General features: G+C 39.7%; 2 protein-coding genes across 3 annotated transcripts; both read right to left on the reverse strand.

Moving 5' to 3' along the window:
* Window positions 1-7,696: 7,696 nt before the first annotated feature.
* COG7 (component of oligomeric golgi complex 7) lies at window positions 7,697-70,049 on the reverse strand. The gene is given in 19 exon segments (XM_020978625.2): window positions 7,697-9,263; window positions 11,725-11,868; window positions 14,048-14,162; window positions 19,349-19,432; window positions 21,472-21,612; window positions 22,681-22,867; window positions 26,307-26,372; window positions 28,731-28,847; window positions 33,807-33,961; window positions 35,026-35,153; window positions 37,370-37,568; window positions 45,398-45,420; window positions 45,423-45,519; window positions 46,449-46,531; window positions 50,304-50,472; window positions 51,304-51,420; window positions 55,253-55,401; window positions 69,537-69,594; window positions 69,596-70,049. Coding segments are annotated over 19 exon segments (2,307 nt in total). The 5' UTR covers window positions 69,704-70,049; the 3' UTR covers window positions 7,697-9,096.
* Window positions 70,050-75,503: 5,454 nt separating this feature from the next.
* GGA2 (golgi associated, gamma adaptin ear containing, ARF binding protein 2) lies at window positions 75,504-110,517 on the reverse strand. 2 transcript variants are annotated; one of them, XM_020978614.1, is made up of 17 exons: window positions 110,391-110,517; window positions 98,770-98,854; window positions 97,613-97,688; window positions 96,375-96,473; window positions 95,098-95,221; window positions 94,477-94,580; window positions 93,202-93,282; window positions 92,456-92,593; window positions 89,838-89,919; window positions 88,622-88,762; window positions 87,880-88,017; window positions 87,554-87,609; window positions 86,826-87,007; window positions 82,026-82,189; window positions 80,480-80,649; window positions 77,402-77,512; window positions 75,504-76,516 (listed from the first exon to the last, which is right to left on the reverse strand). In XM_020978614.1, exons 1-17 carry the CDS (start codon window positions 110,449-110,451, stop codon window positions 76,406-76,408), a joined length of 1,923 nt encoding a protein of 640 aa, XP_020834273.1. In that variant the 5' UTR covers window positions 110,452-110,517; the 3' UTR covers window positions 75,504-76,405. The 2 variants fall into 2 exon arrangements, 1 of the variants encoding a protein (XP_020834273.1); XR_013485970.1 differs by having other exon boundaries at window positions 76,427-76,516; window positions 80,480-80,584.
* Window positions 110,518-117,530: the final 7,013 nt, after the last annotated feature.

A 117,530-nucleotide genomic window follows, 5' to 3' on the forward strand; every position in this document is an offset into this window, starting at 1 on the left:
GCCAGCTAATCTCAATGGGGCCTCAGTACAGCAAACGAGGCAATGTTACTACTACTCTAATTGATTTGTCATCATTCTCACAAAACAGTGTCTCCAAAACTTTTATTAATTCTGATCAACAAAATGACCAATTACGTAAGGTCCTCATTTCTAAAATATATAGAGACCTGAGTCAAATTTATAAGAATACAAGTCATTCCCCAATTGATAAATGGTCAAAGGATAGGAACAGGCAGTTTTCAGATGAAGAAATTAAAGCTATCTATAGTCATATGAAAAAATGCTCTAAATCACTATTGATTAGAGAAATGCAAATCAAAACAACTCTGAGGTACCACCTCACACTTATCAGACTGGCTAATATGACAAAAAAGGAAAATGTTGGATGTTGGAGGGGACATGAGAAAACTAGGACACTAATGTACTGTTGGTGGAGCTATGAACTGATCCAACCATTCTGGAGAGCAATTTGGAACTATCCCCAAAGAGCTATAAAACTGTGCATACCAGCAATACCACTGCTAGGTCTATATCCCAAAGACATCCCCCAAATATGGGAAAAGGACCTATTTATACAAAAATATTTATAGCTACTCTTTCTGTGGTGGCAAAGAATTGGAAAGTGAGGGGATGCCCATCAATTGGGGAATGGATGAACAAGCTGTGGCATATGAATGTAACGGAATACAATTACTCCATAAGAAATGATGAGCAAGCAGACTTCAGAAAAACCTGGAAAGACTTGTATGGACTGATGCTGAGTGAAGTGAGCAGAACCAGAAGAACGTTGTACACAGTAACAGCCACGTGGCGTGATGACTAACTTTGATAGACTCATCTCTTCTTAGTAATGCAAGGATCCAAGATATCTCCAAAAGTCTCATGACGGAAAATGCTATCCACATCCAGATAAAGAACTATGGAGTTGGAATGCAGATCAAAGCATACTATTGGCTTTTTTTTCTCTTCTGTTTTGTTTTGTTTCTTCTTTCTTGTGGTTCCTCCTATTGGTTCTAATTCTTCTTTACACCATGACTAATCTGAAAATATGTTTAATAGGAATGTATATGTAGAGCCTATATCAGACTGCTCTCCTTCTTGGGGAGGGAGGTGAAGAGGGAAGGGGAGAAAATTTAAAACTCAATAAAATAAAATAAAATTTTTAAAAATGACCAGTCATGATTCCAGAGAACCAATGATGAATCACACTACCCACCTCCTCACGGCAAAGTGAAATACAACTCAAGATACAAAATGAGACATACTTTTTTTTAGACATGACCACTGTGAGAATGTGTTTCATTTGACTATGCATATTAGCTACAAAGGTTTTGTTTTCTTTTTTTCTCCCCCATGAGAAAGGGGAAGGCAGGAGGGAGAGAAAATAGATTTTTAACTGAAAAAAAATTAATTAAAAATAAACTAGCAAACCTTTTATCTCTTTGAGCATCCTACACAATTTCCTCTCCATATCTTCTCTGCTGAGTACCTTGACTCACACTTGACAGAAAAAATGGAGGCCGGATCTCCCTCTTCTCTGTTTCTTACCTTCTACCCCATGACTTTACTCCCTACTCTCTTCCTTCATGCCAGTTTCTGACAGCAAAATGGCCCTTCTATTTTCCAAAGCCAACCCTATTACATGTACCTTGATACTCTCCTCTCATTTTCTCCTGCAGATAGCCCCCATCATCATTCCCACTCTTAAATCTTCAATCCCTCCCTATTTACTGCCTCTTTCCCTGCTGCCTACAAACAAGCCTAAGCCTTCCCATCCTCCAAAAACCATCACCTGATCTGACCATCCCTCCAAAGCTATTTTGTATCTCTCTTACTCTTACCAGGTAAACTTCTTGAAAAAAGCCATCTACAATGAGCACCTCAACTTCCTCTCCTCTCTATTCTCTTCTAAACCTTCTACAATCTGGCTTCTGACCTCATCATTCAACTGAAACTTTTCTGTACAAAGATAACAATGATCTTTTATTTGTCAAATTTAACGGTCTCTTCTCATTCTTCACTCTTCTTAACCTCTCTACAGCATTTGACGATGTTGACACCTTGTCTTCCTTGATACTTTCTCCTCTCTGAGTTTTCATGAATGTTCTTTTCTGTTTCTCCTCCTCGTCTGACAGCTCCTTTTCTATTGCTAGATCTTTATCCATAACATACCCACTAATTGTAAGTGTTCCCCAAAGCTTTGTCCTGGGCCCTCTTTTCTTTTCACTAATGTCTCAGTTGATGGCCTCAACAGTTCCTAAGGATGCAGTTATCACCTCTAGGAAGGTGACTAGCCAGCCTTACCATCTTTCCCTAGTTCCACATCACTAGCTGCCTACTGGACACTTTAAACTTCATGTCCTAAAAGCATATCTAGTGTGTCCAAAACAGAACTCATTATTTTTTCCCCAAAACCCTCCCCTCTGCTGAAACTCTCTATTACTGTTGAAGGTTCCTTCATCTTTCCAGTTCCTGAGGATCAAAACCTTGATATCATCCTCAACTCATCTAGTATATCCAAAACAGAACTCATTATTTATTCCCCCAAACCCTCCCTTCTGCTGAAACTATTACTGTTGAAGGTTCCATCATCCTTCCAGCTTCTGAGGATCAAAACCTGGATGTCATCCTCAACTCATCTCTCTTGCTCACCTCTCATATCCAATCAGTAGCCAAACTATGTCACTTTTTTCTTTATTACATCTCTCATACATCTCCCCTTTTTTTCTATTCATAGCCACCACCCATGCTCTCATCACCTCTTACTTGAACTATGACATTAACCTTGTAATTGGTGTTCCTGCCTCACTCTATCCCCATTCCAATCCATCCTCCATAAACCTGCCAAAGTGATTTTCCTGATGTGCACATCTGACCATGTCACTCTATCCTGCTCACTAAATTCCAGAGATTCCTTATTACCACCAGGATCAAATATAAAGTCCTTTGGCATCTAAAGTTCTTGATAACCTTCCTAGACTTTTTACTTCCTACTTCCCTCAATGCACTCGACAATCCCACCATACTGGCCAACTTGCTGATCCTCAGACAGGATACTCCATCACTCGTCCTGCTACTGGCTGTTCCCCGTGCTTGATATGCTCTTCCTTCCAACTCTTGGAACCCCTGATTTCCTTTAAGACTTAAGTTAAAGCCACACTTTGTCCAGGATACCTTTCTTGTTTGGCTAGTGCCATTCCTCAGATTACCTTCTATCTACTATGTATCTATATTGTATATTCCAATTTATATGTTATCTCTCCCCCCAATTAGAATGTAAGTTCTTTGCAGTCGGGGACTATTTCATTTGTGTCTCTGTATCTCCAGTCTACTACACTGCCTTACACATAATAGATTTTATGAACCCTTATCTAATTGAATTTGTTTTACATGTTAAATTGAATTTGTTTACAACCCTGAGGCTCCTTTATTCTGTTAAGATGGCAAGTATGATGTAGTGGAAAGGGCACTAAATCTGGTATCAAAGGACCTGTATTGAAATCTTGACTGCTAATTATTACTTGTATGACACTTCTCAAGTCACAACGTCTTTATGTTGCAGTTTTCCCACTTGTAAAATGAGGGGTTTGGGCTAAATGAACCCTAAAATCCCTTCTAGCTCCAAATTCTAAGTGAGCTCTCTGTAAATAAACCATGAAGTGTTATCAACTGCTTTGTGAGTGATCATTTTAATTATGCCGGTAATATTCACAGAATACATTGGCTCTATAGAGATAGACCTTCTTTCCTGGAGTTGTCTTAGAAAAAATCCTACTGTAGATGATTTGCATATAGATCCCCAAGTGCCCTAGGCCCAGCTTGGGGGCTTTGGGGAAGTAAAATAACTTGGGCACTATTCATTTTACCCTATCATAGTTTACTCCAAGTCTCCATCTTAAATTGCCTATTGGAGAAAATGTTCCTTTACAATACAAAGTGAAGAAATGGCGGCTAGGCTTCTCTATTCCCTGGTTCTAAGTTACCTTCAGCAAAAAATGTCTGGCAAAGAAAGGTTGGGGAGTTAAGAAGAGGCTCCCCAGCGCTAGCTAGAAAGAGGAGGTGGTCATACCCTCTACTGAGTGAAGTAAGGAGTAATAATCCCCAAATTCATCTCTTCTAATGTGAAGGCCTTACATAGGGAGGTGTGCATAGTCAAAACTCAATTCAGTCCCACTCCTCATGGTACATGAGAAGCACACTGCAGTGAGAGGGGAAATACATAAGTAAATACACATATGAATCATTCAATTCACAAATGTTTGTGGGCATACAATCATACCAAAAGCCACCCTTTAGTCAATAATCCCAGCATTCCATGTAGATCTTACCTTTGGCCATATCTTTATATGTCAAATAACACAGGTATTAACTCTGTTTCGTCCTTTTTTCTTCACTTTGAACAATTCCAGTCTGCCTGTCATGTTCCCCCATTTGATTGTAAACTTGTTAAGAGCAAGGTGTGTGTGTTTATTGTTTTTTTATCTATGAATCCACAGTGCCAGGTAACTGGTCTGTAGTAATCATTCAATAAACATCTATTGAATTAGACTGCTGCCAAAAGGGGACAAAATACCTTAACTTCCTTGCCTTTTCCACCCTCAGTTAAAAGCACTAATGAAAGAAGGGAAATACAAAGGATTTAGATAATCCTTCAACCAAAATCACCACTAATCCCAACCTGTCCTGCATAGGCAGAACACTACTGGAACCATTTCAAAGCCTTTGGGGATAAGATGATTTCTGAGTTGCCTAGAGCATTCAGGCTAGAGCAGGTTGGTGAGTTCTTTCTGTGGCCATTTAGAGAACGCTGTTGGGGGAGGGTGTAAAAGGTAAAGCTGTAAATAGTCAAGCAAGGGCAAAGTTTTTGTGTACTTACAAATGAGAGCCTCATTTTCTTCCCAGGCCTTGAACTGCAAGGGTCTCTATCAAAGGCTGAGTCATAAGCAGTGACCAGGACCATTCGGATCAGGGGATCTTAGAACTGGACTCACTAAGACCCTTGAAGGCCTGCTTAATCACAACCTAAAACCTCTTAAATCCTATCTCATGGCTCTGGGATAAAAGCTTAGTGTCAACTTCCACATCAGGGCACCAAAGTCCCAAGGCAAAACCAGGAGACAAAAGCTATTTTTAAGCTGTAGCTACCTGCCACTCCATCTAGTAACCACAGTGGGGCCTGGGAATGTCTGCTCACATCTTCTGTAGCCAAGGAAGACTTCATGGGCCTAAGAGTTTGATACCACAGGCTAGACCTAAAGGAAAAAAAAACTTTGGGCCCTCTCCGAAGATAGAAATATCTCCAGGCACCCTTACTCTCAAAGTGGTATTAGCATGCTATTGTGTCTAAGTAGGTGAGAGGAACAATATTTGACAAAAAAAAAAATTTATATCCCCATAGCCTCTTTCTTCAAAGGAAACCTAAAAATTTCCCCTAACTCATCTGCACAATCTTAACAAAGATGAAAAAAGGGTTAGGGGATTTCATTTATCATTGTCCTCCAAAAAAACAACAAAACTGGTCTAGGAACAAAACTGCCCTTTGCAAGAGATCCCCAAAATAGACATAATGTTTGTGTCATTGTGACTGGCAGAATTTCATTCCAGCACACTTTTTCTCCAACATTTATCCAAGCTCCACGACCAAACTCAACCCTGTGCCTATGAGTTAAAGAGGTCTCTCTCAGTTCATTTTCGGCAGAGGACAAAATTAAGCCTGAAGCAGGCCCTGGAAAGGCAGCCCTTCCTTCTCCTTACTTCCCAAGATAATGCAGTAAAACAGAGGCATGCCACAAGGGACAACTCCAACCCTGTATGAAGGCAGCAACAACCAGGAGCTGCCACCACCAGGAAAGATTAAAACAGAAACCCATGAGCTTAGAGAAGCAGATGACAGCCTAAAAATAAGGAAGTACATGCAGGTAGTGCTGGGATTTTTATATGGCTCCCCACTGAACATGGTGTACCCAAGGAAAAGGTAGGTGTGGTAGCACAAGAGTCACAGGCTCTTAGGGTGGGGTAATGGTACAGGGAGAGCTGGTTCCAGCTCAGACTCTCCAAAACCTAGTGAGGAGATGGCAGAAGACATAATCTCTCAAAACCCAATGAAAACCCTCCAGTTCTCAGCTTCTCACCCTTTCCTGTATTGCTATCATCCTACTGATTCCCCTTTTATTAATTCTACTTCACATTTTCCTCCTGAACCCCTTCATCTTATTTTGGTTTCCTTGTAAAAGCACTAGACTGGGAAGTGGGATGGCTTAGGTTTAGTCTCATCGTTGTTAATGACTCATTAGATGAGCTCAGGAGAAGTATTTCATCCCATGAAAAACCTAATTCCACCCTCACACTCCACAATGACTGAGCAACAACTAAAGAATGGGGCTATAGCAACATGAAGTAGGCCTCTCTTCTCCCTCCACCCCTGAAAGAGTTCTTATACAATCACTTCTCCCTTCAAGCCACTTTTTCATTTTTTTCTTTTGGGTGAGGCAATTGGGGTTAAATGACTTGCCCAGGGTTACACAGCTAGTAAGTGTCAAGTGTCTGGTCTGAGATAGGATTTGAACTCAGGTCCTCCTGCGCTAGTCTATGCACTGCACCACCTAGCTGGCCCCACTTCTTCATTCTTTAATTCCCTCCTCAGGGAGGCTCAGGGAGCCTTTCCTACATCTCCTCCCATCTTCAATTGGCTGCTTCCAATAATTTTTCCCATCCACAAGGTTTGAGTTGCACATGTGGCTGCTCTGGGGGTAGGCTCTTTTTCTTGTGTTCCATGTTATTAAAGACCCAGCCCTAGAGTCACACCCCTAGGACTTGGAGCAGCAAGTGAGAAAAGCAACTGTATCAGTCCATTTCTTAAAAGAATGGTTATCAAGGGATTATGTTCATTAAATTAGGGTTAGAGGAAACTGTTATTATTCCCGTTTGCGCAAGGCATGTTCAAGATTGTAAAAACTCTAAGGCAGATTTTAAATGAGCATTTCTTTGGGAATAAACAACAAATCAATATTAGAACAAGGAGGTGGGCAAAGCTAACATCTAAGCTGAAATAGGTGTAAAGCCATCCACCTTTCAAGTCTTGCAAATAGGGCCAAAAATAAGACCTACCAGAACTTAGTGGACAGTATAACATGGGGTACCAACTTGGAAGCCAGAAAAGAGAAAGAGTCAGGTTAAGTATTGATGAGGGATATTCATAAGCAGGCCCTCTCCAGGGAATCATGGCAGCTGTCCACATGGAGATGAACCTATGAAAATCCATTTGGGACTATAGGGGCTATTAGGGTTAGAATTTGAACCATCTGTGACTGTATTTATTGCTAGTGAAGTTAAAAAAAAAAGCAACAATAACCTTTATCTCCAGGTAAGGAAAAAAAAAGCAAATTTTCATACATACAGGTCAGAAGACATGGGAGAATCTGGGTCCCCAGAGATCAAGGCTGGGATGATTGTTAGAGAGAGAGGAGTCACCAGCCGAATACCTCTGGGATTCAGGACAATTAGAGAAAACTTCAGGTAGGGTTGGGTTGTGGTTCCATTGCAAGGTATTCCCCCTACCCCACCACCAATCCTTCCCTGGAGCCATTTCTTTACAAAGGATCCCAGCTGGGACACCAGAGAAATAATAGATTTTGTTATACAGAGAGAGGACCCAACTTCCCATATTCATGTAGAAAGAAAAAGCAAAAGAACAAAATGACATGTCTGGGCATTTTTTTTGAAAATGTGAATTGCTCAGAAAAATGATGAATTACGTGACATAAACAGGACAAGGTTACTAAACCCACAGAGCTTTCCGGGTTAAATAAACACCCGGTTGCCCCTCTAGATTTCTTGAATACTTACATGAATCTGTCCTTGCTTATTCAAGGCGGTTTTCCCCAGTGGCCAGTACCCAAACACAGGCTCAGCTCCTGCCAGGGACAGTGTGTGCTCAGCTACATAAGAAACTGAAATATTTTTCTTGGTTCGGGTTCCCAACTGGGGCTTTGCCAGTGCCAGACAAAATGGTTACCCCATAGATGACATTCCATTTAGTACTGCCACCTTCATATTTGCGGGGTTGATGATGAGAACCAAGTGAAAGGAGTGATATTGATTAGAATGCTTCTAAAATGATGGGAAGGGCAGCCCAAGAAGAATAAATGTCCCAATGATGTTCTCTTAATCATCATAATAATAATATTTACATTAACAAAATTAATTTTATCTTTTCAATTATTTTTTTTTGGTGAGGCAATTGGGGTTAAGTGATTTGCCCAGAGTCACACAGCTTAGTGAGTGCTATGTATCTGAGGCTGGATTTGAACTCAGGTCCTCCTGACTCCAGGGCTTGGTGCTCTATCCACTGCACCACCTAGCTGTGCCAATTAAAAAATTTTTGGAAATATCCTGAAGAGTCTGCACTCCTGCCTTTGCCTCCAATATCGCAACATAGGCCCCCCTCTCAAATACCACAATATATACTTCAGATATTCCCAAATGAACTTTTTTTTTACAGGAAGGGAAAAGGCATATGATTTGTATAAGAATCACCCACTCTCTCCCCTGCCAAAAAGCCTGACACTTATTGCTACTTTTATTGCTAAGTGTTCAAGGAAGCTATGAGGTGCAGAGAGCCTGGTTTGAGTCTCCCAGCTAAGCGGCACCAGGAGCCACAATCAGGTAACCATGTAACACACATCACACTACCCAGCAAGCACTAGTTACATCACCATTACTCACCCCAAGAAAAGCAAAGACCCAAATTAGCCACAACTAGTCCTCATACTCCCCAAAGTTTTGCTACTATAGCAATTCGACATTTTGGTACTCATGTTAACACAAAGATTAGTTTTTTTTAAAGTTTCTTCATTTTCATCGTAAATTCCATTTGAAAAATCAGATCATTCCAAAAAAAGATTAAAATATTTACCCTAATAAATAATATGCCCTCTACCCACAACGCTTTGAGGACTATACAAATGAATCTTCCTGTTCAAGAAGATGCCTTGATTCCTGGCCGGGTTGGTAAAATATTCCCAATAAATATGGGAATACTGTTGCTGGCCCAGAATATTAGCTCTCACTCCACCTTCCAAAGTCTGCATAGTAGGATCAGTAATTCACATTCCTCATGGAGGCCACTTTGCTGGCTAGTCGACGGGGGAGACCTTTGGCTGCCTGTCTATAATCCTCTGGTTTGGTCTTCAAGAGAGTCACCATGTTCTGGAGGGCCCGGGATGGCTGGAGGCCCAAGGCATCCATCACATTTATCAGATAGTCTGTGGGGTTTAAAAGAAAAAAGAGAATATATCTCTACAACATCTTTCTCTGTAAGCAGGCCAGGGTTATTACTTTAAAAACAAACAGGCATTACTCAGCACAAAAAGTAAAGATGACCAACGCATTCTCTTCCAAGGAACAACCACAGCAATACAACCTGAATGAGGCCACTAAACTACATGAAGAAAAATTCAGGGTGCACCTCCGCCAAACCCTCATTTAAGGAGCAAAGAACGTACAGTTCTGTCTAGGGGTTTTCTAAACCAAATAAAACTCCTTAGAACAGTACATTAGCACATGGATTCAAATACGCCAACGGTCAAACCATATACCTTCAAAAATAACTCCATTTAGTAAAATTTCCAAACATTTATAACTGAAGTGTAAATTACATCCCTTAACCCCAGGGTTGTAAAGGTGTATCACTGCAACTAATAACTGCATCCAGTCCCATAACTTAGTTACAATAATTTAGAGAATCAAGGAAATATGTTTGCTTTTCTAATACGTTAAAATTAGAAGAAAAAAACATACACAGAAGGTAAACATGACCTCTTAAACAAGTATGATATAAACTGGGAGGCGATTCCATGTTTTCTTTCCTCCCTTCTTTCATCCATTCCCCTCTATAAATTCACATGACATTAAAAATTTGTACCACATAATGTGACATTTGATTATCTATTGCATTTTATTGTTCTCTATTTGTATCTTTGTGGTTCCTAGCACAACTGATTTTCTATTTTTATCTTACTGGGCCCCTTCCCAAAGAGGCTGTGTAGGTAATAAATACATCAAATCAAGCATCAGTTTTACTGCTAAGATAGCTTGGTTCAGCTCACTGGAATTCAATGATTCCTTGGACGTCTCTTTAAAATATGTGGGAGAAGGAATAACACAGGTGATTATAATTTACAAAGAATCCCAAATCTCAAGGTTTCAACCTCTGACTTCCTCACCAAAACTTTTCCTAACAAGGGTGGAGAACCTGTGGCCTCAAGGCCACGTGGCCTTCTAGGTCATTGGATGCAGCCTTTTAACTGAGTCCAAGTTTTACAGAACAAATCCTTTTATTAAGGGGATTTGTTTGTGAAGTTTGGATTCAGTCAAAGGGCCACACTTGAGGACCTAGAAGACCACATGCAACCACAAGGCCACAGGTTCCCCACCCCTGGCCCTAGAACAATTAATAAGTAGTAACACAGATGAATGAGTTTCATTTCTTTTTACTTTCCTAAATAAAATATGCCCAGTGAAGTGGGGAAAAGTAGATGGTTACGCTGTAATACTGATGGCTTAATAGGTAAGAACACAGGAGGAGGAATGAGAACACTTGGGTTGTAGTTCCAGGTCTGCAATTAACTAGCTATGTGACTCTGGGCAAATCACTTACACTCACTAGGCCTTTGTTTCCTTGCCTATACCATGAGGGTGGACTAGATCACCTCTGTGGTCCCTTTCTGTACTAATATTCTATGAGTCTATGAATTTAGACTAAGTCCATGGACAAAACCAAGTCTTCTATTTGGGAGGTAATATGGCATAACAGAAAAAACACTGGAAGCTAAGTTCTGGTTCCAATTCTACCGTTAACTAGCTATTCGACCTTGGGGAGTGAACTTTCCCTTGGGAACCTCAGTTTCCTTATCAGTAAAATTTGGGGGTTGGACTTTATAGTGTAAAGTTCTTTCTAGCTCAAAAGTTCTATGATTCTATGAAAGTAAATGGTGCTGAAGGTTTTATCTTCACAAACAACACCATCTTAGCAACCCTCTTTCACACCATGGAAAAGATTTTTTTTTAACATAGAACAATTAGACAGGCACTCAGATGAGAATCTAGTTAATATCTAGTGCCCCATGCTGGCATGGTCATTTTCCTGCAAAGAATAAACAGGCACTTGGGCTGTTCCTCAGAAAACTCTTTATTGCAAAAGGCTCTTTCTGTAAAGACCAGGCAGCATCACACATAGGAGGTTTTTTATGTATCTCTAAGTATTCTCATGTACCCTAAGTAGAGTCTGCATCACATAACATAGTTTGGATAAAAAAAAAATCCAACAGACTTTTAAAGAGAGAGTTGAAAGGTTCTTTTTCTAGTGTCCTATGTTGGTGAAGGCTGGTTTCTCACCTTTCAGGAAAGAGGCAGAGGGGCACACCTCAGACTCTGTCACATGCTTGGGCATGCTGAAAGGAGGCAAGTCCCATATCTGATCTGGCAGCTGGTCTATCCTGTCAGAGGCACAAGGACAGTTCTGGGGTGACCCAAATGAAGAGGGCAAGGAAGCAGACTTGTTAGTGTTGTTCATTCCAATCTAACCCCTAAGTATTTGACCCTGAGGGCCAGAAAGATTGCACCACAGTTACTGAGGGGAAGCATTTATTGTAGGCAGACTTCTCCACTGGGGGCCTGCCAGAGAGCCAGCAGCAGCCACCTGACTCCCATAAGCCCCATACACACCGATGTCTGTAGCCAGCTGTTTTGTGGAGTGTGGAGTCAGCTCAGGAATCTGAAGAATCACATCACAATATGTCTGCATTGTGGCCCTGGCAATGGAACCCAACCAGTAGTCAGCCATGTTGTCCAGCTCAGGCAACTCATCCCCTGAAATGAAGAAAGAATATTCCTCCAGAAACACACGACATCTCCCCATGAAAAATCCCACTGGCCAATCAGACATTACTGAATACCTTCCATATGTGTGCAGGATTGTGCTACATGCTATAGAGGACACAAAAGAAGCCTAAGAAGCGGTCTGTCTTCAGGGAGCTCCAGGTCTAAATAAGACCAACACACAAAATAATAATAATAAAAAAAGTGTTGAATTGCATAGTACTTGATAAATACCGCAAGAGTTGGGGGGAAAGGAAAACAAGATGGGTTGGAATAATTGGTGATGATGTCATGAAAGAGACGGGTCTTGACCTAGGCCTTTAAAGATGCATTAGTTTTTGATAGAGAATGGGTAGTATATTCTGAGTGGTAGTGGAAGTGTGAAAGCAGATAAAGAGTATGGAAATAACATAGGTCAATATAACAAATGGAAGAAATGAGCATGGCATGTTTGGGAAACAGAAATAACCCTGGAGTAAAGGATGAATACTAGAGAGTGGTAGAAAATAAGGTTACATAGCAGTATGGGGGGGTCAGATTATAATTTTTTCCCCATCCAAGTACATGGACCCAGTAAAATGTAGTCCATGCCCCCCCCCTTTTAAGAACTCTTGCTCTAAGGCATTACAAAGGAGAGACTAGATGAAGTGTGGGACCAATAACAGAAACAGAGAAGAACTGTTTTGAAGGGGGAGTGGTGAGAAGATGAGTTCTATTTTGGACATGCTGAATTTGCTGTGACAGTAGATCATACAAATGGATACTTTCTATTGTTGGTTGGAAGCAGAAAAATGAAGCATAGATAGAAGATCAGAGTTGGAGATGTAAATTTAGGAGTTATCAGCACAGGGATGATGGCTGAAGTTGTGAGTGAGTGACTATAGGAAAGGAAAGTGAGGAAAGATGAATCTTGGAGGACATGCTTAAGTCAAGAGGCAGGGAAGAAGAGCCAATAAAGGGTGGTCAGAGAAGCAGGAGAATAACCTAGGAGAAGAACTGTCACAAAAGCCAAGGGAGTAGAGAGTTTCAAGAAGAGATGTTGAAAAGCCCCGGGTTTTTGCACAACAGCTCTATGGTATCTTTTAACTTTGGATGTGGTTTCAGTAAAATGTCTTGTGATTACTTCAATCTTGCTCAATTTTAAGAGCAGCCATTTGATAGAAATGCTTTTGTTAAGTTACACCCAAGGACTTTTGACTTTACCCAAAGAGAACAGGAATATTCTAATGTTTCACCCTTGAGGTCAGTAATGCTAAACTGTGCCTATCAGCTGACCCTCCATTTGAGATAAAGTTTCCAGGAACCTTAAACCTATCACTCTCTGCTTATCAATAAATTTATCAGCCCTGACCTGTTCTATTATAAACACCCATTAGAGAATGGCAAACATCAACAGTGTTCAACATTTTAGTGGATACTTTCTCTTTACTATGGACTCATGATTCCACTGCTGTAGCTTTTTGACAACTGCTGATCCAAAACTGTTAATTCTATTAAAGTGAATTAATTCACTGACAAGAGGGATATAAAAGAAGACTGAAATGAGAATTAAAAGAACTGAGTTAAACCAACAGACCTGAGGTAAGAGTTTTCCTTTCTCTGGCCTCAGTTTCTTCATCCATAAAACACTCCAAATAATATCTGTACCATCTAGTGCAACATTTTATAGGTTTCTGTTTTGGAAGAGAGTACATAAGCAAGCATCCAGGTGCTTCACGGATAAGAGGACAGCATGGTGCTCTACAAACAGTGCTGGATTTAGAAGTCAGAGGACCCAAGTTCAAATTTCCACTCTTCCACTCACTACCCTTGAAACTCTAGCTAGATGGCACAGTGGATAGAGCTCTGGCCTTAGAGTCAGGAGGACCTGAGTTCAAATCTGGCCTCAGACACTTGACACTTACTAGCTGTGTGACCCTGGGCAAGTCACTTAACCCCAACTGCTTCACCCAAAAAAAAAAATTCTGAAACTCTAGGCAAATCATTTAACCTCTATGAGCTTCAGTTTCCTCATCTACAAAGTGAGGGCTTTGGACTAGATGACCTCTAAGGTTCTTTCCTACTACAAATCTATGATCCTGTGACATTCAGTATTCTCTTCTCACAAGGCTAGAAATATCTGGATCAGTGTTTTTCCCAAGGTGCAACAGCAGCTAAGTGATTCTCTTACCTTGCTCAGGAGGAAATGGCAGCTTTCCAGCATGCAATGCTAATTCCAAAGCAGAATCTTCCTGGGTAACAAATGGCTCAAGATTTAGTGGGAGGGACATGATATACTGCCCAATCTAAACAGAAAATAAAGTGCTATTAAGGTCCAGGCATAATAAGTACAAACATTTTACCAGCCCACAAAAAAAAAAGTCATACTAGTTTGTTCTTTTTCTAATTGGTAGCAAAATAAAGGAAATCAGCATTCTTTCTTATTCAAAGTCCTTATTCACTTGAGCAAACGCTGACTTTAAAAGTCAGATTGTACATTCTGAGTTGAAGTTGACAACATTATTTTAACCACTAAGACCCCCTTCACTGGCCTGCTCTTTTCTCTCAATATTCACTCCTTTGGTGATCTCATCTACCCTCAGGACAAAACAGACTCTTCAGCTATTATCCTTTTTGGGCAGAATATCAAATCTACATTATCTCTAGCCCAGAGATCCCACCTGTGTTCCAGTCCTGTATTTCCAACAGACAACTTATCTCTACTTGGATTTTGACCGTCATATCAGATTTGTGTTACCAGGATGCAGGCAATTATTTAACACAATATATTAATTATGCTAGCGTGACTATTAAAGGGCAAATAAAAGAGATAAAATATCTTGATTTAAGAGCTCTTTGACCTAAATTTCTTCCCAGAATTTAGTTATATTGACCATTGTTACAGACTTGCCTAAACCAATGATATTTTGTATATGTGATACAGATTTATGTGTTTAAGTTGTATGTTTGTGTAATGATTACCACTTGTATTCAAAGACAAAACTCTTGACTTTCCTGCTATTCTCATGTGAAGGTATATTTAAAGAGATGAAGAGATGACCCATGGGCTTTCCCCTGCTGCCTACAGGGAAAATTTGTGTGCTGCCTACACATAAATACCATTCTCTGACTAGAAGATTCAAATAATAATTTTCAGAAACCAGTGCTATATGCAGCTCTGTCTCTGAGATTCATCTTTGTCCTATGTCTAGCCTCAGACCATGAGTGCTAGTTTACACTATTCTTGTTATTCTTCTGGCAGCTCACAACGCCGAAGTCTCATGGAGTTAATGCAATCTTTAAGACAACTGCTGATGTAACCACCAGGGTTGTGGCTGCCATACTTTGGCTGACCATATAGGTACAGCCTAGCCTAGCTCAGCAAAGTGCTGACATAGTTAATATAGCTAACAGATTGGCTAGATTCCAGGATCCTGTTGGTGATCATCCTGGCTTACTGTTTAGTATGAATCAAAACTCAGAGAATACCAATGCCCAAAATACCAAATGTAAAAGGTCAAGCCCAGATTTCAGCTATAAAGAACACTGTAAACAACACTTTAGTTTTCAGGTTTATATATTCCTCCAGCCTCTCAAACAATGGACAAGCCTTACTGGTTCAATATTCTTGCTCCAGTCTATTAGTGTATCCTGGGACAGCATGCTGCCTAGGAAGCACGTGAATATAAAATAAAGATGATGAAAAAGTACAGTGATTTTGACTACATTGTACTTAGTTTCCTCCCACCAGAAGGTATTTTACACAAGGCTAGACAGATAGGATTGGAAGTAAGGAATCCCAATTTCTAATCCTAAACCTGTTGTTTAAACACTGAAGGTCAGATATTAAAGGAAACTTTAAAATTATCTAGTCCTCATACTCCTTGACCTCTCGACAGTCTCTGACACTATCACCCTCTTCTTCTTGATAACCTCTTCACTCCTAGTTTTCCTAGTTTGCTCTCTTCCAGGTCTCCTCCTACCTGTCTGATAGCTCCTTCTCAGGCTCCTTTTGGGGATCTTAATTCATCATATCCACTAACCACTGGATTCCCCTAATGCTCAGTCCTAGGCCTTATTCCCTTCTCCCTCTATTCCTATTTCATTTGATGATCTCATTAGCTTCCACAGATTCAATTATCATCTCTATGCTAAAGGTTCTCAAATCTAACTTATCCAGCTCTAACCTCTCTCCTGATTTCCAACCCTGCATCTCTAACTTCCCACCGGACATCTCAAACTGGATGTTCACAGATATCTTAAACTCAACATGTCCAACACTGAACTATCTTTCTCTCTCAGACCTTCCCTCTTCCTAACTTCGCTACTGCTGTCAAGGATTCCACCACCCTCCCAATCACCCAGGCTCACAACCCAACTGCGACCCTCAACTTCTCACTTTCTCTCACTCTCCATAATCCATCAGTTGTCAGATCCTCTTGTTTTAATCTCACATTAAGCCCTCTTCTCTCCTCTGATACTGCAACCGCCCAAGTGCACATTAACTCACACCTGGACTGTTACAATAAACAGCCTGTTGGTTGATCTCTCTGCCACAAATCTCTTTCCAATCCAGTCCATCCTTCACTCAGCTGTCAAAACTGATCTTCCTAAAGCCCAGGTGACCACATCACCCCCTTTCTCAATAAACTCCAATGGTTCCTTATCCAGGATCAAAAATAAAATCCTCTGGCTTTAAAGTTCTTCATAACCCAGCCCCTTCCTACCTTTCCAGTCTTCTGACACCTTACTCCCCGTCCTATGATCCAGTGATACTGGCCTCCTTGTTGTTCCTCACACACCATACTCCTATGTCCTGACTCCACACATTTTCACTAGTTGTATCCCTGCTTGGAATTCTCTCCTCTCCTTCCTGCTTCCCTGGCTTCCTTAAAGCGTCAGCTAAAGTCAGTTAGTTAATAAACTTTCATCAAGCAACTACTACGTGCCAGGCACTGTGGTAAGTGCTGTCCTACCTTCTGTACGAAGCCCTTCTCAGCCTCCATAGTCTTCGTGCCTTTCCTCTTGAGGTTATTCTTAACTTATCTTGTACATATCTTGTTGGTATGTAGTTGTCTGCATGTTGTCTCTCTGATCAGACTGTGACCTCCCTGAACACAAAAACTGGGTTTTGCCTTTCTTTGTATCCCCAGCACTGAGCACAGTTCCTAGCACAGAATAAATGCTTCTTGACTGACTAGCTAGTCCAACTCCTTTCACTTTACAAATGAAGAAACTGAGGCCTAGAGAATTAAATGACTCACCCAGGATCACTTGGCTGGTTTGTGGTAAAGTCATAACTAGAACTCAGATCTTCAGATTCTCCCTGCTATGTGGTAAATTATTATACTTCTATGGGCCTTGAGAGGAAACTAAATGTCTCAGTGTATAGAGCATTGAGTCTGGAGTCAGGATGACCTGAGTTCAAATCAGGGCTCAGACACTAACTAATTGTGTGATCTTGGCAGCTAAGTGGCTAGAGTGCTGGGCTAGAGGAGCTAGTGGACAGAGTGCTGGGCCCGAAGTCAGGAAGACCTGAGTTCAAATCAGGCATGAGACCCTTACTAGCTGTGTGACCCTGAGCAAGTCACTTAATCTCTGTTTGCCTTAATCCACTGGAGATGAAAATGGCAAAACACTTCAATGTCTTTGCCAAGAAAACTCCATAGTCACTATGGTCCAAAGGGTCATGAAGAATCAGAACAACTAAACAACAACAAATGGGCCTCGACAGCCATGTGCATAAGAACCAAAACCATGGTTCTGGGAGCTCACTAGAACAGAGAGCACCTTAGACATAGAGTTATGAGATTTGCCTCCAAGCACATGTTCTGCCATTTACTTGCCACTAAGCCTGGGCAATCATTCTACTCCTCTGAGCCTCAGTTTCCTCATTTATTAAAACAGAAACAATAACATTTGCCTCCCTTTTACCTCACGTGAGACAATCAAAGTGGATAATGGGTATAATGTGCTTTGTAAATATTAAAGTACTTTGTAACCATTGAAGGACTATAGAAATATGAGCTACTGATTTTTACTGAGACATAGCTGATTTTTAGTGCTTGTTAATTCAATGACTATGCACTTCCAGTATCTTTCTTCCAAAGAGCACATATTATATAAATGGAATCTCATCAAACCTCCCATTATCTCTAAAAAGTTATCAATATCATCCTAATTTTACAGAAAAAAGAAACCAAATTAGGTGTGACTAAGAGAAAGTCATGGCCCAGCTAGAATCCAAGTTTTCTTGGTTATTTGTTTTCTTGGTTATTCATCTGGTTATCTACACACCAGCCAATACTATTTCTCTGTAAGGACTGGTCCTTAACATGAATAGGTTCCCAAACCGTGCCCCTTGGGGATGCTCGAATGATCCAAGGTGGTGGTAGCCGCTGGAGGGCATTGAATAAAAATAAGGGGGTGATGGAAGCATAAGGAAAGAAAAGAAGATAAGAAAATTTTGAAAAACTGTTCATACATGCTTATGTTGCATAACACAGTTAAAGTCATAGTGATTATATTATTTTCCAAATAAACACACAAAATGCAAGTTATAATCGATCAGTAGTCAAGTCCACTGACAGATCTTAACAAGCAAATGTTGGCAGGCAAGCGGTATCACACACTGTCAGGAAGTCCAGTATGCATCAGCCGAATATGTGCATGTAATGACTTGCTTACAATATGATACTATATGGCTACATGACACAATATTACATCATCAAAATTTCAATACAGGAAAAAACCACAAATTTACAATAAATTATTAAATTTAAGATGTGTCATTTTTTAAAAAAAATTTTTTTTTTTTTGGAAATTATTCAAATTTCAAAAAAAAAAACATTAAAAGGTTAAAGAAAGTAGATTTCCAGGGGAGTGTTGAGTAATTTTCTTTTTGAAAAGAGGGTGGTAGGCCAAATAAGTTTGGGAACCTCTATGCTAGATAAATTCTGACAACACTGTGGCTACAGTACAAACAGTTTACTAGCCTACAAAAAACATTACTAATTTACACTCTCTCCAATGAAGGTGGCAGAACATTTGAAATCAGCATTTATTTTCAATTGATTAGAATAAGTTTTTATATTATCTGACTGAAGCAAGACTAAAAAATAATAAAGATTGCTCATTTGTTTGAAGCTGCCAACATGTTTCCCATTTCTATAAAGTACTGAGAAAATCAAAAGAGCATCACCAACTTCTAATACTGGAACTTTCTACATATCTATTTAATGTATCTCATTCTCTTTCCTTTTCATGAGACTCTACCTTCATCCTTTAGCTACCATATGTGTTTCAAAAGTTCTTTAAAATAAATTTTCCCTTAAAGAATGTGACTTAAGTAGAGACACTGTAAAAGTCAAAGCACAAAATGCAGAACTGGGATAAACAGCTACTTAACCTTGAGTGTCAAGCAGCCAAAACACAAAAAGATATTTTGTTTGCCATGGCTGTCCCAGAAAAATCAATATGCTATTTCTCTTACGTTGCTAATATATTCAAGAGGGGTAAGGCTAAATGTGGGAAGATCATCTGTCAAAGTCTCTCCAATTCCAGCTGTGTTCCAACTCTGAAAAAGAAGGGAAAAAAATCAATTTTATTAAATAATTCTGCGTTTGTCAATTACCCGAGTCCATCAATGACCTGATCTTAATTGAACCTAAACTTTAGAATGTGGCCCTGAACCTCTGGTGAAGCAAGCTATACGGCAAAGTACACTATCCTTGGAGCCAGGACAGACTTGAGTTCACACCCCACTTCTGACACACAACTAGCCATGTGACCCTGGACAAGTCATTTAAGCTCAAAGTGTCTTAGTTTCTTCATCTCTAAAATGGCAATGATAATGCTTGCCTTGCCTACTTCACAGAGTTGTTACGAGGTTCAAATAAGATTATGTGTGAAAAGTGCTTTGTAAATCTTAAGACAGTATGGTGCAATGGCAGGAACACTGGATTTAGAGTCAGAGAACCTTAGTCTGAATTCCAAATCTGGCACTTATTACTTATATGATCCTGGGCAAGTCATTTAACCTCTTTAGATGTCAGTTCCTCTGCTATAAAATGAGGGGATTGGGCTTTATTAATGGCTTCTAAAGTCTCTTCCAGCTCTAAGTCCACAATCCTATGATCCTAGGTGCTATATATGTGTCAGTTACTAGTACTATCATTTTCAAGCATTAACTTATTTTTTTCCCCTTCCAGGAAAGACTCTTTATATAGAAAGCATCTTTATTTCTCTACTCCTGCCCCAGAGTTTTCTAGTCACCTGGTCCTGGTTCACACTTTCTGCTCTGAATTCCCTTCTTTGATTTCAAATATGTCTTTGTCCTCAATGTCTTCCTTTCTACCAGTCAAATTCTAACTTACTACAAATTAACACTTAAAATATCTATATTTATTCTTTCAATTCAACAAATATGCATGGTCCTTCCTTCCTTCAGGTGTTTAATAGGGGAGATATGACAACTACTTATACTACAAAGCAGTAAAAAAGAAGTGCCAAGGATCACAAACCTAGAGCTAGAAAAGAGGCCATTTGGTCCCACTCTTTCATTTTACAGATGGGAAACTGAGGCCCAAGGAGTCTAAATTCCTTGGCCAAGGTCATACAAGTAAATTTCAGAGGAGGGATTCAAACTCACATCCTCTGACTTCAGCGTCAATGTTCTTTCCACTGTGCCAGACAATACGTACAATAAAAGGAAAAAGATTATTTCTGGCTGGGGCGATCAAAGGAGACTTCATGGAAGATGTGATATTTAAGCCGGATGTAGAATTATGATAGGTGGAAAGTGAGGGAAGAATTCCACGTCAGGAGAATAGCATGAAAAAAGTAATTAACATAAACGACAGCCTTGTTTGGAGACAAATGAACAGATCAGTCCGGCCAGAACAAGGGGTTTATACAGTAGTGGAATAGTGGGAAATAAATCTGAAAAAGTATCTCATGTTCAGACAGTAAAGGGTCTTACTTACCTGGCTAAGGAGTTTGGACATTATCCTAAAGCAGACTGTGAACAAGGGAATGACATGATGGAAGAAGGATTTCAGGAAGCTGAATCAGGTGATAGTGCTCAAGACATAGTATAAAGAAGAAAAACTGCAGGCATAACTGAAGTAACAAGGACTAAAACTAGAAAGCGCAAGGATGATAAAACTATGAATTTGTATTTTTCATTATGGTCTCATCTATGTTTATACTGTCTCCCTCAGATGTATAATTTTTTCCTGGATATACATGTATTACAAATGTGTCCCTTCTTTGATGGCATCACCAAGTCTTGTCAATTTTTCTATCACAATGTCTCTTCCATCCACTGTTTCATTTCTGGTCTGAATGACACAAACCTAATTCAAGTTAGCGGTACTGACTCAAGAATCCATGTTAAATAATAAATTATGGAAGAAAAGTGAACTCTTAAGGTGAGGTTCTGGGATACTGAAAATGGATTTTCCTTAAAAGTCCTAGAAAGAAAAGGTGAATGTTAGCCCTACACTGAAACAAGAAGCAGTGCCAAAGGAGTTCCAAAGACATTTGGCTTCCTGATGGAAAGAGGGATCTGTAATAAATCAGAATGGGTCCTGGGAGAAACTTTGAAAAACTCACCTCCATCTTGGAAATTAGTAGAAGCTGTTGTTTGATGCGCAGGAAAACAGAATCAAAGGCCAATTGGTGGGCCTGCTGATTAAGGCGAGTTAGGGCTGTACGAGAGGCAGACAGCAGGCTGTGATTACTTGAGCCTTTTTCCTAAGTAAGAATAAAAGGCCATATTAATAAGCACAGAGTACTACAAGATTTTTTACTAAGTATAGGACACAATATCTTTAAATACAAAGTTCTATACAAAGACTGCCATAAAAGACATTAAGTGACAAAAGTTTTTTTTTTAAAGACAGAAAAAAACAGGATTTAAGGAATAACTTTATACAACTTCTAACTATCCAGGGAATGGGGGAAGGGGTAGGAAAAAAATCACTAGCTTAACCTCTATGGACACTAAATACATAAACATGATCATGATTTCCAAGGAGGTTAAGTCAATAAATAAAAGCCAGCATATGTACCGCCTGTGTAAGTTTCAAGGAATTGTAAATAGCCTGAGAAAATACCACAACAGAAAATGCAACCTTAGTTTTGCTATTATAAATGAGTCAATTAAGACAGACATAAATCAGATTATCAATAAAGATAAACAAAGTTACTTTAACCTAATCACAAAAACACGGATGAATGGATTCACGAAATTACTTTAAGAAATGTTATGTGTCAGGCTCAAATGCAGCCAGTTAAAGGGGACAGGCTGAAGAGAGCAAGTAAGCCACATAAAGATGATATATCACCATATCTGATCCTGTCCTAGGGTATGTAGTAGCCTGGGAAATCATTGACTAAATAACATAAAGATACGCATGGTCAAAAACATGTAATGAGGTTTACTGGATAAGATTCAATAGAAGATGGATACATAGCTTTCATAACAAATTTCCTGAAAACATTTCTAGATATAAAACTGGTAGGCCACCTATAGTCAATGCTACCATTCACATTAGAAACCACAATTTACTATTTGCATCACCCCTTCTGTTAAAAGGGTTCTTATCCCCAAATACCAAGAACATTTCTTCAGAGTTAACATAGGTAGATTCAATGAATAAATGGGAAAGAACAATGGCCACAGGGCAGAGCAGCATAAACCTCACACAATGAGTAAGAACAACTATGTTAGGGGAGGAGCATCGAACACTAAAAACTTTCAGAGTTAAAGGCTAAGGAAAAAGCTTCCATTCCCAACAACACTGTCGATTGGCCTCATACCTTGAGAGTGTAAAGTACTTCCATTAAACTGGCATATTCTACTGGATTCTCCTTCTGAAGATAATTATATTCCTGCCATGGGTTCTTAACAGAGCTCTTCTTATCAGTCAGGCTGCTGTCCTGAAAGCCAGTCAAACTACGAGGGCTGTAAGAGTCTGCAAGATACTTCCCAGCTGTGGACAAAATCCTATAATAAGAATGAGTATTATTATCATGACATGACATATATATATGCAGACAGAAAGCTGGAAGGGATCTTGCACTTTTCTCCAGCTGCAATTTACTAAACTCCAGAGTATCAAAATTAAGCAAGTAGGGAATGGTTGTTACAATTTCCACATTAGAATTAAGGAAATGGAGGCACTGAGGGGTGAAGTGATTTCCTACAGTCATAAGCCACACGAGAGCTAAATTCAACAGGACAAGATGACTGATTAAGAAGAAAGGGTTATAGAAATAAAACATAAGCTCCTTCAGGACAGGGATTATCTTGTTTATGTTTTTGTATATCCAGTGCCTAGCACCTTGCCATAATCAATATTTAATAAATGTTTACTATATTTACTGAAACTGAAAACCTAGGATGTTCTAACTCCTAATTTAGTGCTCTTCCCACCACATTACTGTTTCCCTAAAAGTGCACATGAACTAATAAATGGGAATAGGTTCAAGGGTGACCAGGCAGTTGTCAGGACTGTCCTCAAGAACCATTATAATCACAAACAACTTCCTGGGGGGAAGTTGTACCTTTAGATTTATGCTTCAAAGACTTCCTTTAGTTAAATGAAAATGAAATTTTAGGCCTCAAGTATGAAAAAGACAATAAATCTACATGCAAAGTATGGGCTGGTCTGATATTGGTGATCAGACATATGGGAAATCAATTTCCTCCCTTGTTCTCCAGGTAGCCATTCCTCTTTTGCATGGCTGTTTTAATATCAGCCTTAATCACATCAACATATCATCTTACCATCCAAATTGAAGAGAAGTATAGTCAGAAATCTTTAAAACATAAAAGATGGCAATTTTCAAAAAAATCACATTTAACTGCACATAGTGTCCAAAGAAAGCTTAAGGGCATTTTCCTCTTATTTTACTCTTTACCTAGAGAAGTATCAGAAAATCTAATTTACCATCTGATTTCCTATTACGTTAATAGTATTGTAATTAGCTAAAATCTACAGTCCTGTTTCACATATTTCTCAATTAATTAATTTTAATGAAAGCTGTCAGCAACTCACCAATGTCATCAAAACTTGTGAATATAAATAGCTCACATTTATAAAGCACTACGTAATTTACAAAGAGCTGTCCTATAAATAATCCTGTAAGGTAAATAATGTTAAGTATTTCCATACCCATTTTACAGATAAGGAAACAGAGCTTTAAAGAAGTTAAGTGATTTGCTCATAGTACATGGGATCTTAAAGTCTGATTTTCCTACTAAACTACTCCAAAAGGATTCCTGCATTAAGTTCCCAACATGTTATTCTATGGATATCTTTCCAAGAACTAGCAACATTTAAGTGTGTGTGTGTGTGTGTGTGTGTGTGTGTGTGTGTGTGGAACCACACACCTCACTTACATCTCTGAGTCACATATTATGTGGGAAATCCTTCAGCTAACAGCTGTGTGTAATCCCACTTTTACTCACTACAAAATCATTAAATACCAGCTTCTGCAATGTGGCAATCTTACAAGAGAATGATGACAAATTCCAACCCTCTTGCAGAAATGAATTCCACGGTATTTCAACCTGCTGCCTCTGCTGTTTAAGGGAGTGGTCTTCCTTAGAAGTCTGTGTTCCATATTTTAGATTGACTGGGAGATAAGATAAGCTTTATAGGCTGGTGTCACTCATTTTGTCTTCTTAACAGAGGGAACACAAGGTAGATTATTGTCTTTCCTTTAATTCTCAATGTTTATAGGATTATAGAATTACAGTCTAAGCAAACAATATTTTGCATCTACCTGTTCCTTTCCATTTCTATCACCACAGGAAACCCCTGCTTCAAGCCTCTTCTTTCTTCAAACTCTGAGAAGTCAAATCTTTTACTCAGACTCTCCCATATTTAAAATGCCATACACAGTTACTCCCAGTCCCAATTTAGAACTTTTAAGTTAAATATCTACCTCTTCCAGAAAACCTTACCAAATCTAATTTCTATCTCATTCACTGTCAACAACTGACTATGTGTTCATAGTAAATATTTGTTTCTCTCACTTGTATATTCTATTCTACATACAGATAACATTTTGTAAATCTATTTATTCACATAACTTCTTTGTTTGCCTGTGAAGATAATCTTGACTTACAAACAAATCATATTTAGAGTCACCCCTGACCTGTCCTGGCTCCCTCAATAACAAAGCAGCTACCACAAAATCAGTTATAAAAAATGAACTTTCAGAAAAAAATATGGTTTCATAAGTAGAAAGAGAAAAGATATAAATAGATTAAAGGAGCTGACCACAGGGACAAATTCTGAAATAAGATTAAATAGCATGGTAGTTCCCCCATCCAAAAATATCTTCCCTTCTCACACTCTATACTGGTCCAATTTTTTTTTCCATTTCATTTTTATACTGCCTCAAGTTCCACCAATTAGCAATTTCTTCTTACCTCAGAAAAAAAATCTTCTTTTAAAATGCTAATAAATGGGGCGGCTAGGTGGCGCAGTGGATAGAGCACCGGCCCTGAAATGAGGAGGACCTGAGTTCAAATCTGGCCTCAGACCAAACACTTGACACTTACTAGCTATGTGACCCTGGGCAAGTCACTTAACCCCAATTGCCTAAAAAAAAAATGCTAATAACTTCAAAGAAGTTAGCAGTCATTAATACATCAATGTAAGTTCAATCATATTGCTTTCCTTCTAAAATCTGGCTGATACCACCTACACTGAGGGAATGCTTCTTTTTGGGGAGGGGAGGGGAATAATTTTAGAATATTGAACACTTTAAGAAAGGCAGACCTGGCTGAAGTACAAAAGTAGGAGGCTCAGAGAACATGAAGTCACTGAGTTCCTAAGAAGAGGGACTTTAGTGCAGAAAAAAGTGAATGTAAAAAAACACCTATTTCAAACTTTTGCCTAGGAAACCATCTTTCTCCTCTCTCCTGCTCCCGGTACCTAAAACTGAGACACGTAGCATAGTTTGGCTACACTGTGAATTCAATATATTTTTGAGGCCTGACCTGACAACCTAATCACCATTTATAACATTATTTCTATGGGAAAATATGTTTAGTGGTCCAAGTAACTTATTTAAAAATAAAATTTTTGAAACATAACTAGGGAATGTTTACATTATTTCCTCACTTAAGCCTAAAGACTTCCTGACAGTAAAGACCATGACTAAACAAAACTATGCTATTAACCCTTACTTTAGCACTAGACAGAACCATAGCCTCTCACAGTGCTTGATGTTTGATAAAGACAGTAAAGACGATGATAATGAAAACAACAATAATATAATTTTTATGTAGGTACAGATCAAGAGGTCTTAAGCTATATATATTTTGAATCTGATGGACCTGTAATGACTATAACACACATTTTTAAAAATTAAATTTTCTTCTAAACAAGTTTCTAAGGAGAGAAAATCACAACAAAAATCTTCCCTACCTGTTTGCTAGCTGTTGCTCAAAGTCCCCACAGTGCCGCAAAAGTTCACCACAGGTGGCTATTATCCTATGCAAAAGAAAAAGCACTTAAAAAATTGAAGTACACAGAATTATGATACTTATATGACGAACACTGTCTCGTTAACAAAAAACTCCAACTATTCACAACATTTTGTAATTCTATGTCCAGGGGAAAAGTTAACCATTTAATGACCTGATGGAAAGTATTTCCTCCTTTGGCGATTAATATAAAAGATAAATGCTATATATTTATAAAATCCTCCCTGTCCCAGGTCTTTCTGCCATGAATCAGCTTTCTCTGCTATAGGAGTTCCAGTAATAATAAATCAGAGAGTTAAGTAAAAAATCTCATCTTGATAAAGGAGGAAGAATTAAGTACTCATCAATTAGAGAAAGGCTAAACAAATTATGGTGTATGAATATAAAGGAATATCACTGTGCTGTAAGAAATGCCAGATAAGAATTCAGGGAAATCTAGAAAGACTTGTTTGAACAAATGAAGAACCCAAATAAATAGAATCAGGAAAATAATTTACACAAGGAATACAATAATATAAAGGAAAATAACATTGAAAGACTTCAAAACTCTAGTCAATGTAGTGTCTAATCATGATTCCACAGCTCTGATGCTAAAAGCATGCCTCCAACTTTTCAGCAGAGAGGTTCCATTTGGTACAACAGATGGTCAGGAAAAAGATGTTGGTTGGAAAATGACAGTGAGTGTTTAAAAAAAAGAAAAAAGGATCAACAAAACATTTTTAAAAATAAAAGTGGTAGAAAAATACTTGGAAAAAAATGTTCTGTAAGATCAGAATATTTTATTTAATATTTGTTGAGGCACTATATAAAACAGAGTTTGATACTAGGGTTGTATCTTAGAGTTTTCTGTCTCTGATTTCATGGAAATTCAATGAGAAACAATCTATTCATTCTTCAGAGATAAGTTGCTAAGGACATCACATTTGAATTTAGTAGTCCTTTGATTTTCAAGGCATCTTATGTCAGACTTCAAATTCAGGACAGATTCTAGGGATTAAAATATCCCAAGTCTGGTTAACTTTTAACTTTCTTTCAAAGTGCCTATCAGCAGGGTATCTAGGCATTCCATCATAAGGAAGGTTTATGAGAACTAAAACATTCCATCACCCTCCAAGTACAACCACCTTGTATGCACCATTTCAATGTACACTAAGAAACTGTGGACCAAGGGGATGCAGAACATGTCAGCCTGCCAAGTCACAGTGCTCTTTATAGCAGGGGTCTGGGTCTGCTCTAGGGTAACAGGGGAGTCTTAGACCAAAGTGGTTTCCCTGCTAACCTCTATACTTCTCCCAAGCTGACCCAAATCTCCTTAGCAAATCTAGGCTCAAATCACTCTGAGGTTTCTAAACAGGTGTTCCTGCACCAACCAGACTCCTCAGGACAAGACTTCAGTGTGCCTAGCCTGATGACTAACATGTTAAAGGTTTTCCCAAAAAGATTTCATTCAACACAGGTTCTAGTCCTGACTCTTCCCACAATCATCTTATAGGTAGATGAAGGTTGAAATATATGGGTTTTTTTATCTTTTTTTGCTGCAATCATCCTCTTTATGATGACACTGCCAAAGTAAAAACATGAAGTGAAAGATGCCACACTGGGCTGCCATCATACTTTTGTCAGGAAAAAAAATTACACCAAAAATATCAACATTTTAGTCACTTTTTTTGTTCTAAGAAACACTGCATTGTTGCAGTTCTAACTTGAGACTGCAAGTACAAAATGAACCATTTCTATAATTTTTAATTGCATTTTCCAAGATAAAGTCCTGATCAAGTGTTTTGTTCTACTATTTACTAAAAAATGGTCCCTATTTTAAGTAATTTCACTTAAGTAGACTTATTCCAGATTAATTGTCCCAATTCTTAACAAAGGAAATCATTTTAGGTTTCCAAACAAGAAAATGTCTTTTCATTTCTTCCATTCTATTTAAATTTGTTTGCCCACCGCACTTGACTTAACTCAATTATACTAGAAGACATTATTGAGCTAAATCAACTGTGTTTTGGAGTGTTTTGTTTTTTAATTTGAGGAATACATTTGGCTCTGTACAAACTTGGCTGTGGGGGTAAAGAAGTATTAAACCATTCAAATTTTTAAAAAACTATTAAGAGTCACGAAAGTGTGAGAAGAATTCAAAAGAACTTTTTTCTTTTTCCCTCCAAGATTCCAGGAGTCTGGGAATGGACAATGGGGGATAATGGAGAAAATAGCTTTTGTTTTGTCTATGGCATTCACTTTGCTTTTTTAAAAAAAGGCAATGAAAGAGAAAAATTACAACTCCTATACACATTTTTCATAGAAGATACTACAGAGCTTCATGCCTCCCGTATTTTTTTTCCTTACATCCCATTTCCCACTTTACCTAACAGAGTTCTGGAAAGCTGTCCAATCTTCTTGGAAAAGGGAGCTGGAAGGAATATCATCAAGTTTACACTTCTTTCGGATTGACTGGAGGGTGTTAGTGAAATCAGATACATACCTTTGAGGGAAAAAAAGAAAGAAGACAAGTTTTCAGTAAACCCCTCAAATCTAGAAGACACATGAAATAAATACACGATCTTGACCAAAGAGCTGATTACCTAGAAAAATGCATTTCTTTATTAAAAAAGTTGACCAAAATAAATGTTGATAATTTTCACTGGACTGGACTAGAAGTCAGCAGACCTGGGATTTGGCCGTCTGTGCCATGAGTTAAGTCACTTCTCCCCTCTTGGCCTCAGCTTCCTCTAATGTTCCTTCTAACTCGAATAGTGTCTGAGGATGACATTTTTGTTTCCTACCCAACTGTATAGAGTATTCTCAGTCTGATCTTTCCTATCTCTGATGCAGGCTAAAAACAAGAACTGAGGCCAACAGCTGGTATGTATCAAATTTCCAGGTGACCTTAGTATGGCAAAGTGTGAACTGGACTCTAGGCCAGGAAACCATGCTTCCAATTCCCGTTTCACTACTGGTTTATTGTTATGTCCTAGGTGTTGAGGGCCAGAGCTGAAGAGTCTAATATGGGATAAGGAATTTAGGTTAGAGCTTGACTCTTTCCTTTTCCTACCCATAAGGGCTTATTTATTCAGAATATTTGGCTCACCAACTTCTTGCCTGGAAGGTATTAGAATACTCTGCCCCTTGAACCTTGATGGCAAGCAGGTGTGGACGATTAAGAATGTGCATAAGGGCTGGGATTAGTCACATAAGAATCATGGGAATGCCTCGGGATGATTGTTATCTTTCACTATATAATCGGACCCTCAGAATAGTAAATGGCTCAGTCTTTCACTGACCTGCCTGGCCCATGTCTCTTTATTGCACACTCCTCCGTTTGATGCAACACTTAGTCACGGGCAGCACTGGGACAACTCCCTTAGCATCTCTGGGCCTATTCATTTTCTAGACTCATTTCAAGAAGTGCGGTGGAGTGGACAGAGAGCCGGCCTCAGAGCCAAGAAGACCTGGGTCACATCCTGCCTCTGACCCACATGAGAGGTGTGACCTCTTGGTATTCTAGGCCACTCTCTAAGACTACAAATTATAGAGAAGGACCCATCCTGCAGAGAGGTCCCTACATCAAGAAATCCCAGATCTAATCCCTATGCCTTTACTACTAATTCATAAATCACATCATGTTAGATACATCAGGGACCTTAACATATCATTTAGTCCAAAGAAAATAATAATACCTACCCTACCTACCAGACAGAATTTTTATGAGGAAAAAAATGAGATAATGTACATTAAAGTAGCTTTCAAAAGCATAAAGTATCATAGTGTAAGACAGTATGGTTACAAGAATATCCTTACGACAGAAAGAAGGGCTACATGTCCTCTGTGGGCTATTAGGATCCTCCAGAAGTCAAGAGCACCCTAATATATTTGTCTACACAATAAAACCCTTTACAACTTCCTCAAAGAAGGAACATAAAAATGACTGAAGTGTACAACAGTTCCCCTTGGGCCAAATCCTACAGGCAAAGGGGAGAGAAGCCATCTAAAAGCCCAGTTGGGAATCATTGCTTAAAAGCCTATCACTATGGCAAAGGGCTTATCTGATTCCCTTTCAAAATCCTCTCACAGCCCATAAGAAGATTCCTCTCACCTTTATAAACTAGTTTTTAAAAAGAGGAAAGCTATGAAGCTAAGACTCTACTCATAGTCCCTTTTCTTAAAGCAAAGAAAGGTTAACAATTTTCTTGGCTTCTAGGGAAGTGAAGGGAATCTTAAACCAGCAGTAGAATGTGGGGGAATGTAGTGTTCGTTGTACGTTTCAGCTGTAAGAGGCTGAACAATTTTGTCACTTCTGCAACTACAACAAATAAGTATTTTTCAGGATATACCATACAACAATTCATGTGCATTATCCAAACCTCATATGTCAAAGTTCTCCAAGAAAATAAGTGTGATAATTTCTGGACAGTTTCTATGTCATTCTCTGGAAAAGAATCAGCTGAGCCTTGAGAAGAGGGGAGAAACATAGCTTCCTTGCAGCAGTAGAGGAGTATGGGTATAAAACGCTACATATCCTGTCAGACTAAGTTGATGTACTAGCTAGTTTTGCTGAACTGCTTTTTTTTCCCCTCTCTTTTTTAATTTTCATTAAGAGGGATGAGTCCCTGGGAAGGGGATAGGGAAAGGATCTATCGGGAAATTAAAGTGAAATAAAAACAAAAGATATCAATAAAAATTTTAAAATAAAATCTGTTACACGAAAAAAGGAAAAAAAATATCAACATATTACTAGTATTCATTTTAGGAAAGAGAATCCAAGTTAGACTCAGTTCTTAGGAATTATCTGCAATTTTCATTTTTCACTGATTTCATTTTAAAATTTAGTAATACTGAGCACGCTCATTACAGAAGTATAGTATAACATTGCATAACAAAGCTTTTCAACTATAGTGTGGCTTTAATCATATAATTTATCTTCCTAGAACCCTCCAATAGCTCTCAATTTCATACCTAATTAAAACTCTTCATCACTGTGTTAATGCCCTCTCCTCATCTAACTGCCTCTGTCCTCTGCTACATGCCACACCACTATCTTTGCTCCAGCTAAGAAAGGGCATTCACATCTCCCTCATGTGCTTTACCCTCTCTCACCACAGACTCATTACCCCTGCCTTTTTCCTAACCTAGAATTCCTTCCCCTTTACTCTTCTTTCCATTAAACCATGTACCTTTCTCCTTTTATCACTTCTCTTAAATTGCCAGACTAGCCTGACCCAATGCTAACCACTTCAGTAACTTTCAATATTTCTTCAATATTTCAATATTCAATATTCCTTTATTTCTTTTTTGAGGGGTTGTGGTAGGGGAAGTGGATAATTTGTCAGCAAATTTACACTTTATTATATATTTATAGTTCTCTAGCATTCATAAAAAAATTATTTGTGTTTATCTGGTCTCAATTTAGATTTGTCGAATCACTTCAATTTAAACTGTTTCTGCCTAGACTGTCCCATTAAATGTAAGTGCTGTCAGGAATCTTAATGATGTTCCCTCTTCACTGATTCAAATTTTAAAACAGCTGAACCCACTACATACCACATTCTGTTTTGTTGGGGTTTTTTTTAAAACCAGCACCAAATCATTTTAATGACTATTGCTTTGTATAGTTTGTGGTTTGGTATTGCTAGGCCTCCTACTTTCCCACTTTTTTTCATTATTTCCCTTGAGAATCCTAACTTTATGTTCCTCCAGAATAATTTTATTATTACTTTTTCTAGCTCTATAAAGTAATCCTTTGGTAGTTGGATTGGTATGGTCCCAAATAAATTTAAGTGGTATTTTTATTTTTATTACATTAATTTGGCCTACTTGTAAACAATTAAAATTTCTCCAATTATTTATGTCTATAATTCTGCAAAGAATGCTTTTATAATTATTTTCATATAGTTCCTGTTTGTGCCTTGGAAGGCAGACTCCCAAGAATCTTATACATTCTGGAGTTATTTTAAATAGAATTCCTCCTTCTACTGGGTTTTGTCAGTAATATAAAGAAATGCTGATGATTTATGTGGACTTATTTTATATCCTGGAAGTGTGCTGAAATTATTATTTAAGTTAACTTTTAGTTGACTTGTTAGGGTTCTTGAAGTAAACCATATCATTTGCAAAAAGCAACTGTTTTGTTTTCTCCAACACACACTCTTTCTTGTCTTATTGCTATAGCTAACATTTCTAGCACCATAGCAAAAAATAGTGGTAATAAAAGACATTCTTGCTTTACCTCTGACCTTAATGGAAAGGCTTCAGGTTTATTCCCTTTACACATAATGTTGATTCTTGGTTTTAGACTGGTATAGTTCACCATGTTAAGGAAAAGTCCATGTATTCATAGGCTTTTTAATGTTTTTAATAGAAATAAATATGAATTGTTTTCTGTCAAAAGCTTTTTCTGCACCTAGTGATAAAATCTTGTGATTTTTGGTTCTCTATCTGGTGTATTATGTTTATCACTTTCCTAACATTGAACCTGTTGAGGGCTGATCTTAAGAGTCTGATAAGGGTTTAAGATCCAAGGCAGAGTTTGACCTCTGCCCAGGCTTTTACCAGAAAGGGTTCAATGATTAAGTGGTACGGCTCTCCAATCCCTTCCTGATTACAAGGTCCCTGAGACGTTCCTTCTCACTCTTTGAACCTTAGATTTACACATTCACTCCTCTATGCAGGTGGCGCCAAGGCGCCTGGGAAAACCTTGGAATATACAACCCAATCTAGGAACCCTGATATCGAGGAAATTTATGTTGTCACGTCCTCAGCAGATGTTCTGGTGAGTATCTCACGGGGAGGACTCTTTGAAGTTAGGCTAGATTTTCTCTATATATCCTGTACCCTCAGATGAATAAACTGAGTCAGTAATGATGCTCCTCCTGGCCCATATCTCAAGCTATTTCACACCTCTCTGTTCGGTGTACAATCTGGTTGTGGGCAACAGAACCAACCTTACAAATCCAGCCTGGTTATAAGGTATGATTTTTCTCTTATGTTGCTATAGCCTCTGCTAATATTTTATTTAAAGTTTTTGCATCGATATGCATTAGGGATATTGGTCTATAGTTTTCTGTTTCAACTCTCCCTAGTTTAGGTATAAAAACCATATTTATAGCATAAAAGGAATTTGGTAGTATCTCTTCTACCCTGTTAACAATCCTCTAACTACACCTGGCAGTGACTAACCCACTCCTGGTCACAAAACCCTCTTGTTGAACTTCAGAACTCTCAATAACTTGTTCAGAAATTCTGGGATGATCAGGCTAATCTTATTACAATAAGAGATTGTTCAGTTCAACACAAGAATAAAGGTACTGACCATCAGGGCAATTTTACTCTGAAATAAGTTATCAAGATTCTAGAATTTCATGACTTAGGCATTCATTTACCTGAAGGCAGACCTAATGGGCTCCTTTCTACTTCTATTTCTCTACATGGGATAGCACTGACTTACTTTGTGAAAAGAGATTTCAGGGCTGACAGAAGCCCACAAGTCCCCAGTCCATCTGTGAATTTGATGCATCTATCCACAGCTCCTGAGGCCAAACCAAAGAGTTTATTCACTGAGTGGCTCAGCTCCTGAACACAGTCAATAACTTCCCAATGTTCCTGGTCATCAAACAAGAACAAAACAAAAGCTGCATTAGACACAAGGACATCCAGACCAGTGGTGACAAACTCAAATATAAATCTAGGCCACTAAATCATGCATGTGGATCCCCCTGGACTGCATATTGAGACTGACCTTGGAAAACCACACACTAACATTATCTGTGTTCCACTGTATTTTTATTTCTTTTGTTAAATATTTCCCAATTACATTTTAACCTGGTTCAAGCTACACTCAGGAGTGTTGCCTGCCACAATGCAGCTCACTGGCTACACGTGCAAACATGTGACACCTTTAAGCTAGACTAATCAATACTATAAACATATGGGGAGAATAAAAGGGAATTTAATTCTAGGACCTTTAAACTTCACCAGCAAGAAAGTCGTTTAACAGGAACATACACAAAACCTGTGGCAGCACCTAGAAATCGCAACCATAGAAGACATGCTTAAGATATCAGTATGATTGCAGAAACAAATTTCTGACATAAGCATGTTTTATTAAAACTAATATTTTCCATTTCTTTCCTTTATTTAAAATAGTTATTAAGTTGACTGCTCCCACAGATTTCTAGTTGGTGATCAAATTCTCTAGAAGAAAATAAATATACCTCAATGACAACATTCTCTTCTTGCCCAATGGCAAAAAATAACTCACAACAAGAGACTGAGGAAGATAAAAATGGCAAATTAAGACTGCCACTGCTAATATCATTTTCAAAATTGTCAAGAATCTTAGACACTTGAGCTTATAGGGCTGTCCATGAATTCTATTTGTCTATGATTCATTTTCATATCTTATCTCAAATAATAAATAATTTGTTTAAAAGAGGTTTGCTAAATATTAGGAAGTCATCAGTTTATCCAGAACATTTAAACCTCTAATTTACCAAAGAATCCTTAAATGGGAATTTGTTATTTTATCACTGACATTTAGATTGTAAATCCCCTTAAGAGTGGGGTCTGGATTTAATACTTCTTTGTAGCCCTCACAACACTTACAAGAATATCTAGTACAGAAATACTAAATATGTGTTGATTAATGCACAGGATTATTACATTACCAAAGGGACAGCACTGATCTGAATGAGGAGATGACTCTCTTCCAGTTCTCCGTACTGTAGCTGGTAGGGTTTGTATGGGCCATACACAGCTTCCACCAGTTCCATGACCTTCACCAAGTTGTGTTCTCCTATAAGGAATCAGCAATTTGAAAGACAAGTCAACTAGAAATTTAAACCAAACTTCTGGAAAAGGGTAAATAAGCAACTTTCCTTTTACTCCATCTGCTATGTTAGTGTTCAAGTACTTGAAAAATGCCCTAATAACTCTTAAAATGATGTCATTAGGCTTTTGTCACCTGCTTCTTCTGTTATGGAGGCTTCTTCAATCAACAATCATTTCTAAAAACATTTCAGTCAACTCTCTGGCTTGCAAATACAGACTATTAAATAAACATAGGCCTTGCCTGTTCTGCTATTAGAATATTATTAAAAGACACCAGCTCCTTAACCTCATAACCTACTATTTTTAGGCATCTCTAGAGTTTAAATTTTAACAACTTAACTTACATCACATGAACTACTAAAAGGTAAGCTACTAAGAAATAATTCTGCATATAAGGGAACACTTCTAGCCTCTGGTACTTTTCTGTTGCTTTGTGGGGGGAAAAACCAGTAGACTCTAATATGAAGTATTAAAATATAAATATGGATATGTGTGTGTCTATGTCTATCTGTCAAGTCAACAAGCTGTTTCTTGAACAAAAACACTCAATTCCTGGACTCACAGGCTGTCTCTCATGCCTGGAATTCTCTTTCTGCTCATTTCTGCCTCCTGTCTTCTCTGACTTCTTTTAAATTATGGCTAAAATCCCAAATTCTGCAAGAAGTCTTTTGTGATCCCCCTTAATGCTAGTGTTTTCCCTCTGTTGATTACTTCCAGTTTATCCTGTATGTCTCTTGTTTGTACACAGTTGTTTGCATGTTATCTCTCCCATTAGACTGTAAGCACCTTTGAAGGTAGGGACTGTTTTTTGCCTGTCTTTGTATCCCCAAAACTTCACATATAGTAGGCATTTTATATGTATGTCTGACATATTCTGATCATGGGCCAAAAAAGGACCTTCAAAGCTGATATTTTAAAAGATTTCCTCTTCTCCAATACCTAGTACCACGTTTGATGAATGCAACTGATTCATCTGCCTCTAACCTCACTCCACCCTGTCTCCAGTAGCATGCCTAATCTCACAACTTTTAATTCTGGTGCCAAGTATATCCCATTCCTTTGGAGATTACTTCTCTGCAATATCCACAGTGGATCTCCTGCCTCCCATAATTAAAGCCTGACCAGTGAGTGCGCCAAGAATACCTTATGAATCACCAGAAACTGAACAATAAACACTCCCTGGAATGTACAAACAATTATAAGCAAATGTAATTAAAGAGAATAACTATTAAATAAACCAAGTCAGTGACACACACCAACCAAATGGCAGAACAAGACCTTACCTAGGCAATTTCCGGATTACACACCAACATGTGTCCCAAGGTTCATGTAACTAAAAATTTATGATGCTTTAAAATAGATGGAAAAATGACTAGGAAAACAACACACCATGTACTGTTTGCCCAAAAGAGAATGAAGAGTTCTCTCTGCTCATAAAGTACACGGGGGAATGGCCACCATAGCCCATGCTTATTTGGGGACTGGTACTAAATGACCTTTAAGGTCTCTTCTAGTTCTCAATCTATGATCCTACAGCCATGCTAACCCCTAGTCCTGAAACAGCCTCCATCTCCACCTAATCAGCCACTGTTTCTCCTCCCTGCTCCTTCACAAGAAGAGAGTACCCTCTAACTAGGTATTTCACAAATACATATCTCGATATTTACATAGCTGATACTTTAAAAATGATTTCTTCCTCTCCAAGGAAGAGCCACTGTAGAGATCAGAAGAGATTCCTGACTCCTAAGCCTATTTTTTTCTTCTAAGTCTAATTTTAGTTCAGATTAGCTGAAGTTCTAAGAAGACCTGAAGAAACAATACACCTCCAACATCATGCACAGTCCTTCCAACTGTTCTCTTTACCTGGTCTCATCTAATCACAAAGCTCACTGAGAAACAAACAAGATTTCCTAGGTTAAATAAAGTGCAACTAACCTTTGGTTGCTACTGAGTGATGGACTAAAATTGCAACACATTTTTATATAAAGTATTAATTACCTATTGAGACTAGGAATGTTGTTTCTTTCTATTTCTGTTAAAGTGGTTATCTTAGAAAGCAAACAAAGCCAGGCTCTGCAATCTCCAAAAAGAACAAGTGAAACAAGAGAGATGGGGGAGCAGGGCGGAAGAGTGATAGAGAAAGAGGAGAGAGACAGAGACAGAGAGAGAGAAACTCCTTACGGGAGTGCGAGAGAAGCACCATCTCCAGACCCTTGGCAAAGTGGGCAGTGGTGTCATAGAGTTCTAGGAGCTTGGTGAGCCTTGTGTCAGGCCCCACTCTCTCCACTCCAGACTCCAGGCAGACTGGCAGAGAGGGTACCAAAGCATTCAACGTCTGAATCAGAAGCACGGTCACCACCTCATGAGGATTCTTGAAGACCTGCGGTGTGGAAGAAATGTACTAGTTTCATAAAAAGCCCTCTAACCCAGTAAGTACCAGTGGCTTATAATAGTAGCCACTTTCCACTTCAATCAATTTGTTCCCAATATAGCCCATAAACATCACTAATGACATCACAGATGGACTATAATATGGTCTGGTAAAAAGCTAGCAGCCAAAGGGCTTCCCATTATGACTTTAAGCAAGGACCTTTGCTATATAATTGGCTATTTGCAAATCTCCCACTTGACTTTTCATTCAGTACACAGAAATGGCTATCAACAATCAAACTGAAAAGATAGCCCTTCTAAAAAATAAATAAATAAAAAGACAGTCCTGCTATTACAGGACTATCAAAGACGTCGAAAAGAAATAGTATCAAAGAATAATCATAAACTGAATCAAAGTTGGAAGGAATTTCAAAAGGCTCAATATAGCCAGCTACTTTCTGATACATTCAAAACAGGTGGTTTTCTACATTATTTTTAATGTTTTCATTGATGTCTTTTTTTATATCCTCATAGTTTTTTCCAGTATCCCTTCTCTCTCTCTCTCCCTGAGAGCTATCCCATATAACAAACAGTATTTTTTTAATAAAAAAGAAAGAGTAAAAAAATCAGCAAACAAATCAATACATTGAACTTCTACATTTTCTTAAAGAATCTCTAGAAATAGATATTTAACCCTGAATTATAAACTACAAATCTAATTGCTAGACTTGGGTCTTATTTACAGTCTGAAAGAAAACAAGAGTTGAAAGGAAATAAAACAAATCAGAATAATAATAAAATGGCTTACCAAATGGATAAATTGTTGATGATTCTCAAACTTGCATTTCCAGACCCAGTATTTCACCTAAGCTATAGTTCCATATCTTCCCCTGTCTATAGGATATCAACTATAATCTTGAACTCAACACATTCAAAAGCAAAATAATCATTTTCCCCCCTCTCAATCTTGACTCAATTCTCAATTTCCACATATTCATCTATTGTACCACTATTCTGAAACTTAACAGTTATCTTTTATTCTTTCCTTTATTTCATGCCCTATACCTAATCTGTTTTCAAGGCTTGCTGATTCAGAATATCTCTTGGGCCACCAGGCCTTTTTCCATTCCCACTCTACCCTATCCAGGGGGATTATCACTTTATACACTGAATACAACAGCTTCCTAATATACCTATCTCTAATCTCTCCTTTATAAATCCATCCTATGTACTACCACCAAACTAAAATTCTCTTAACACATCAATTTTAATATTGCTCAAAATAATCTATTATTTCCTCAATGTCTATGAGATACTATACATAAAATTTTGGCCTGGCTTTCAAAGCTTTGCTTCATCTGGTCCCATTCTACCTATCTAATCTGATTTACCACTTCTTCCCAATATAAACCCTGTACTTCAGCCAGACCAATATCCTTACTGTCCTCTAAACATGTTCATACTGCTCCCTTGCCACTTTGCTTATCTTCACCTATCTAAATCCTACCTTCTTTTTAAGAGCCAGGTTGAGGAAACATTAGCTTTAGCAATAAGAAAAAGAAATAGAAGGTATTAAAATAGGCAAAGAAGAAACAAAGCTATCACTCTTTGCAGATGACATGATGATATACTTAAGAGAATTCTAGAGAGTCAAGTAAAAAACTACTTGAAATAATAAACAACTTTAACAAAGTTACAGGTTATAAAATAAACCCACATAAATCATCGGCATTTCTATATATTACCAACAAAGCCCAACAGCAAGAGATAGAAAGAGAAATTCCATTTAAACTTACTGTAGACATAAAATATTTAGGAGTCTACCTCCCGAAACAAACCCAGGAACTCTATGAACACAATTACAAAACACTTTTCACACAAACAAAATCAGATCTAAGTAACTGGAAAAACATCAGTTGCTCATGGGTAGGCCGAGCTAATATAATAAAAATGACAATCCTACCTAAGCTAATTTACTTATTCAGTGCCATACCAATCAAACTACCAAAAAATTATTTTATAGAGTTAGAAAAAATAATAACAAGATTCATTTGGAAGAACAAAAGGTCCAGAATATCCAAAGAACTAAGAAAAAGAAATGCACAGGAAGGTGGCCTAGCAATTCCAGATCTTAAATTGTTTTGGAAAGCAGCAATCATCAAAACTGCTTGGTACTGGCTAAGAAATAGAGTGGTGGATCAGTGGAATAGGTTAAATATGCAAGACACAGTAGTCAATGACTATAGTAATCTATTATTTGATAAACCCAAAGACCCCAGCTTCTGGGATAAGAACCCACTCTTTGAAAAAAACTGCTGGGAAACTGGAAAAGAGTATGGCAGAAACTAGGCATAGACCCAAATCTCACACCCTATATCAAAATAAAGTCAAAATGGGTTCATGACTTAGATATAAAGGCTGATACTATAAGTAAACTGGGAGAACAAGGAATAGTTTACCTATAAGATCTATGGGAAACAGAAGAATTCATGACCAAACAGGAGACAGAGAACATTACAAAAAGCAAAATGGATAATTTTGATTACATTAAATTGAAAAGTTTTTGCAAAACAAAGCCAATGCAACTAAGATTAGAAGGAAGGTAGAAAATTGGGAAAGAATTTTTACAAACAGTCTCTCTGATAAAGGCCTCATTTCTAAAATATATAGAGAATTAAGCAAATTTATAAGAACACAAGCCATTCCCCAATTGATAAATGGTCAAAGGATATGAACAGACAGTTCTCAGATGAAGAAATTAAAGCCATCTATAGTCATATGAAAAAATGCTCTAAATCATTATTGATTAGAGAAATGCAAATCAAAACAACTCTGAGGTACCACATCACACCTATCAGATTGGCCAACATGACAAAACAGGAAAATGATAAATGTTGGAGAAGATGGGGAAAATTGGAACACTAATACATTGTTGGTGGAGTTGTGAAATGATCCAACCATTTTGGAGAACAATTTGGAACTACCCAAAGGGCTATAAAAATGTGCATACCCTTTGACTCAGCAATAGCACTTCTAGGGCTATATCCCAAAGAGATCATACAAATGGGAAAAGGACCCACATGTACAAAAATATTCATAGCAGCTCTTTTTGTGGTGGCAAAGAATTGGAAATTGAGAGGATGCCCATCAATTGGGGAATGGCTGAGCAAGTTGTGGTATATGAATGTAATGGAATACTATTGAGCTATAAGAAATGATGAACAGGATGACTTCAGAAAAACCTGGAAAGACTTACATGGTCTGATGCTGAGTGAAGTGAGCAGAACCAAGAGGACTTTGTACACAATAACAGCCACGTTGTGCGATGACTAATATTGATGAACTTAATCCTTCTCAGCATTACAAGGATCTAAGACATCTCCAGAGGCCTCATGATGGAAAATGCTATCCATATCCAAAGAAAGAACTATGGAAGTTGAATCGCTATCATTTTTTTTCTCTTCTGTTGAGTTTTGTTTCATCTTTCTGATGGTTCTTCCTATTGGTTTTAATTTTTACTTACAACTTCACTAATGTGAAAATATGTTTAATAGGAACATAAATGTAAAGCCTATATCAGATCATGCACCATCTTGGGGAGGGTGGGGGGGAGCAAGGGGGAGAAAAATTTTAAACTCAAAAGCATATGGAAGTGATTGTTGATAAATCAAAATAAATTAATAAAATTTTAAAAATATTTTTTAAAAAAAAAGAACCAGGTTGATTCCCTACTACTTCTATAAGAATTTCTCCCACTATTTTATTCTACAATTATCTCTTCTTTTTCTCACATGCTAGGGTACTTATGTGCTATATGATTCAATTTTTCAGTTTAGCATTCAACAATTTATTAGGCACCTCCTGTGTACAAAACACTAAATTCAGTGGAATAGTTAGGTAAGACATTTCCCCCGCCCTCATGGAACTTACTGTCTATTCAGCTATTACGAGGAGGAAAAAAAAGGTTGCTTTGTATTTATTCTGGATATATTTAATATATATTTACATGCACATATAAGAGAGACCAGTGGCATAGTGGATGGAGAATTAGTCTGAGAACCAGAAAGACCTATGTTCAAGTTTTGACTCTGAAACATACTAGCTATGTAACCCCAGGCAGGTCATTAAACCCTTTAGTGTTCTATAACTCATATAGAAGGTACCGAGCTATATTATTAGCATACATCTCTCATATTTTTCTCACCAAGAGGTTTCCTATAACAGTGAAATCACAGTCTAGTTTATGTTATCTCTCCCTCTAGAATGTAAGCTCTTCGAGGGTAAAGACTATTTCATTTTTATCTTTGCATCCCCAAATCCTCACAAAATGGCTGACATACAGCAGGCACTTAATAAACACACATTGATTGATTAAGTCTAGCAGGAAGATAAATGACAGATTTCCTTGCTTTGCTACTAGTTTCATGTTTTCTCTCTCCAACTAGGGGAGAAAAACTCCTAGAGTGTCAGGACTATAATATTTCTCCTATAATTCCAACAGCAGGCATCAATTAATCCTTAATGAATGAATAAGATATTTAGTAATAACGCCCTTTCCTATTCTTCAGAATATTTTCATTTTTCATCTTTCATCCTATACTAACTATCTATTCTTGCCATCTCTTAATTTTGGATTTCCTTGAGTGTTTTTGTACTCTGGAATGACTAGTTGTACTTTATTTTTCTTTATTCTTTCTATTTACATATCCACATAAAATGATAGCTACTTTTCTTCTAGTACTTATAGCACTGAAGGTCTACATTTATAAAATTAAAAACATGAAATAGAATGACAACTTTGTTATGGTTGAGGCAATCAAATAAGAAACTATACAATGTTCTCTCTTTGAAAGTAACCGTTACTGACAAGCATTATTAGTAGTTAAGGAAAATACTAAGGCAGATAACTTTCAAGCATATCTAAGAAGACAGGAGAACTGAAAGTGTACTCATATCAACCAGGATCACATCATCAGATGTAACTGCTGAGAATGAATAGTCAGTGAAGTTTAACAATAAAGGCTTTTAATGGATGAAGAGCACCAGTCATTTTTCCTTGTAAGAAATGAAAATTCTTGGGGCAGGTAGGTGGCACAGCCCTGGATAGAGCACCAGCCCTGGAGTCAGGAGGACTTGAGTTCAAATCCAGCCACAGACACTTGACACTTACTAGCTGTGTGACCCTGGGCAAGTCACTTAACCCCACTGCCTAGCCCCCACAAAAAAAAAATTCTGAGAAGATAGGTTCTATCCCACAACCTGACTCAAGAAAAAGGAGGCATCATACTGAAAGAAAAAATAGAGGAAAAAACACGAGAGTACAGTATCAGAAAGCTACTCCAACAGAAAAACAGAAAGTCTTTTCTTGTATTACACTAATCCATCTGTCTACCTTGTTTTGGTCCTTTACTTAAATAGTTGGGGGAGGTGGGTGACAAGCTATTTCAAAGGGATTAGATACAAAGCTATATAAAGAGTACTAATTAACTTTCTTCTGTTCTTGAACTCTTGTTAAGTAATATGGGTGGTAATGAACCTTCATTATTATTTCTACTTATGCTTCAATAACCACATAGTTTTTCATTCTCAGAGTTTTCTAGTACATGTGAAGCTGTTGAATTAATAGATAGCTGCTCTAAATCAGAAGTATCAAACATATGGCCACAACCTTCCCAAGTGCCACGGAATCAAATTAAGATGTAATTGGGAAATATTTAATAAAAATGAATAAAAATACAATAGAACATAGATAAGGACTGAACAACAATACTGATATGTGGTTTTCTAAGTTCGTATACCTACTCATCTCTCACCTGGCTATAAAATTCTGGGCCTTCCCTGACTTTTTCACCATGCCCCAGGAAGCTCATTCTTGGGATAACTTCATCATCTCGTAAGATCTTATCAGTCTTGGTACTCCATCTCATCCCTAACCCTCAGCCTCTTGGGCCATGAACCCCAAATCTCCATTTAAGGAGAGAGCTCAGTTCAGAGACATCTCATCTCTTACCAGGATAAACTACTTTGGGACTTCTCTGATTGATTTCAATATCATGCCCCAGTGTTAGGTACCACATCTTCCACCTTTTCAGCTTCCTTTTGTGTGTTTTCCCTCACTACATAAGCTCCCTGAGGACAAGGACTGTTTGGGGTTTTTTTGCATTTGTATATCTAGTGTTTAGCAAAGTGCTTGGCACACAGTAGGTGCTTAAGAAATGCCTACTGACTTTACTTACTTGGACTAATAGGCAGCCCACAGGATCTTTATGTACAGCTTGGTGGCCCCCATTTCTACTTGAGTTTGACACAGCTGCTCTAGACCACAGCAAAATCAAAATTTTTTCAAATTACATTAAGATTAAAATTCATCAACATGGTTATAGAGATATCTAAATAGGACATTTTAAAACCTAGAGATGTAAATGCATTTCTCCTTGTCCCCTTCAGTGCTTCTTCTAAATTCTACTGATCTTCAACTGGCACAAGGAATGAAAACATACCTTTTTACTATGTGCTTTCCTTCCCTTTTCTTAGATTTTTACAGGCATTTATATGAATGTGAACTGTCTGAGCTTCTTTAGACAAAAGCAGAGGGTTTTTTTTATTCTAGTAATACAGGAAGTAGTAGAAGGAGTGGAGTGGCATAAGTAAGTGTGGACAGGATCAATGCAGTATGATATCCAAGCGAAAACTGATATGTACCCACAATTATTTTTAAAAAAACATATACAAGAATGGCTTGGTCTAACACAAAGAGAAGGAGTTAGGGATATAGGGAAAGTCCTTCAATTTAAGTGAATGACATTATTGTGTACAGCGAGCTCTTTTTTAAAAAAAAAGTTAGCCTTTTGTATGACACATAACAATGAATGACTGAACACTTGAAGAATGATTCATAACTAATTAGAAAAAATAGCCACATTTCAAACAGGCCCTGCAAGACATTGCACTAAAGCAGGGTCAGTTTTTCCTCTCATAGGACTATTGTTGCTCAGTTGTTTTTTTCAGTCATGTCTGACTCTCTGTGACTCCATTTGGGTTTTCTTGGCAAAGATACTCCAGAGGTTTGCCATTTCCTTCTACAGTTTATTTTACATAAAGAAACTAAAGCAAAGAGCGTTAAGTAATTTGCCCAGGGTCACATAGCTAATAAGTGTCTGAGGCCATATTTGAACTCAGAAAAATGAGTCTTCCTGACTCCAGGTCCAGCACTCTATCCACCATACCACTGAGCTGCCCATAAAAAGAAAATACTGCATCTTAAAAGTTTCAAGTAAAGAAAATTGTCATGGCTTTAAAAGACTTAAAGGTTTAGGGAAAAGCAACTTTAGATTGTCTTAAGTTGAAATACATGACCCACAATTCTCCCTTCCCCCTAAACAGAGGTCAATTTCATAGTAGATTTAGACAAATTTTTCTAATATTTCGGATGTACTGATAACGTGGGAAACTTCCAGACAGTAGAATGTTACTCCATGTGTAAAGATACAAAAGAGTAATAAAATACTACCAGATTGAGTTCCTCTGGCTTTTAGATAAGAAGATAAAGACATTCAGGAATTTTACATGCTCTCTAACTGAACAAAGGCATCACTTGGTCACATTAGATTCTATTTAAGATACAAATAAAAGTGATAAGAAGAATTTTAATAGCAACCAAGCAGCATTACAGATGAGAGTTTCTAAGTTGATCTTTTGACCCTTTTGGTGACACTAAATGGCTTAACTCTTCAAGCAGATTGTCTGGCTAATTTCTGAGACTCTTTTGGAGATTAAATATGAGGACACCTTTTTTAAATAATCTTGACTTTCTTCTGTTTTCTCTTCATACATACTTACCTGCATAGACCACTGGAGTTGGTGTGCCAGGCACCAAGCAAAGTGTCATAGAATTCAGTCAGCTGTCGGTCTAAAGGTAGGTCACTCTGGCAAAGATCCTGCCAGGATGCCAAAAGCTGTGCCTATAAAGGAGAAGCCAAGGATATTTTAATGGGATAGTTTTTCCCTCCTGGCAGGAAAAATGACTTACCACCATGTGGCATTCTCTGAAACAATACCACAGAGAAAAAACATGCATGTACATCTATCAGCTTATATGTAAACACACACACACACAAAATAATTCCCAATTACTGAAAGCCTTGAAAGCTCCACGTCCTAATACCCTAAATACTAGTCCTTAAAAGCCACTGGAGGATAGGATTTGAAGGGATTAGGGCTATAGTTAGCAACTTTCAAACTTTTTTGATATCCAATTTCAATACCAAAATATTTGCCAAATTCCAATTATGTTAGGTAATGGAGTTCAGGGCAGCAACTACAATCAGAGAGCACAAAAACAGGAAAAAAACAAACACCTTTTCAAGTGGATAAAGTGGATAGATCAAACTATTTTCTCTTTGATACATTAATTCCTTTAGGAATGTTTTTGCCAATATGCCATTATATAAAGATTCGAAAGATTTTAAACTGAAGATGGTTTAAAACTACCAGTTGAAAGCCTAAGCCAAGAACACCTCCTACTGGAAAGGAAAATCTAAAGAAAAAAATCCCAAAAGGGGGACAGAGATTTATAATCTCACAGAATAAACAACTCGTGTTTATATAGAATTTTACATTTACAAAGTACCTTACACACCTTGTCTCTTTTAATCCTCACAATAATCCTGGGAGGTGATAATAATATTAATAACAATAATATCTCCATTTTACACTTGAGAAAATTGAGGCTCACTTAGGTCAAATGACTTGTTCACAGACACACATCCAGTAAGAAGCTAAACTAAGGAAAGAATAGAACTCGGGTCTTCTGAATGTCATCCAGAATTCTTTCCACTACACCAAAATGTTACTGACATTGCATAATCATAGCTATTCAACAATTTCTTACCTTATGACATTTGAAATAGTAAGCAAGAAGTTGAGGCATTCGGTCAATTTCCATAAAAACGTTCACAAATACTTTGGCCTGATCTGAAATAGCAAAATATAAGAAATTGGCAATTAAGGAATCATTATTAATTGTGGAGGGAGCATCTTTAAATAAGTGAGATCAGAAACCAGAATTCAAAGGGCAAAGAAGTGAAGAAAAGGAGAGAACATGAAAACAATGAATGCAAACAGCTTTTTCTAGGAGAAATGGAGGAGAGATATAAGACAACTTGAAAGTATGATAAAATCTAACAAAGCCTAATCTTTTTTAAGGATGAGGGAAATGGGCATACTTGTAGGTATCAGGGAAGAACCAATAGATAGGAAGAGATTTAAGTTTAGGGAGGGGTGGGTAAAGATAAAATTCTTGAGAGAAGATGGAAGGGGATGGGATCAAATGCCTAAGTAGAGAGAGGTTTGCCTTAGAAAGGAAAAGGGTCACTTCATTATTCAGAGATTGAATAAAAGAGGATAGATTGTAGAATGATGTCACAAATTTTTTAAGACAGGGAGAAGGGGAGAAGAGAGAGTGCACAGAGCATTGCTGTATTTGATCCAAATATAATCTCAAAGACTCCACAGACTTTATAGGAACACAGAAACCTGGATTCTAGTTTAAGTCTTGATAAAGTCATATAATTCTCTCTGGTTCTCAGCTTCCTCATCTATAAAATAAGAGAATTATACCAAATGGTCCCTAACTTTCCTTCCAACTCTAAAATGTTAAGATTGTAATCTAGCAGGAACCATTCCACTGTAGGTTCTTTTTGTCAACTAGTACATCATGACACTTAAATAATATTGATGATCGGTGTTAGCTTTCGAAGTTCTCCCTTGGGAAATTCAGCTCCTGGTTAGAGCTACCTCGTTCTGTGAAACTGCCAATATCAAAGATTTTTTTTTTAAATTGTATTCTAAATATTTTCCTATTCTCCAGAATAATAATCAAGTTGTAAATATCATTGTTCCAGATGGAGCATGCACTCTAAGTACCAATCTTCTTATCCTATTTTAAGATGGTTCTTACTTATTTCATGCATGGCGAACAAAATGAGGGAATATGACAGCTGCTTTCCAACACAGTATTCAATTTTTAAAGGACACTGAAAGTATAGTCCTGTGTATAGCGCCACCTGCTGGCAATAATCAGTTCCAAGTTAATCCTACTAAATGTTAATCTATCAGTCCTAACAATAACCATGAGAAAAAATGCTCTAAAATCAATGGTGTCAAACTCAAATCTGGGGGCCACTAAACAGGAAATAGGAATCACCGTGAGCCACACATTGACTCAGAAAACCATATGTGTGTGTGTTTTTATTTTTTCTTATTAATACACCAACACATTAAAATCAGATAGGAGCTACATTTTAATCTGATTCGGTGTTATGGACCATTTGCATGCAAGGGTTGCATGTTTTGACACCCCTCCTCTAAATCACAAATAATAAAAAATATGCAAATTAAAATAACACTGAGACTTCAACTCACACCCCTCAAACCGGCAAAGATGATCAAAAAAGAAAATGACAATGGCCACGTCCTGGACACTCAGAACAGAAAGTAAATCAGAGACGACATAATCTTTTCATACCCGGTCCTCTCCCTCTAACTCCTTCATCCTCTCCCGATGGTTTGCCCACTGCATCTAGATCCAGCTCCAGCCACAATTCACTTCACTTCCCTGCCATCTCTACAACAATCACTATGCTATGTCACATGCACTGTCTGTGCCCTCTGTGGAAGGATGAAAAGAAGGAAGGGAAAAGGGTAGAAAGACAAGGGAGGAAGAAAGGAGAAAAGAAGGGAAGGAGGGAGAACGAAAAAATATTATCAATGAATCATTCAAAAATATGCAAAGAAGGGAGAAAAATGGTTCAGAGGGAAACAGACAAAAGGAACAGTTCCTGGAACTAATGTGCTGAATTTAGTATATGCTTTTTAACAAACAAAAAACAACTGCACACAATAAAATTCAGTTTCATCTATACAATAGTCTTTTTCTATTATTCTTTTCATATGGAAATATTCCGGTTTTTTAGTGTTTCCTAAATTCATCATGAAAAAGAATAAGATTTTTTTTAAATTAAATAAGTGAAACTGAGCAAACATTTATTAAGTACCCACTATATGCAAAGTATTCTGTTTGGCACATAAAAAAACAGGACAGCCCCTGCCCTGAAGAAACTCTAAGTCTAATAGATGGGAAAAGATGATACAAGGCAGTATGTAGCAGATAAAAAAGAGAAATCTAGACAAGTTGCTCTAGGAAAGTTTGAGGAGAGAGAAATGACTTTCAGCTTGAAGGCCCAAGGAAGAGCTGGATCTTGAAGGAAGAAAAGGATTTTAACTGATAGAGATGAAGTAGGAATGTACTCTAGGTGTATCGAAAAGCAGTCTGGAATGATTCCACTGAGGTGAGAAGGCACCCAATGATTCTAGAAATAGTTCACAGTCTAGTTTGGCTAGAATGTCAAGTGAAGAAGACAGTGATGTGAAATAAGACTGGGTACGACTTTAAATGCTAAGAACTTTATATATCCCCTATAAACACCCAGGAGCCACTAAAGGTTTTTGAGCAAGGAAAGAACGGTTGGTCAGAAAGAACAACTGAGTAGAAAAGTATGCTGAAAAAGAGAACATGGTAGCAAAAGTCCAATGTCCAAATTAACCAAAATCTGTTGTTATTTGTCCTTTGTTCTGAAAGAGGACTATGACATCAGGAAGGTGGTGCCATGACTTACAAGTGAATTGGATTTAAGAAGGAGGGCTGTGCAAAGTCATCAGCCTCACTTTCTACTGCAGAGCCATCTGGATCCAGAGGCCAGATGTGGATCAGGATGACTGGAGATGGCCCCAAAACCAAAATCTACATTTCAGTCAACAAACATATGTTAAGCATTGGCTACATACAAGGCATTGTGCTCAGTATACGAAGAAAAAAAGGACAGCCCTCGCTCTCAAGGAACTTGCATATGAATAGATAAATAAGCATAATAATAGCTAACATTTATATAGGGCTTTGCAAAGTTCTTTACATATATTATGTCCTTTAAACCTTACAACAACTCTGGAAGTAGGGGCTATTCCTATCCTTATTTTACAGATAAGAAACCTGGCTACAAGAAGTGACTCATTGTGGGTCTCACAGCTAGTAAATGTCTGAGGCAGGATTCACATCGAGGTCTTCCTGACTCCAAGTCCAGGACTCCATACAAAAGACCACCTAGCTGCCTAGAGAGCGTAGGGGCAAAGGAGGGATCAGAAGAAGAGCTCTAGAGATATCAGAAGGAGACAACTCAAATGTCTGGAGAGATTAAAGAGGATTACAAGGAGAAGGCAGTACCTGAACTGAGCCTGGGAGGAAAATAAGTAAACTGAAAGGCAAGGAAAAGGAGGACACATGTACCTGGTTTAGGAAGCAGTCATGCATCAGACCCCAGCAACCAGAGCAACTTCTACATAGTTAGACAGCATCTCTCAGACAGTCAGAAGCCCACAGTGATTTCATAAGTAGCTTCACTCTCCATCCAACATGGAAAGGATTGGGAAAGGGATCACAATGCAGGGGGAAGCAGGCTGGCTTTCCAGCCAGGTTTGAGGCTCAGCTCTACTACGTATTCAGCCATGGGCCAGTCACTTCAGTGTCTCCTCTTCTAAAAAATTAGAGGGCTGGTCCCTTCTAGTTTTAAATTTATGGATCCCATGATCCTAGTCCAGGTTGACAATATTCTCAGTAATGATCAGCCAGTCAAATACGATGCCTTCTCTTTGGGAAGAAGTGGACATAGAGACAGAAAAGACTTGTACTCACCTATGGACTGAGAATTGAATGCAGCCACTATCTGTGGACTGGCCATGGCCTCGAGCCTGTTCTTCAATGCCTCAAGGTGCACACATTTATCTGAGTAATCTGGTGTGTCTACAAGCATGGTCAAACTGTTCTGCATACTGGTTAATTTGGCGGAAATCACAGCCACATCCTTCAACAAAATCAGAAGACAGTACATGGGATATTCATTAACAAAAACTTACGTTCTCAAAAGTGACAAACCTTAAGCTATATAATTACATTTAAATCAAAAAAGTATATATTGTCAATAAAGTGTGTAAACATTCTATAGAAATGATCTGGGAGCTGTATGACCCTGGGCAAATCACTTAACTTCGACTGCCTCCAAAAAAAAAAGGAAAGAAAAGAAATCATGGAGGGGGGCAGGTGTGGAGGATGTGAATATGTTTTAAAATCATAGTAGATAGTACCTAATTTTATCATATTTAACATCATCATTTACATCATATGTTAAATATTGGCTACATACAAGACAGTGTGCTCAGTATACAAAGACAAAAATGAATATCACAAATCATAAAGCAAAATCATAAAGCAATTCCAAACATCTCCTCTCTTATACATATAGTCAAGAATTAAATCAGATATGCTACTTACAGATATTAAAATTAAGCCTCATCTACACTGACCATGGGACAGGCAGTGATATGGGAAGAGAATGAAAGCAAGATGACTCCAGCTTGCTCTCCCTACAAGCTTTTATTTGGGCCTCCCCAGGGAAACACTTTTATGCTTGTAGGTCCCAAAGTCAGGACAGTAGGGAAAGTGGGGGAAGTAGAATTACTACAGAGAGTTACAAATTTTCTCTTTGCTATGCTTCCACATCCCTGTATAAACCACTAATTATGGTTATTAAGCTTTTATAGTCACACCCTGTTCCATTTGATTTCCCCAGGTTTCTATCTCTCTAGTTAGTCTTTTCTCTACAATATTTCAAATAAACCCCGTACAAACAACCTACTTGTGTCTTGAATGTTTCTTCAATATCTGCACTCAAGGTGCTCCACTTATCTGCTTCTTGAAGGGATTCTGCAGCCAGTTGCATTCTGGATTTCACCTGGTCAATCTCTACCAGCACCTAAAACAGAAGAATAGAAAGTAAACTAAAGAAAATGACTTGGTAGGTAAACTCCTTTAGGTCAGGGACTATATCATATCTGTCCACTGTAGCATAGTAATAATTTACTAGATTGACAACAGTAGGTACTCAATAAATGCTTATTGCTTTGTAATCTGCTAAACCAGGCCTATTTTTTTCCCTACATCTTCTCAGTGTAGGTGAAAACTGTATTCCACGAAGCTTGAGACAATGTGATATCATGAACAACAGCAAAAACAACACTGGATGCAGCCTGAAGAGGATTTGATCCAAGTCCTGACTCTGAAACCCACTGGCTTTCTAATCCTAAGCCAGTCAATTTACTTTTCAAAGATTCGGTTTCCTCGTCTCTAAAACATGTATAATAAGTCTCTCTGATGAGGGCCTCATTTCTAAAATATATAGAGAATTAAGTCAAATTTATAAGAACACAAGCCATTCCCCAATTGATAAATGGCCAAAGGATATGAACAGACAGTTCTCAGATGAAGAAATTAAAGCCATCTATAGTCATATGAAAAAATGCTCTAAATCATTATTGATTAGAGAAATGCAAATCAAAACAACTCTGAGGTACCACATCACACCTATCAGATTGGCCAACATGACAAAACAGGAACATGATAAATGTTGGAGAAGATGGGGGAAAATTGGAACACTAATACATTGTTGGTGGAGTTGTGAAATGATCCAACCATTTTGGAGAGCAATTTGGAACTGTACCCAAAGAGCTATAAAAATATGCATACCCTTTGACTCAGCAATAGCACTTCTAGGGCTATATCCCAAAGAGATCATACAAATGGGAAAAGGACCCACATGTACAAAAATATTCATAGCAGCTCTCTTTTTGTGGTGGCAAAGAATTGGAAATTGAGAGGATGCCCATCAACTGGGGAATGGCTGAGCAAGTTGTGGTATATGAATGTAATGGAATACTATTGAGCTATAAGAAATGATGAACAGGATGACTTCAGAAAAACCTGGAAAGACTTACATGGTCTGATGCTGAGTGAAGTGAGCAGAACCAAGAGGACTTTGTACACAATAACAGCCACGTTGTGCGATGACTAATATTGATGAACTTAATCCTTCTCAGCATTACAAGGATCTAAGACATCTCCAGAGGCCTCATGATGGAAAATGCTATCCACATCCAAAGAAAGAACTATGGAAGTTGAATTGCTATCACTTATTTTTCTCTTCTGTTGAGTTTTGTTTCATCTTTCTGATGGTTCCTCCTATTGGTTTTAATTTTTACTTACAACTTCACTAATGTGAAAATATGTTTAATAGGAACATAAATGTAAAGCCTATATCAGATCATGCACCATCTTGGGGAGGGTGGGGGGGAGCAAGGGGGAGAAAAATTTTAAACTCAAAAGCATATGGAAGTGATTGTTGATAAATCAAAATAAATTAATAAAATTTAAAAAAAATAAAACGTATATAATAATTGTTGTACTCCCTACCTCACTCACAGAATTGTGAGGAAAGTGATTTATAAACCTGAAAGCATTATAGAAGATAGTGTGAGTTACTATTCAGTGTCATCAATAACCTGGTAAAAGCACTAGATTTGGAATCATAGGACCTGAGTTTAAATCTTGCCTCGTCTATCCATAAGACCTTGGGATGCTTATTTACCTTTTCTGGGCTTCAATTTTTTTTCATCTGAAGATTCGACCTTCTTTCCTTACACCCAGAAGGGGCAAAACTAGGAACAATGAGTAAAAGTAGAAAAAAAGCCAATCTGGGCTCTGTGTCAGAAAAAACTTCCTACCAATCAGAGCTGGCAAGAGGGAGTGGACTGCCTCAGAATAGAGTGGGCTCCTCTTCTCCAGTGGTCTTCACGAAAAGGCCACAAGACTACTTGTCAGGAAGATTACCAAGGACCTCCATTTTCAATTATAGGCCTTTGAGATAACAGACATAAAGCATTTGGCAAATCCAAGGGGGCTATATAAATGGATGCCATTCTATGACTTCAACAAAATGTTCCCATAGCCTTTTTAGGATAAGATGGTAACAACCCCTCCTATTTATAGAGCTCTTTACAGTCAACAATATGTTTCTTCACAAGCCAATGAGGATGTTGCCAGGTAGAGCAAATAATATTATGCCTATTTTTCACAGAGAAGAAAACTGAAGACACAGCAATGCTAAAAGATTTGTCCATCATCACATAGCAAGTGAGTGTCAGAACCAGGATTTAAATCTGGGTTTCTCTGATTCAGACTTCAGTGCTTTCTATTATACTACACCAGAATCATAAGAAGGAATCATGTCTCCTGAGACTGAGTTAATCAACAGAAGGTTTTCTCTCACTGATCTCCCTTTCTAGCTTCTGACAATCCTAATGGCCAAGAGTCACTACTAAGACCAACCTTTTTTCATATATGCCAAAGTTCAGCCAAAGTCACAGTATTCCAAGAAACAAAAGCTTAAGGAGAAAAGGTACAATTTATCAGAATTTCAACAAAGAAAATTCAGTTTAAAATAACAAAACTAACAAAAGAATTTTTTCAATCCAATAAACATGGTAAATCAATAAGGAGAATCTTCCATTCTTCAAAGTAAAAAACTTGGAATAGTTTCCTATTTCAAAAAAAAAATCACAGAATATTATAATTAGGAGAAAATTTAGCAATTTTTCAATCCAACTTCCCAGGAAATGCAGGAATTCCTTTCACAGTATCAATGACTAAGAAAAAAAAGAAAAGAAAGGCATCTAGCATCTGCCAGATCATGTAAAACTTTAAATGAAAGAGGAGTCTGCCTTCATCCAAGAAACAATAAGGAGTCATTGAAGACTTGAGAAACAAGGGGGTGATATCACCAGATTTGTATTTTAGGAATATCTATTTGACAGCTCAATTTCCAATTCTTGGCCACCCCAAAAAGAAAGTGGAAGGTGACAAAATGGAGACAATGACCGTAGAAAACCCTTTTCTAAGAGTTTAGCTACAAAAGGGAAAAGAGCTACAGGACAACAGTGTTTCAGGGTTAAACAAGTTTTTTAATGGTGGAGGAGACCTGGACATATATTTAAGCAGGAGAGAAGAACCAACTAGATAAGCAAAGATTAAAGATGAGAGAAAGAGAAGGGATGTTCAAGTGGGGAACACTTAGATGAGACAGGCAGGGAATGGAACAAAATCACAAGTACAGGGGTTAACTTTGGTAAGAAGAGGTGCCCACTTCTCTATCAAAGAATAGAACAAAAAAGCAAAGACTGGGGAAGGATGAAGAGGGATTTTAATTTGAGGAATAGGTAAGGTATAAACCAGAATTCTAACCCAAATCTCAGGACTGTGAGTTCATCATCCTTCCCACTATCCTACTGTGTTATGGCTACAGTGCCTTATTGTTATATCTAATATAAGAAAATGGGTGACCTTAAACTGACACCTATCCAATGCATCAAAATGAAAGAATTCATTAGCATCATTGACAAAGCATAGCAATATATTCTTTTCCAAAGTTGGAAGATCTAATTTATTTATAGCAATACATTCTTTTCCAAAGTTGGGAAAACTAATTCATTTATTGCACTGAAGAGAAATGTCACCTCTCTCTGTCTTCTTATAGTACTTCAGGTTTTTCAAGGGGAAAGAGAATAGGAAGAAAACCAGTCTGGGATTCAAGAGAGATCGGTTCTGATTCTGGTTCTGTCAAATGTGTAACCTTGGGTAAGTTAGCACATCTATTTGGGCTTTGATTTCCTCATCTGTAAAATAAAAGAATTGGACTATTCTCTGAGGTTCCTTCTAGCTCCTACATCTAATTATTTCTATGAATCTATGAATACCTGCATTGACTGAGCTGTGTCCTGTTCAAACTTTTTAATATCTTCCTTGACAAGAATCATTTGCTCCTTCAGGAAAGATGCTTCCTGTTTAAGCGCTTCCACATCTCGGAGAACTTTGGGCATATTCTGGAGGGCCTGTTGACTGGTTTCTGTAGAAAGAAACAAAGAAGCAACAAAGTAGATGAAAACCAGCCACCATAAGTAAATAAAATTCAAGAACTCTAAAGACAATCTCTACTAAAACATTTCAAAATAGGCCAGCTGGGTGGAACAGTGAATAGAGCACCTGCCCTGGAGTCAGGAGGACCTGAGTTCAAATTTGGTCTCAGGCACTTGATGCTTCCTAGTTGTGTGACCTTGGGCCAGTCACTAAACCCTGATTAACTCACACACACACAAAAATTCCAAAATGACATAAATACTTGCTAATCAAGTTAAAATGTTTTACTATTTACCACAGCCATTCAGTTAAAACAAGTATGCTCACATCAAGAGTTCATGTGGGCAACGAGGTGGTGCAATAGATAGAGCACTGGCTCTGGAATGAGAAGTACCTGAGTTCAAATGCAGCCTCAGACACTTGACACTTACTGATGTGTGACACTGGGCAAATCAGTTAACTCCAACTGCCTTGCAAACCACCACCCTCAAAAAAAAAAAAGCTTATGGTCATAAAACACTTAGCTGCACTGATTAATACAACGATATAAGACAATTCCAAAGGATTTGTGATGGAAAAATGCTATCCATGTCTAAAGAGAGAACTGATGAACTCTGAGTGCAAATTGAAGTATAATTTTCTCACTTTATTTTTCTTGCTTTTTTTTTTTTAGCATAAGGCTAATATGAAAACATTTTGTATGATTTCACATAGGTAACTGATAACATGTTGTTTGCCTTCTCAATGGGTCAGGGGATGGGCAGAAGGGAGAGAATTTGGAACTCAAAAATATTTTTAATGTTTAAAATAAATAAATAATGATTTTTTTTTAAAAAGCTCATGATCAGAATTTAGATGGAAGACAGGGACAAATGAAACTGAGGAAAAATAACTTTCTTCTATCTATACTTCATAGAGCTTCAGCTTTTAATTTTTTTTTTCATTATGAAACATTGAGAATGTATTCAGAAGCAAGTCAATGAATGGTTCTACTAGAAAAATGGTTCCTGTTTAAAATATCCACTTAGAACTGCAATGGTGGAGACCAGGAATTTTAGGCTTTTTTGTGACATGGACCCCTCTGCTAGTCTGGTGACACCTATGGACTCCTCACAATAATGTTTTTAAATGCATAAAATAAAATATACAAGATTGCAAAGGAAAATAATTTTATTGAAATATTGCTATCAAAGTATATTTAAAAACAAATTCATCAATCCCTGTTTAAGAATCCCTGGCCTATACATCACACCTATCAGATTGGCTAACATGACAAAACAGGAAAATGATAAATGTTGGAGAAGACGTGGGAAAATTGGAACATGAATGTATTGTTGGTGGTGGTGTAAACTGATCCAACCATTTTGGAGAGCAATTTGGAATTATGCCCAAAGGGCTATAAAAAGGTGCATACCGGGGTAACTAAGTGGTGCAGTAAATAGAGCTCTGGCCTTGGAGCCAGGAGGACCTGAGTTCAAATCCAGCCTCAGACACTTAACACTTACTAGCTGTGTGACCCTGGACAAGTCACTTAACCCCAATTGCCTCACCAAAAAAAAAAAGTGCATATCCTTTGACCCAGCAATACCACTTCTAAGGGATGTATCCCAAAGAGATCATAAAAATGAGGAAAGGATTCACATGTACAAAAATATTTATAGCAGCTCTTTCTGTGGTGGCAAAAAATTGGAAATTGAAAGGATGTCCATCAACTGGGGAATGGCTGAACAAGTTGTGGTATATGAATGTAATGGAATACTATTGTGCTATAAGAAATGATAAGCAGGCAGACTTTAGAAAAACCTAGAAAGACTTGTATGGACGGATGCTGAATGAAGTGGGCAGAACCTGGAGAATATTGTACACAGTAACAGCCACATTGTGCGATCGATGGCTGACTTTGACAGACTTAGCCCTTCTCAGCAATGCAAGAATCTAAGACATCTCCAAAGGTCTCATGATGGAAAATGCTATCCACATCCAGAGAAAGAACTACAGAGTTTGAATGCGGATTGAAGCATAATATTTGCTCCTTTTTTCCCCCTTCTGTTTTGTTTTGTTTCTTCTTTCCTGTGGTTCCTATTGGTTCTAATTCTTCTTTACAACATGACCGATGTGAAAATATGTTTAATAGGAATGTATATGTAGAGCCTATGTTAGATTGCATACTGTCTTGGGAAGGGAAGTGGAGAAAATTTAAAACTCAAAAGCTTATGGAAGTGAATGTTGAAAACAAAAAATAAATTAATAAAATAAAAAGAACCCCTGGTCTAGACTAAATGGTTTTCAAAGTTTTTTGATCGTATACCCCTCTTAGTGAAACACAACATGCGTATATTCACTTGTTTATGAATTATTTATGTCCACTACTGCACTAATAATTATATACATTATAAAATACAAAAAAGAAACATTATAACAGGAAAAAGATGAAAAAAATGATCTTAGATCAACAGGAAGTCACTAAAGGTTACTGAATAAAGGAATGACATTGTTAGCTATGTGCATTATTTATATTACCAAGTGCTGCCCTCCTGCTCTAGCCATGAGGTATTGCGGCAGGGTGGGGTGGGGTGCAGAAGTTGTGAGGAAGGAATTTTCCCAAAGGCATTTGTACAGTTGTTGCTAGTGGTGCCCACTTACACGGAACTCCTACGCAGAAATGCGGAGACAGGGGAGAGACACTTATACTGTGGAGGGAAGAAACAAAGTTGAACAGCATTGGAAGATAAGGAAAGGTGCAAGTATGTAGGAGATAAGGTCCATGATTGGCTATATTCCCCACCCTCTGATTCACTGATTACACATCACTTATTGTCAGACCCTGGCCCTTTAGAAACCATTACTAGTACTACTAATAACCAGGTGAGAATATTCCCAGCATCCAACCAGTTGTTAAGTGTCATCATTTCTACTTCCAAAACATCTCTTGCACCTGCTTCCTCTATTCTCACCCAGCCACCATCCATCTTAGTTCAAGCTCTCATTACTTCTCATTTAGACTAATGAAACAGCCTCCTAATTGGTCTCCCTGTCTCAGTCTGTCCTCTCTCCAATACATTACACAGCTGTCAAACTGATTTGACAGTAGTAGTACTGACATTTAGTTAAGTCTAGTCCAGAGGTGTGGACACTACCAGCATGTGGGTCACAACACTCCCATGCCACACAAATCAGATTAAAATGTAGTTCTTATCTAATTTTAATGCGTTGTATTAATTTAAAAAAAGAAATATGTAATAAACATGGGGTTTTCTAAGTCAACATACAGCCACAGGGATCCTTATGTACAATTTAGTGGTTCCCTTTCTGGAGACTGCAGCTCTAAACCATCCTCAGAGTGCAGTCCAGACAAGATTTAAGATAACTGAGAAATGTTTAACAAAATAAATAAAGATACAATGAAATGTTGTTCAGTCTCAGTCAGACTCTTCAGTGAACCCACTTGGAGCTTCTTGGCAAATATAATGGAGTGGTTACAGTGAAACATAGATAATGTTAATTTGTAGTTTTGTCAATATGCAACCGCAGGGATCCATTTCACACCACTGATCTAGACAACCTATTAAAATGGGCTAAAATGACTAACAAAACTGATAAAAGAAATATCTGATGTCTTTTCGTTTGTATAGATATACCTCATTTAATAGCCTTACTCAGTCCTATGCTAACTCATTTTCTCCACATTTTCCAATACTAAAGAGGACAATCGATTAATTTGCAAACATTTATCATGAACTTTAATACGTTTCAGGGGCTGTGTCAAGTGCTGAGGATACAAAGAAAAAGTGAAAATAATCCCTGCTTTCAAGAAGTTTACATTCTAACATGTATGTACATTATGTACATATATGTACTTTTATAGGTATATAAGTTACATACAAAGGAGATACAAGACAACCTTAGAAGGATGTGCTAGCATCTATCAAACCAACATATATGTTTGTATGCACTGAAAAAATAACACTGACTGTAAGCCAAAATCAGGTTTTATAAAAATCCAAATTTGAGAGGAAATTGAAACTTATATTTGGGCTAATCCAGAACTATTACCCTCATCTGGGGGCAACAGAAGAACTAGAAGGTTAATGAAGAACTGTGTGTATTTATAAAGCACATAATGATTACAAAGTCCATTAAAAATGTTATTTCATTTGATCCTTAGGAACACAATGAACTTTGAGTTCAGCAAAACATTTGACAAGTTTCTAGTGATATTCTTGGAGATAAAATCAACAACCTATATTAATAAAGATCTTTATGGTTTACAAAGCACCTTCCTCACAAAGACTCCATGAGATACATATTACAGATGAGGAAACTGAAGCTCAGAAAGGCTGACTTGTCCACTTACAAAGCTGGCGAATAGCAGAGTTCTGACTCAAATCTAGTTCTTCTGATGGTAATCAATGATACTCAAATAAAAGGGGACTGGGACCTCAGATATTAGATTCTATCAAAATGCCTATGACTTGAGAGCAGTCAATATTGGTTGCAGCAAATAACATATCTAAATGACCAGGTAGAGAATCCTAATATACAGATAAATTCTTCCCATCACTATTAGTCTCCAAAGAATTAGTATAACACTAAAAAAGCTACTTAGCATCAAATCCATTTCTTACATCTCCGCTTACTTAATGGAATAGATGGAAAAACAAATTAACATTCTCTCACATCTGACATTCCTTCCAACAAAGCACAAATCCACAAGCCTATCTAGATGACTAATTCACTTCATCATCATTCACTAGTTAGAAATGGTACATTATTCACTAAGTATAAACTAATAGAGAAAAACAGTTGACTATCGTTTGAATACTTACAAATCAGTCACTTTATGGAAACAACACAACTCTGTATTATGCTACCATAAGCTCCTTTGGAATTTAAGAAATAGCTGATAGGACTGAACTGATGGGTGTTATGTCTAAGTTATATTAATGCCTATGATAAATAAGATAATAAAACTCCAAATAGATATATCACATGGATGAAAACACACCAGATGGAAACATCTGCTCACATGCTTCATTTGTGGCCCCATTGGTTAATTAATTTCTGAACGTTAAAGCCCAATTACATTGCTAGCTGGTGGAAGAGAATACTAAGAGTGCTTTCTAATATGGACTCCTATGTCTCATCACACTGCTAGAGATGCTAAAACAGGATGTCTTAACCATTTTTGTGTCATGGACCTCTTTGGCAGTCTAGTGTATGGACTACACAGAAAAATGCTTTTAAAATAAAATACAAAGGATAACAAAGAAAATCAATTATATTAAAATACAGTTATCCATTTTTTAAACTAGTTCACAAATGCCAAGTTAAGAATTCTATACTAAAGAAAAAAAAATTCATCTTATCATCATGTGTCAAGATAATTACATTTTAGGAGAAAGTGCTTCATTGGAATGAACTGCCTTAAGAGGAAGAGGGTTGTCCCCTTATCAGAAGTCATCAAACCGAAACTGGATGACCACTGTCAGTTATATTGTAAAAATGGTTCTTGCTCAGGTGCAAGTTGGACTAGATGTCCTCTGTGGTCCCTTCCAACACTGAGATTCTTCAACTCTGTAGGTATGTGAAATATGTCACTGAAATTATAATATTTGAAAACAAATCAAGTGTGCCAAGCAGAGATATACATTCAACTTTAAAGAAAAAACTCAATTCTTTGTTATTCCTTTTTTTGATACCACAAAGGTTCTGCAGTTTCATTAGTGTGGCTACCCCCTCTACCACTGCAAATAACAACTACTCCACGCTTTTTATATAATATAAAGATTCCTCAAATTTTGGACATGTTGAGTTTGAGATGCTGTGCAATACCCAGAAAGGAACTTAAGGAAAAGATTATAAACAGATAAATACACTGCTGAATCATTAGAATAAAGGTGATAATTGAGGTCATTGGAGTACATGAAATCGCTGAGGGAGAGAATGTGGGAATTAAAGAGAAGAGCAAAAGCAGCCCTTTGGAGGGCTTACACACCTATTGGGGCAGCAGGTGGAAAATTAATCAGTGAAGAAGCAGTAGGGAGGAGGAGGTGAACAGCGTCACAGAAGAAGCCAAGAAAGGAGAGAGCATCTCAAATGAGAAAGAAATCAACAGTGTCAAGTGCTGTAAAAAGTGGATTAGGAGTGAGAAAAGGTGAAGTAAAATGAGAAGTCTGGACCAGATGATCTCTGAGGTCCTTTACAGATCTAAATTATACTAGCCTATGATTAAAAGGTCCTTGGTGAACTTGGTGAAAACTCTTTCCACACCATGGGTCAACAACCAGAACGCAGAGGGTCAAGGAGTAAATGAATAATGAGGAAATGTAGGTCACAAGTATAGACTACTCCCTACAGATAAATTTGGAAGTGGAAGAGAAACAGTATAAGACAAGAACTTGAGGGGGTAACAGTGTTGAGGGAAGGTGTTTGTTTTTAATGGGGAAGACTCGGTATCATCGTAGGCAGGAGAGGAACAGGCAGAAAGGAAGAAAATGAAGATAAAACAAGAGCAAAGGAAAAGGGAAAAAGGGAATCCAGATCATGTGAGCAATGAGATAGAGGACCAGACATTTTCTTTGATCCCCATGACCTCTCCAAAACAGAAATTACACACCAAGGATAAAGCAACTTCAGCTATCTCCCCGGTATAGGTCACCGAAAATTTAAAAGGTTTAAAAAATAACCACCAAAAATTAATGAACTGATGCTCACTGGCCGTAAGCTTACTCACCCCTGTTCCACATCCCACAATTAACAGCATTGAAGGTGCACTAGCAGACCCAAGGACTGGACAAAGACTTAGAACAAAACCCACCCTAAAACCCCATTCCCTTCCCTCTTTTCAGTGCCATGGAGACCCTGGCTCCAGCCTCCAGAAGTTTGCCTGGGCAGTAGTGACAAAAAGCCATCAGGGCCATAACCCCACAGCACCAGCACTTCAAAATTCTGAATTGCCAGTGCTGGGGCAGAGAACTCCAAAGAACCAGTGATGCAGCCCTCTGAACCACAGGTGCCAGGCCAGATAACTAAGGCACAGAGGGAGCTGGATAAGACATTGTGTGTCTGTGGGGAGTGGGAAGGGGGAGTTCTGGCACTCCACTAGGCCTGAGGGAAAGAGCATAGCAACAGCATTCAGCTGGACCCAGTTCTGACCATCCAAAAGTCATTTGGAGAAGAAACTTAGGCCGCTGAACCATGAATTGCCCAGTGTGGGAGGAGGTTGAGAGGATTTGAGACCTAGGCCCCAGGAAACCACCATTAGAAGGGACAGTCAGAAAACAAACGGGGGAAAATCAAGGGGGAAGAAATTACCAAAAATCTCAGGAAGAAGAAAATCTGGACCTTGAACTCAAACAGATACATCAACAGGGAAAATATTAACAACAGAAGGATATATGGTCTCCAGATCTAGTAAACAACTTCAGGCATCTATGGAAAAGAAAAAAAGGAAGGAAAAAAGATGGTTGAGAGAAGGGGAAAGTATAATCATTATTTCAAAGCTAAAGCCTCTATCTCTGACAAAACGGAGAGAGGGTGGTGAATTTTATAATTACTTATAGATTTAATAGCATAAAACATAAGTAGTATGCCTAGTGTTGTTAAATTCAGCTTAATTATGGAAACAGTAAAACAAAGTCTGAATTCCTGTCTGACAAAAAAAAATTATAAATTAAAAAAATGGTAAATGAAAAGTCAAAGCTGACAATTTTACCATTAAGTTACTTTTTCCACATAAACTGAATTCCCTCATAAAAAGAAAAGAGGTTAAAAAATGGAGCAGAATCAAAAGAACAGTTTTTTTACAGTGTCGACAATATTGTAAAGACAAACAACACTAGAAGATTTAAGAACTCTGATCAATGCAATTGCCAACTACAATTCCCGAGGACTCATGATAAAACATGCTACCAACCTCCTGACAGAGGTAATGGACATCAGAGTAAAGACTGAAAGATGTGAAAGGCAGTAAGCTGCAAGAGATATGGCTGGCACATTATGTTTTGACTGACTTTGATAGACTTAGGTCTTCTTAGCAATGCAAAGATCTAAGACAACTACAAAAGACTCCTAATGGAAAATGCTATCTACATCCAGAAAAAGAACTACGGAGTGTGAACGCAGATCAAAGCATATTATTTGCTCTCTCTCTTTTTTTTTTTTTGGTTCTCCTTTCTCATGGTTTCTCCCATTGGTTCCAATTCTTCTTTACAACATGACAAATGTGAAAACAGGTTTAATATAAAAGTGTTTGTAGAGTCTATATCAACTTACACACTGTCTTGGAGTCAGGGGACGGAAGGGACGGGGAAAAAATTCGGAACTCAAAATCTTATGGAAGTGAATGTTGAAAACTAAAAATAAATAAATTTAAAAAAAAAAAGATATGGCCAGAAGTATCAATGGGGCCAGATTGTGGATAACTCTGATAACAGACTGAGGCATATTTTTTGGACATGATCAGTTCATTCATTTGTTTTATTTGACTACACGTGTTTATAAAAGAGAATTTGTTTTCCTTCCTCAGTTGGGAGGACAAGTGACAGGGGAAGCAGAAGGGGAAAGTAGATTAAAAAAGATACAATTTTTTTAAAAGATCAGGATAGAAATGAACAATATGGACATCAAAAGAAAAACTGAAATTTTAAATGAACCCTAAAATTGTTTTTGAGAAGGAAAAAAAATTTAGCAAATAATTTTTTCAAAGAGGAGAAAAGTTGGCCTATCAAAATTCCAAATTAAAAGGGGAAATGAAAACAAATCTTATCAATGCACTTCTCAAAAACCTTCATTGGAAGCTAAACTCCTGATCCTGACATCAGAGCTATCCACAATCTGGTTCCAACTGATACTTCCAGCCATATCTCTTACTACTGCCTTTTACATAGTCTATATAATAGTCCAATTGGACTACCTTGCTCTCTTCTACCTCAAGCTTTCCCTTATGTTGCCCCCTTGGTCTGGACTCCGGAAGAAACTCATAGAATCTTAGAATTTCAAATGTGAAAGGACTTCATAGTAGTGGCTTTGGGAGCAGGGCACTTGGGTTCATATCCTGGCTTTGCCACCTCTAGATTTAGCATAGCAATTTAATCACTCTCAGCCTCAGTTTCCCAATCTATCAGGATGAAAGGGTTGGGCAAGATGATCTTTATGGACCCTTTCAGCTCCAAATCTATGATCCTGTGATCCTTCCCTACTCTAACTCATTGCACCCCTCCCCCCCAAAAAGAATCTTCATTATAATAAACAAGAGATTATTTTCTGGGGCAGCTAGGTGGCGAAGTAGGTAGAGCATTAGCCCTGGAGTGAGGAGGACCTGAGTTCAAATCTGGCCCCAGACTAGACACTTGACACTTACTAGCTGTGTGACCCTGGGCAAGTCACTTAACCCCATCGCGTAGCAAAAAGAAAAAAAAAAGGAAAAAAAATAAAGAAGAGATGATTTTCTTTTTTTTTTTTGGATTTAATATAAATTTATTTATTTTTAGTTTTCAACATTTACTTCCACAAGATATTGAGCTCCAAATTTTCACCCCATCTTGTCCCTGCCCCCACCCCAAGATGGCATGCATTATGAATACCCCTTCCCCTAGTCTGTCTTCTCTTCTATCTTTCCCCCCCTTCTCTTATCCCCTTCCCCTTCTATTTTCCTGTAGGGCAGGATAGACTTCTGTACCCCACTTCCTGTATTTCTTATTTCCCAGTTGCATGTGAAAACATTTTTTTTTAAACATGCGTTTTTAAAACTTTGGGTTCCAAATTTTCTCCCTTCCTCCCTCCCCACCCACCCTCACTGAAAAGGCAAGCAACTCAATATAGGTTATACACAAGCAGCTATGCAAAACACTTCCATAGCAGACATGTTGTGAAAAACTAACTCTATTTCCCTTAATCCTATCCTGCCCTCCCATTTATTCTATTCTTTCTTTTGACCCCGTCCCTCCTCAGAAGTATTTGCTTCTGATTATCCCCCTTCCCAATCTGCCCTCCTCTCTATCATCCCCCTGCTCTCTTGTACCCTTCCCCCCCTATTTTCCTCTAGGGTAAGACAGATTTCCATACCCAATTAAATGTGTATGTTATTCCCTCCTTAAGCCAAATCCTATGAGAATAAGATTCACTCATTCCCTCTCACCCTCCCCCATTTCCCCTCCACTGTAATAGCCTTTTCTTTTCTGTTTTTTTTTTGTGAGATAATTTACCCCATTCTACCTCTCCCTTTCTTCTTTTCCAAGTATAATCCTCTCTCATCCCTTAATTTTATGCTCCAGATATGACCCCTTAATCTTCAGCTCACCCTGTGCCCTCTATCTATCTACATATACATACATATAATTTTTTCCCTCCAACTACCCTAATACTGACAAAGGTCTCATGAGTTATAAATATCATCTTTCCATGCAGGAATGTAAACAGTTCAACCTTAATAAGTCTCTTATGATTTCTCTTTCCTGTTTACCTCTTCATGTTCCACTTGAGTCTTATATTTGAAAGTCACATTTTCTATTCAGCTCTGGTCTTTTCATCAAGAATGCTTGAAAGTCCTCTATTTCACTGAATGACTATTTTTTCCCCTGAAGGGTTACACTCAGTTTTGCTGGGTAGGTGATTCTTGGTTGTAGTCCTATCTCCTTTGCCCTCCAGAATATTATATTCCATGCTCTGCAGTCCTTTAATGTAGAAGCTGCTAAATCTTGTGTTATCCTGGTTATGTTTCCACAATACTTGCATTGTTTCTTTCTGGTAGCTTGTAATATTTTCTCCTTGACCTGGGGAACTCTCGAATTTGGAGATCAGTGGATTCTTTCAATTTCTATTTTGCCCTCTGGTTCTAAAATATCAGGGCAGCTTTCCTTGATAATTTCTTGAAAGATGACGTCTAGGCTCTTTTTTTGATCATGGCTTTCAGATAGTCCAATAATTTTTAAATTCTCTCTCCTGGATCTATTTTCCAGGTCAGTTGTTTTTCCAATGAGATATTTCACATTGTTTTCTAATTTTTCATTCTTTTGGATTTGTTTTACAGTGTCTTGATTTCTCATAAAGTCACTAACTTCCAATTGCTCTATTCTAATTTTTAAGGAAGTATTTTCTTCAGTAACCTTTTGGACTTCCTTTTCCATTTGGCTAATTTTGCTTTTTAGGGCATTCTTCTCCTCATTGGCTTTTTAGACCTCTTTTGCCATTTGGGTTAATCTATTTTTTAAGGTGTTATTTTCTTCAGTATTTTTTTGGGTCTCCTTTAGCAAACTGTTGACTTGTTTTTCATGATTTTCTTGCATCACTATCCTTTCTCTTCCCAGTTTTTCCTCTGCTTCTCTTACTTGCTTCTCAAAATCCCTCTTGAGCTCTTCCAAAGCCTTGGACTGATTCATATTTTTCTTGGAGGCTTTGGATGTAGGAGCTTTGACTTTGTTGTCTTCTTCTGGTTGTATGTTTTGATCTTCTTTGTCACCAAAGTAAGATAATATATTCTGACTCTTTTTGCACTGCTTGCTCACGATCCTGGCCAATTACTTGAGTTTTAAACTCTTCGTTAAGGTCAGAGTCTGCTTCCAATGTGGAGAATGTACGTCCCAAGCTTTGGGGGTTTATACAGCTGTTTTCAGAGATACTTGTAGGGACCTATAAATTTTCAGTTCTTGCAAGGTGGTATGATAAGGGGCGAGGTGTTTACTCCTTTCCTGGCCTGTACTCTGGTCTATTAATGACCACAAGCACTCCTTTCTGTCCTGGAACTGTGAGGAAGGTATCCTCTTCACAGCCACTAAAAGTTCCACCAAGCCAGTACTTCTCCTCATCACAGGACTGCCTTTCAGAACTGTGACCCAGATCCAAGCATGGGCAAAGCAAGAGATTCCTGCCTCAGCACTGGCAAAGAGATCCCTGCAATTCCCCTCTGATCAGCCACTGATTACACCTCAGTTGTGGGCTAGAAGCTCAGGATGCAGCCACTGCCCCAGTGCCTGTTCTCTGTGCTCTGGAACTGGCTCTGAGACCCAGCTCCTCTCTCACTGCAGAAACAGACTTTTCCCACTGACCTTCTAAGTTGTCTTTGGCATTCATGGGTTGAGAAGTCTGGAAACCACCACAGCTGCCCGCGATTCAGTCCTCTGAGGTCTGCTCCAGGTTCGCCACAGCCTGCGCCCCCACACCAAACTGCGCTCCTCTACCCACCTGGTACGATACACTTTCCTGATCAATCATCCAGATTGTCTTAGGCTGGAAATTCACTTCACTCTGTCTTTTTGTGGGTTCTGCTGCTTTAGAATTTGTTTAGAGCCATTTTTCATAAATATCTGGAGGGGTCTGGGGGAGAGCTCAAGCAAGTCACTGCTTTCACTCCGCCATCTTGGCCTCTCCAAGAGATGATTTTCTTGAAAACCTAAGGTGAGGAGAAACTAGCCATATCCAGAGTCAACCATTTTACTTTCAGATAGCTCTATGTATAAGAAAATCTTCCTTGATTTCAAATCTAAATTTGTCTCTTCACAGCAGTACCTCTTACTCTTAATTCTGCCTTGTGGTGTTAAAGAGTACTAGTCTTATCTCTCTTCCATGATAGCCTTTCAAGGACTTAAAGAAAGCTATAAAACTCCTTACCCCAAGTCTTTTCTTCTCCAGGATAAACATCACCAATTCCTTCAACAGTCTTTCTATAGGATAAATTTGAGGTCCTTCATCAACCTGGCTGCCCTCCTTTTGAGATTCTCCATCTTATCAATGTCCTTTCTAAAATGTGGTATTCAGAACTGAACATAATATTCCAGATGTGTTGACAGTATAGTCAGATAGATTCAGAACTAAATGAATGACCAGACCCAGACAGCAGGCACTAATGGATCTGTCAGTTTGGAGGAAGGTTTCCAGTGGGCTATTTCAAGGATGCCACTAGTCGTGATATTAAATTTAAATATTGTCAGTTTTTTCTTCTCAAAAACAATTTGTCATGACTTTGATACATGAATAAGAGGTATATTTTTCATTTATGCAGATGTCACAAAATTGGCAGGGACAGCTAACACAATAGATGACAGAGTCAATATACAAAAAAGGCTAAAATAACAGGCCAAATATAATATGGAATCTATCAGATGTAAATGTAAAATCTTAATCCTGGATAAAAAACATCAACCTTGCAAGCTGGGGGTGATTCATGAGAAAAAGACCTATGGGTTTTCAAGAATGGCAAACTTAGCCAAAAAAAGCTAACACAAACTTTTACCTACATTAAGAAAGGATGGGAGAAGTGATAGCTCTGCTTACCTCCTTGGTTAGACCATACCTGGAATATTAGGATCACTTCTAGGTGCTACATTTCAGGGAAATACATTGATAAGCCATAGTGTACTGAGGTATGGTGACCAGAATGAAGAATGGACTTAAAACCTTGCCAAATGAGGACTGATTGGGATAATTAGCCTGGAGAAGGGAAGATTTAAGAATGATATGATAATTGTATTTAGAGGGATGTCATGGGGAAGACAAACGGGACTTATTATGGTTGAGCCTAGAAGGAAAAACTAGGAACAGTGAACAGAAGTTTCAAAGAATTAGATTAAGGAAACCGTTTCTAACAATCAAAGCTATTTATGGAATGAAATATACTTCCTTACGATGAATTGGTTCCCTCTCTAGTAAGATCTGACCCCCTCTGAAAAATTTCAAGAAGACCTTGAAGGGAGGTATTTCAGCAGACAGAAAGTCAAAATAATTAATAGTTAACATTTACATTATGCTTACTATGTACCAGGCTAAGCACTTTGCAATTATTATCTCATTTGATCCTCACAACAACCCTGGGGAATAAATATTATAACTATCTCCATTTAGCAGAAGTCTGTTAGACTGCATTAGACTGTGAGCTCCTTGGGAGCAGGAGCTGTCTTTTGCCTTTCTTTGCATCCCCAGGCTGGTACACATAGTAGGTGTTTAATAAATACTGTTGACTCGACACACACACGCAGACCGAAAAATTAACAATGATTATTTTTTTTTTACATCATCCACACCTCCCGGCCTGCTCAACGTCATTAGAGTCACCCCAGGTTTCCATCCTCGTCCCCGGCAGCTGTCACTTAACCCTTCCTCCCCGAGGCAAAGTAGAGGCCGCGGGCTCACCCTCCACGGCGTTGTTGACTTCCTGGATGAAGAGCTGCAGCTTCATCACCAGTGTGGCGGGCGTGCCCGTCCACCTTCCCCGGCGCCTCCTTGGGGACTGCCTTGAAGGCCCCGTTGATCCACTCCTTCACCTCGAAGTCATCCGCCAGGAACTTGGAGAAATCCATGGCCTTCCTCGGGGCCAAAGGGCCCGGACGGCCGGGCCCACCGACCCCCGGCCCCTAGCTCGGACTGCTCAAGGCTCGGGAGCTCGTCACTGTCGCCGGGGGCGACGGTGACACCCGGCGGGGATTCCGTCCCAGACAGAGAGGGAGATTGGACAGACTGGGCGTCCGCGCGCTCCCGGAAACCGGGCTTCCTCGGAGATGGGACTTGCCCTCAGCTGCGCTGCCACAGGGTCCCCTACGCTTCTCTGGGCTACAGCGACGCAGCCTCTTCCCCAAACTCTGGGAAGAACAGCTTCCTGGGGCATCCACAAGCAGCGCCGTGGCGAGTTGTAATCTTACCGGAAGTGGTTGGCAGTTTCCGTAGCAACGAGAGATCGCTTCCCTTCCTCCACGCCCTCTTTCCCCGCCCCTCCCCTCCTGCCCGCCTAACTTTGTCAGCCGGAAACTGGGCTTCGCTCTTCGGCCTAAAGATGATTCTGCGCCCTACCAGGGGTCCCCGGACTGCGGCCCGAGCCACGCCAAAAGCTGCGGAGCTGGCTCCAAATCGGCCTCCCGAGTTGGGACTCTTTTAGCGCAACTCCTGCGGCCTCAGAGCAGGTGCGAGGTGTCGGGCCTGTGTAGCCAGGTGTGTGTCTGTGTCTCTTGTGCGTGCGCGTGCGCAAAGCTGCTGTCTGGTTATGGCCCTAAGTGGGCACTCAATATTCCCCATCCAAACCGGTTCATTTCAGATTTGCTGTTTTGTTCAATTCGTTTTATTAAACAGCTGCTATGTGCCAAGCACAGCGTCATTGAACATTACCAGCTTAACCTTCCTTTCACACTCGGGAATCCGGCCAAGCTGTCCTTCTCTTTGTTCCTTACTTCTATTACTTGATTTCCCATCTTTGTGCCTTTGCAGTGGACAGTCAGCCTCCTGTACCAGGATTGTACACCCTCCTTACCCCTGCTTCAGTCTCCCAGTTCCATTGAGATGTAACTCAAACACTACCTGCATAGTGCTTTTCTGATCCTACCAACCTGCTAGCGTTCCCTCCCAAACCACTTTGTATTTAATTTTGTGTATGTATGTATATATACATACATACACATGTACATATACGTACATAAATACACACATATATACATATAGGTATGTGTATTAACTTTATATTTTTGCTGAATCTATTAGATATATATACATGTATACATACATGTATTAACTTTATATTTTGGGTTATTTTATTAATTTATTTTGATTTATCAACAATCACTTCCATATGCTTTTGAGTTTAAAATTTTTCTCCCCCTTCCTCCCCTCCACCCTCCCCAAAACAGCGCACAATCTGATATAGGTTATACATTTACATTCCTATTAAAAATATTTTCACATTAGTGAAGTTGTAAGTAAAAATTAAAACCAATAGGAGGAACCATCAGAAAGATGAAACAAAACTCAACAGAAGAGAAAGAAAAATGATAGCAATTCAACTTCCATAGTTCTTTCTTTGGATGTGGATAGCATTTTCCATCATGAGGCCTCTGGAGATGTCTTAGATCCTTGTAATGCTGAGAAGGATTAAGTTCATCAATATTAGTCATCGCACAACATGGCTGTTATTGTGTACAAAGATCTCTTGGGTCTGCTCGCTTCACTCAGCATCAGACCATACAAGTCTTTCCAGGTTTTTCTGAAGTCAGCCTGTTCATCATTTCTTATAGCTCAATAGTATTCCATTACATTCATATACCACAACTTGCTCAGCCATTCCCCAGTTGATGGGCATCCTCTCAATTTCCAATTCTCTGCCACCACAAAAAGAGCTGCTATGAATATTTTTGTACATGTGGGTCCTTTTCCCGTTTATATGATCTCTTTGGGATATAGCCCTAGAAGTGCTATTGCTGGGTCAAAGGGTATGCACAATTTTGTAGCCCATTGGACATAGTTCCAAATTGTTCTCCAAAATGGTTGGATCATTTCACAACTCCACCAACAATTTATTAGTGTTCCAGTTTTCCCACATCTTCTCCAACATTTATCATGTTCCTGTTTTGTCATGTTGGCCAATCTGATAGTATGATGTGGTACCTCAGAGTTGTTTTGAAAATTGAAGGTATTAGAATAGGCAAAGAAGAAACAAAGCTATCACTCTTCACAGACGACATGATGATATACTTAGAGAATCAAGTAAAAAACTACTTGAAATAATAAACACCTTTAGCAAAGTTGCAGGCTATAAAACTTTATATTTTTGCTGAATCTATTTTTATATATACTTGTTAACTTGTTTTCTGCGATTAGAATTTAAGCTTATTTTAAGCAGGAATTGTTTTTCTTTGTACTTTTAGCCAGCACGTAGCATGACTGATCAATTGATTGCTAGGGATACAAAGACAAAAATGAAATAGTCCCTTCCACAAGGAACTTAAATTCTGCTGAGAGAGTATACATATGTAAGGATAATACATACATTATGTTTATGTGTACACACATAAGGAAATACAAATAAACATGAGAAAAATTTCAGGGAGCGCTCACAACTGGGGGAATCAGAAAGATATCTTATAGTTTGGTAAATGGTGGCTCTTCAGTTGAGCCTTGAAGGAAACTTAGCATTCAATGTGTAGGGGCTGACCCACTGTATGAAACCACAAAGACAGGAATTAGAATGTCATAAGCCAGAAACAGGTAGGCGGTAGGTTTGGGTGGAATAATAGAGGAATAAAATAATCTGCCTGGAAAAATAAGCTGAGGCCAGATCATGAAGTACTTTAAATGCCACAGAGAAGAGTTTATATATTCATATTTTACGCAAGAGGCAATAGGGAGCTACCGAAACTTCAGCAAGGCAGAATGACGTGGTCACACCTATGCATATGGAATATTAATTTAGCAGCTGCATAGAAATTGGAGAAGGGGAGGAATGATAGGAGAGATATTGTACAGGCATAATTAACAAGACCAGGCAATATGGGAAAGTAAGTGAGAGTTAAAAATAAAGGATGGCTAGGGGCAGTTAGGTAACTCAGTGGGTAGAGCACCAGCCCTAGTCAGTAGAACCCAGTTCAAACCTGGCCTCAGATACTTACTAGCTGTGTGACTCTGGGCAAGTCATTTAACATGACTGCCTTACAAAACAAACCAACCAACAAACTGGAGAGAATAAAGGATGATGGAAGTTGAGAATCTAGGTGAGGAAAAGAATGATGGTGGGTAGTAGAGAGATGGGATAGGCTTAGGGAGTTTGGATATATTGACTTTGATATACCTATAGGCATGTGCAGTTGGCTCCTGGAAGTATTTAACTGGAGGTGAGGGGAGAGATGAGGGCAGAGAAGTCACAGGAATTTATAAAATTGCCAAGAAAGAAGAGTGCTCAGGTCAGGGTCCTAGGATACACCCAAACACAGGAGATGGGGCAAAAGAGATTGAGAAGGATTAGTCACAAAGTAGGAGAGCCACAAGAGCCGTGTCACAGAAACCACAGGAAAAGAAAGTGTCCACGAAGGATTGTTCAACAGTGTTAAATGGCCAAAATAGGGTAGAGAAAGGCTGTTGGTTTTAACAGCAAAAAGATCGCTAGTAACCTTGGAGACAGGTTTTGGTCAATTAGTGAGGACCAGAAAAGCTAAATCGAAAGGGATTGAGAAATAGAAATCAGTTATAGGATGATAGCTTAAATGAATGTTATAGTAAATGAAAGGGTTTGGGTTTTTTAGGGATGTGAGGGATCTGGGCATGTCGTAGGCAGTAGGGAAGGGCATAGTAGATAAAGAGAAATTGAAAATAAAGGCAGGGGCAGCTAGGTGGCGCAGTGGATAGAGCTCCAGCCTTGGAGTCAGGAGGACCTGAGTTCAAATTTGAACTCAGACACTTGACACTTACTAGCTGTGTGACCCTGGGCAAGTCACTTAACCACAATTGCCTCACCAAAAAAAAAAGAAAAAGAAAATAAGGAAAGGCTGCCGAAAGAAGCAGGCTCCCAGAGATGGGATCAAGGACATAGAGGAGCTGCCATTGGACCACCTCTTCCTCCTACAGTGGAGGGAATGGAGAATGATAATGAAGTGATTTGAAAGATAAAATCAAGAGGCAACTCACAGTTCTTTGTTACAAAGGAGACCAGGAAGGACAGAGTTGTACATATATCCAAGAAGGTTTACCATCAATGAATTTTTTAAAAATCTGGAAAAAAATATAGCATTGCTTTGCTCCCCACCTACATTTTTAACCTATCTCATTCCTTTTTAATATTTATCCTTCCAGAAACATACTCTAATTATGCATCCCATCCTGCCCCAAGTCTCAGTGATAACTATGACATTAGATTTGCCACTCCAGAGTTCATCTTGCTTGTTATCCATACTTTGTATGTTTGTATATGGACATCTGAGGCCATGTATTTTATTGCTGGGTCCTTCTTGGATTTGTCTCCTGTAAAGTTGGGGGCATCTCTTGGGCAAATCAATTAACTGCTCTAAGAATAATTTTCCTCAAATCTATAAAATGAGGTAGTGACTGCTCAGGTCCCTCCCTGCTCTAAATCTGTTATCCTGTCATCTACTGCTATTATTGGGTATCTGTGCCCAGATTTCTCTATGGTGTTAAGCTTCATGGTATCTAAGTAGGCAGCTTAACTTTTCAGTTTAAAGCCTTTCTAGATTGGATTTTCAAGACTAGAAAGGATGTTTTTTTTACTAGGCCTTTTAAGTGTACTCCATTCCATTACTCATACATTTAAGCCATGATTCAGAACTCAAAGCCCATCTTCAAATATGGTCTAATCAGCTGTTCACTTCCCATGGCTGACCATTTTTTTCTTAAGCCTTTGCTTCTGAACAGTAGTAGTGATGACAATACCTGTACCCCTAAGGTCTCCAGTTTCTTGCCTGTAACTTCATAATCTCTAATAATGCTTTCAAGATTATTTCTGGCGGTATCATCTGTGCCCACATCAATCACCTTATTCAACTGTAAATTACAGTTCTTCAAAATACAGAAATTGTCTTTAACGTGAGCACTTTATTTTATGAAGTAGATATGTTCCAGAAAACCTGTGTAACATTTTTTGTTAATCAGATCACCTCCTAAATGCACTCGTTTAAATTTTATGGTGAATTTTGGTTAACAAATTGGTCACTATTATTCCCCATTTTTCAGGTAATGACCTCTCTATCTTACAGGGTTACTCGAAGGATCAAATGTTATCATGCAAAATCGTTTTGTGAAGTATAAAAGTGCTTTACAGATGTAAGGTAATTAAGCCCCTTCACGAGATTATCCCGAGTCCAAAATCAAGTGCTTTATTCCCTCTGTTTCATCCAAACCAATTTACTTAATATCCTCTTCCAGGCCAAATATATCCCTAGAATATGCTCTAGTCTTGCCTAGCCTGTAACCCCATTTTCTTTTGACTAATTCCCTCCTCTAATCTGCCCTCCCTCTATTTTCCCTTTCTCTCATATTTTCTGGTTGAGTGAAATGCATTTCTCGACCCAATTGTGTGTGTGTATGTGTTCTTTTCTCCTTTGACCAGTGCAGATGAGACTGAGATTCAAGTGTAGCCTATTCCCCATCCCTTCCTCCTTGCTGCAGACTTCTACTTGTGCATTCCAATTACTCAGTCTGGTGCATTTTCTAAATCTTTGTGGAGGGACTACATTGGGAGAGCTAAGCTATACTTTTTCATACTGTTCTCTTGACTTGCTTCCCTCTCATCTACCCAATTGACCAAACCCTCTTCCTTCATTCAAAGAATTATTAAAACCCTTTCTCCATGATCTCCAAAAATGCATTTCCCCAATATCACCACTACAGAAATACATTTGTTCCTGTTTTATTCATTCAATGTAAATGTTTTACATATTCAGTCAAAACTTTTTGTTATGTACTTTTTATGTCTTTCTTCATCAATAAACCACCTGAAAAACAAGAACCAGATCTATCTCAATTGTGTTGTACAATGCCTAGAATGGTATGCTCAAATAAGCAAGCAGAAAAAAGCTTGCAATGAGGATGAAAAGGGAGGTGGAGGTTTTAGGCAAAAGCTCTGAAGACCTAAATGAGACATGGGACTATTTTCTTCTCCTTTACCCGAAGACTGCCCATCTAGGGCAGGTATAAGGCATAATGGTGAAAGATACTATAGGTAGAAGCTAGCTACTATGTGTCCCTCTAATCTAGAGGCATGTGCAATGAGCATTCCATTTGGAACATTTCTTCAATCAGTTGTAAGCAGTCTGTATAAAAATGAAGACAGGGATCCTCTAAAGATGTCAGTCAGGCACAGGGTCTCCTAAACAAAGAGGTACCCATGACCAACCAAATGTCTCCACGGCTTCTGAGAATGCTGCAGCCTGGGAGCCCCAACACATTTGAGGGATAACAAGGCACAAAAGTGAGAACAATAAGGCAACATTCATAAAAGATCATTCCACTTTGGAATGATTCCCTGAAACGTGGGCCTCTGCTGTAAGCTTTGGCTTATCAAATCCCAGTGACTCCAGGAAGTCCCATCACCATACAGGCATCTGAGATGATGGCAGAGTAGGTAATGTCAAAGACTGGTGTCAGATGCATTTCACACATGGATCACATGCCATCCAAACAGCAGTACCCACCCCTACACTTCATATCAAAACCCCTAGCCAGTCCTGGGCAAAAATGAGCAACAGAGATGGAGTAAGGCTTGATGGCAAGGTCCAGGAGAGTCCATCTTCAGGTTAGACTGTACTCCACAGAGCTGGGTCTGGAAAATCACTCACTTCTCCCACTTCACTGAAGGGCTTCCCACCTTGAGTGAATGTCAACTTGTACCTTAGTCTGACAGGCTCCTGGGAAAAGAAAGAAAATAAAAAATGTGAAGTTTTCCAAAGAATATAGAGTACTGAGTGGGGCCTGAATCCTCACAAGGAGTCTGAGAGGGAAAAGATCAGCTCCTTGAAAGGGGAGATTTGACCCATAAGAAAGCAAAGAAAAAGGCTTCCAATCAACCCAAAGTCTAGGGAATGTTCTCAGCAGTCTGAAAAATAAGGAATACTCAATCTAGACATCTGTCCCATAGCACCCATTCCTTGATGAAAAAAGCAACTGGGAACCAAAAGATATAATATTTTTGGCCTTGATAACAGAACTCACAATCAAAGCAAGTGTTTGAATAGCAACAGGGTAAACAATGGAAGCTGTAGCAACAGTTTAAGTGGCTCCAAGCTATTCTATACTTAGGTGGCAAAATAGAGAGAGAGCTTTGTGTCTGGAGTCAGGAAGAACTGGATTCAAATCCTGCCTTAGACACTTAATAGCTTCATGACCCTGAGCAGGTCACTTAAACCCCATCTCCATTTCCTCAACTAAAATAAGAGCCTCAACACAGTGTTGTGATGTAGAGATAACAAGGCACAAGAGTGAGAACAATGAGGCAACATTCATAAGGCTGTTTTGAGGATCAACTGAGATAATATCTGTAGAGCTAATACTTAGCACAGTGCCTGGCACATAGCAGGTGCTTATAATTTATTTCTTTCCCTTCCTCTACTTTCCATGTCCCAGTTATACAAACTATAACAAGGAATGGAGATACGAAGAAAGCTAACTTTATCTAGGATATTCAACAGGTAAAAAAACCAACAGGGCCTTCACACCCAGAGAAGGTAACAAACCACTCTTCTCCAGCCTGAAGATACAGCCAAATGGCACCCTCATTAAGCACCAGTACTCACTTTGTGTGGATTTGCAAGCAGCAGAACCTGAGAGATCACAGCTGGTGGCAGCAGTGGACTAAATGCAGGGAGCTTAGAACTGGAGGCTGGTTGCAACTTCACTCTCATTGCCTGCCAGGTTAAAAAAAAAAAGTGACAGTGACAACCCAACTTAGAAAAAGATCCAGTCTCCCAGGTCTGTATTAAAGAGCTCATGTAACAACAAGGAATTAGTGTGCCCATCCTTCCACAGTAGCTCCAAAGTTGACTATTACCTGCTTTGTTTTTGTAATATTACTCTCTCCTGGCTTTCCTCCTACCTATCTCATTGCTCCTTTATTTTTATTTTTTTGCTAAATCTTTATTCAGGTCATACCTGCTAACTATTAGTATCTCTTCTCATCTCCCTCTTTACTGTATTTCTTTATGATCTCACTGGCTCCCATAGATTAAATCTTTATGCTGATGATTCTCAAATCTACTTATCTAGTCCCGACCTCTTGGGCTGACACCCAGTCTCAATTCTCCAGCTACCTACTGGACAGCTCGATCTGGATGTCCTGTAGACATTTTTGAACTCAACATATCCAAAACTGAACTCATTAGCTTTCCCTACAATCCTTCCCCTCTTTCCAACTTTCCTTTACTGTGAAGGATACCACCATCCTTCCCAGTTACCCAGACTCACAATCAGGCAGTTGACTAGTTTTCAGCAAATACTATTAAATCAACAACTGATTTATTATTTTGTTGACTGTCTACTCTAGGCGTAAGAAAATAATGGAGAAAATGTTAATAAAGATTAAACCACCATTTACACTGTGTGTCATCCTCAACTCCTTCGTCTCTCATCCCCCATATCCAATTTTTTACCAAAACGTAACAATTCTACCTTTGTAATATCTCTTCTATATGCCCCCTTCTCTCCTCTAACACTGTCACCACCATGGTCCAGGCCCTAATCCACCTCACACCCGGATTATTACAGTGGTCTGTGGGTTGGTTTCTCAACCCAAGTCTCTCCCTAACCCAAGTCTCTCCCTACTACAGTCTATCTGCCAAAAGGATCTTACTAAAGCACAGGTCTCACCATGTCACCCCACTCCATTCAGTCAAGTCCAGTGGTACCCTATCACCTATAGGTACAGAATCCTCTGGCATTCAAAGTCCTTGATAACCTGACCTCTCCTACATCTCCTTCTTATATCTTATCCTTGGCCCCCAACATACTCTGTGATCTAGTGACACTGGTCTCTTTGCTGTTCCTCCCACAAGACAGGCCGTCTCCTAACTCCAGGTATTTTCACTAGCTGTCCCTCATGCATGGAATGCCCTGCCTCCTGGCTTTCTTCAAGTCTCTAGTAAAATCCTACCTTCTACAGGAAGCTTTTAACAGTCTCCTGAAGAATTACATGAACTGATGCTGAGTGAAGTGAGCAGAACCAGAACACTGTACACGGTATTAGCACACTGTGCTATTATTAACTATGATAGACAATTCCAAAAGACATGTGATGGAAAATGCTATCCACATCCAAAAGAACAGAGAAAGAACTATGGAGTCTGAATGCAGATCAAAACATAATATTTTCACTTTTTTTTGTTTTTTTTCTTGTGGTTTTTTCCTTTTATTCTGATCCTTCTTCTACAACATGACTAATATGTAGGTATGTTTAACATGATTGTACATATATGTCTAGTTTGTACACAATTGTTTGTATATGGAGAATACAAAAGGGCAGGTAGGTGGTATAGTGGATAGAGCACCGGCCCGGAAGTCAGGAGGATCTGAGTTCAAATCCGACCTCAGACCTTGACACTTACTAGCTGTGTGACCCTGGGCAAGTCACTTAACCCTAACTGCCTTTAAAAAAAAAAGGCAAAAGAAAAAAGAAAGAGAATACAGACTGATTTGCTTTTGTTTGTATCTCTAGCACTTACCACAGTGCCTGGCACACTGTACACATTTAATATATGTTCAGTGACAAACTGTCTTTATAATATAAAACCCAGAAGATTAATTCCTCCTTCATTCCTTTTTTTTTTTGGCTAGACAAATAGTCTCATAAAGGGGCCTTGATAGAGTGCTTTTAATTTAAGAGTAATTTGTGAAGTACAGTTATTGTTATTTGAAAGCTTGATACAATTTGTAAATTCATCTGGACCAAAGTCCAGACCAAAATTCCACCTTTGGGAATTCCTTTACCGCTAGATCCATTTCATTTTCTGAGACTAGATTATTTAAGATCCCATCTGTTCTGGACAGAAATTTGGAAATGTGCAAAAATAGTGACTAAAATGTCCATACCCTTGAGCTCAGAGAGTCCACTGCCAGGTACATCAAGGAGATAAAAGACAAAGGGAAAGGCTCCATATACACCAAAATATTTATATCCACACTTTAGTACAACCCATTGGAAGCAAGGTAGATATCCATAGATTAGGGAATGACTAAACAAACTGTCAAATAAATGAAATGGAATATTACTGTGGCAAAAGAAATGATGAATACAGAAAAGCATGAAGACTATATGAACTTATACAAAGTAAAAAGGCAGAACCAAGAAAACAATAAATACAGTGACAAAATGATAAAAGGAAAGGACAACAAAACAATCAAAAGTAAATACTACAAAATGATAATGAACAAGCTTGACCCCAAAGAGAGATAAGATACCTCCTTTCAATTCTTGCAGGGACAGAGGTTCACAAGAAGGCAAATAAAGTCATTTATAAGAATGGTTAGTTTTACTGAACTTTTTATTACTTTCTCTTTTTTATTTTTTGTTACAAGGAATGGCTCTCTAGAAAGGGTAGGAATGGACACAGTGGGTAATACAGTTGATGAAAAAATATCCAAATACCAATAAAAATGTATTTAAAATTTTTCAAATAAAGAGCTCATCTAGTGGACATGAGATGTATCCCTTCAAGTAGCAGCCCTGAGAGAAACAGGTATACCATCTTTTCACTGGGCCTTTTGTTCCAAAGAGATTTCTTTCTGGCTAAAGCCCATTAAATGTCAGTTACTGGTTCAGAAAAAGGATTCAGGAGTTGAAATACCCCTCTAAGAAAAAACAGTTTCTACCAGCTACTCACCTTTGGCACAGCCACCTGAAACACAATGTCCCAGACAGGTTGTGGCGCTGTACTCAGCATGGACAGCAACAGTACCTGCACCTCTGGGAAACCTGGGGGCCCAGCCTGGGAAAAATGGAGCAAGACTTTGAAACCATTTCGATCATACACGGTGATGGGAGGCAGGTCACCTAGTGGAGAGGGACCCAGTTAGGAAGATTAACAACTACAAATTCCTCTAATACCTGAATACTCAAAGAGAAGTGATTAATTCATTGGAAGAGGTCCTGGCCTAAGGAACTGCTTCCTACACTGGAGGATAAAGGGTTCTACATCTCCATCGAGTCCACCTTCACTCCCCAACCACTTCCTATGCTACTGACTTTACAGAATAGGAAAAATTTATTCCTTCCCTGAAGGGACTTTATCTTAGAAAGGAAAAGGTTAGACAGGGAAGAAGAGGTCTATTTTTGTGTCATTTCCCATCCTAGCTGTGAGCATCCTACCTTATTATCATATTTAATCTTTATATCTACCCGAGCTTTAGATCTCATCTGCTCTCATGGCTTCAGTTTTCAGAACTATATGAATGATTTTCAAATATGTATTTATAGCTGTAGTATCTCACCAGTGCCCCAATTATGCATCTGCAAAAGCCTACAGAATATCTCCAAATAGATGTCCTATTGGTACCTCATAGTATCTAATAAATATCTATCTATTTCTTCGCTTCCAAACCAGACCCTTCCCAACTTGCCTATCTATCAGTCTGGTACGTAATACCCTTATCCCAATTCTGCCCTTCCTCCCCCATACTATAAACTTTGTAGTCACTTTTTACTCTTTTTCCTTTGCTCCACATATCCAAGCTGTCACCAAATCCTACAAATTCTACCTCTAAAATATTTCCCAGATCCAGCCCTTCCTTTCTACTCCCACTGCCATCACCTTATGATTGACTATTGCAAGTCTTCTAACTGGTCTCCTTGTCTCTAGTTTTTCCCTTTTCCAATCCATTCTAAATACTGCTACCAAACTAGTCTTCCTTAAATAACTTGTTATCATATGTCATGACCCTATTTAGGAATCTGGAATGGATCCCCACTTCATCTTGATTCAAATCCATTAATCCTTCCTCTGTACTTGTCACTCATCTCCATGAACTCTCTTATCTCTTACATCAATCTCCTCATAGCCCACTCCTCTGCCATACTCACTCCTGTCTCTCTGCCCTTTTACTTATGCTGTGTTCCTGCTTTGAAATTTCTTTCTCCCTTCCCTTAACCTATTGTGAATTTTATCATTCTTCAAGATGCTGCTTAACCCTACTTCCTTCATGAAATCCTCCCAACCACTCTGGGCAACACTGTCTTCTTTCTTTGAATTTTCTCATATTACCTTGCACAGGCTCAGCACATAGTAGGCACCCAATTAATTGAGCTACTGACTCTACAGCTACTTTTCTCCTCCACCCCTGCCTCAACATTTTTGGGTCCATATTCCTAATCAAAACTAAGCTGTCTCATCGTCTAGTTACAGGATTGGTAAGGAAATAAACTGTACTTACTGGGCTTAATTGATTCTAGTGGAACAAAAACTTGAGCTAGAGATTTATTCAGGGCTGTTGATGGGGAAGGAGTGTCTCCTGGTCTTGTCTCCCAACACTGTTCTGGGAAGGAATTGGTACCCACGGGTGAATCTTTGGGGAGTGTTTTCTGATGAAGGAAATTCCTGGAGGAAAATAATTTAAAAATAAGGGGTTAGAAAAATAAAAGGTTCTCTTCTATGGGACTCTCTCTAGAGAAAACACACACACAAAAATCTATTTTCATGCTCTCAGATGTTCCTGAGGGGGCTGAAGAACAGGAAAGCCAACAGAGAGGAGCTGGCCAAGTAGGAGCTCCCTAGGGTTTCACTACATAGGACTACTGTGAAGATTAAACCATTTCTTCTAGAGATAATCTATACAAAGTGCTTTATACACCTTGAAATGCTTTAAAAATGCAAGTTATTAACATTATCAATCAACAAGAATCTATTAAGCACCTACTATCTGCCAGCTGAAAGCACCTTTGCCAAGAAAACCCCAAATGGGATGATACAGAATCAAACACGACTGAAATGACAACAACATGTGCTAGGCACTGTGGACAAAGTGGAGGACAAAAAGGGAGGAGAAAGACAACAGAGAAACAGTTCCTATCCTCAAAGTCCTTACATTCTTATACACACACACACAACTACATACAGAATATATACAAATCGATTAGAAGTTAATCTGCGGAGAAAGGGGAACGAATAGTATGCAGAAATAAGGAAAGGTTTCATGTAGAAGGAGGCACTTCAGCTTAATTCTGAAGGCATCCAGCGATCCTAGGAGGCATAGGCGAGGAGGGAGAGCATTCCAGTCAGCACAAAAGTATGGACAGGAGACAGAACATAGTGTGTCAAGAAAAGAAAACAGGCTGATATGGCTAGACTGTTGAAATAACGGAAGGGAATATGCGAAAAGAATAGAAAAGTAGGAAAGGTGCAGGCCACAAAGAACTTAAATGCCAGATAATATTGGGAAGCAGAGTGATATGGTCAGACCTGTGTTTAAGGAAAATCACATTGGTGGCATTATGGAGGATGGATTGGGGAAGGGAGAGATTTTCGGCAGGAAGACCAACCAGGAGGCTATTCAAATAGTCCAAGGGAGAAGCAAAGAGGACCTGAGTTAGAAGGGTGGCTGAGTGTTTGGAAGAAGCCATATCCAAGCAAGGAGTGTTCAGAAGGAGCTATACCTGAGAGACATATACAGTATAGAAATGATACGTTTTGCCAAAGGGGAGCTGAGGATGCCACCTCCTTCAACAAGGCATCCTCCTAGTCAACCAAGTTCAGAAAGGATTAAGTTCTGGTATGAAGGTTAAGTTTCAGGTGCCTACAGGACATCCAGTTGGAAATATCCTAGAGACACTTACTATGGTAGGACTGCAGCTCAGAAGAGAGTTGGACTAGATATTAATTGCCTCCTAAAAAGACTCTAATAATGCTCTGATAGACAGTGCAGATGTGTCCAATTAGGCAGATGTTCAATAAAAAAGTTAAGATTCACTACAACCAATAGAAAGAATCACAGAATTGGAAGAAAGTGGATTCTTTCTACAACAACCACTAAATGGTCATCTACTTTCTACTGATTTTTCCCATCAGTGCTGGATACTTATATGATTAAACAACAGAAAACAATTTCAAGTTGGGGAGTTGTCAGGAGTCGAAAAACGTAAAAGGATGAGGACTGTGAAAAAACCACTGGATTTCACTAGAAGGCAGTCATTGTATCCAATGCCAAGGTTATTTTATCTCATAAGACAATCCATTATATTTTTGGACCATTGTAATTGTTTAAAATTCTTTAATATTAAATTAATAAAATAATACTCCAAATTGCTAATAGAAGAAATGCAAATCAAAACAACTCTGAGGTTTTATCTCACACCCAGAAAAAAATTGGCAGCAACAAAAGCCAGAAATTGTTAATGTTGGATAAGTTCTTTCTAAAGAAAATGGCACACCAATCCGTTGTGGTGGAACTGTGCATGTACAAGCATTCTGGAAAGCAATTTGGATTTACGCAAATAAATTGCTAAGTGTCCACAAACTTTATGCCTAAGATTCTACTGGTAGGCAAATACCCCCAAGGAAGTCACTGACCAGAAAAAAGGCTCCATATACACCAGCATAGTTTGGCAGCACTTTTTGTGAATCAATCAATCAATAAGCATTTATTCAATGCCCACTATGTGCTAGCCTAAGCACTGTGCTAAGTACTACCAATACAAAAAGAAGAAAAAGCCCTCCAGAAGCTTACAATCTAAGGGGAACTGGAAGCAAAATATATATCCAATTTGAGAGAACAATTAAACAAATTGTGGTACGTGAAGATACTGAAATAGTACACTATGAGAAACCATAAGCATGATGAACACAGAGAATACAATTCAGCATGAATTGATGCAAAGTGATGTAAGGATTTTTTTGTAAGGGAAAAAGGGATGAGAGACAGTGTGCTGACAACAGGGTTATTCCTCTAAAAAGAAAAAAGGGTCACTGAAACATTTTTTAATGCTCAGAAGACAACAGAAGGAATCACAGATAAGCAAGAGAGCTTTGAAAGTTATATGGTAAACTTACTTAGCATATTTAATAAAAGGCAGGTAGGTGGTACAGGAAGGTTCACCTTCCTGAGTTCAAATCTGGCCTCAGACACTTACTGTGTGACCCTGGGCAAATCACTTAACCCTGTTTGCCTCAGTTTCCTCATCTGTAAAATGAGCTAGAGAAGGAAATGGCAAACCAGTGCTGTACCTGCCAAGGAAAACCCCAAGTGGGTTCAGGAAGAGTCAGACACAACTGAAAAATCACTGAATAACAACAAAGGTGGTACAGTAGATACAACACAGTGGGCAGGAAGACCTGAGTTCAAATTCAGGCTCAGACACTAGCTGTGTGAGCCTAGGCAACTCACTTTACCCATTTCCTTCAGTTTCTTCATTTGTAAAATGAGAATAACAGCACCTACCTCCCAAGGTTGTTATGAAGCTCAAAAGAGATAAGAATTGTAAAGAGCTTAGCAATTACAGTGCCTGACACATAGCAAGTGCTATATAAGTGTTAGCTATTATTATTATGATACACCTAAAAGCATGCTTTACACAGCAAGATTTAGTTTCACATACTACTCTTTCTGTTCTATGTAAAACAATGAGGCGCCCATTTTAATTAGTCAGAATAAAAAATAATAAATAAATAAATAAATTGGGGGGGGCAGAATGGGAGGGAATCAAAGTAAGCAGGGCCAAGAAAACAATATATACCAAGACTACAAAAATGTAATGTAAAGAATAACCACAAAATAGTCAAAAAGATGCTGCAAACTTGGCTCCAAAGGAGAGATCAATGAGAGATCAGTCTGCTCCTTTTACAAGAGGCTGTGGCCCACAGGATGGAACATTACATGTAATCTCCTATGTTTTTCAGTGAGTTGATCTCTTTTTCTTTCTTTAGGGGAAATTTAGGCAATGTGAAGATAAAATGTCAACAAAAATGTATCTGAAAAATATGAAACCAAAATCTACCTTATTATAACTTGTACCAGTCATCCTAATCTTCTTTTTCAAAAGGCAGCCCTCCAAATATTTCACATTCCTTCCCCTTCCCAATTCTCTTCTTCAGGTCAGTTTTTTTTTTGCTTTTTTTTTTTAAAGGCAATTGAGGTTAAGTGACTTGCCCAAGGTCACACAGCTAGTAAGTGTCAAGTGTTAGGTCTGAAGCCGGATTTGAACTCAGGTCCTCCTGACTTCAGGGCCGGTGCTCTATCTACTGCGCCACCTAGCTGCCCCTTCAGGTCAGTTCTTTCAACCATTCCTCTTATGTCATGATTTTGAGTTACTTCACCATACTGGCTGCTTCATCAACTTGTCACTGTCACTCTTTAAACATTTAACATTCCAAATATAGTCCCCACAAGAAAAGGGAAGAATGGGATAGTTACCTCCCTGAGTCTAGACATGAGACTTCAATTAATGCATTCTAAGATCAAATGACCTTTTTTGCCAGCCATGTTAAAACTGTTGACTCATAATGAAGTTGGCAGTGAACCTGAGCATTTTCGAAAATGCTATTAAATTATGCCTCTTACATCTTTTCTGCAGTTGATTTTAACCTGAATGAAGAACTTCATATTTATTCTTATTAAATTTCATCTTGTTTAGCTGAGTCCATCAGCCTTGCTCCATGGATTTATTATTTATCACTTTACTGAATTACAAAGAGTACTAATGGTTTTAGACTCCATTCTTTGAAATATAGAAATTGACAAATTTGGAAGTAGAAAAAGGCATGAGAAAACACCCAAGAAGATAGCTCTAGGAATCCTAGGCGCATTGAACACAAAAAATGTTTCATAATAAGATATCTTTATTCCTACCACAAGACTCACCCATTGAAAACCATTTTCCCTCCTCTTCTTTCTCATACAATCTGAAGTCTGAGCCCACCTTCTCTCAGTAGGTCCCAGAAAGGCTCATAAAACACATTTTTGCAGGGGGACTTTAGGGTAAGAGACAGGGAGTGGAGAGTGACAGCACCAAAGCAGTGTGGGTGGGATGAGGGAAGAGGCAACATGCTCAGAGTAAACTGTCAATGAAAAGATTTTTCCAGAACAAGGGGTCTTAATTTTGCTCTTGGAGATCTGTTCTCTGAGTTTTGTTTTTGTTTGTTTTCCTAGCCCATGCAACCACTAGAATGGGCTACAAGAAACAACAAACAACAGACTCTCTATTCCAAGATTTCATTACCACCCACTTTCTGGTATACTCACAATGTGCTTGATAGGTCAGGGAATAGAGAACTCTGGGGAGCAGGTAAGTCCAGTAACCGTTTCTTCTCCTGAGAGCTTCCTTGGGAGCCATTTGTCTGGTCAGCCCTGCCAGGGAAGGGCTTCTTGGCCACTGTACTGGAGGAGAAATTCCCTTCCTCCAAGCAACCATTCTCTGGGGTAACCTGTCAGAGGAGAACCACTTGGAGTAAGAAAACCAGGATTTCCCCAAAACCAAGGCCAGGAGTATGCAGGCCAAAGATCAGAAAGAGGCATGCTGGAGGAGAGACTAGCCATTACCCCAAACAGACAACAGAGAAATGCCCTCTTATCTCAGCAAAGCAACTACAGCTCTGAGATCACTAAATCTGTCTCCTAGGGAGACAGACAGACAGACAGACAGACAGACACACACACACACACACACACACACACACACACACACACACACACACACACACTCTAAGAGATACATCAGTGATCAGAAAGTGGGGTCCATGCCTCCTGATCATTGCCTGAAGTAGACAGGAATGGTGGGGTACAGGTGTAAACCAAAGAAAGTTAGGATTAAGATCCAGTCCCCCAGAATTTTAGCTGAGCAACAAAGTCTGAAAAGATCTAGGCCTCCATCTAAAATTGTCAGGTCATTTCAATGTCACATCTCCCTACCACTAGAGGTGAGTTTTAGAATACCCATCTTCCCTTCATGGTCCTGGCACAGGCTTCCTCACCTGAAGTGCATCAAAGTCTGAGGATGTCTTGTGTGTGACTGGGGCATCACTGAGACCTGCAGATAACAACCAGAGTATGATATAAAGCAATTATTAAATCCTATTAAATTATTAAATCATCCCTGGTAGTGGTCACGATTCCAATATCCTCACCCTCTTTCCCCTTCTACAAATGGCAAAGTATAGTTCTTTCAAATAGCTGATTTCTAAACTTCAAGTAAAAGCCTCCGTCCCAAGTCTCCACCAAAAGCATAGATACTTTTTACCAAGGGAAACCCATACAACACTCCCTAAGTTATGTGGGCTTCCTTAGGGCACTCACCCACCTAAAGTAGCCAGCTCTTTCTCTAGAAGACAAGATGATGTGAGCTCACACTGCTGGGAAGGGGCCCCAGATTCAGAGTCCAGTTCAGAAAAGTCAATCAGGGCATAGCTTTTGATGTTGCTTTCCTTATTCTGCAAGGCTAGAGAACGGGACAGTTAGCTTCTGAGAGTAGAGAATCGCCATCTAAACACAGCCAAATCTGGACATGCCCTCATAAGGGATATCAGTTTTCTCCCTCAACCCATGTGGGTGCTGGAAAAAAACCTAGCTGCCTAGGACTGCCTTTCCATCATTAACTTCATCTTATTTTGGCCTAGGGTGGAAGGTGATTTTTGTATGGTGTTATTGTTATTGTTATGGGAAGGGGGAGGGGAGGTGTTTGGAGGGGTTGGTGGCAAGTCTTAGCACATGGAGACAAACCCAAGAGCTGCAGTCCCTCACCATATATCGGAGTGGTCTATCTTCCCACTCACCAAAAACCCAGTAATTAGCCCCAAGAAAAATTGTACTCTCACAGAAGGAAGTCAGCAGACTAGGATTTCTGTCTCCAGTTCACAAAAGTCTGAGCTGTATGAAAGAAATGAGTGACAGAGAAGGAACTCCCTTTTAGGCCAAAGTTACAAATACCGCCTCAGACTTCCAAGAGAACACAGCACCTAGGTCTTGATGACTCATAAGTGTTTTTCATAAAAAGCTAATTTAGGAAATTCTTCAAAATGGAAAGCATATAAGAGGTGAAATACCTTGGGAGGCAGGCAGCTCTCCCTGGGTGCTGCAGGTGACTGTGCTAGGCACCTTGTTCCCAGCATTGACTTGGCCCTCCACCACCTGCTTATACAGGAGAACACCCTGAGTGAGCATGTCATTGGCCTGGAGAATCTCGGCTGCAAAAACAAGAGGAAAAACAAGTCACTTGGGCTAGTCCACCAACAGTCCCCAATCCTAGGCTTAGTTTAGCTGATCTTTATACAAGCTTCACTGACCACCAGAACCTCTACCCAACAGAACCTAACTACCTGTCCTTCCACTCTCTCTCCCTCAGCCAGAAGGGTAGCACTTTTTACCTAAACTTGGCTTCAGCAGGCTCATAGGATCTCAGCTGAATCATGAGCCCTCCTGCCACAAGATATATGGCCAACTACCTACTCTGCAGTTACTCTCACCACTGAGATATAGACCTTTTAGCCTCCCCAAAACAGTAGGAAGCAGCAGACAACACTAACCTTTTAAATTCTGCCTCATGCATATACATCTATTCCCTGACTCTGACCTCTCAAAAGAACTTGTGGCTCAGACTACAGAATGACCAACAGGACTTTCTCAATAAGTATCTGCCCTTTGGTTTATAGCTGATCAAAAGTCAGCCAGGATGCCAGGCCAAGCAGCTTGCAGAAGGCACATAAAACAAGCTAGAAACATTGGCAGGGAGGGACCAGCACCACACTGTCATGGAGAGCTGAATATATCTCAAGTGAAATAGACACCTTCCTCCTCACCAAACTCCTTGTGGATGGAGCCTGAATGCCAACTCAGAGCCACAGCTTCATTTAGAGACCGTAAAAAGAGGTTTTTTTCCCATTAAAATAGAATCAAATATCCCTTGCCTATCTTTGCCCAGCTGGTGCCTTCAGTCTTTCTTCAGATCTTCTGTCCTCTTCTCCAATCTCTAGCTTTTTCTGCTTCTCTTCCAAAAACTACTAGACCATGTGCTAACCTCCACTGAAATATACCTTAAAGCTTCATTTTTTTTTTAAAGTCAGTCTTTGGGCAATTTAAGCCAGATACCCAAACCCCAGTCACCACTATCTCTTCTGCTATAGGACCAGAACTCATGTTTGTCTCATCCCCCTGGCATGGGACCATATCTACGGTCATGTTCCTAACTTTCCAGAGCACTCCTTCAATTAAAAACAAAACAAAACCAAAAAAACCCTCAAACAACAACAAAAAAACTGTTACCTAGGGCCTCATCATCATCCACAGTGTCACTGGCAAGCCGGAACAGAGTGGGCCTCAGCTTTTCACACTTCTCATAGAGGCCCTGGGATGACAAAAAGACCAAATACATTAGAGAGCTCTCTGCTGATGGCTATCAGAGCAGCAGATGGTATCACAGCTCTGAGCATGAGCCTCTACCAGTGACGAGGGACAGCCTGGAGTTTTCAGCTGACAATTCAAGCTAAACACAGATGGAAAAGGTTCTCTTGCCTGTAACCATTACCCAACACTAACCCACCCAAGCTCTCATCCCTCAGGCTCAATTAACTGTATATTTCAAAACCAAAACCAGTTATTAGAATCAGAGGAAATAACATCTCAACTCTTGTGGAACTGAAGTCCCAAACAGGAACCACCTTGCCCCTTATACACTACATAGCACATTGTTTTCCAACTCTCTAATGCACTTATCACATAACACTGTACATACAGTTATCTGTGTTTATGTCCTATCGCTTACTAGACTGTAAGCAGGGACTGATTCTCATCTAAACTTTGCATATTCTCCCCACAAACCAGAAAACAATCGAAACTAAATGTTGTGAAATTATCATAAAGAGCAAACTTGGCCCTAAAGAGATAAGAGAAGGCATCTCCTTCAACTACACTACAGAGGTTAAGGTCCATGAATGTAGAACACTGCATATGACAGTGGTGTCAAATTCAAATAGAAATTGACTCCTTGTGATCCATATAATATTTTATTATCTATGTTGTATTTTTATTTTGTTAAACATTTCCTGATTACATTTTAATCTAGTTCAGACCACACTAGAGAGCGGGCCTCATGTTTTGACACCTCTGGGAAAAATCAACAGATGTTTTCTAATATCCTGGTGGATGCAACCCTGTTCAAAGGCGTGGAGATTGGAGATAGAACGCTGTTTGTGGGAAATAGTAAGAAAGTTAGTTTGGCTGGACCAAAGGGTTTATGAAGGGAAGTAAAGTAAAAGCAGACTGGAGTTATGATGGGCTTTAAATGTTAAATGTTTGTTTAAATTTTAAACAAATGAGCCTGCATTTGATCCTAGAGGTAATAAATAACAAACCACTGGAGTTCATTAATGTAGACCTGTGCACTTTTACAGGTAAGTGGAGGATGGCCTGAAGAGAGGAAACACCTGAGGCAGGGAAGCCAATTAGGAATCTATCACAGTATTCTAAGACAAACCTCAAGGAACCAGGAGACATGAATGAGGGACCTTATTGCAGTGGTAGGAGCACTGGACTGAAACTCAGGAAACTTGGGCTCCATGCTATGACACTCTCTTGCTATGTGAAATTATAAGGTGCCAGCCTTTCTAGACTTCAGTTTTCTCAGCTGTAAAATGAGGACTTGGGACTAAATGATCTGTAAACAGACCCTCCCAATTCTAATATTCTTTGAATCTAACAGAATTTCCTGGGACCACTCGGCTCCCTGCACAAAAGAAGTATGTCCCTAAGGGAAGTCAAATTAGTCCTCGGTTGCCTTCTCCAAACTTTTGACCACTGATGGAGCAGTGGCTTTTAAGAAAGTGGTATCCTACGGAAAGAACCTTTTGGGAACTTAGTAGATGTGTCGCCACATCTCCCAAAGCCAAGCCTGAGAAATAAGTGCCCTACTCTTCCCAAAGGCCATGACGTGGCAATGAGAATATTGGGTTTTAATGGTTCCCAACCTACTGAGATGAACCCTAGCCTTTTAGCGTCAGTCCATGGCATTTATCGTGTAGCTTTGGCCCCAAATGGGGGAAGACAGGCAATAACTCAATGCTGGGTTTACTTTTGGAATGATTGCTTTATGTGATACTGAAAAGGGCAAAGGCAAATACATATCAAAACACAACTTTCTCCCTTACACACACTTCACACACATACTTCACGCACACGTGCGCACATACACACGTGTGTACACACACACACACACACACACACACACACACACACACTCCTTTAATGAGAGGAAAAGGAGAAGGAAAAAGCCACTAAACTTTCTTCAGTGGAAAACAAGCTGAGGGCTTCCCTGTACACATGCTAAAAACATTCCCAGTAGACCTCTCTCTAATCAAGTCCTGAAACTAGGGAGCCACATTAAAAGGCAAGGAAAGCAAGGTTTGCTGTGTGAATTTTGTGATTGGAAGTCATCCTAGACAAGATTCTTAACCGTGTGTGTGTGTGTGTGTGTGTGTGTGTGTGTGTGTGTGTGTGTGAGATGAACTCATCTGTCCATCTGGTGAAGCCTATGAGCCTCTTCTCAGAATAATGTTTTTAAATGCATAAAATAAAATACATAGGGTTCCAAAGGAAATCAAATATAAATCCAGTTATCAAAAAAATTTTAACTTTTTTCAAGTTCATAGACCCCAGGATAAAAACCCCTGCTCTAAACAGAACCCGATTTCTCTAAGAAGTTACCCCAACCTCCCCGACTCCCAACTTGTTTGGCTCTAATCTCGTACGTGGAGGGCCAATTGCTTCCTCCTAGAAACAAGTGACACAAATTACTCTGACCCTACCCAAGGCCCTCATTTTGGGTCTGTAACAAGTCCAAATGATCTACAGCTCCAGTTTCTGGGGATACCCAGACCTAGGATTACCTGTAGGCTCTTCAGGTCCAGTTGCTCCAGCTGTGGCCTCTGACAGTTGCTCAGCATCTCCTTCATCAGTTTTACATTGCTGTGGACTTCCTGGACGGTGCTGACTCTCTTGGAGACCTTCTCAGATTTCTCTTGTTCCTTCCAAAGAATTAAAAAAGAAAGGAAGAGAGTGAACAGAACATTCTTAGTACTCTCTACATTAGAAGTATCATCCCTTGTTATTACTCTTCCTGGGCACTGACTTTCCTGTTGCTACTTTAGGGAGATGAAGATAATGTGTTAAGTGTTACCCACTTGACAGGTTTCCCCCTTACTTTCCCAAGCCAATCTTCCTCCTTTTCCTAGAAAAACAGTTATACAAATTACAAAAATTTTCATACTGGATCTGTAGCAAGTGCATACTGATCTAAAATACCATGGTGAACCTGTAAGAAGCCACCTAGGATAAGATAGGGCTGGGAATTAGGGTAAGGAAAAGGGTCCGTGCCCATTCTTCCTAGTAATCTGTCCATCCACACCCCTATACACAGAGCCATCATACCTGCACTCTCCATCACTTTCTACCCAAGGATCAAACATTGGCAGAGTAAGAGAACCCAGTCTACTTATCTTAACACACCAAGGATGTCTCAAATTCAAAGGAACCAAAACACTATTAAAAACTCCAAGTTCAGAACTCTAGAAACCGGTTCCCATTCCTAGCCCTTGTTCCCCCCAAAAGAAGTAAGAAACCTGCTGCTGCCCACCTCCTTGATGAGGGTCTTGATCAGTCTGTTGGCTGCCTGTAAATCTTCAGGGTGGTTACTTTTCAGAAGCCTGGTCAGAAGCTGGGGAAGAGAGTCCATGATAAGGTGACATGAGACCATAATTGTCCTCCTCTCCCATCCCTTTCTTCCTACTGAACCCCAGTATCCCCTCAATGGTTATCCTCTGAGACACCAGACAAAACCAGGGCCTGGAGTAGCTGATGGCACAGTGGAATGCTGTGTCTGCTGTGGCCTACTATCCTGACCATTCAAGGTTAGGGGAAGGGTGACTGCCAGAAAAGTGGAAAAGGAAGACAGGAAGACAACACCTGGCTATATAATTCTGCACACTCGATGGGGGTTGCCCTGAGGACTGACAGACCTGGCACTGACATTGCTTGAACGTCAGGCTCCTGAGGAGGTCCAAGAAACAAATCACAGTATCATTTCCCCTTGTTTTTCCACTAGGGGAGCTGTAAGAGTAAGGGGCTGTGCATCCCACAGGGTGAGGTCAGCCAGCTAAGGATGCTGAAGGGCAGAGACATCTCTATGCTTCAGTGAAATAGGGCCCTAGGTCTGACCTTTGAGAGCCCTGAAATTTAGTTACCCCCACCCACACCAAATGCTGACTGATAAGATGGTAACTTTGGGAGGCTTTGGATTAGGTAGAAGTTAATCCAGTGTAGTTGGCCCATCCCTCAGGCTGGATGTCACACACACACACACACACACACACACACACACACACACACACACACACACACACACCCCTCAGGCTACCCTTCTTTTCTCCCCTCCATCAAGAATGTCCTTGGTATGTTCATTTTTATCTGAATAAAAATAATGGAGTTAAGTACACAATACTATTTACCTTAATAATTCCTGAACTACCTATCTAGGGTTAGGCTCCTTGCACAGCATTATCCCTCCTGCTCCTAGAGGTGACTCATGAGCTAAAGGTTTCCCAGGAGCCCCAGTGTGTGCTAGCTGATACACATACAGAGCTCTACTCAATCTCCCTTTATCCAAAGCTCTTTCAAAATCACTACTGTCTCCAGAAGCCAGTCCCCTTCCTATCTCTTGCATGAGTTCACAGGGGCTTAATGATCACTGAGTTGTACGCTTGAGGATCTTCAAGAAGGACACAGGGGGCCTGTAGCGATAGCCCACAGACAATTTATGAAAAAATCTCCATGTGTGTTGCTTGTCAGTCCATGGAGAGGAAAGGTTAACCCTCCAAGGCAAGGATAGGTAGAGGAAAATCGCATTAATTACCTTTGATTTTTCTTCATCAGCATCAAAGATGGAGCTCTTGGGCCTGGGAGAAGGTGGGGGTAAGATTTTGTCCACTGGTAATTTGGGGTCTTGTTTAATGATTCCTGAAACATGCAACACCTAGATTTCAAATGCTGCCTCTGCCCAGCCCTCATGGGGGTCTTGGAGACCTCAGATTGAATCCAAGAATCTTATAGTGAAAGAGGCCTCCCTCAGTGAAGAATCTGAAAATACCTAGTCCCTTGTGTCGTGTAAGGGACAGACAAGTGTACTTGCTAGGTAGGACACACCCAGGCTAGGGAGAGGCATGAAGTTCTACCACAATCTTTGAGGTAAATCCTATGGATCACCATGAAGGCAGGGGCCTGGGCGCTTCAGGACTGTCAGTGACTCTTTAGAAATACAAGGTGACTGTTAAACAATAGTCACACATCCAAAGCCACATTAGTCATCTTAGGCAAATGTCACATGCTACATACAAACCCCCCCCAAGCCCAACAATCACTGAATGTTTCCTGAATAACCTCCCAAAATCTGTGTCAGAAGGGAGATGGAGAGGAAAAAGCCAAGTTCTTAACTTGAACTCAATCAAAACAAATGGAGATGTAACATAAGGTAGACCTTGTTTCTTCAGCATATGATAAGCATCTCGTATTTTGATATCCTCAGGAAACCAAACTGTCCAACTGAACATTATTTCAATAATTCTCGATTTGACTTTGTCTGTGGTCCAGGATCCAAGATACTGAAAGCGAAAAGTAAAAAGATGGAATTTTAGACCGTTAAAAGATCCAAGAAATAGTCTAAAACCTTTAGGAAAATAAAAGGAACAGAATTTAAGTAATAGTCAATGTCAGATTCCTGGGAGCCCCAGAACTGTTTTCCCCCTGCCCTCCAAGCACCTGGCTCTCAAGTCCAGTGCTCTTTTTACTTCACGATACTACTGACTAAATGCTAAGCGGCAGAAGGTAGGTTTCATGTATAAGCCTCGAAGTCAATCTACATTTACTGACTACTTACTACATAGACAGGACTCTAGGCTTAGAGGCTTCATTGCTGCCTCAGGACTGAAGGATTCATTCTCTAAACCCAACCTCACTTAATCAGTTATACATTCCATTGACTGAGAAGGATGCCCATTGAGATACTAGGGAAATTAAAGCAGAAGCCAAAAGGATGGAAGATGAAAAGAGTCACAATACAGGAAATAGACTAAGCAGGAAGACATTGACGAGGCTCAAAGTAAAACCTAAGTCTGCATCTGTCGCCCCAATCATAACATCCATCCAACCTAAAGAACCCCTTCTCCTTCAAGTGCCTCTTTGTCGGGGAGAATGTCACACATAGCAGGAATTATATCACACTTGACCACTTCCAAAGATTCCCCCTGTAGAGTCAGATCACAACTCCTCCATGCTTCAGTTGATGATTTAATGAGTTGCCTTGGCCAAAGGAATTCATCACCTCCTCTTTGGTGATGGCCTCACAGACAATAGGCATACAGTCCATCATCCAGGCCACTTAGAGCCTTTACATTTTTGTAGCCCCTGCCAGAGTTTATATTCCACTAATATAGACTTTAAAAAACTCAGAATCACCTCCACAGCACCATACCTTGTTGGAGTGGAATTTTAGTGTTAGAACAGCTGTAATGCATGAGGAAACTGGGAGATGAAGCAAAGAACAGAGGTCAGCTGCTTATCCATTCTCTACATAATAACAGCACCTCTTGCTAGCAGAGTGCTTTACACTGTCCTCAAAGCATTTCCAGATAGAAATCATCACAGGCAAGGGATTTGTCCTCTAGCCTCAGCCTCTCTTCAGGAAAGGGAATGTAATCCAGAGCATCCTACTCTTCAGGAAAGCAAAGAGATGAGGTGCCCCTGGGAAGTACTCACCTTCGGAGAAAGCACTTTGATCAGCTCATTGAGAAAGCGGAACTTGGCCACCTCACCATGGAATTTCTCTCCACAATAGTTCATGCATACCTCCAGCACCTAGAAAAGCCCAATTAGCTCTTATCACAAGAAGGAGAAAAACTCTATCTACTGGGCTCCCACCCACTGAGCAAGGGATGGGCAGCTGCAGGCAGGACAGCATCTGTTTGTCATCTAATTCAGATGCCCCTCCTTCAGGAAGCATATGAGAAACAGCTATGGAAGCCAAAAGGCAGAGTAGGCCGTTTCCCTGGCACAAGAATTTCCCAGAAACCTCTAGTCTCTGCCTTGGCCATACCTGAAATCCAACAAGATCTCTGGGGCTCAACTTTCATGTCACTGAAAATGGTGTCATTTTTAATAGTGCCATTTCCAGGCTGATGTCTTATAAAATCAAAATGTGATAGCCACACTGGTATCACTATGATGGCTGGGTTTTGTGTCATCTTATTAAAGCCGGACAAATAAATCTGAGAATCATCTGCATAAAGGTGATAGCTGAATTCATGGGAGCTGATCGCAAAGTGACCGGGATCCAGGAATGAGTTATTTATGACTGTGACTGTCTATGTCTTTACAGCAGGTAGAAGCATGGCTGGCACACAGTTTAGTGAGTAGACGTGGGCAAAGTGTTTTTGTGTGTCTGTTCCCCTCTGTGGAATTCCTCTGAGGTATGTCCCTCTCTCAGTACTGGGATGTGTGGTGTGCAACAGGGTTTTTCTCCTAACCCAAGGCTTTCCTGCCCCTCTCTAAGAATAGCTAGCCCAGGGAATTTCCAGATGATCCTCCTCTCTCTCCTTCCTTCCTTCCCAGAATTACTGGTTGGCCAGATCTCCCTTTCTCTCCCCCCAGCCCTGTCTCTTTGCCTTGCATGACTGGTATGGCACACACAATGGCACCTACTGCAAGCCAGGAGGGGTTAAGCAGAACCTTCTCCTCCCTCATCTAGTGTGAAAGCACCTGGTCTTGTGCTTTAAGAGCTAGGACTAAGAATGTAAAGCTTTGGGCTCAAAGCCCCCTCTCCCCCTTCCCTCACCCCACATCCTGCTTTCCCCCCAAAGCCTAGAAGGCTGAATAGCTCCCTTTAGGAAAGTCAAAGGGAAGCTCATCAGCCACCAGACAGAGTCTCTAGTGTCTTCTTCTCTGATGTTGAGGGGGGAGGGGAAAGGCCTTGCAGAGAGAACCAGGCTCCAACTCACTGTTAATGCATGAAGAGCTTCCCTTTCCTGCGGGGACTGGATCTTGTGGGCCAGCAGCCAAGGTGCATGGGACGGGCTGAGGAAATAGAAACAGGACAAAACTAGGCATGAGTTGAGAAGTTCCCTCTAGACAGAGGGAGAAAAGGAGAGGGAGCATGGCTTGTTATACATGAATCTCCTGCAGCTGACCTCAGAACCCCAGAGAAGCTGGCCAGAGGCACTGCAGCCATCATGTGCTTTTTCCCCCCACACCCACCACCAGGAGTACAAAAAATAATAATAATAATCGTTCCAGGCAGTTCTGACAAGGCTGTGAGAATGTTGTTACATTCTAGAGGAAGCACTGTATTCGTGGATTTCCCTGAACACAGTGCATCACATAATTGCCTCTATCAAAAGAAGCAAGACAGATGGTTGCAGAAGACTCGGACACTATTAGCAGCACAGTGCTTCTATGTTGAGTTCTGTTTGCATGCCAAAGAAGGAACCAACAGAGCCTCAGAAAAGGCTGAGTCAGTCTGAAAAGCAGGGCTTCCTCTTCCAATGTCATGAGCATACAATGTGACCAAAAGGGAGAAAGAGGGAGAGGTGGGAACCCCAGCAGGAAGCACCCCAGCCACTGAATAATCCTCCCTGGGAGGGTGGGGTCCAAGAAGATTACTGGGAACTCCTCTGCGGAGAGGGACTTCTACCAACTTTTTATTTTACAAAACAGGGTAGGGGGATGGGGTCTAAACCTGTGGCAGACAGCAAGTGAGACTGGCATTCTCAGAGAATCCAATTTGCCTTCCCTGCCTCCACCCCATTAAAAAATGCCACTGTGAGTTCCAAGAGGAACAGCTGGAAAGCAAAGTTCAGTCTGTTCTTTTAAAGACATAATCCCTTATGAACAGTAGCCTTTGCTCACCCCCCTTGCCTTCTCATACCACCTTCATGAAGGTTCCCATTCCGTCTCTTCTCTTTGCCCTTCACAACCCCTTCCCCTTGTCTCTGCCCCTCAACCCACAGCAAGGACTAAAAAACATAACAAAACATTTTCCCCTTTAAATTTTAGGGTCCTCATCGTCTGAAGCATTAAAAATTTCTGTGTGTATGTCACTATGTCCATATGAGATTTTAAGAACCACTGAGGCAAGAATGTACAAGATTAATCTCACCCGTTGGGGTCAGCATTCACCCGGTCACAGAAGCATTGGATACACGACCAGTTCTCCTCAGGCATGCTTGGATCTGTGGCTTTATCTGCCAAGAAAGAAAAGGTGGGGGGGAGATGAGAAAGAGAAAATAGGAACAGAACTGATGAATAGAGACACACACCTCTGATGACAAATGAGCTCTCATGTTCCCAAAGCAGCTCTTTGGAAGTTATAAAGGGAGAGATAATCATCTGGCATATGACACTGAGATTCACAGTGGAGCTGATCAAATATCTCTGCTGTGCAAACTCATGCTAAGCTAACCATACTAAAACCACTTTCATTTTTGGTAGCAGTCATAAGTGTCTTTTTCCTTCACATTTCAGGAGGGTTTCCAGTCTTTAGTGTGAGATATATACAGTTTCCATCTTCAAGGAAACATCGTATCACCTATTTTTCCGTTTATAAGCCATGTTCCCCCTTCAGATCTAAATTTCATTTTTATTTTCTATGAGCAAGATGTGGGATACAAAGGATAGGGAGCAGGGCTCAAAGTCAGGAAGACCTGACTTCAAGTTTAACCACCAAAACATATTGAGGGTGTGACTTAAATCACTTAACCTTCTAATGGCCTAGGTCAAAGGTTCTCCAAGTGTGGTCTGAGGGTCCCTGAGACCTTTTCAGGGTGCCCTTCATGTCAAAACTATTTTCATAACAACACTAAGTATTTTAATTTCAAACATACTAAATATCAACAGATAATCTATATAAACAAAAGCTCTCTGGGGATCTTCAATAATTCAAGAATATAAAGGGGTTGAGATGAAAAAGCTTGAGAGGTTCCTTATTCCAATGCAATCATTCCTTTGTTTGCAGACCATGGCCACTTCTGGAAATAGTGTTCCTTCTCCCTGCCTCCTCAAAATGGAACCCTCTCTTGTAAGAAAAAAAATCAAACCAGAACACCTTATACCAATAGCTGTCTGGGTGAGGGGAGGGATATTTGGGGGCATGAAGATGATATCCAATTACAATCAAAAGATTGCAGTAAAACATTTTTAACTGTTGGGCCCTGGATAGGGGACAAAAAAACAAAACTCAACTCACTGACAATGCATACCACATTCTGTCCTAGCAGTCCCCACCACCTCCCTTTGGGGTAGGAGTATGGAGTTTATTTCATTATCTGTTCTCCAGGACTACATCCACGGTTTGTTTGTTTGTTTTTACCAATTTGGAATAGAGTCCCAGATCTAGTCTTTATCAGATGTGTAATAGTAGCCAAGTTAACTCCTCTGAGCCCCAGTTTTCTTAGAAGTAAAATGTGGATTAAAATACTTGCACTGCCCATTTCAGAGGGTAGTTACAAGGAAAGCACTTCATCAAGTGCTACATAAATGCAAACTAATATTTCAAAGAGGTGTCCTAGAAAATCACATCTGGGTATCTTGCGGTCACCTGGAAATGAATTTATACGCAAATAAATACGTGTCTGTGGAATTGAGCTGAACCTTCCCTGTCAAACCAGCTCCTCTTCCTAACTGTCCTATCAATATTCCTCCAGACTAGAAACGTCCAGGCCATCAGCAGGGCAAAGACAAAGGCCTAGGTTAAAATCTCTATTCTACTATTTACCAAATATGACTTTGGAGAAGTTACTTAATCTCTAAGGGACTCAGTTTCCTCATATGTAAAATGAAAGGGTGAACCAGATGACAGACTTCTGGGTGGCCTTTCAAACCTCTAAATCTATATCTTAAGATTCCTCCCTCTTCATCCTTTCTGTCAAATCTGTCATTACCACTTGTAGCCACTTCTTCCTTTTAAATGTCTCTGTCACTTGGTTATTTACCTCTTCTACTCAATTCCCACTGTTACTATCAAAGCAATCCCCAAGAGGATGCACGGCCCAGGAGAAAGCACAATCTCCTACCATATAACAACAAAATCTAATTGAAATGAACATCCAGACTATGCCCAAAGGTCTATAAAACTGTGCATACCCTTTGATCCAGCAATATCACTTCTAGGTCTGTATCCCAAAGAGATCATAAAAAAGAGAAAAAGACCCATTGTACAAAAATATTTACAGCAGCTCTTTTTGTGATGGCAAAGAACTGGAGACTGAGGGGATGCCCATCAATTGGGGAATGGTTGAACAAGCTGTAGTATATGAATGTAATGGAATGTTACTGTGCTATGAGCAATTACGAGCAGGTGGATTTCAGAAAAACCTGGAAAGAATTTACACAAACTAATGCTGAGTGAGGTGAGCAGAACCAGGAGAACACTGTGCACAATAACAGCAACATTGTGCAATCATCAACTTTGATAGACTTGGCTCTTCTCAGCAATAAAATGACAAACTGTATACAAAGACAATTCCAAAAGACTCATGACAGAAAATGCCCTCCATATCCACAGAAAGAACTATGGAGTCTGAATGGAGTCTGAATGCAGATCGAAGCATACCATTTTCACCTCTAAAAATTTTTGGTCTCATGGTCTTCCCCTTTTCTTCTGATTCTTCTTTTACAAGATCACTAATATGGAAATGTGTTTATGTATGATTGTACATGTATAACCTATATCAAATTACTTGCTGTCTTGGGGAAGGTAAAAGGGAAGGAGGGAGAAAAAAATATGGAACTCAAAATCTTATAAAAGTCAATGTTGAAAAAAATTTTTTTAAAGATTAAAAAAAAAAAAAGAACATCCAGGCTGTGAACTGACCCAGCCATTGTGAAAAGCAATTTGGAATCATGGCTAAGAAAGTAACCAAATATCTTTTGACCCCAGAGATTCCACTGCCAGGCACATACATCAAGCAGGTCAAAGATAAAAAGAAATGATGTTCCATATATAACTCTATATATATATATATATACACACACACACACACACACATATATGTGTATACATATATATATGTATATATACACATATATACATCTATATACAGAGAGAGAGAGAGAGAGAGAGAGAGAGAGAGAGAGAAGCACTTTTTGTGATAGCAATAAGTTGGAAACAAGGTGAATACCTGTCATTTGGTGCATGGCTAAATTAATTGTGGGACATAAATGTAATGAAGTATGACTATACATTCATATTAAACTATGAATAAAAATACAGAGAAATACAGGAAGATATATGAAATAAGCAAAACCAGTAATCCATTTACTTAGTGACTATAAAAATGTAAATGGTAATACTAACAACGTAAGTTGCATAACTGAAAGGACTAAGGAAGACCAAAATTAAAGAAAAAATTCATCTCCCTTCTTTACAGGTGGGAAATCATGGATGCGTATCTGTCAGGCTTAGTTGATATATTCATTTTGCTGAGCTAGTTTTTTTCTTTCCTTTTTATTTTTTGTTAGAAGGGATGGCCCTCTGGTTGGGAAAGTAGGGAGAGCAGGAAAAATGGATATATTTGGAAAAGATACCAATTTTTCAAAAACTAAAATCTAGGGTAGTGTTAAAAAGAAAAAGAGGAGAAAAGGTACAGTGAAATATTTCATCAGGGCTATGGCAGAACCTGTACTCACTATAATGAATAACTTTCTTGTGATCAGAAACAGTTGTGTCTACCAAACACAGTACTTATACAGCACAGTCTAAGGGAAGGATAGAGAAAGAGGCTGAAAAAAGTTTTTCTCTGGCTCTCTTTTAAGATTCCAAAGACATTTTAGAAAGTCTCTTTGATGAGATTTGGGGTTGATTAAATGACAGGAGCTCTCCAGCATCTTATCAGCAACATATTGACAACCTGGGCTCTTCATTCTCTTAGGGATTGCTTTGATAGTGACAGTGTCTCATCTTCTGCAAGAGCTTAAAAGTATCCATTTTAACACTTATTTGGTTAAGATCATCCACTATATTGATTCTAAGTAGCTTTCTTTTTTAATTTTTGAAAATTATTTTTAATCTTTGTTTTCAGTTCCAACTTCTCTCTCTCCTTCCACCCCCTCCCCCACTAACTGAGAGGGCAAGAAAACGATACCCATTATAAATATGAAGCCATGCAAAACATATTTTTCACATCTAATTAGCTTTCAAACAATGGCCTTTTCTGGCCCAGCCCACAAATTCTAAGGGTAGCTCCTATTTGGAGCTTGCAGCCACCTCCTAATGTATCAACTATACCATCACATACATCCAATATGGTACCTATCTCTCCAGCCTTTTCTCCCATTACTCTACTAGGTTCTCTCCTGTACAGGTCTCCTTTTCTTCACTCACACAATTACCACCCTGGTGCAGCTCTCATCACCTTCTGCCTGGATTATTACAATTAATTGCCTTTTGGTTGGTTTCTGCCTAAGTCTCTTTCTACTCCAAATCTGGACACAGATGTCAAAGAGATTTTCCTAAAGCATAAAACTACTCATTTCACCTCTTTAATCAAAAAACTCCAGTAGTTTCCTGTTATCAAATATAAAATCCTGCTTGCCTTTTCAAGCCCCTCTTAACCTGACCTTTCCTATGTTTCCAAATGTCTTACTATTTACCCCCCTCCACATACTCTGTCATCTAAACACTTGCTTTTCTCCTGCTGCCTTTACCTTTTTCCCTTGACTTTCCTAGGCAGTCCCCCACACCTGGAATGCTCTCCCTCCTTACCTCTGACAACTGGCTTCCCAGACATCCTTCAAATCTCAGCTCAAATTCTACCTTCTCCAGGAGGTGTGTATCCCCTGATCCCCTACAGACATATTATCTTTCCACTACTCAGTATATATCTAGTGCATACTACTCAGTATATATCTAGTAGGTCCCTGGTCTCCCACACTTAGAAGTCAGGGAGGGACTGGTTTTCTCCCTTCTTATATTCCCACCATCAAGCTCACAGTATGCACTTAATAAACGCTGGATAACCAATACACACCTGCCAATTAGACCTTGCAAAATCTTTCAAGATTTTGTTCAAGATGTAAATGGGGCTTGTCCTCCCAACTTCTTCCTGGCCAATCCAAATCCTATCCTTCCTTAAAGGTCATTTCAGCCCATACCAGTCCCCCCACGTGCAAGCCTCCATGGTCTTTACAATCAGTACAGCATTAAGTGTTCTCTGTCTCTCCAGCTTGACTACAAGATGCCTGATGGCAAAGATCATGTCAAATACTCCTATATTTTTCGGTCAAAACAATACAGTAGAAAGAGCACTGCTGCACACCCCTGTAATCCCTGCTACCTGATAGGCTGAGGTTGGCTGATCCCTTAAACTAGCTCAGTAGTTTCGTGCAGAGTGGCTAAAGTCAGTCAGGTGTCTGTACAAGAACTGGTATCAATATGATGGGGGGTGAGGGAGGAAGAAGAGGGGGCACTAGACTGCTTAAGGAGCAGTGAAACAACCCAGGCCAGAAATGGAAAAGGTCACGGCTTCTACGTAGGCTGTGAATAGCCAGTGTGTATTTCCAGCCAGGGAAATATATCCAGTCTCCTATATGTATATGTAGATGAATATGTATATGTATGAGTACATGTACACATATATTCTCTTTCTGGGCAGCTAAATGGCACAGTGGGATAGTGATGGGCCTGGAATCTTCCTGAGTTCAAATCTGGCCTCAGACACTATTAGCTATATGATCCTGGGCAAATCACCATGTTTGCCTTAGTTTCCTCACCTGTCAATTGAGCTGGAAAGGAAATGGCAAACCACTCTAGTATCTTTGCCAAGTAAAACCCAAATAGGTTTTTCAGACCGGCCTGAACAAGAGTCAGAATACTTTGGTTCAAATCCCAGCCCAGCTACTTACTACCTATGTGACCTTGGGCAAATTACTTTATCCCCAGTTTCTTTATCTGTACAATGAAGGAATTGGATTAGACAATATCTTCTTTAATCCTTTCAGCTCCAAATGTTACAATCCTGTAAAGATCATGAGACAGAATTATTGAGTAAGGGAATGACAAGGTCAGACCTGTTCTTTGGATAATTACTTTAGCCCTCAATAGATACTTAGGGTTAGAATACCAATCTCCCAAGTCCAAACAGTTAATTTCATCCATTGTTAATGAAAATAGCATTAAAAAGGATATGTAAAAGGAGAAGCACACTATAGCTAGAGAACACAGTAGAAAGAATGCCCCATTTGAAATCTGTGAACTTAGACTCAAATCCTGATTGTCACTTCATATCATTTGGGCAAATCACTTCTATTCTTCTACTGGGTCTCAGTTTCTTCATCTGTAAAATGAAGTGTCTGGCAGTCAGCAAACATTTATTAAACGCTTACCATATGCCAGGCATTGTGCTAAGCCCTGGATATACAAAAAGGCAAAAAAAAAAGCTCTGCTCTCAAAGATCTTACAATTTAATGGGGCAAGACAACAAACAAATAAGTATGAACAACCTACATACAGGGTAAATGGGAAATAAGGAAGCAAAGGCAATAGAATTAAGAGGGATTAGAAAAGGCTTCCTACAAGATGGGATTTCAGGGGGGGTTTAAAGAAGTCAGTAGATGGAGATGAGGAAGGGAAAGCACACCAGGCATGGGGATAGCCAGAAAAAATGCTAAAAGTCAAGAAGTAGAATGTCTTGTTCATAGAACAGCCAAGAGGCAAAGGTCACTGGACAGAAGAGTACCTGCGTGTTGGGGACTGGAAAGGTAGGAGGAGACTAGGTTATGAAAAACTTTGAATGCCAAACAAAAGATTTTTGTATCAGATCCCTAGGCAATAGGGAGCCACAAGAGTTTATTGAGGGGCAGCTAGGTGGCACAGTGGGTAAAGCACCAGCCCTGGATTCAGGAGGACCTGAATTCAAATCCGACCTCAAACACATAACACTAAATAGCTGTGTGACACTGGGCAAGTCACTTAACCCCATTGCCTAACCAAAAAAAAAGAAGTAGTTTATTGAGTAGGGGAACTAAAGCCAGAGTCTAGATTAAAGTGTCATTAAGGTCCCTCCCAGCTCTAAAACTACGAACCTGTAATCCTGGCTGTCATGGATTTAGCACAAAAGTAAAGTTTTAACCCAATGCATCTGCTCTGTTAAAGCTTATAAAAGAAACAGAAAGAAAAAATTGTGTGTACCTTTGATAACACTGGCCCCAAGGGCCTAGGAAGGAAGCAGCACAGGAAAAGGTACTTCCGTTTAAAAAAAATAATAATACTTGAGAAATTCAGACCTGTAGGTGACAGACCATACCAAGTTCTAAAACCTTCAGCAAGGAAAGTGAATCCAAACTGAAAAACAGAAACACTGTCTGTTTGAATTTCAAGTAAAGCTTAGTATTGGCCAAGATGGATCCCCTTAAGTCTCCAGCCCCCTGGGGATTCCTTTAGATACAGACAATTATTCCAGGGTGAAGCAAGCATTTAAATGGCCACAGAAAAAAAGAGAATTCTGGAGGCCTAAAGAAGCAAGTAGGGGTAGCCCACATACCTGGCTCCAGGAGTTGATATGGATTTGTTCTTGACAGAAATAGAGAGCAGGGGCTTCTGGCCCCATCCTCCCTTGGACTTGGGGCTCAAACCTCATCTACAGTAGCCATCAACTGCTGCTGCTCAAGCAGCCTTGGTCGTTATCCTCCCCACCCCCAAATCCAATCAACTTGTAATTTCTGCCTGGAGGTGAGTTTTGGGAGCACATGAGCCAAATCAGACCCACCTCCATTACAGCCTAATTTCAGTCATCCTGCCATGACACTAACAGAGATGGATCTGAGTAGTGCACCAAAGTCACCGGAATGGTATGTGATGCCAATAGGTCCTGAGGTGCAGCTAAGGGTCAGGTAGGGCAGAGCTATGTGCAGAAGCACAAGATGCCGCTTTGGAGGGGCAGTTTTCCTCCCTAAAGGTTCTTTTACTAGGATATATGGCACTGCCAGAAAATGCTAAGAGTCAGGAAGTAGAATGTCTTGTATCACAGAACAGCCAAGAAGCAAAGCTCACTGGACAGGTACACCAGATCTCCCAATCAGCCACTAAGACTCTTCCTTGGTAGGCAGGCAGTGGTGATCCAGGGTTGCTAGAAAATTTAAACTCTCACTCCCAAGGATGTGTTTAAATGACAGGATTGTTTGTCTAGCAGGCAATCCTCCAGGTTTGTGTCTGGTGCTTAAGAAGGAGTTTGTGCCTCAGTCTCCAGTAGTAAGGGCTTGATCACATAGCTCCCACAAGCAAAGTCAAGCTATATCACAATAGCTATTGGAGGACAAGGAAGCTAACTTGATACAGATAGTGGAGAGTCCAAAGATAAATATTCTGGGGAGAGGAAGAGTCTTCCTAGAACAAGGGAATAGTCCACCCAACTAAGTGTGGTACCGATGAATCCACCAAACAAAAAGTGTGCATTCAGTAAACATATCACACCAATATAACACTTCAATATGAGATTAAGATAAAAGTTCACATACAAATAATCATCATTAAAAATGCAACATTCACTACATCAAGAAAAGGACTAAAATCCCATTTCACACACTTATTGATTGTAAATAATCTTGAGCAGATTTCAACCTCTTTTCAACCTCATCTATAAAATGAGAATATCTGTAAGCACTTAACTACACAGGATCATATTAAGCCAATACATAAGTCACTTTACAAACCTTAAAGCACCATATAAATGTCAATTATTAGTATTATCATCCCTACTCCCCATCTAGACTAGGAGTTGTCATAGTTTGTATGTGGGGATCTAGGTGGCATAGCGGATGGACAAAGTTTGAAGCCTGAAATCAGGAAAACTCATTTTCCTGAGTTCAAATCTGGCCTCAGACACTTACTATCTGTGTGACCCTGGACAAGTCATTTCAACCTGTTTGCCTCAGTTTCCTCATCTGTCTACTGAGCTAGAGAAGGAAATGTATCTTTGCCAAGAAAACCCCAAATGGGGTCACAAAGAATCAGACACGACTGAATAAAGTATGTACGTACTGAACTTCATCCTCTAGGGTCTGGAAGCATCATAAAAAGGAGAGAGTTTCACAAGGAGTCAGAGATTAAGGGTTAAGAGGTATAAAATCCAAATAATATGTATTTAATAAATGCTTATTGACTGCTTTGGGAAGCAGTAGAGAGATCAGACTTGTTTTCCTTGACCTCAGGTGGCAGTCAGAGGGATGGAGATTGGGTTAATGGAAAATGGGCAGGGTAAGGTAATGAGTTCTCCAGTGTAGCCATAGTGGATAGAAAGATGGCTTCTGAGTCAGTCACTGGAAGGATGGTTCAAGTTTAGCCTCTGACACTTTCTGGACAAGGCACTTAACCTCTCAATTGATCCAGGCAAATCCAAAATGTGAGGTTATAAGAAACAGTTTTTATCTGCATGGATAATTTCCTCACTAGGAGTGCCTTACATCTATGAAGTCACAGGTTCAGACAAAAAAAATTCTTTATAATGAGGATCAACCCCAAACAAAATGTTCATTATTATATTATATTGTAAGGTACAATATAATATAATTTTGAGTCAAAAGCCTAACAACCTTTTTTTTTGGGGGGGGTGGAGAACTGGCTCTTCTAATTTCACCCAGGCTGGAAATGTAGTCTTATTCAAAGAGTCAGATGCTACTACCGATTAACACAGGAGCTCTGACTGCCTCCATTTCCTACTTGGGCCAATTCATCCTTCCCAGCTGGTGGCCAAGGTGGCTGCTAGATACCAGGGTCTCCTTATAGTGGTACTGGACTAAATGAGGACACCTGGTTAGCTTTGACCCCACAGTAGCTCAAGTGATACGTCCATCCCAATAGAAGGGATGACAAGCATGGGCCACTGTGACTGCTCAACAACCATTTTTCAAAAATGGTGTAATCAGTTGGAGAAGATGACCCTATAAAATCCCTTTCTACTCTAGGATTCTATAAGTACCTGGATTACAGACAGATTATAAGTACCAAGATTACAAAATTCTGCTAGACCCAGTGGGATTCTTGCAGGTAACAATCAAGCCCAGATCCTGAGGCTGAGGTTCTGAGTTGGAAGGATAAAAAGTCAGTATCTGCTATTAAGCAACACACCCATATCATATCCAGTATCTGCATATAGTTGCATAAAGCAGTTCCTGTCTGTCTTCCCAGTCATACCAAGCTATAACTTCTGCCTGAAGGTGAGATTTGAAGGAAAGGGGTGGGGGGGTGGAAAGAGAGTAAGATGGGCTCCTAAGGGCTGGTACTCCAAGAGGGCAAAGACAGACAACCCAAGGTTACCTCAGGGTCATAGGATCAGCTGTGAGTTCTGGGATATGGTGACTATTACAATCCAGCATTGAAAGAAAGAGCAACCAAGGAAGAAAATTAGGGTTTAGCCTGCTTGCTGATCCTAGAAATACTTGCATTCCACCTGGGCCTAGACTTTCATCACTCCTGGTTTGTTTCGTTTTAAAGGTAATAAGTAATAAGTCTGAGAGGTATTCACCAATCCTAAAACTGTTTAAATGTAATTGCTATGGGAAAGAGGTGACATTTAACTTTCATAGTGTAATAGGAAAAATATGAAAACATATAGTTAAGAATCAGGAAGCCAATATTCTAGTACTAGTTCTGCTGCCAAATAGGTTTGTGACCTTAGGCAAGGAGAGTTGGAGGGAAGATGATTTGAACCTTAACAGAATTCCAGAATCAGAAGAGTCCTCAATGCCCATCTAGTCCAAAATGCACCTAAAAAAAAATCCCCTCCTCTATAGCCTAACTGAAGGTAACGCTCCAAGACTATAAAGTTTCAAGACTATTTCAAGACAACTCTATTTTCCAGGTATTTGACTACCAGAAAGTTCCCCAAGGGCCTAATTGTTACTTAGGTTTGAAAAACTAGAGGTATCGGACCTTTCCTTGGTCCACACACTCTTGGCTTTATAGATGGCGCCTGAGTAGCTCCCAAACTATCCCTAATTTCACAGGGCTACGTAGCCTCTAAACCAAATATCCAGGCCTGTCATTCTAGCAAGGGAAAATTCTAGACCCCAAGGTTCCAGTCTTTCTCCTTTGGAATTTACCAAGTGCCATCACAAAAGCCTCTGGGCCTCAGCTGGCCCACCCCAAGCAGCAGGAATCGGCTGAGAAGAGGTGGAGTAATGTTGGAAAAGATATTCAAATTACAGAACGAATATCCAGAGTAGTTAAACACTATAGGTAGGTATCGGTGTCTTTAACAGACAACCCTGGGACTTCGAACTAGCTGCCCGACGTCCTCAGGGCTCTCCCTTCCTTCCGCCTGCGCACCCCATCTCACCCCACACCCCCGCCCCAGAACTGATAATCCAGGGGCAGAAAAACAAAACTGAATTCAAACTCCGGGCTGCAGAGAGGCAACTGAGGGAGAACCCTAGGACGCCAGGCATGGGACACAGGCATGTCCTCCTAGGCCTGAGTTCGCCAGTTTCTAGCACCTGAGTGTCCTAGGGAGCCCCGAAGGCGAGCGGAGTGGGGTGGGGCGGCGCCTCCCAGCCCACAACCAGTAGCAACAAACCAAGGGGAAAAGGGGCTCTGAGCTCGCTCGGGCTCGGCCGCCCTAATGCCAGGCCCGGCCCCGGCTGCTCTGCCCGATCTGCCAAACCGGCGCACCAAGGCGGCAGCAGCTCCGTGCGTCAGGCGCGCCTGGGCACAGCACTCCGCGGCTGCCGTAAGTAGTTGGAACGGACGGTGTGACTTTCAGACGCGCCCCGTCCTCGCGCAGTACTCACTGAGCCACAGCTCCAGCGCTGCCATCCCCCAAGGCCCCGTGGCTCCTTCGGCCGCCGCCATCTAGCTGCGCTGCCCGGCTTCGTCAGGTGTAGGCGCCGCTGCCCCAGCGTTTTAAGGAACTTGGTGACGCGGCAGCCCGGGGCGGGCAGCGCGTGACGGGTCCTGGCCCCGAACACGTGAGCCTCCCCCCGGGGCTGGGAATCCCCTCCCCCTCCTCCCCCTCCTCCTCCTCCTCCTCCTCCTCTCCTCTGCTTCCTCCCACCCTTCAGTCCAGGCCCCTACGCTGTGGGCCCCGAGGTCAGGGGCCAGCTCCCTCCCCCCAGCTTCCAGATCGGCTTTCTGCAAAAAACTCGGTTGGGATCTGTCTGGGCTGGCGGCTTCCCCTCGGGCACCGGAGAGATCAGCGCGCTGGTACCGCCCCATGAGCCAGACTTGCCATCCACTGTCCCCTCGATTACTTATGAATGGGGCTGCATAGAATCTGTGGAATGGTATTGAGTGCACAGTAGGGCCACTTATCCAATGCTAGGCCGACCCAGCCGCGGAGCTTGCTAGAAATACCCATTTCAGTTTCAACCTCAGGTCTACTACCGGAATATCAGGCTAACTTACAGCGACGAAGTCTAGGGCAAGAGTTCTTATCCAAGGGTCTGGGGGGCCCTTTTTTCGTAGACTTCAGAGAGCCCATGAATTTGCATGGGGAAAAAAGTTGCATCTTTATTTTCACTCACTTTTTGCTTCCTTTGTAATCTCGTGTTTTGTTTTATGCATTTATGGGTTTTCTGAAAAACCCATAGTCTTCAAACGTTAAGAACCCCGCCTTAGGGGAAAAGTCATACTGCCCCCCCCAAAAAAACTGAAAAACAGCTGTGGATTCTCTCCTTTACTTGGAGAAGTGGGGGTAAATGGGCTTGGAATGCTGCATAAGCTGTCAAATCCATGCACAATGTGTTTGGTAGTTTTGCTTAACTTTTTCTCCCTTTTTTTTATGGGAAGGCTCATGGAGGGGAGAGAAGAGGGGAGAAAGGAAGGGAATAATCATTTATAATGTTCCCTACTATATACCAGGCACCATTCTAAGTGCTTTACAAATAAAAATGATATTCAAAGACAACAATAATATAGATGTATATACTTTTTTTTTTTAAAGATGGAGTTTTGCCATCTTCTGGTGTTCACAGAAACTAGTTTCCTCCTGGACTCCCTCTCTAAGGCACGCTGCTTCTCTCACACTTCCTGATACACATGGCTAAGGAGCTGTTAGCATAGGTTTTGTTCTCTGTATTATTTTTTTTTTAGGCAATTGGGGTTAAGTGACTTGCCCAGGGTCACACAGCTAGTAGTGTTAAATGTTTGGTCTGAGGCCAAATTTGAACTCATGTCCTACTGACTTCAGGGCTGGTGCTCTATCCACTGCACCACCTAGCTGCCCCCTCTCTGTAGTTATTTTAAAGGCTACCAAACTCTCCTTTAAAGTTCACTCCATACTGTTCAGATCTTTGTTATAGTTACCTATGTCCTTTCCTGTCTGTCCCCTTCCTGCCTAATTAGTTCAGCTCTCAGATCAGTCTTCTGTACTCAAGTTCCACTTTGAAAACCCTGCCTCCCTGTTCAACCTCCTTGGGGCAGCTAGGTGGTACACTGGATAGAGCTCTGGCCCTGGAGTCAGGAAGACCTGAGTTCAAATCCAGCCTCAGACACCTGACACTTACTAGCTGTGTGACCCTGGGCAAGTCACTTAACCCCAACTGCCTCACCAGGAAGAAAAAACAAGCAAACCACAAACAAACTAGTTATAAAATAAAACCATCCACAGCTTTCAGATTAAATATAGTCAAACCTGTTCAACCTCCTTAATCTCTCATTTTCCTCTCTCCTGTCTATCTTCTTCTCCCAACACAAAATTGAATTTGCCCTAGGTGCTAGGATTCCTAGTTACACCTCTGCCTCTAATACAGGCCTAGACTACTTCTAACATCTAAGAATCAGCCTGGCTAAGTTTAGAGAAACTCCACAGGACACCAGGTGGTAAATTTTTGATTACATCACTGATCAACCAAGCCAGTTACTGACATGTCAGATAGTTGTAATCAGTATCAGCAATGGAAGTACACACTCATCAATGAAATCAAAGATCTTTTGAAATGATTTTTGTTATAAATGGGGCTACTCAGCTTTCATAGAATCTAGTATCTTAGTTTTGGGCAATATAAGAGAAGTTGGCTTCTATATTCTATATATTTTATAAAAATCTGAGAACAGAAGAAAGGGCCACTAGAGTTGAACAAAGTTACAAAATGGTCCAAATTTAGTGCCTTCCAAAATGTGAAACAGATAAAGAAAGCATTCATCTTCAGAAAAGGAACTGGAGGCAGCATGACTTTTTCCTTAAGGCCAGGGTTCTTAACCTTTGAAGCCTGTGGGTTTTTCAGAAAAATATTTTTAAATACATAAAACAAAACACAAGCTCACAAAGTAGCCCCCTCTAAATAAACCTTATTGAATACAACTTCTACAATTTCCTCAACATTAAAAGGGACTATAGAGATTATCTAGTCCAAACTCCTTACGTAATGAAAATCCTATACCGTATTCCCAATAAGTAGTCATCTAGTATTTGTTTAAACGCCTCTGGGGATAAGAGACTCACTGTTTACAAAGAGAGTCTCCATTTTGAGACAGCTCTAATGGTTATTAAATTTTTCCAAATATTGAACTAAAATGTTCCACTTCCATCCATTGCCGCTGATGCTGTTCTCCTGGTTCAAGCAGGTGAGTCCTACTCCCCTCCATCATGACATCTCTTCAGATTTTTGAAGACAACCAATCATGTCCTGACCATATTGTCTCTTCTCCAGGCTATTCAATCCAACCTATACTTATTAAGTGCCTAGGTTTTCTTGGCAAAGATACTGGACTGGTTTCCCAGTTCCTTCTCCAGCTCATTTTACAAGTGAGGAAACTGAGGAAAACAGGGTTAAGTGACTTGGCCAGGGTCCCACAGCAAGTAAATGTCAGTGACTGGATTTGAATTCAGGAAGATAAGTCTTCCAGGAACTGTACCATGAGCTGAAGATACAAAGACAAAAATAAAATAAAATGCCTGTCTTCAACAATATTATATTCTAATGGTATGTACAACATATTAAAGGTAAGCAAATACATCAATGTGAGGAAGGAGGGAATACTAACAACTGCAATTAGGACAGTCTTCTTGGAGGAGGTGGGACCTGAGATTTAGGAAGGGAAGGATTCTAAAAGGCGAAGTGAGAAAGGAGTGCTGTTCAGGTTTGGGAGATGGCTAGCCTGTGGGAAGACACTAAGATGGGAGATGAAGGGTGGAATTCAGCTTGTAGGCTAGTCTGGCCAGAACTCAGATTATGCAAAGGAAAGAAATGTGAAATAAGCATGGAAAAAACTAAGTTGGAGCCAATTGTGTAAGGCCCAACCAAGGAGACTATGTTTTATCATCGGGGCAACAAGGAGCCACTTAAGGGCACTTAGGTGTTCAAGTAGATAGACTGCCAGGCCTGAGGTCAGGAAGACTTATCTTCCTGAATTCAAATCCAGTCTCTGACATTTACTTGCTGTGGTCCCTGGCCAAGTCACTTAACCCTGTTTTCCTCGGTTTCCTCACTTGTAAAATGAGCTGGAGAAGGAACTGGGAAACCAGTCCAGTATCTTTGCCAAGAAAACCCCAAATGGGGTCCCAAAGAGCAGGACATGCCTGAACAACAACAAAAAGGAACCACTGAAAACTTTGGGGGTGGGTTGGGAAGGAGTAGTGACATGGTCAGAAGTGTGCTTCTAGAGCATTATTTTGGCTATTCGGTGGAGGATAGATTATTAACCATAATAATAAATAGCATTTATATAGCACTTTAAGGTTTACAAAGCATTTTACAAATATCTTATTTGGTTCTCACAACCACCTTGGGAGGTAGGTACTATATTCTCCACAGTTGAGGAAACTGAGGCACTTCAGTGACTTGCCTAGGATCACACAGCTAATATGTATCTTGAAGAAGAATCTGACTTACAGTCTTCCTGACTCCAGGACTGGTGTGTCACCAAAAAAAACAAACGAGAGAAGAAAATCTCCAAAGAAAGGTGTACATCATCACACTGTGGCGGTGGCACCAGGACCCTGATTCTGCACAAGCTTCTGCCTGAATAGACAGCACTGGTGTACCGAAAAGAAAGCTGGACTTGGAATCCGAGGACCCGTGGCACTCTTACTTCATGGATGACCTTGTGTGGCAAGTCACTTAGCCACTCTGGTCTGATTTCTTCCTCTGATTCTTCCAAGGAGGAAGAGTGTGCTGCTCTTCAGTGTACACAATAGGAGCAACTCAAGAAGGAAGCCAGGATGAAAAGACTTTTCCATGGGATTCCAAGTGACATTTGGAAACTCATTGTGGAATGTTTGGGGAATGGGGCTACTGGAAAGCTGCAGAATAGGGGATGTTTGTTCATTCCCTTTCCTGTTTTCTGATACGTCGTGGCCAGCTTACTTGCAAATGGGAAGTTGATGCTGGCTTTTTAGTCAGCCTGGTGGAGAAATTTTCCCAGGTTTCTGGATAGGAACTTAAGCTAAGAAGAACTGATATCCCTTCTCCTACCCACAAAAATATAACCTGGTGGTCCTGGCCCATAAAGTTTTTTTCAGAACTGCATATGGTTTTTAGAAATAATTTTGAGAGCTGAGTGGAAATAATGAACATTAAATATTTTAGTCACTCAAAAAAAGTCATAAATTTTGGGACGGTTTCAGGGAAAAAGTCATTGAGGAGAACCTTTTTATAAAGTTTTTTTCTCTCTTTATCTGTATCTGCCATTCTTTTGGGACCCTGGGCATGTTATTAATTAACCTCTCTGGGTCTAAGTTCGATCATCTCTTGTTCATCCTTCATTTCTGAAGAGGACCAGTGACATCACAAGGTGATGTCTTGACTCATGAATGAATTGGATTTAAGTGAGGCAGAGTTGCACAAAGTTGTCAGCCTTACTCTATCTTCCAGTCATCCGAGTCCAGTGGCAAGACAAAAGTCAGGACTACTGGCAATGACCTGGGATGCCGTAGATGACCTTGGTGTCTTCGATGTCTGACCAAGCTCCAAGTGTTCCATAGCACCTGCTTCAGTCATCTTCATGGCCTGTTGGAATAAGTTGTTCTCATCTGCCTATTCCACTGGGGAAAGTCTTCACCATTGGTTTGAGGCCTGTTGGTTACCCTCAACTTGGTTTAGCCCTTCTGCCAAGATGGTTTTACTGAGGTGTGACCACTGTGCAATGCTATAGCTCCCAGGAGCCACAGCTGAAGAGTCGGGTGACTGACTGGACACCAGAGGTGAATGAACAAGCCAGGGCTCAGCAAGCCCTCACACCAGAGGTACTAGTTCTCCCTGAACACCCCATACACCTTTCCTGTAAAGTAAGATTAAATCACATATCTAAGGTCTTTTCCAGCCCTGAAATTTTTTTTTAACCTTCAAACTAATAGTAAATAAGTCCCCTAGACTGGATGGTATCCACTCCAGAGTTTTGATAGAACTCAAGGACAAAATGGAACTGCTGGCCATAGTAAATAACCTGTAGCTATAACATGGTCACCATCCCAGAGGCCTGCTGCATCATCAGTGTTGCCTCTACCCTGGAGGAGGGCTCCTTTCAGGTTTGCCCTGGTAACTACAGATCTGAGTCTTATTTTCATTCCTCAAAAACTGGTAGAATCTCTAATAAAGGATTTAAACAGAACATTTAGACAATTAGAACAGGCAACATAGTTTCTATAAGGGGAAAACAAGCCTAAATAATCTACTGGAGTTCTTCTGGTGGGAGGAGGGGAGGCACAGGAATAAATATGCAGATGACATAATTCTCCTTTGATGACTCTTAAAAAAAAGTCTCTGATAAAGTTCCACACTAAAAACTAGTTACTAATTGAAATCATCATAGGGCCAGTTTGTTGTTTTTGTTTCTTTTTTTTTCAAGAGCAAGGAGCAGGGGGCAGCTAGGTGGTGCAGTAGACAGAGCACCAGCCCTGGAGTCAGGAGGACCTCAGTTCAAGTTTGGCCTCTGACACTTGACACGTACTAGCTGTGTGATCCTGGGCAAGTCACTTAACCTCACTGCCTAGCCAAAAAAAGAAAAGAGCAAGGAGCAGGCATATAATCTGGAAAAAAAAAGGGAGGGGGGATTGGAGTCAGCAGAGACTATATGGGGAATGTAAAGGGTGGGGATCACCAAGTATGAGGTAGGCCCAGTTTTAATTTTCTGAATGTCCAAGAGGAGGGAACGCATAGTGAAATATCCAAGTACACAAATAAAATGCAGCTCTTATAACAGGCAGATGGAAAATAAATGGCAGGAATGTATTATGGGGCTTCAGGAGGGAACATAAAAACAGCAGGTGAACCTCAGTGTGGACAACCATAGGACAACGTAAAAATGTTCTCAACTCACATAAATCAAGTGAAAACTCAAGAAAGACATCTAGGAATCATCACAGACTACATCCAAAAGACATTGGCCCAAGTTGATGCTTCAGCCAATGGCTTTGGGGTTTTTGAAATTGGCATCATGGAGGACAACCAATCACTCCCTCCTATGAGGGAGGTGCCTTGGTACCTTTAAGTGAACAGAATTCTGAGTGGAACATGCTTTGGAATTGGAAATGGGAGCTCCACTACATCTAAATGACAGGTGTTGGTTCCCATGAACTGGAGCAACAGCTCCTACATGGCAGGAGAATTGTCAGGAGTAAGGGTAAGATGGGTAGGGGCTAAAAGACAAAGTTGATGATTCTAGGGCAGTTCTTAACATTTTTTTGTATCATAAACACATTTGACAGTCTGCTAAAGTCTGTGAACTTCTCTGATTAATGCTTTTAAATTCCTAAAATAAAAATATGAATGATTATAAAGGAAACCAAGTATACTGAAATAAAGTTATCAGTTTCTTTTTGGTGAAACAATCCAGGTTAAATGACTCGCCCAGGGTCACACAGCTAGTAAGTGTTAAGTGTCTGAAACTGGATTTGAACTCAGGTCCTCCTGACTCCAAGGTCAGAGCTCTATCCACTGCTATCCACTCTATCCACCTAGCTGCCCCCAAAATATTTTTTAAAAAACAAGTTC

The sequence above is a fragment of the Phascolarctos cinereus genome, unplaced genomic scaffold, assembly GCF_003287225.1.
Source record: "Phascolarctos cinereus isolate Bilbo 61053 unplaced genomic scaffold, phaCin_HiC Scaffold_4;HRSCAF=312, whole genome shotgun sequence".
Lineage (NCBI taxonomy): Eukaryota > Metazoa > Chordata > Mammalia > Diprotodontia > Phascolarctidae > Phascolarctos > Phascolarctos cinereus.

What these genes read in the sequence shown, in the direction of transcription:
- GGA2 (XM_020978614.1), bottom strand. Translation starts at nt 110,451, where the DNA reads ATGGCGGCGGCCGAAGGAGCCACGGGGCCTTGGGGGATGGCAGCGCTG. An exon ending in AGCGCTGGAGCTGTGGCTCA is followed by an intron (nt 98,855 to 110,390) that starts GTGAGTACTGCG and finishes CTTTCTTGGCAG; the next exon opens with ATAAAGCCACAGATCCAAGC. An exon ending in CTGATGAAGAAAAATCAAAG is followed by an intron (nt 93,283 to 94,476) that starts GTAATTAATGCG and finishes TCTCTTCCCCAG; the next exon opens with CTTCTGACCAGGCTTCTGAA.